The 144,179-nt window shown below is 39.2% G+C and overlaps 1 protein-coding gene across 4 annotated transcripts; it reads right to left on the bottom strand.

Moving 5' to 3' along the window:
- Window positions 1–37,390: 37,390 nt before the first annotated feature.
- Window positions 37,391–123,649, bottom strand: DEPDC1B (DEP domain containing 1B). 4 transcript variants are annotated; one of them, XM_032850035.1, is made up of 11 exons: window positions 123,627–123,649; window positions 112,517–112,782; window positions 85,787–85,922; window positions 75,535–75,662; window positions 74,723–74,853; window positions 72,759–72,806; window positions 68,802–68,942; window positions 46,619–46,785; window positions 44,499–44,675; window positions 39,455–39,640; window positions 37,391–38,231 (listed from the first exon to the last, which is right to left on the bottom strand). In XM_032850035.1, the coding sequence occupies exons 2-11, from the start codon at window positions 112,747–112,749 to the stop codon at window positions 38,070–38,072; spliced, it is 1,509 nt and encodes a 502-aa protein (XP_032705926.1). In that variant the 5' UTR covers window positions 112,750–112,782; window positions 123,627–123,649; the 3' UTR covers window positions 37,391–38,069. The 4 variants fall into 4 exon arrangements, with proteins under 4 accessions (XP_032705926.1, XP_032705921.1, XP_032705934.1 ...); XM_032850030.1 differs by lacking the exon at window positions 123,627–123,649 and adding an exon at window positions 121,929–121,993; XM_032850043.1 differs by lacking the exon at window positions 123,627–123,649 and adding an exon at window positions 121,833–121,849.
- Between the last annotated feature and the right edge of the window lie 20,530 nt (window positions 123,650–144,179).

Below are 144,179 nucleotides of genomic sequence, written 5' to 3'. Positions count from 1 at the left end.
GAGCTCATTAATGCTCTCAACTATTATCAGTTGACTCTGGGTTCAATTTCTTCAAGAAAACCCTCAGGATTTCCGATTTCACTTTCTTCTTATGATAGTTTATAATTCTTAAAGTTATGATCTTCTGGTTTCCTCCTGAGTAACAAATTAGCAAATTTTATGAGCTTAAGTATATCAACTTTACCTAAGTCTCCGGATATTCACAATAAGCAATCTTGCCAATTCCTGGTCTACTCAACTGCTTCTCACATGAATACTCTATAATGGGGAACTAACAGTGTGAATAAACAGAAATAGGATTTCTATCCACTGTCTTCCAATACCTTGGGCCTAAACACAACCCTTTCTCCCCCATGAAACATGCTGGAGGTTAATTATTGTAATTGTAATGCTTTTTTGAGGTCAACCTCCCAGCCCCAGCCACATCCATCATACAGACTTTACATGGACATCATTAATTCTTTATAACTTATAACTGCTGTGGATTCTTCCTGCTTCCTCAAAGGAAGCTATCACATTTTTTTCCCTCATATTCACAGTACCTAGTGGGTAGTACCTACCTGACTAACAGGGTAGTTAGTGAGTCAACATTTGTTAAATTGTTGGTTTTTCCCAACTCTTGACAGAACTAAACTTACTGGTCTGAGAAAGAAACTAAAATGGCCTTGCCTTGGCTATATATGCCAAGTAGAAGGGAGAAGGCAGAAACTTCTACTTATGTTTTGTGGAATTTTTTTTAAAGATTTATTTATTTATTTGAGAGAGAGAGAGAGAATCCCCAGCACATTCCCCACTCTACACAGAGCCCAATATGAGACACAATCTCACAGCAATAACCTAAGCCAAAATCTAGAGTCAGACACTCAACCAACTGAGCCACGTAGGTGCCCCTTTACTACTTATGTTTTTGAAACGAATATATTGACTCTAACTCTGTATCTGTTCCACAGCCCCCAGGTCCAAAAAGTGTAATGCTCCTTTAGTTTCCTAATTTAATTCTAACTAGCCTTGGCCCAGGAAATCCAATCTCCATCATTTCCAGGATGCTATATGCCCCATCCACCAATGTAGGAATGCTAAAGAAGGGTCTCTGCTCTGATCCTCTGTCTGTCTTGGTGACAGAACCTTGAAGTGTCATGTCGAACCCAATGGCTCACACCATGGTGGGCTTCCGTGTCATTCACAGGATCCAGCCTGCCACGGGAGTCTGCCCTGCCACCAAAAGTCACAGTGTCTCTTCAGTAGGCCCCATGCTCAGCACTGCTACAGCCTTTGTGGTTCCACCTCAACCCTTCAACTTTATAGTCTTCCTTCAGCATCAGTTCCAGGCATCAGTTCCAGGCAACAGCCCCAGGAGCACAGGTCTATGAAACAACAGTCAACTCATTCTCTCCTGGAGAAAGGGCAACTCAGAGTTCCATATAAGACCCTCTAGTGACCCTCAAGGATAAAGAAAAAAAAAAAAGAAAGAAAACTTAATGTTCGCCATCATTTCATGCCACAAATACGTTATTTCTCCTGCTTATCACATCTATACTTAAAGATTTGATAAATACAACTAAAAAAATTATTCCATACAAGGAGGCAGGAAGTTGTTTTTTGGTTTTTTTCTTTTTGAAGAACTGGGGGCAAGTAATGATGGAGAAGTAGGACCAGGAAAACTCTATTTCACGGGTATGAAGGGCTGCTCTGCTTCTCCCATTGTGTAATTCTCAAAAGAACAATCTACCATCTTTCTTTTCATGGAAAAGGCCATGTTCTAAAGCTCACTTCACTTCCTCCTGTTTTAGCATTTCTTACATTCTTGACCTGTCCTCCAAATCCACATGCGGTAATCAAACCAGACCAGTTGGGAGAAATTAAAACGATTGTGCAAGTTCTGAAACTTGTTGTATGACATTTCAGTTTTTTCAAATAAATTACTTGAAAAGTTAGACTTGAAAGGAAATTGTGGTTGCTTAAAAAAGTCCTTCGCCTTTGTGTGGAAATTATTTAATCTGACAATTGCTCAGTTGTCATCTCTACATGACCATAACTCATTTGTAATCTACAACTTTACAGATCTCGGGAATTCTTTTTAGCATAACTTACATAAAAGACATTCTTAACCTCTAAAATTTAATGGGTGTTTTATATTGTGTTTACTTTTTCCATGGGAGCCAAGAAAGAAATCTAGCACGTCTGACACTTCTCAGAGATGTGCTTGTTCTGTATTCTGAATCCAATTCAAATGTTGAAAGTTCAAGAGAAAGTGCTTAAAAGGAAATAGTTTCAATGTATATTTATGCCACAATGACATTTATAACAGATGTAATATATTACATAATCTATAATTTATAATTGCCAGAGTTTAAGTACTTTGTGAACTTTCAAGTAGGATCTATCAATATTTATTATGAAATGGTAGAAAAAGAGTTATGAGATATTATATAATTTTATTTTTTTACTATACCTCCCCCTTTACAAGTAGAATGTCCGTTTTCTTGTCCACTCTCTTAGAGAATGAGTAAATTGAGGCAGAAAGCAGAGAAGGCCTGTGAAATTTCCTGACCTTGATTTCTGAGGGGGTGTGTGAGTTAAGGCTGGGAAAACAAAGTGAGGTATTTACAAAGTGTCTGAGACAAACCAAAAAGGAGAATTTCCCACCTCAGCCTATCTATCACTCCAGAAGACAGAAAGGACTTCCCTAGACCAAAACAGAGCAGAGCGTGGAGCCAAGGGTGTCCTAAGAAAAGGGCTCCCTAGAAAGACAGTGGCTACAGCCAGCCTCTATGCAGGGATTCTGGACCCTCAGCAGTTCAGAGAAGCAGGAAACTGTACTGACATAACCCCCCAAAGTACGGCATGACCAGAATAACACAAGCCATGCACACAGGCACCCAGGGTGCCTGGGCAACAACCCATGAGGCCAAGGACCCAGGATCCAGGACTAGGACCACTTGGCTAAACAGTCATTCCTAAAGAACTGCTTAGGACATGTGTCATATTAGCACATGAGTAATCTTCAACATCATCAACATTCCCTGGAATCTGGACTCCAAATGGGAAATGAGAGACTAGGTGGACCCAGGCCTGGCAGCCATTGTTCCTGCCACATGAAGATAATGGAGACTGATACAAGAAATGTTGATGGATGATAGGGAGAACATCAGTATTTGTCGACTGAGACATACCCACTCTTAAGGAAACAGTTAATCTTCATAATACGTTTTTCAACTAAGCAGACAGACATTTATGGTCTTTATTTCATTGACCTTATCTACTTTTATTGCATTATGAAACTGGCGCATTGTGAGGAAACCTAGAACCTACAAATGTTATCCACTCGCAATGCTCACTTCTTGAAGGTCAAGAGGAAAAGTTTATGATTTTGCAGATAAAAAACACAAAGATATAAAAAGCAAAGCTGAGCAGGTTAGTGATAGGACTGACTGTAGTTCTATTTTATCTTTCATGGGTCCTGTGGTCCTCAGAAAATATTCCAACCACTATTTCATAACATGAGACATCCTAATGGCCAGATTAAGTATTATTTAACTAACTATATGGCACCCAAAAGTCCAGAGATGTTTGCTTTCTCTTGGTTATTGTAGCCACAGGGGAGAAACTGCTAAAAATCAAACATAAAATCTAAGCACGGGTTGCTGAATTTTCAACAGGAGTTGAATTCACAACCTTGCCCAGTCTCTTATGTGAAAATGAAGGCAGTGATTTAGAAGAAATGAAGGCCTAAAATATGGAAAGACAACAACTGGTTATACTGAAATGAAAGTGAATTCTAAAAGGTCAAGTCACCCTGAGTCTTTCCTGTCCATGGGAGTAGCTTGCTCTCTTTTGTCTGAAGACATCAGCTTCTCTTGGCTTGAAAAGCCTATGATAACATCACCTGGGGAAGAGGACTTGTGTGGGGATGCTCATCCTCCTGAAGACTCACCAGAGCTCCAACCACGTCTTGTAGACATTTTACTCAAAACTAGGGCTAATTCTCAGCATGCTCCAGGGAATCTGGCACACGGTTTAATATAAAAGGAAAGAGCTCACTCCCCAAAAGAATTTTAAGATTTTGTTAAATTATTGGCATACACCTGGGAAGTCTATGGGGGAGTAGATTCGAAGGGTGTTAGAATAAGGAGGATGAAACACAACATTAGACTGGGTCACATTTGTTGAAATGTGTGTATTTAGTAGAGATTCTGAATTTAATGTGTTAGCCTAAAGAGCTACCAGTGGCTCTAACAATTTATGTGGTTGGTTGGCTGAAAGTTGGTCCCAACAGTGGTCTACATTTAATGAGGTGAAATGGCAGGGACTACAAAAGCATAGGGAGAAAGGAACGTTAAAGAAGATTTATTACTTATGACCTGCACCACACCAATTATATTCTCCAAGGTTCGGAATATATTCCCTTCATTAAGCATTATAATAAATATATAATTGGGTGGGGCACCTGTATCCTTGAAAAGGGTCACGTGCAGACCAAGTATGACCATGAAGGGAGTTTCATTGATAGGAGACTCCTGATTTCAAGGGGATGACAGGATTCCAGAGGAACAGAAGTCATAAAGTGGCAATTGACCACCAACGACCATGGGGACACATTTACCATAAATGGCACAAAGGATGCAATGGTGACCTGAAAATAGGATTCAATAAGCAAAGCCCTAGGTCGAGTGGCCAAAGACTTGCTTGAGTTTCAACAAAGAAAGGGGAAAAGTATAGGCACAGAATTCTCAGAATGGGTTTAGCGTGAAGAAATTCTGTCGCATATCAGTTCTCATCCAAGGGCATCCACGACAGAAATTCTTTAAAATCACACTGGATGATGTCAGTCCTACTCTTTCCCCAGATATTTCAGGGTGACTCAAAGACACCATGAGCTTACTGGTTAATGTGTCAGGGATAGAGGCTCTAAAAAGACTTAACAACACAGATCTCTCCTTAGTTTTCTAATCAGCCAACAACAGAGATCAACCCCGAGCCCCTGATTTACCAGGGGAACCCATTTACCAGGGGAACCAGCCAGCCACCTGCTAGAAGTTTCCCTTGGACCTCTTCTGTTATGGAGGGGATGGAGATTTGTCTTCACTATACTAAACATATACTCTGGATATGGATTGATCTTCCTGCCCACAGCACCTCCATCAGAACCACCGTTCATGAACCAACAACATGGTATTCCACACAACACTGCTTCTGATTTTATAGCAAATGAACTACAGCAATGGACTTATGCCCAATTAATTATACATGATTTTCATCACATATACCATTGCCCAGAAGCAACTAGACTGACTGAAATGTTGAACAGCTTACTGACAACTCAGTTATAGCCCCAACTGGGAGACAATACTCTGAAAGAATCAAGTATATGCTCTCACTCTAAGATTTTATATGGTGCTATCTCCCCCAGAGCCATAAGACACAGATCTGGGAATTAAAGGGTGGAAATAAAAGCAGCTCTTCTCACGATATACATAACAATTCTTTTGCAAATGTTTTGCTTCCCTTCCCAGCAACTTGAGCACTGCTGATTTGGAAGTCTAAGTTCTCAAGAAGGCAAGGCTTCCCCCAAGGGACTTAAGAATTGTTCCAGTGAACTGTAGGGTGAGAAGGCCACTTTGAACTCCTTATGCCACTCAATCAAGAGCAGGGGTGGCAATCCTACTGGCTAGAATGATTCTGTTTACCAAGGGAAAATTGGGGTGCTACAAACAGTGGAAGCAAGGAGGACTACATCTGGGATGCAAAGAATCCTCCAGAAGCAGCAACAATGAAGGTTAAGGAAAAGCGCAAGAATCATTTTTTTTAAAGGCAGTATTATCAAGAATTCTGAATCATAGAAATGAAGGTTTGGTCACTCTACCGGGTAGACAACCCTGATCTTCTAAAGGCAATGAGAACATGCAACAGCCGTAAAAGAAGGCAGCCAGAGGTATGACTGACAACCTCTTCATCAGTTATAGAAATGAGAACCGCATAGTTTCTCTTTTCTCTTTGTATGCTATGTGCGTGAATGTGTTCATGTATATTAAACATTTTCTTTTTCTTCCCTTCACTATTTGGTATGTAAGCCATTTAATTTAGCCTTTAGGTAAGCGAACACCCAATGGGACTGTGACTGAATTTGGAAAATAAGGAATACAGTGAACTTGGGAAATAAATGACTGTTCAAATTGTGTGTCTCCTCATTTGGGGGCGGGGGTTGAGAACTTCTCCACATCTCTGAAAAACAGAGGGTTTTGGTTCTGTGTTGTACAAAAGTTCCTATGTGTAGAAAAGGATGCATGTGGGAGTGATGAAGCCGAAGGAGTTGACTGCCAGTTACTGATGTATGGCCTCTCAACTCCAAATCCACACTTTGCCCTACTCTGGACTCCAGTACCACCTCTTCCTGGTCAGCGGGTGCTGTGTGACGTTTTGTTGGTAGAATGCAGGACAGCCACAGCAAGGTTCAGCAGAAGGAACACATCTTCATTCTTTCTGGGTCTTCTGCCACCAGTTGCATGTGGGACACTCAGTGGCACCCACCCTCCAGGGAGTTTCACCAGCTCCCAGCAAGGGCTGCCAACTGAACTTCACTATCGTCCCAGTAGATGGGTTGTTTGCCAGCGGTAGGTAGGAGGCCCCATAGAACCTACCTTCTGGCAAGTTTTGCCAAACCGTCGTAGGAACTTCCCTGCTCATAGTCGTGGACCCATCGCACCCCAGAAGACAGTTCACTGCTGGTCTCTGCCACATCAAGGAACTTCACTAGCCTGCGGGCCACACATGCCTAGCCCTCCTCAACAAAGTCTGCATCTCAGCCTCAGGGGTGAGGGTGGGTGACCCACTTCCGAATCTATTCTTTCCTTGAGTACTATCTCTCAGCCCCAGATGGAACAGCTACATTTGCTATATTACGTGATAGTTGACATCTTCCTACACTTGCTATTCCTATGTTCTTTAATCTACCTGTTCTGAACTTAAACATGTTTTTCTAATTCGTAATTCCATGTATTTAATTCTCCCTGTTCAGATGGCTGGGTGTGACTTTGGCCCCCTCTCTGGATGAGAACTAATATGGTCCCCTTCAGGAAAGAATCTCCTTCAAAAAAGTTCTAATTTTTTCCACAAATCAATCGATATCATGGACACATTACAGCACTTCAAACAGAATGTTTCACATAGATGTTCAATATTTAATAATTTTTGACAGAATTTTAAAATTGGTCTTGTACAAGACACTAGTGCAACTATAATGTAGTGCAGTCACTTTGGAAAACAGTGTGACTGTTCCTCAAAATGGCCAACATCCAGTTACCATATAAGAATTCTACTTGTAGGTAACACACCCAAAAGATAACAAAGCATACACCATACAACTTGCTCACGAATGCTCATAGCAGCATTATCCATAATAGCTACAAAGTGAAAACCATCTAAATATCCATCAACTGATGAATGAACCAAACGTGCTCTATGCCTACAATGGAATATTATTTATTCCCATAAAAGGGAATGACATATTCACACATACTTTAATATGGATGCATCTTTGAAGTTTTATACTAACTGAAAGAAATCAGAGCCAGTCATCAGAGATCATACACTGTCACATATTGTATAATTCCATTTGTATGAAATGTCTAGGACAGACAGACCCATATAGACAGAGAGTTAATTAGCCGTTGCCTATGGCTAGGGGAAGAGGAGTGAGCAGGAATGGGGAATGACTGCTAACGGATATGGGATTTCTCTTGGGGGCACTGGAAAAGTTCTAACATTAGATTGTGGTCATCTTTACACAATCCTGAAAAATATGCTAAAAACTGGGAACTGTATACTGTAAATAAATATAAATGTATGTGGGGTATGTCTTAATGAAGTTGTTTTGAAAATTTGCCTTTTAAGAGTGGCTTTAGTTCTTCTGACAGTATAGCTCATGAAAACGTCCAAAGAAAACTAAAATAAAACCAAAAATTAAACCCAATAAATCACAAAATCTTTCATAATTTTTTTTCTTGGTTTCATTTTATTTGCTTTTAATAAAAATTGTTTTGAAAAATACCTGAGAGGAGAGTGGATGACTTTTCTCAGATGTTTTGTAATAGGCTCTTTCATCGGATTGCCTGAAGGGTGTGCTTTTGATGATTCTAAATCAATGTTAAAGATCAGCTCATAGGAGAGATTAAGCAGGGAAATGTGATGGAAAATGCCCAGGGTGTCCTTCTGGTTCGAGCTCTACAAGGAGAGTCTAGAGCTTTGAAGGGCACCCTCACCACCCTGACCTCTCTGCCATGCTACAAACTGAGGGTGTTGAGAGAGATGGTCTCTGAGGATCTCTGTGTCCCTACCATTCCGGGAGTCTGAGACTCTGTTCCACAGACACTAATATTCTTTGATTAATTACAGGAGGCAAAGGTCAATGTGGGTGAGAAGTAAGCAGATTTTGCAAATGGAAGTGAATTCCCGTTGAATGCTGAAATATGATGGCCTCGACAAGCATCAAGTACACCTCGGGCCATGGTCCCTCAGGGGTCACCAACGTTGCTCTTTATGGAACCAGACAGACAGTGATGAGAGGCTAGATGGGAATCAAAAAATAAATGGACTCTTTAGAAGAAAGACCTTTGAATGAGGTCACAAAATTATTTATTACACTTACTTGCTGTATTTGTTGCCATTTTCCCTAAGTAAAGCAGCTAATTCCTTTCTTTTTTTAAATAGAAGCTTCTGTGGTTATTCCTTGTTTAAAAAAAAAATGGGCAATTCTGAAATAATTAAATCCTTTATATAGTTTTCTTTTATATTACTCGTCTATTCTTTTGCTCCCTGAGGATCCTGCAAAGCAATGCGCCACAGGAAAAGTACAGGAAAATGCAATTCCTTTCTCTTCCTCCTATTTCTTTTCTGAGTGCAATAAAAGAGTCCCCATAAGAGCTTTCCATCTTAACTGCAAATGTACAAGCTAAATCTAATTCTAATTGCTACTTATATTAGCTAATCTCACATTTAAATCATGCTGATGACATTTTATCAGGGCCTTGAAAATTGCTTAAGCAATTTCTGTTTACTTCAATGAATTGTAAGCTCACTGTTGCTCAAGGACTTTAAATTTTAATTTTATTCCCTCAAATTTCACCTCATTTATTTTCCTAGGTATGCACAATGGTCAGATGCTCACTGAATGAAAATCTTCTACCCACAAGACAAAAAGTGAACTAGACAACCTGCATTGGATACAAAATATAAAAATGAATGAAATTATAAAATAGAGGGGTGCCTGGGTGTCTCAGTCAGTTAAGCATCCAGTTCTTGATTTCAGCTCAGGTCATGACCTCAGGATGGTGAGATCGAGCCCTGAGTCAGGCTCTGTGCTCACAGCAGAGTCTGCTTAACCCTCTCTCTCTTCTTCTCCCCCTGCTCACATGCGTACTCTCTCTCTAAAATAAATAAATAAAATCTTTAAAAGAAATTATATAAATATGTATATAATATCCAGTCTTAGCATACTTTTATATGTAGAATATAGGTAGGATTTGTATGTACAAAGTAAAAGTATAGAGAGAATACAAGGGCATATATAGAATATTTAGTACAGTTATAGATCATTAATTCCATGAGATACAGATATACAATTAAATACAAAGTAAATACTTATTTTAAATAAGAAAATACAGCAAAATACAAACTTATAAGAGACGATAAAGACCACAAGTGTTCTAAAATCTGGGAAAAAAATATTCTTATTAGCTGCCTGACACATTTCTAGAGTCCTTTTATTCCTACAGTTTTAGCTGAATACTCACTGGGTGCTGTCATAGGGTAACAGTTTTATTTGTTTTACAAAATATTTCATTAAGATCCATCTTTTTTGTCCATTATATGTTCTGTTTGGTTTTCTCTCAGTACAATAGGATCATGACTCTGGAAAAAAGTAATGAAACATTGTTGAATGAAATATTGCTTATCCTAATAAATCCTAACAAAAAAGGGCAGTATTTATCAAAATCAATGACCTGGTCATAATGCAGCTGCTGTTGACCTTCATGCCTTTCTGTTGACTATACAAAGCTAGTTTTTCTATCCTGTCATATTCAGTTTCCTTCTGCTTTTCACTTCCTGCCTGAGAAGGTCCTGGTTCTTATAAACATCTGTAGGTCTTCTCTTCATTTTCATTAACTGTAACTCTTAGTTATCTTGTTTCTTGACTCTATCTTCATGATTTTGAGCCTCAGAGCTTTTAGTTTATATTGTGACATAGTAAGTTTTTATTTTGAAGCTTCTGCTCCCTTCTTTTGTCCAGTTTTTGGTTTTTGGTTTCCTCTAGGGATACTTCTTTCAGTCAATATTGGAGTAAATTCTTTAATAACTTAAATAATACAGTATGTATCTTATATAACTTATACAACATAATTCTTCTGAAATGGAAACATAACAAGAATAGGAGTTAGCAAACTCTTTAACTGGTCAAGAATCAGAGAGTAGGATCTGGTCCCCAGGCCAGAGTCTGCCAAAACTTCCCCAGGGGCAATTCAAATCCATTTTTATAGTGCTGCTCCATTCTCCTGACCTACACAATTACTCCCCCTACTTAATCTGCTCTCCCAATTCATAGGTTGCATATTAGGGAATATTAGCAGCCTAGTCCCTTGAACACTTCTTTCCTCCGTTTTACCTCACGGCGGGCCATGGGTGAGCTATTTTCTGTGGAACCACTGGATTTTGGCAGCAGAGGACACATGTGCAACACTAACATAACCCACTACACTAGGAAGCTCAAAACCTGGGAGCTCACATACACATTATTCACATACACAGGTTTGGGTCTCACTCAGAAACTCTGATAAACTCTATTTCACACATTTCCTATCAAAAGAGAAGAAAACACATGGTGCCCTGGAAACTAATAGGAGAGAAGCAATTGCTGGAAGGAGATAGTTTCTACTTGGACTAGAAATTAATGAAAACAATTTTACCAGTCTGGAAATTGGAATCATTTTCCAAGATTGACTTCTGGTTCTCTAACATTTTAAACTTTGCTACTGGACATATATATTTCTTCCACTATAGTACATGTGATACATGTATCATGATAAACACTGTATTTATATCATGATAAAAACTGTAATTTCATCCTTGCCTATCAATCTGCTATGCGGATGGACCCAGTGGGCATCAGGGATATCACTGGAAGCCATTCCAACACCAGGGTAACTAACGATAACTTATGTTGCCATACGTATTTGTTTCATCTGCTGCTATAACAAGTAACCACATAGTTAGAAATTTAAAACAAGACATATTTATTCTCTTACACTGGGCCAAAATCAAGGTGTCAGCAGGGCCACTCCCTCCAGAGGCTATAGGGGAGAATCTGTTTCCTGGCCTTTTCCAGCATTCTGGGAATTGGCAGAACTTTCCTCTGTCTTCAGAGCCAGCTGTGTAGCATCTTGCTTCAGGGGTCTCTTTTCCTTCCTTTGTGTATCTAATCCCCCTCTATCTCCTATTTATAAGAACACCTGTGATTGCACTTCTGGCCTACCCAGATAAACCAGGATTATCTTCCCATCTCAGGATGCCTGATTTAATCATATCAGCAGTCTCCTTTGCCATAAAAGGTAACATTCATAGTTTCCAGGGATGAGGACCTGGAGATCATTGGGGGATATTATACAACCTATCCCATTATCTAAGCACACTCTATCTATCTAAAATATGTCTCATAAATAACCCAAATTATATGTATGCTTAACTCAACCTTCCATCAGCTTGATTCCAAAAATGTCAGTGACCACATTACTACCATAATCCAAAGGAAAATACAACTAGTAGTCAGAGTAGAAAGGTATTAAAGGACTATGTAAATTTGAGTGAAATCCTCTCACCAAAGCGTCAGTAGTTTCAAGTAAATCCTTTTCTAACCCATTATTTACCTCTTCAGGGGATTTTGGGGGGTTGTTTGCTCTTTTGGCAGTAAATTAGAGAGACTGTATTTGTCATCAAAGTCATCTCTATGGACATTTTCCAGTACTACCTTTATTTATTATTGTTTGTTTCATTTTTTTTGGTTGAGGTCATATTCACACAACCTGAAATCAACCATTTTAATATGTACAATTCAGTCACTTTCAGTATATTCACAGCATTATGTCAACATCATCTCTACCTAGTTTCAAAACATTTTCATCCCCCTAAAGAAAATTCCATATTCATTAAGGGGGTACTCTGCATTCTCCCTCTTAGCCCCTGGCAACTACTCATCAGTTTTCAGTCTGTATGAGTTGACCTACTCTGGATATTCCTTGTAAAGGCAATCATATAGTATGTCAACTTTTATGTTTGGCTTCTTTCACTCAGTATAACGTTTTCAAAGTGCATCCATGTTGTACATCTATCTGTTACTTCATTCCTTTTCATGGCTGAGTAATATTCCATTACATGCAAATACCACATTTTGTTTACCTAGTCATCAAACATTTGAGTTTTTCCACCTTTTGGCTACTGTGGATAATACTGTTATTAACACTTACAAGGGTTCTGTACCCAATTCCACTGTGAACAGATTTTTTTCCCTCCATATCACCAAGCAAGACTCCAACACCAGCTGTGTCCTTCCAATTTAACTCCATTCTGACAAGATGTACCCTGCAGTATCTTCAGATTCCATAAGTTAATGGCTCAGTCCTCTGAGACGCCCCCTTCCCCCACTTCACATACCAATAGTACACATTCAGGTTACCACCTGTGCCTCAGACCAACTGCCTTCAGATTCCATGTTTCCACGACCACCCCCTTAGATTCAATGAATTTGCTAGCGAGGCTCATAGAAGTCACAGAAACATTTTACTCACTAGGATTTAACTCAACAATAGCCATATAGAAAAGATGCACAGGACAAGGCATGGAGAAAAGGCCCAGAGTTCCCATACCTTCTCCATGCATGCCACTTTCTCCAGATCATCACATGTTCACCAACCTGGGAACTCTCTGAACCTGCTCCTTTGGGGTTTCTAACTAAGCTTCCTTACATAATGTGGTTGATTAAATCAATAGCCACTGGTGATTGATTTCTCTCTTGCCCCTTTGTCCTCCCTAAAAGTCAGGAGAGTGGAACTGAAATTTCTGATCCTCTCATCACAGGGTTGTTTTCCTGACAAGAAGCCCCTCATCCTCAGGTGCTTTCCAAAAGTCACCTCATTAATGTAACAGAAAACACCTTCATCTTTCTTTTCATCTAGGAAAATTCTGAAGATTTTAGGAGCTCTGTGCCATAAACAGAGAAGACTAAATATCATAAATCAAAGTATCATATTCGTGTACAAGTTTTTGTTGGAACATCTATTTTCAATTTGTTTAGGTATATAACTAGCAAAAGAATTTCTGGTTCTTATGGTAATTTTATGTTTAACTTTTGGAGAAACCCCTAAGGGTGTTGGCAATTTAAGCCTTGTCTCTAATTGTGGAATAAAAAAGAATTTCTCTTAACATGGTCATGCAGGATAGCTATTTTAAGTAAAGGCTGGCTAGGAAAATCAGAGAAGGGAAAACGAAATTTCCTAGATTAACTTCACAGGGGCTCTGAACCCTGGCTACTCATTGAATCACCTGGGAATTTTTTTTTTTTCCCCAAAGGCAAGTAAACATTTTTCGGAAACCTTAATTTAAAAACGAAACAGGGGCGCCTGGGTGGCTCAATGGGTAGCGTTAGCTCAGGTAGTGATCCCAGGGTCCTGGGATCAAGCCCCACATCGGGCTCTCTGCTCAGCGGGGAGCCTGCTTCCTCCTCTCTCTTCCTGCCTCTCTACCTACTTGTGATCTGTCAAGTAAATAAATAAATCTTAAAACACACACTCACACACACACACACACAAAATAAAGCGGTTTATTCTACAAAACACATCTCCAAAATGTCTAAGTGAATAAAGTTGCACCGAAGTTCTCACAGTCGATGGTATGGGGACAGAGCCCTGCCCTCTGCTCTATGTAGTATCTCCTCCAGTTGTAGTACATGAGACAGTCCTGAAGAGAAGTGTTTGAAACCACTTAGAAATATGTGAATTTCTCACCATGTGAACATGCCATAAACCTTTGAATTAAAACTGTAATTACTGAATGACATCTAAGCTGGGGATCTTAGAATAGCTGGGGGCACAAGCTGGAAGCAAGAGGTAGGAGAGCATTAGCAAAAGGAAAGCAGAGACCAAAGACAAGCCACTTTTGCAAAATTGTCACTCTGGTGCTGGGACACTGAAATAGACACCTAGTAACAATCTGTCTACCATCTTGGCTCAGAGCCCTACATAGTGAGCTGCCAGCCCCAGGAAATAAATTATGATATGTATATATATATATATATATATATATATATATATGCACACACATACATGCATTATGAAGTCAGCATTTTCTAAGTATAGAAACAGCAAATGTCAAAATACTAATATATCAAAGTTTTGTGAGTGAAAATTATATGTTCATTAAATATACACAAAGAATCCAGATGCTTCAATTGTTTTAAAGTCAAAATGTAGTTTTTAGATTCTAGGATATAAAGTTCCTGAGATAAAGACTAGAATCAGAGTTTCTCATGGATGTTACTTATACAATAAAATCAGCAGGAAAGTGAGCCTTGAAAAATAGCTAGATTCATCAGTCAGAAAATCTCCATATAGCAAATCTGTCAAGTACAAACACTACGGGTGCTTCATAGACGTTATGGACAGAAATTAGGAGAAATTAAGGATTTTTTCCAACCCAAACTATTTATAGGAAGGAAAACCATGTAAGTTTCTACCTTAGATTGTTGGGTGGGGGGCAGTAGCTAATACTTACTGAAAATGGACTTTGCCATTTTCAAATTGTACCAGCATTTTCATTACATTAGTGCACCGGGTCCTCCCAACAACTCCATTGTATTCTAAAGACAAAGAATTTTAGGCTCAAAGATGTTCAATAACTCCCTAGGTTTGCAAGGTAGCAAACAGACTTCTAGACCCAAGAAATCACAAGAGAAATTAGAACACATTTCAAACTGACTTATGATAAAAATAAAATGTATCAAACCTCAGTGGAGACTACTAAAGCTGTGTTTAAAGGAAAATGTATAGCCTTGCATGCATTTATTAGAAAAGACAAACTCTGCTGCATTATCTCACAAAGCTGAAAGCAGAGCAAATTAAACACAAAGAAACAGAGTAAAGAAAATAAAGCTAGGAATACAAGGCAAAGAAATAGAAAACAAACATATAATAGGGAGGTAAAGAGCCCAAGGAATGTTACTGATAATTTACCTAAACAACCTAACTGAGATACCAGCCCAGCCCAAAGCCAAGTTCTTGGGCCATGCTCTGAAGAGTTGCTCATAAGCTCCACAGGGTCCAAGGAGCAAGAGTTATGAAATTTTTTTTTAAAGATTTTATTTATTCATTTGACAGACAGAGATCACAAGTAGGCAGAGAGAGTCAGGCAGAGAGAGAGAGAGGAGGAAGCAGGTTCCCCGCGGAGCAGAGAGCCCGATGTGGGGCTCGATCCCAGGACACTGGGATCATGACCTGAGCCGAAGGCAGAGGCTTTAACCCACTGAGCCACCCAGGCGCCCCAAGAGTTATGAAATTTTTTAAAAAGCAACTCTGACTTTTTATAGAAGATAGGACCAAAAAGGTAAGTAAAGTCTGCTTTTACAACTGGACTTCAAGAGTGAAATCACTGTTGTTTTTGCAATACATTTGCAAAGATTTTTTGAAGCCCATACCTTCTCTATGTTAAAATAACTCTCACGTTACTGTTAGGGGGGTAAAAACCCCTCAAAAGTAGTGCATTGCTGCTTATGTGAAACAATATAATTCATTTTTATACTGAACAGGAAACTATTAGATTACTATTTTATACAAAAGAGAAAAGACTTCTGTTAACTAGCATCCTCTGTGGGATTCATACAACTATTTAGAAAACAGAAATGCCATCTTACTGTTAATTTCCGAGGTGAAAGGAATTGTATATGCTTACCTGAAGTGTTCCCCCCACACTCCTCACAGAATACTCTGCACTCTGTGAAGTGTAGCAAATATTAATTCAGTAACTCAGTCACTGTACTGGCTTCTCCATTTTACTTAGGGGGGCTCACAAGCCCAGAAGCCCGCATGAGTCTCAGGGTGTGGTCCCCGACACCACCATCAGCATCACCTGGGACTTGTTAGATCTGCAAATTCTCAGGCTGCCTCCCAGATTCCAGGAGCAACCTCTCCAGAAGGAGCCTGTCAGTCTGGCCTCTAACAAGCCTTCCAGGTGATTCTAATGGACAATGAAGTTTAAGAGCCACTGCTCCAAGTTAATTGAGAAAGACTTCCAGAAGCGTCTGAAAATGTCATCTGCCCTGGGAGCTCAAGGTAGCTCACAGAACTCCGCACATGCACAAGTGTTGGCAGTTTATCCAGAGTTCTTAACAGCTCTGACTAAAGCAGGAGACTAATTATCAAAGAAGGAGCTTTCACGGGTCTCACGGAAGACAGGTTCTACATTGCAAAAAAGCCCTGTAAACAGCGCTTCTCAGCATCACAGAAGAAATGACAAGAATTTAATGAGCTTACAACAACATGATATACTTGCCTGAATATTTGATCATTAGCCAGGGTAGAGTTGCCCCGCCCCTAAAAAAGGACATTCTCAGGAAAATAGAAGTGAAGGAGAAAGCTGAAAAACCACCATTTCAGGGAGCCAATTAGTAAATGGTCTGATTGAAAGAAAGTAAGAGCCACCAGCACTTTATCACCAATTATCCTAAGGCGACAATGACAATATTTACTCATCTATATTTTCCCTGCCTTACTCCTGCCTCTATTTTGAGAAGAAAATGAAGAAAAATGCTTCCCGAGGCTCACATTTTCCAACTAACAATGGTCAGAATGGCCAGGAGAGGCCCCCTGGGAACTTAGAAACATCGCCTCTGAACAAAGTAGAGCAAAACACATGCCTTACCAGCCTTGTGTTGTTGTTTTGTGTTGTTTGTTTTGTGTTTTTTTAATATACTTTCTCCTGTCCAAATCAGACAAGAGAGTAAACTGAAGTTATGAGTGGATTCCCACTGACGCTTAGAAAGGGAAAAGGACCGTGTGCACATTTTTCCACTATTTCTTTCCCTTCACCTGATTTCTTCCACTGTGCACACCGCCCACTCGTTACTGGACCACTAAGCGCAATTTTCTGAAGGTCAAGGCTCTCTCTTTCCTTCAGAGAGACTTTGGAGCAATGAGCTGGGTATGTCACAGCCCTTCCTGTGTTTCCCCAGTATCACAGCCCAGGTGCTATCTCTGTGCCTTCAACCTGAAAGAAAAACATCTCTTTTTTGGTAACTATTCTGTATTCTACGTTTTTAACGGCAAAACTAATCCATGCCCACTGTAACCAATAAAATAAATACAAAGATACATCTATGATATCTCCAATATTGAAAACACATTTGTAAAGGACATTGGGGAAATCTTTCACTGTGTGAATCTGGCTGGGAACAAGTTAAAGGGGGAAACAGGATTCCCTTCCCAAAGGACTCACATGTTCCCACCAACTGGTGTCTGGTGCAAGGCACACACCCTCAGCTTGCACCAACACTCCAACCTGAACTAATGCATCTAACAGACAGGAGCCAAGACTCCATGGTCAGTTGGTACCAGGAGAGATAAAAATCTCAGGGTGGCCATGCTACTTAGGGACATGCTAAACTACAGTGCTCTGTGGTGTGACCTCTATTGTGTCCTCCACGCCCAGGGTCCCTGCCAAATTCCTGAGCCTAGTGTTTTAATCTTAATCTTCCAACTAGTTCGGTGACCCCGTTTAGCAAATACTTTGGAATATTCTCAATAGTGGTGAATTTTTTTCCTTTAAGGGGAGATGGAGTTTTGAAACAGCCAAAAGGCATTTGGAAACAAGTGATGAGACTAATGAATACTATATATGGACACACGCACTCACACACACACACACATGAAGGAAACATAGTTATTATGAAGTTAAAAGAAAATAGTGTCCAAAAAATGCCTTGAACAATGGAAACACTGTTAAAATGAAGGCATTTTAACATTTTTTTAAGGTTTTATTTATTTGACAGAGAGATTACAAGTAGGCAGAGAGGCAGGCAGAGAGAGAGGGGGAAGCAGGCTCCCCACTGAGCAGACAGCCCGATGCAGGGCTTGATCCCAGGACCCTGAAATCATGACCTGAGCCATTTCTTAGTGCCAACATTTCTTAATCTCACTCCTTAAAATAAGGATGGAATTAATGTGAATGTCTATTCCTGTATTTCTAAATGAAAATCAGCCTTATTATTATCCACCCTGTATGCAACTTAAATGAGCCCAGGCATAATGGGACCTCATGAAGGCCCTGGAAATTCTTTATATTTAATTTTTTAAAAAAGGCTTCCAGGTCTATAATTTAATTACTTCAAACCTAGAAAATATAACTGTGTTTTGTTCTGCCTAATATTGTATTTTCTACACTTTGATAATAAAAACAAAATAGTTTTCTCCTGACAGTACACCTATATAAATAAAAGCACTATTTGGAATAGCCTTTTTATGACCTTCAACAAAGGCAAATGTTCGTATTATCTCAAGTTGCTATGCACTTTTGATACTCATATCTACCCATATGTAAGTTTCTAACACATAATGGGTACTGAAACATATTTTTATTTTTAGTTCTATTCCCTGAACTGGGGACTAAGAAGTTCTTTATTCTCTCCTGTGATTGTTTTTATACAGTTTTATTTAGATATGTTTCACATCCCATGCCATTCACCCATTTAAGGGTAAAAGTCAATGATTTTTAGTATATTCACAGACTTCTTCAACCATCACAGCTGTGATTTAAGAGACATCAGCCAAAGGAAGAAGGGACAGAAAAAGAACTCCACTTTCAAGTTACATACAAGCACAACTCTACATAAAAAAACGAACAACTGGGGCACCTGGGTGGCTCAGTCATGATCTCAGTGTCCTGGGATCAAGCCCCATGTTGGGCAACCTGCTCAGCGGGAGGCTACTTTTCCTTCTCCCTCTGCTGCTCCCCTGTTTGTGCTCCCTCACTCTCTCTGACAAATAAATAAATAAAATCTTTTTAAAAATCTGATTTAAAAATGGGCAGACCGAACCAAATAGACATTTTTCCCAAGAAGATACACAGACGGCTAACAGACATAGACACAAGCCCACATTGTGGTGATTTTGTCTGATGCATCAGATATAGCTGTGGGGTGGCAAGTTCATTCATGCTATATGGAGATGGCAGAAGAGGGGAGGGAAGGGAAGGCAAATCAAAGCAATAGCAATTTATTTATGGTGACTTGTTCAGTCTTTCAAACTAGACTCTATTGGGCCGTAAGAAAATCAAGATTTGCCAATTAATAAAATTTAAACATATCAGATACCTTGTTATCTGATGCGACCAAGATAATATTCGATTTAAAAGTTAAAATGAGGAATTATAAAATATTTTTAAAATACCTACCATAATCATTTTCATTTAAATCATAAATACATACATTTGATACATCCTTCTAACTTGTCAAGATGATACATGATTTTTCATAACATAGTTCTTCCACTTTTTTATTATAAGCCCATTATAAACTTTTGATTCAGGCTGGTACTTAATAAATGGTAACACTTAGGGCTTTATTGGACTATTTTCGTTCTGGATTTGATTCTCTCTTTGCTTCTCCTCTTTTCCAAATTGAGATCAATTATTTTAATTCAGATTTTATATAATTTCTGCATTGTTCATGTTATGTACTGAGTGTTTGTGTTCCCCAATAAAATTCATATGTCGAAACCTTAATCCCAATGTGATTGTATTATGAGGTGGGACCTTTGGGAGGGCTCCACCTTCAAGACTGGGGTTAACACCCTTACAAGGAAAGGCTAGAGGGCTAGCTAGGTCTTTTCTGGCCAGATGAGGATATGACAAGGTGGCAGGCCTGCAAGCAGGCCTACCTACACCAGACACCAGATCTGCCAATACTCTGATCTAGGATGTCCCACCTCCAGAACTATGAGAAATAATAGGTTGTTGTTTATGCCACCAGAGTCCATGATAACTAGGCAAACCAAGCAATTCCTAATTTTATTTTCTCATAAATCATGAAATTATATAATCCATTATTTTACAACTTCCTATAATCATTAGCAGCCTCAATTGCCTGAGATCAATACACTATGTTTATTATAGCCCTAAAATTCAGTATTTCCTATACTAGGAGTTGGCAACATTTTTCTGAAAAGGCTCAGTAAATATTTTAGGTCTCATGGGCCACATGATCATTGTGTCAACTACTCAGTTCGGCCTGTAATCAGGCAGCTCTGATGGAGGAACTGAAATCCTGCCCTCTGTTCATGAAGGTTCTCACAATACATTCTCTTCACTCTGATGAGGCCTGTTCTGGTCCACTGCATCATCTGAGGCTGTGGAAGGCTCCAGGCATGGGAGGACTGCATGGTCTCCTGCACAACAGGAGCACAGTCTGTCTTACTTTTCCAGCTTTCCCCACCACGTAATGCTCTGCTGGTCATGGCTCAAAGCAAAGGCTTAAGTTGACCAAGAACTAGAGTCCTTGCCACCCTCACTCTCTGACAAGGAGCAGACCACTAGCTCTAATGTTCTCAGACAATTCCATGCCTTTCCTGATATTGCTAGACTCTCTCCATTAGAGGCACAGTCCTAAGAAGGAAAAAAACAAGGACCATAAGGAAAAAAACAAGAATCATTGTCCCATGCAACCAAAAGGGTCCGATGTGCCTTTATTTGATCCAAATTCTTCTTCCTAGAGAATTCAAATCCTCTAGACTCTGAAAGAAATTCCACAAGTTAGGCCTACCAAATTTTTTCTCTCAATACGTTTTGGAGCTTAAAAAAAATTAGAATATCCTTCCTTCTCTTAACTAAGTCAAACTTTCCATGTTACCCATATATTAAAAAAATATGAACTACTCTTCCATCCAGCAATTGCACTGCTAGGTATTTACCCAAAGGATATAAAAATACTAATTCATGGAGTACCTGGGTGACACAGTCAGTTGAGTGTCTGACTCTTGATTTTGACTCAGGTCATGATCTCAGTGTCACGGGTTTGAACTCCACACAGGGCCCTACACTGAGCAAAAAGTCTGCTTGAGAGTCTTTCTCCTCCTCCTCCTCCTCCTCCTCATTCCCCTTTTGCTTCTTTCCGTAAATAAATAAATAAATAAAATCTTTTAAGAAATACTAATTCAAAAGGATACATGCATCTGATGTATATATCTATATAATCTATAATACCCAAATTATGGAAACAGCTCACATGTCCACTGATTGATGAATGGATAAAAAAGAGGTGGTATATATGTATACCACGGACTACTACTCAGCCATAAAAATGAATGAATTTTGCCATTTGCAACAACATGGATGGAGCTAGAGAATATAATGCTAAACAAAATAAGTCAGTCCGAGAAAGACTAATACCATGTGATCTCATTCATGTGTGGAATTTAAGAAACAAAACAAATGAACAAAGGGGACAAAGAGAAAGGGGGCAAACCAAGAAACGGACTTTTTTTTTTTTCCTAAAAATTTTATTTATTTATTTGACAGTCAGAAATCACAAGTAGGTAGAGGCAGGCAGAGAGAGAGGGAGAAACAGGCTCCCCGCTGAGCAGGGAGCCTGATGTGGGGCTCAATCCCAGGACCCCGGGATCATGACCTGAGCCGAAGGCAGAGGCTTAAACCCACTGAGCCACCCAGGTGCCGCAAGAAAGAGGCACTTAACTACAGAGAACAAACCGATGGTAACCAGTGGGTGGTGGGTGGGGGATGGATAAAATAGGTGATGGGGATTAAGGAGGGCGCTTGTCACGATGAGCACTGGGTGTTGTACAGAAGTGTAGAATCACTATATTGTATACCAGAAACTAATATAACACCATATGTTAACTAACCAGAATTTAAATTAAAACTTTTGAAAAACATTCTGTCATAATTAAAGCTGAACACTGACTCTTTCTCTTCGCATTCTTGTTATAAATTCCTTCTTTAAAATTCTTTTTAAATTTTTATTTAATTTTTTTAATATTGTAATTTTATTTTATTTTTTTCAGTGTTCCAAGATTCATTGTTTATGCACCACACCCAGTGCTCCATGCAATACGTGCCCGCCTTAATACCCACCACCAGGCTCACCCAACCCCCCAGTCCCCTCCTCTCCAAAACCCTCCGTTTGTTTCTCAGAGTCCACAGTCTCTCATGGTTTGTCTCCCTCTCCAATTTCCCCCAGCTCCCTTCTCCTCTCCTTCTCCCAATGTCCTCTGTGTTATTCCTTATGCTCCACAAGTAAGTGAGACCATATAATTGACTCTGCTTGACTTATTTCACTTAGCATAATTGTTACAAATTCCTAATCCCACTCTTAGTTCCATAATTTCTCACTCCCCAACCTTCATTGCAGAAAAATGGCTTGGCCTGACCAAGAATAGAGTCATATACACAGAAATTTGGGAGAGGAGAGTACATAGCACATTTCAAAAAAAAAAAAAAAAATACCTTCTGTTAAATACTTCTACTAATTGAAAAGAATGAATAAATACATGGACAAGTGAAGATAAACTTGCCTAAGAACTATCAGAACAGGGACGCCTGGGTGGCTCAGTGGGTTAGAGCCTCTGCCTTCGGCTCAGGTCATGGTCCCGAGGTCCTGGGATCGAGCCCTGTGTCGGGCTCTCTGCTCCGCAGAGAGCCTGCTTCCTCCTCTCTCTCTGCCTGCCTCTCTGCCTACTTGCGATCTCTGTCAAAAAAATAAAATATTTTTTTTTTAAAAAAGAACTATCAGAACAGAAAAGAAGCAAGCTCAGAGAACACTCAGGAATGTTTACTCCATACATAAACAAAATCACTGACAGCATGAACCACCTCCCATTATCCAAAAGAAATTGAAAATGCAACCAAAAGAATTGAAATCAGGCTCAAAGAAATATCTGCACCCCCACATTCACTGCAGCATTATTCACAATAGCCAAGATATAGAAACAACCTCAATGTCCATCAACAGACGAATGCTTGAAGAAGATATGGTATATACATACATTAGAATATTAGCTAACCTCAAGAAAAGAAGGAAATCCTGCCATTTGTGACAACATGGATAACCTGGAGGACATGATGCTAATGAATTAAGGCAGACACGGAAGGACAAATACTATGAGAGACCATGAAATGAGAAATCTAAAGTCTCCAAACTCACATAAGCAGGGAGTAGAATGATGGCTACCGGGATGAGAGGAGAGGTAATGGGGAGGTATTAGTCGAAGTGTGTAAAGTTCAGTCATGCAAGACGAATAAGCCCTAGAGACCTACCAAACAGTATAGTGCCTGCAGTAACAATACTATTCTGCACTTAAATAGTTGCTAAGAAGGTAGATCTTGCATTAAGTGCTCACACACACACACACACAAAATTAAGAAGGCAGGTGACAGATGTTTATGGCATAAACAGTGGTGCTGGTTTTCATGAAAGTATACTTATCTCCAAACCCATAAAGTTGTATACAATAGAAAGGTATCTCTTTTTGTAGGGCAATGACCACGTGACAAACCGGTTTAAAAAGAAGAGAGAGAGAAATAAAATTCCACATTTTATAAAATCTAGGACACCATCCATTTTTCCACCCCTAAACATTTTTAAACACTGCCCATTCAACTGTGACACACCATCAACTGAAAGATGCTTCTTAGTTTCAGAGATGCTGAAACATGGAGGAAGAAAATGTGTTTCTTGGCTAGAATATGGTAGTAGAGACAAATGAGTCCTAAAATCTTAAAAATCTACTGATCACTTCATTATATTAGAGACACACCAAAAAAGGTACAGAAGTAAAACATTGGAATGAGAACTAGAATGAACCACAATAAATAATTTCACCATTTCTAACATTCAAAATTTACTACAGAAAAATATAACAAGGTTGTAGGGTTTTGAAACAAATATTTAAGCACTCCCAAAATGCAGTTAGGAAATGAAAAGACATCTAACAAGTGGAATCATGGAAAAGGCTCTAGTATCTGAAGAAGCTGCTGACCAGTCAGGATGGTTAGTGACAGGAGAGCACGGGGTCTGGTCCTCCAGCAGAATGACTGTTCCAGGAGGTTTTCAGAGGCACAAGGGCATACTCTGAAAGCTGTTTTCTGAGAAAACTGCACAAGTTATAGAAGTTCAATGATCTCTAGACCCAGTTTGTTTCTGCCTAAGAAACACCAGTACGAGCCCTGTTTATTACATCCTTTCTTACCATCTACAAACTGATGACATACATAGTGATAGAAAAAGCTTATATTATTAGTAGAAGTTTATACCTGAAGCAAATAATGAGTTTTCAAACTCTGTCATTCTATACTACTTTAAAAAAATTTTGAGCCACCAGAAAGACATCGCATCTCAGTATGACTGATGTTAACTGCTTATAACTCAATCCCCTACTAATATCTATGAGGGGCTATAAAAGGTTAAAAAATTGGGATTTTGCTTATGAAGATATTCAACCCTGTTAACTGGGAACACCTTGCATCTTTCCATGCACAAAAGGGCTATCAAGTCAAGAACATTTTAATGAAATGAGGAGAAACTTAGAGATGCTTATTTAATACTCTAATTTTATATTGAGTCAATTAAAAAAAAACTACATAAACTCTGGCTTTGACTTAATGATAAAATTTGAAACCCAGCATCGTGACATGAGTCATTTGATCTAACAGGACAACTTGCAGCTCTGTGCCAGTTCTAATAGCCAGCTTCCCAAGCTGCTAAAAATGGCCATGAATGTTAATAATGATACGAAAAGGGAGTCTGGTTTATATAAATGCAAGTCAATACAAATAGGGAAAGGACCGTTTATTGTGATGGATGTGTTCACTGAATGTAAAAAGAAAATTACTGAAGATAGAGTGAAAGGAAGAAATCTATAAATATCCAGACTCCCTGCAGTAGAAGGGGATGAACCACATGGAAGTTAAAGAAAAGCTAAAGGAAAACACTGAGTTCACATGTGGAGAAAATATTAAAAGCATCGCACTGCAGGCAACAAGATTAAGGCAATGCATTTTGCGGAGCCAGTTCTAACATTCATTAAATGTTATGAAATGGAACGGTATGGACCCGGAGGCATGGAATATATCAGGCTGTTGAGGGGAAAAATAGAAATGAGCAAATAAAGGGATCTCGCTTCTAAATAAAGCATAAGGAAGGTTGGTCGATACCGATTTTTTTCAACCCTTATAAATGCACCAGGACGAATGAACACAGGAGTGCCCTGCGAACACTTGAAAAGAGAGACCATGATGTTGCCACAACCTAAACCAGATTCATAAGCAAATTCCAAAGAGCACAGGGTCTGGGTGTACAGGGCTGGGGTAAGCAGAAGAGGAAGCCACTGGCAGATGTTACTGGACTGAGGCCATTACAGTCCTCACTTAAAATAACTTCCCTACCCCTTCCACTGCCATAGGTCATGGAATCCCCCTATCACCCACTCCCTGAAATAAAGCCATCCAAGACTCTTTATGCAAATACTAGTATTATATGGACGACAGGGAATGACAAATTACTTCTCACTGCTTCTACAGCTTTATTTCATACCAGACCCACTGAAGGAAATGTCTGGCCCCACCTTCCTTCTGGTGGACATATTCTTCAGGGCTCCTCAGTGGCATCTTCCCTGTGCCTCCCACTGCCCTGGAAAAATCACCTTTCTCTACTCTGTGCCTTGCACAGGGCTCCATGACACTGAGGTCATCGTCTGCACTGGCATGTGGGAGGATGCCTCCCCACGCCCCCTACCCCTTCCACCTCTCCACCCACCAGGCTAGATGCCTTTGGAGTCTGAGCCAGGGGTCTTCCTCCATCGTTGCCCAGCCGAGGGCCTGCCATATTAAGGTTCTAAAAAAATCAAAGTAAAGCCAAACAAAGAATAACTGACAGAGCTCTAACTATTTGGATAGCTAACTAGTCTTTCTGAAGAAGCGATGCGCAGCCGGGATATGTTGAGGGTCAGCAACATGGAGGTGACCCTGAAGTGAGCATACAATACCAGACACTGGGCTGTTCAGCCAGCTCTTAACAGGCACCTCAGACGAAACCAACGCTCGAGAAAAAACAGGAGCACAGTCGAGGTAGGAGGTGAGAAAAGGACCCCCGTGAGAATGAAGGGGAACCGATGGAGGATAAAGGGAACCCCCCCAAAGCACCTTTTTGCAGAGATTGGCTTGCATCAAGCCCACACATGTCCCCTAACAGAGACAGGATTTAATGAGGTGAAAGGGGAGACTACTGGGTAATCAAAGAGAAGAACAGAGTTGAAGTTTGGTGTTTGCCACCAAGGACCTCTCTGGACGTGGTGACCCGTCTGCACCTGTGTGTGCATGGGGATTTGAAAAGATTGTGTCAGAAAATGTAGGTGCGAGCCCTGCACCAAGTGCTCCAGAAATGAAAAATATTGTTTGTTTTGTTTTCACCAACAAGACAACATAGGTAAAAAGCCACCTGTTAGAGAAAATAAACATATGCAAGGAGACTGAAGGTTGGCTCTAGCCATTTTGGTTGGCACAATGACTCCCTAGAATTCTTGAATATTTCATCAACAACTGTGATGACAGGTGCAAACATATAACATGCAAGCATTGACACTAATGAAGAAAAATGTTCTGTTCACTATTGTGGATGAAACCAACCAGCATAATATAAATAGGCAAACGGCCATTTAAGTTAGACACATTTACAACAAGCCTAAGGATGACGATAGAATTTCTTTCGGAAAAAAGCAATTCATGATGCCTTAGCATTAACTTTAAACTTACCTTGACAGGTTTTCTTTATTTTCATATAGAACTGACTGTGCTGACACATGTTCCACTCAGAACAAAAGGAGAAGAACTCAAGACTGAGAGAGGAAAATAAGTCCAAGGCAAGAAGGAGCCAAGAGTGGTAAAAGATTAAAAAAAAAAAAAAAAAATCACCAAACACCAGGACCAGAAGCGACCTTACAACTCACCTAATGCAAATTTTGTCATCTCAGCACATAGCATTTTTTTTTTTTTTTTTTTAGCCAACAATGGCATTTGACATTTCATTTTTGTTTCAAATACTCTGGACTTGCACACTCCATCTCACCGCTGGCTCTTCCACTCCTAACAACTTCTAATATCTTCCTGTCCCCAGAAGGCACTGGAGTTTGTGACCTCTGAAATCCAGTCCCTTCACTTGACTACAGAGAGGGTGTGACTCGCCCAAGGTCACCTGCCCAATCTTTACTGGTAGTGCTATAATTTAAAAGCCAAATATTCTGATGTCTAACCAATACTGGTGCTACACATGCTACACCTCTGGGTGCTAATTCAGTTAGAAAGAAGGGAGTGGGAGTCCTGCCTAGAGGTGGCATTTGCCCAACTAATACAGAGTTTCCTTAGTCATGTTTCTCTGGGGGCGGGAGAGGAAAGCTTCCCCATACACTCCCCACTGCGGTTGCTAACACAGCATTCCCTTCGCGATCCTGTCCACCTCTGGGAAAGTCACTCATCTTCGCAGTGACCTCTAAGTTGTTTCCTGGGCTCTGCCTGAGGGACTGTTTATAGAACGCTGATGTCGTCAACTCCAAAAACATCGTTTGTAAACACATGTTTTGCCCCAGATGCTATTTCCGCACTTATTATAAAGGGCTTGGTCTAGAGATCAAAAAAATGCATCTGAGGAATAAGAATATAAAACAAGATTTATTCTAAGGAAAGAGCAGGTGGTTCTTCCCACATTGCAGAAAAGGCAGCTGAGGCAAGGGGCTGACTGGCACAAAATTATCCTACTTCTGTGGGGGTTTTTTCTCAAAATGAATTTTGCACACAATTTTTTTCACTTTAAAATCTAACAGTCTGACATTTAACCCAAACTATCTGCTGTTGCATGTAGATAACTGTTCATTTTTACTATTTGTAGCCCACTTTTGGAGAGCACTTAACAAGCAATAGAGCCCTGTGGGGCTTTTGAGAAAAACATCCTCATACAGGAGCCAAAATATGACCCATGGTTACTTCTGCCACAATAAAGATCAATTTTCAAACTTATTTTCACAATTAATGGCTTACTAATTATATAAAATATACAGAACTTTTATAAATAAAATCTCTAGTTTTTCCTTTATGGTACAATCATCGCCAAAATAAGACTGCCCCTCCTGGGGTCATCTGTCCTTGTTAGACGGGTCCTGACTTGGGAAGAGTCAGCCTAATCCAGACACCTCCTAGGGACTTAACAGATCACTGAATTCAATTCTCTGTGAAAAGAAGAGTGAGGAACTTCCAGAAATCAAAGCCTTCATCATCTTTAAGCAGTAATTGTGGCTAATTGTGCTTGGCATTTTGATGAGTAGAAAGTTTAAAGAAATTTACAAATGATGTCAGTGTATGTTTTAAATGTTAATTACTGCTTCAGGTAATTCTTAAGAGTTAAACACTGAAGCAGTATTATCCAATCAGATTTGACCACCTTATACATTCTATTTAGAAAAGTCTTAAATCTTTTTCTAAGTATCAGGGGGCTTTTTTAAGATTGGAATCTTTAGGACAAATTTGCATATGGGCAAAATCCTATGTTTAATAATAATAAAAAAAGCAGAATCTGTAAGCAAGAAGTCTCATTTCTTCTGTTATTTTCCTTTATGCTTCATATTATGGTCTGTTTTAAGATCTCAAGAACATTTAACTTAAGATTTCAAGAAGAAGTATTCAGCCAGATGCTTCTAATCTTCAAAACATTTTTTGCATGGTGTGTTTTGCTGAAACACACCAATTTTTTTTTTTAAGATTTATTTATTTGATAGAGAGAGAGAGAGACCACAAGCAAGGGGAGTGGAAGAGGGAGAAGTAGACTCCCCGCTGAGCAGGGAGCTCAATGTGGGGCTTGATCTCAGGACCCTGGGATCATTACCTGGGCCAAAGGCAGATACTTAACCTACTGAGCCACAAAACACCCCTAAAACACAACTAATTTTTTAAAAAATATAGATAATGTATATATCAGTAAGTAGAAATAAACTGGAATCATAGGCTCTCAAAATCAGAGAATGCATTTTATCCTGGCATAACTATTTTTCACAGCAAACCATTCCACTATTTTGGTAAATTATCACTGAAATGTTTGTTGCCAAGACCCTTCCATAGGGTACAAATTCTTACTGGAAACCATGAGCAAAAGGCCTCTTCATGCCCATCTTCTCCTTCTCCCACTCCCCCTGCTTGTGTTCCCTCTCCCCACACTGAGCAAAAGTACTTCAATTTTCACATATCAATTATAGTTTACTTATTTCTTATGAAAATAAAGAGATTTTTAGTCCTCTGAGTTTTTTTTAAATTAAGCTTTATTTGTCTTACTAGAATACTCAAGAAGACTACCTTATTACTATTAGAGAGATGTCAGCAGCAAGAAGGAAAATTTGTGGAGGTTGGAAGCAGGGAGAATAACTTGTTATATGTCCTAAAAAGGGTCTGGATACTGTTCTCAGTTTTGACAGAAGAGCCGCAACAGAAGTATTATACAGTGAATACACACAGCCAAATACATATATTATTTTTTGTTTTGAGACAGGGACAGTTTATGGAAAATATAATTTATTCTAGATACTCAAAGCAAACAATTCACTTAACAATTCTCCACAACGGAATTTGCAAAGACTGTACATGGTTTGTAAACTAAATCTTAGATTCACTGAACTATGAAAGTTACTGAGCAACACAAATACACACTAAACGTGTGGCATTTTTTATTTTTTAATGGGATAGTGCCCTTTTGTGCCATTGTTTTTCCCATTTCATTTTCTCAAATTGGCAGTTAAAATACTGAGATTACATAGACACTAAAATATACACACAAAAAAATCTATCAGAAGTTACTCATTATGTTCTTTTTAAAAAAGATTTTATTTATTTATATTAGAGAGAGTGAGAGCATGAGCAGGGGGAGGAGGAGGGGCAAAAGGAGAGGAAGAAGCAGACCAACCTCGACCATGACCTTGGGGCTCAATGCCAGGACCCCGGGATCATTACCTGAGCCAAAGGCAGATGCTTAACTGACTGAGCCACCCAGACAGCTTCATTATATTCTTAAATTAGGGAATATCCCCTCAAGTTATCCCAGGGAGTATATTTGTTCTACCAAATTAAATAACAAATATATTTCCAAGTTGATACAAATAAGCAAATTCTTTGTTTATTAATGTGGTACCATATCCCAACTTTAAAATTACTTGGGTACCCAGGAGCAAATAATTTCTTTAAGATTGAATAATCATAGTTTATATTTTATAGTAATTTGTTTGCCTGGAAGACCCACTATGTAATGATTCAAGATGTTATACTTTTTGTGAAGATTTTATTTATTTGAGAAGGAGAGAGAGAGCCCAAGGGGAGAGGCAGAGGGAGAGGAAGAAGCAGACACATTGCTAAGCCCAGTGCAGGGCTTGACCCCAGGACCCTGGGATCATGACCTGAACCAAAGGCAGCTGCCTAACCAACTGAGCCACACAGGCTCCCCAAGATGTTATACTTTTTTGCAGGTTATGTTGTCATTACCAAGAAAATGCAAATGCAAAATAATTCCAAATGTCACAAAAGTAGACTTTCTGTTGTCTCATTTTGAAGTAAACACTTCAAATTTGGGCAAATACTATGATAATGGATAGACAGACAATTGAATTACCTCTTAATGCTGATTTTAGTAGATAAGAACACTTTTGCTTTACTCCAGGACTTTAACATTTGTTGAGGTTTGTTCTTCAGAGTAAAGATAAAAAATAATGAAGATTGAGGGGCGTCTGGGTGGCTCAGTCGTTAATCGTCTGATGTTGTCTCAGGTCATGATCCTAGGGTCCTGGGATCGAGCCCTGCATCGGGCTCCCTGCTTGGTGGGAAGCCTGCTTCTCCCTCTCCCACTCCCCCTGCTTGTGTTCCCTCTCTCACAGTCTCTCTTTATATCAAATAAATAAATAAGAATCTTTAAAAATAATAATAAAATGAAATAAAAATTCAGCCACACCCATATAGTAAAGAGCCATTTTAATTGATTTCTTTTTCAATCATGACAGAAGATTTTCTGACATTCTAAACATAGAAACATTCAGTTTCCTCTTCTTGACCATCAATGGTTCACAAACACTGGCTCTTTCTAAGTTACATTTCCTATGAAAATGTACAGAAACTCTCTTCTGGGTATGGGAATCAGAATCAAGCTCCTGGTTAATACAAAAGCTAAGTCATGACAGATACATCTACCATGTTTGTTAGAGCCCAGGTATGACTTCCCTGAAGGCAGATAGGGGAACACAAAGATGTGTGAAAAATCAGAATGAAGAATGGTTGAATTCCATTATCCTGTTCATACCTGAGATTTACTCAACCTTGAAAATGTGTTGTAAGTAGCCTCAAGTTTCCTATATGTAACACTCATTTGATAAATTCTTTACCATAGTCTCTCAGATTAGTGAAAATCCCTAGGACATTTTTTACTTAGCAGACCTAAAAACAAAAGCAAATGCACTAATAATGCTTTAAAAGGCATACCTACAAAGAAAGAAATACCTGATTGCACCACAGAGTTCTAAGAAATTGGCTTCAGCACCGTTAATAGTATTTTTGAAAATATGCAGGAAATTCAGTGGAAAATCTTCAGCAGATATTCATAGAAAGTGACCAGAGAAACAAGGGAAATGAATTTGGCAAAGCTAGGTTAGGACAATGAAAACACTACAAATCAAAAAGAAGTCTGAGCTCTTAAGTTTTAGAAAATATAAACTGAAAAATAATGTGTGTGCTTCTACATAAACATCCACCCAGCACTCATAAACATGATAAAGCAGTGCTCAGTAGGAGCCAATAAGATGTGGGAGTCTGGAGCCTGGGCCGTGCGGTCCAGCAGAGCTGGCTGTGGCCATCGACCAAGCCATTCACAAGCTGGGGTATCTTCGGGAAGTTCCTCAACCTGACTCTCAGACTCCTGAGTTGTAAATTGGATATAAATTCCAAAATAATGAATACAGGAATTTAACAGGACACTAAACATACATGAAGAGAGATGTGCTGAACAGGAAGAAAGACCAAAGAAATTTTCTAGAATGCAGCATAGGAAGACAAAAATATGGAAGGTACATGAGAGATTAAGAGACAGAGGATAGGGTGAAAAGATCTAAAATATATTTAATTAAAGAATCATAAGCAGAGAGATTATGACAAAGACATAAAAAAGAGAGGCACCTGGGTGGCTCAGTGGGTTAAGCTTCTTCTGACTCTTGATTTTGGCTCAGGTCATGATCTCATGGTCGTGATCTCAGGTCATGAGATCAAGCCACAGCTTGGGCTCCGTGCTCAGTGCAGAGTCTGCTTGAGATCCTCTCACTCTCTCGCTCCCTCTGCCCCTCTCCCTGCACTCTTTCTCTCTAAAATAAATAAATAAATAACTCATTAAAAATAAATAAATAAATGGTGAAAGACCTTGATCCTCTTATTTAAGAACCCCCACAAATACCAAGCAGAATGATCATTTAAAGAGTATATTAAACTAGGTATGTTACTATAAACTGCAGACCACCAAAGACAAAGACAAAATTTTAAAAAGAACTCTGCCAAAACATGACATTGTATCTACAAAGAGCGGCAATTGACTTTTCAGTAACAATGGAAGCCAGCTAACAAAGGAATAACTACAATGTACTGAAATACAATAACCCTCAACTTGGAATTCTATAAATAGCAGAAATATCCTCAAAGAATGAGAGCATTCTTTATAATTATATACTCAAAAATGATTAAAATGCAAATTTTGTTACATATATTTAATCACAACTTAAAAAATTAAAATTATAACTTACCAAAACCCACTGAATTATACACTTTAAGTGGGTTAATTGTATATCATGTGAATTACATTTCAATAAAGCTATTCAAAAAAAAGAGTAAGGGCAAAATTAAAAAGTTTTCAGACAAAAACAACATATACTAAAGATAAATTCTAAAGAATGTACTCTCAGAAGAAGGAAAAAGGTGGTAAAATAGGGTAAGTCTAAAACAAAGACTACATATAAAAACAATATAGTATGAGGTTTAAAAACAATAAAATTAAAATATATTACAGAATACTATCTGTTTTGGGAGGGTGTTATTAGTGCTTTAAGACCCTGAACAGTCTGAGAGGAGGGTAAACAAAATTAACTAACTTAAAGCTTTGATAAATTAGTATATAAGATGTAATTTTCAAGGACCCAACAAGATTAGAAACAGTGTTTAGTTGCAAATTAGTAGGAGAAAACATGAAATGATGTGTAAAATTCAAAGTCAAGAAAGTGGAGACAAAGAGCTATAAAGCATCAATAAACATTGGTACCCAAATATAGAGTAATTATATTAAATTCAATTTGTTTAAATGTTATAGTTAGAAACAAAAATTGTCATGCTGGGATCTTAAAAATAAAAAATCCCACCATATGCTGTTTACAAGGGCTACAACTAATATATAAAAAATGAAAAGGCTGCAAACAAATGCATTACCAGAGATAGTGACATTTTATAATTTTTAAAATGAAGGAGGGAAGGAAGAAAGGGACAAAAGGAAGGAGGAAGGAAGGAGGAAATCAGAATTAGGTGTATTATATCTATCACATCACAACAAATTACCCCAAAATTAAGTGGTTAGAAACAACAAATATTTATTACTCACAGTTTCTACGGGTCTGGAATCCAGGAAGAGCTTAGCAGAGTCCTTTAGCTCAGAGCCTGTCCCAGGGTGCCGTCAAGGTGTCAGCTAAGGTGGCCTTCACCTCAAGGCTTGTCTGAGAGAACGTTCTTCGAAGATCACTCACTTGGCTGTTGGCAAGCCTCAGAATATCCACTTTCAAGATCATTCATCCAGCTGTTGGTAGGCCTCATGTCCTCACTAGCTAGTGGGCGGAGACAGGAGTTCCTTGCCTGATGGGCCTCTCCGTAGGGCAGCTCACACAGGGAGGCTGGCTTTCCTCAGAGCAGGCCTGGGAGAGATTAAGGGAGAGGGCAAGCAAGATGGAAACCAGAGCTTTTTTGTGATCTAATGTCAAAAGAGATATCCTATCACTTTTGCCATATTCTGTTTGTTACAAATATATCACTAGATCCAACTTACACTCAAGGAAAGATTATACATTGGGACAAATACCAAGAGGATCACAGGGGACATTTTAAATGATATCAACCACAGTAATGAAAAACAAAAAACTGTCATTGTTTGCTTATTATGTAGTGAATGTAGTGAACGTAGCAAATCCAAAAAGATCACACGAGATGCTTAGAATTAATAGAAAAGTCTATCACAGAGGTTGGATATCAAAATCAGTTTTATGCTATATATGAGCAAGAGTCTGATTCTTGATTTCAGCTCAGGCTATGATCTCAGGATAGTGGGATCAGGCCCCACATCAGGCTCCTCACACAGCCAGGAGTCTGCTGGAGATTTTCTCTCTCCCTCTCCCTCTGTCCCTCCTTACCCCATGCTCTCTTTCTAAAATAAATAATCTTTTTTTTTTTTTTTTAGTGTATCTTTAAAAAAAATGGTCAGATATTTCTAAAGATATTCAATAGTAGGGGAGATTCTGGAAAGCACACTCTACGTTAAAGGGCAAAGAGAGCAGTAGACTTATTCTTTCCTCTAAACATTTCCAGAGTCTGAAAACAAATCTTGAGACACTAAACATCTCCTATTACTTTACATATTCGTAAGGAAAGGTGGTACCCATATCAATAGGAATACTTTTATCCATTTTTTTAACTTTCTTTTTTTTAAAGATTTCATTTATTTCTTTGACAGAGAGAGATCACAAGTAGGCAGAGAGAAGGGGAAGCAGGCTCCCAACTGAGCAGAGAGCCCGAGGCAGGGCTCGATCCCAGAACCCTGGGATCATGACCTGAGCCGAAGGTAGAGGCTTTAACCCACTGAGCCACCCAGGTGCCCCACTTTTATCCATTTTTAAGTAAACAAAATCAGAGTCAAATATAGGAGGCATTCTGCTACAAAAGAACAGGGCCAGATCAAAAAGGCAAGGAAAAGTCAGTCCAAAGGGCAAAACAAGAGGGAGGAGCAAGATGGCAGAAGAGTAGGAGACAGAGAAACCATTAGGTCCCAGGAGTTCAGCTAGATAGTTATCAAACCATTCTGGACACCTACAAACTCAAGAGCAGAGAGAAGGGAAGGATAGCAGCAATTCTATGAACAGAAAAGCAACCACTTTCTGTAAGGTAGGATATGCGGAGAAATGAATCCGAGGTGATATACAGGAATATAGACTGTGGGGGGAGGGGCCAGGTCCCAGCAAGCAGTAGAGAGTGGAACACAAAATTGGAACTTTTAGAAGTCTGCTCCACTGAGGGACGTCACTCCAGAGCTAAGCGGGGGTGGAGCTCTCGCGGGGACAGTGTGGTCTCGGGACCCACGGGGACACAAAAAGACCATGGGTACCTGAGTGTGGTAGAGTTCCCAGGTATCAGAGTGGAGAGCCGGCTACAAAGACGGAGCTGAGGAGTGAGCTCTCAGCTCGGGGTTACCTTAAACTGTGATCTGAGGCACAGTTGGACCCCTATTCTTCGAGCAGGGACCCCATAAGTGGCAGATCCAGGAAGACTCTGCTTCCTTCTCTGGAGGCAGGAATCTGCTGGGTTTGGAGACTCCAAACGGAGCCTTGTGCCAGAGACAGAAACTCTTGGTCACAAGCCGGGTGAGCTGGGAGCGCAGCCGGATATTAGGGACATGGGAGAGATTGGCTGCTTTTCTCTGAAGGTGCACTGAGGAGTGGGGCCCCGAGCTCTAGGCTCCTCCGCCTGGAGACTGGGAGGCCGCCATCTTCATTCCCGTCCTCCAAAGCTCTACGGAAAGCGTTCAGGGAACAAAAGCTACTGAGAGCTAACCAGCAGATTACTTAGCCTGGCCCCTGGCAAGGCGGCGCAATTCCGCCTCCAACAAAGACATTTGAGAATGAGTGCAACAGGCTCCTCCTGCAGAAGATGAGCAGGAACATCCAGCCAAGACCAAGTATACCGATCAATGAGAACTGCAGAACTTCAGAGTGGGGGGAAAGCAACACATAGAGAACTCATGGCTTTTTTCCCATGATCCTTTAGTCTTCCAAAGTTAAATTTTTTTTTTTTAAGATTTTGTTTATTTATTTGACAGAGAAAGAGAACACAAGCAAGGGGAGTGGGAGAGGGAGAAGCAGGCTTCTCATGGAGCAGGGAGCCCAATGTGGGGCTCAATCTGAGCCACCAGATGCCCCTCAAAGGTAAATATTAAAATTTTTTTTTCTTATTCTATCTTTCTAAATTTTTCCTCTTTCCTATTTTAATGTTTTTTAACTATTTTATCCTATCAATACCTTTTAAAAAATCGTTTTAAATTTTCATTGTTATAGTCATAGTCTGTCCCTTCATTATATTTAGCTTTATTTTTTGTATACATATAGATTTTTCTTTCTTTAAAATTTTGGGATACAGATTCTTCTAACAGATCAAAATATACCCTAAATCTAATGCATGGCTTTGTTCTAGTCTCCAGCCTGATCACGTTCTTTTTTTTTTTTTTTTTTTGCTTTCTTTTTTCAACCAACTTCTTATCAATCCCTTTTTTAGAATCTTTTTAAAATGTTCACCTTTACAGTCATATTCCATCCCTTCATTGTGTTTACCCTTATTTTTGTATATATATGTTTTTCTTTATTTAAAATTTTGGGAAGCAGTTTCTTTTAACAGACCAAAATACACCCAAAATCAAGTGTGTACATATACATACACATATATAATATTTTTTCTCCTTTCTTCCCCCCTCCCCCACCCCCCATTTTGGGTCTTTTCCAATTTGGTTAAGTATATATTTTTCTAGGGTTGTTGCTACCCTTTTAGTATTTTGTTCTCTCATTCTTCTATTCTTATCTGGAAACAATGACAAAATGGAAAAAATCAAAAAAAAAAAAAAAAAAAAAAAAAAAAGAGAAGAAGAAGAAGAAGAAGAAGAAGAAGAAGAGCAAGAGCCAGTAATGACAGCTAGGGACCTAATCAATATGGACATTAGTAAGATGTCAGATCTGGAGTTCAGAATGACGATTATCAAGGTGTTAGCTGGGCTTGAAAAAAGCATGGATGATACTAGAGAATCCCTTTTTGGAGAAATAAAAGAACTAAAAACTAACCAAGTTGAAACAAAATACAGTATTTATCTACAGTCCATTTATTTTCAAAAGGATAAGGGAGTTGGGGGAAATATAAAGGAAGTAGTCTCACTTTACTTAATCCATTTGTGTTTTTCATGAAATAACAGAGATCTGACTTAAAATCACTGGTATAAATGGGACCAAAAAAGTTTATTCAGTTCAATTCTCCATTTTCAGCCAAGACTGAAATTCTACCACTGCAGGAAAATGAACATCTTCTCCACCTAGAGGTAAACACCAGCTAATATATATGTTATTAAAGAACCAGCTTTAGTTATATCTGCCATAACATCCAATGAATCCTCAATGAAAAACAGCCATCATAATACTGGACATTAAGAATCTTGGTGCAACATTAAAATGAGATTTTACAAAAGAGAAATCAGAACTATTAAGCTATGCTATCAACAGCATCACAGTAACAGTACCCCACTGTCTTTCTTACTCAAGTATATACACTATTTTTAAGGCTTGGTTATAACAAAGACATCAGTAACTAAATGTACACATAATTATTTTATTAACAGCATGAAAAACAACGAATAAAAAAATAAAAATCCTTAAATTTTGTAACAATTACAAACACATTAACATTACCACTGTATATTTGTCTAAATTTTAACTGATTTTTACACTTTAAAAATAGCACTGAGTTTTACAAAAATACTGATAATGGCTCAACATTTTTGGAAGTCTGGTCACTTTATATTTCAGTAGTCTCTATTGTCTGCTCTTCCTTCTTCCACCACCATAGTCCTTCTCTAACCACCCATTTGCTCAAGGCAACAACAGAGCTCTCTAACAGCTATGGAAGTACTACATCCGAAAACTTCTAGTTCTTTGAAATGGTTGGAAAGGGTTTTTTAGTGCCCACATTAGCAGCTGTGGTTTCGGTTTCGGTTTCTCAGGAAACAGAAGTGCTTCACTTTCTGGTGTAGGAAATCGCTCTTGGTAGACTGCGGGATAGGATTTTTGAAACTGAAAAAAAAAATTCAAGATGAGTAAAAAAACAGATAAGAACCAATAAAATTAGGTGATCTAATTTTAAAATTAAAGACTTCCTGATCTGATTCCATACGAGGCTGTCTTTATTTTGTTTTAATGTTTATTGTTTTCCATCGGAAAGAGAATAAGACGATGACAAATCATAATCAAATTCACTCCAACACAAATCCATTTCTTTTTGTGAGATCATTTAATTCCACTTGCTACAGATCTAATTCAACTTTAATTTGATCCAACCTTCAAACAAACTTCTCATTTCAGTCCTATTTCTTAAAATTTCCTCTGCTTGCTAACTATAAATAGACTTCACTTTAAAAATAGTCACACGTAATTCTGACTTGAATATAACTTATGTTCTATATGGGTGAAGAAAATTTTGGCCCAAGTACATTTCACGATCTCCCTGCCTCTCCAACTCAGCCCCACCTGCTTCTGCTCAAATGGAAGGGAAAACGTTCCAGTATATATAAAAGCTTAAAGAGAAGCAATAATGCTTTTTCTTTGATCCCCAACACTGAACTCTTCTCCAAAATTACTGAGAAAAATATGATTGGGAGTCTAGAACTCTGGTGCTCTGTGTATAATCCCAAATGTATGGTATGATCAGGAATCAAGCTTGCAGGAATCAGTCTTGAAAAATAAAAACCATTCCCTTAATCTTGAATCACTACTCTAAGAATGGTCAAAGTATATCTATTTTTAATTAAGAGCTCTTCAATGAAACCCAAAGCTGTGTTGCCTAGCAGGAACTAAACCCCAAATCCTGGCTATCTAAAACCAAGCCTCTTCAATTTTATACATCTTATATCTGCAAATTCAGTACAATTTACTTTTCAGAAAAAATCAGAGGAATCTATCTTCATTTGGTAGCTTCTCAGAATTTAAAGTAACTGCTCCATTAACTCACATCGTGCCAAATACCCAAACAAAGGACAAATAACAGAGAGCAGCTCCATAAATGAAGAGCTCAATAATGGTAAAATATCTACACTGGAGAATAAGATGTGAGAAACTCATCACAACTGAGTACATCCTTGAGACTTCTGGAGTATATGACTTGAATAATATACTTTCAAAACTGCTACATCTCAGAAGATGAGATTCACATGAAACCCATTAAAACAGAGAATAAAAAGAAAAAACAATATTAAGACTAGTAGGAAGAAGACATGGATTCTGAAGAACATTCTTTTTACCTGCTTCAATTTTTTCTTCTTCTCTTTGCTGGAGAGTTTTGCATCTGTTATGACTTCCTCCAACAAAGCTGCCAGAGGTTCCTGAGAGCCATATGCTCTCTGGTATTCAAATTCCTCTGGACTGATCTGACGGCAAAATGACGGGGCAGATAAAGTGATATCCATATCGGCTCCTGGGTATTTTATCTGAGGCAAAAGGATTAATAGTGAAAGACATAAGCATAATTGCATATAAGTTGCAAAACTGGTTCAGATCAAATAGAGCATATCTCCTCCTGGGAATGCCATGTCATTCTTCAATTTGTTTGGAAAAACTCTTTATTGAAAAGTAAAAGTGTTTCTATAAATGTGAAAAAAATCACTTAAAGCCACAGTTTTAAATAAGAGTTCTTACCTTTTTTAACCCAAGAACCATTTTAATAAACAGAAAACCTGGTGTGCTCTTTTATTATTATTTTTTAAGATTTTATTTATTTATTTGACAGACAGAGATCACAAGTAGGCAGAGAAGCAGGCAGAGAGAGAGGAGGAAGCAGGCTCCCTGCTGAGCAGAGAGTCCGATGCGGGGTTCAATCCCAGGACCCTGGGACCATGACCTGAGCCGAAGGCAGAGGCTTTAACCCACTGAGCCACCCAGGCGCCCCTGTTGTGCTCCTTTAAATAAAATCTTAAATTGAAACATAAACTAAACATGTTGACAAAAATAATTCATTACAATAGTGAACCTCCTCCTCTGGAAGTTCCTTCTCACATCTGGAGGATCTGACTTCCCTTCCTTGGGAAAGGATAGAGGCACACATGTAGTATGGCTGTTACGTATGGAGAAGTACTACAACATCTCCAAATACGTCAACAGTAAAAAGCAAGAAAACAAATGTGCAAACGCTGTATAGGGCAAAAGGGAAAATGGAGAAAAAAGAGGAAAGATGATGCTAAGACTTATAAATAAATGAACATCCATTAAAAATATTAATTTCACACCTACATAAACAAAGCAAATATTAACAGACATAAAGAGGGAAATTGATGGTAATACAATCATAATAGGAGTCTTTAACACCCCACTTACATCAATGGAGAAGGCATCCAGACAGAAAATCAACAAGGAAATAGTGGTTTTGAACAAGACATTAGATTAGGTGGACCTAACAAATATATACAGAAATTTCCACTCAAATACAGCATAATACACAGTCTTTTCAAGTGCACATGGAACATCTTCCAGGATAGATCACATGTTAAGCCACAATAAATTTAAATCTCAATAAATTTAAGAAGACTAAAACAAGAACAAGCATCTTTTCTAACCAAAACAGTGTAAAAGTAGAAATCAGTTACAAACAAACCAACCAACCTAGAAAAGACAAAAACATATGCTACTAAATAACCAATAGGTCAGTGAAGAAATCAAAGAGGGAATAAAAGAATACATGGAGACAAATTAAATGAAAACACAATGGTCCCAATCTTCAGAACACAGTAAAAGCAGTTCAAAAAGGGAAGTTTATAGTGATGAAGACCTATCTCAAGAAGCTAGAAAAATGACAATACATGCCCTAACCTTACACCTAAAGGAAATAGGAAAAAAGGACAAAGACCTAAGCTAGTAGAAGGAAGGTAATAATAAAGAATAGAGTGGCAATAAATGAAAAAGAGAGTTAAAAAAAAAAAAAAATCAAAGGGCGCCTGGGTGGCTCAGTGGGTTAAGCCTCTGCCTTCGGCTCAGGTCATGATCTTGGGGTCCTGGGATCAAGCCCCACATCGAGCTCTCTGCTCAGCGGGGAGCATGCTTCTCCCTGCCTCTGCCTGTCTCTCTGCCTGCCTGTGATCTGTCAAATAAATAAATAAAATCTTTAAAAAATAAAAAAATAAAAGGAAATCAATGAAACCAAGAACAGTCTCTTTGAAAGAAAAACAAAATTGATAAACCTTAAGTCAGACTTAACAACATAAAAAGAGAGAGGACTCAAATAAAATCAGAAATAAAGGAGGAGGAATAACACCACCACAGAAATACAAAACAAGCAAAAAAATTGAACAGACTCTCAAATACAGAGAACAAACTGTTGGCTGCCAAGGAAAAGGGGGCATGGACGTGGGGGGGGATCAGCGAATTGATGAAGGGGATTCAGAGGTACAAACTTCCAGTATAACATTGTATGTCAATGTTACATGAATAACAAAGAAATTAAAAAGTATTTAAGTTCAGACTCCAAGAGTTCTGTCTTCCCCAAAATATAACACCTATAGTTCTTCTGCAGCCAAAACCCTAGTAAGAAAAATGCCAGATACCCATGATTAAAGGGCACAAAATGAAGAAGAGGGCTGCAGTCAAGGCTAATAGAAGGTTGGTGTCAAAGACAATGACCACCTCAAAATTCACCTATCACAGGGTCAGGCCTGAAACCTCCACAACAATCCAACGAACACTTCCTTTTCCGAGAAGCCCTGTCCTGGATCTGCCATGCTGTCAGGGCTGAGCAGGCCATGTGAGAGAGTGGATCTCTGAGTATGAAACCACTGTTCCGTGATTCCACTGAGTACTTCCAAGAAAGCAAATGTATTTGGACAAATGAGCGCTTACTGGCTTCACTTAGTGCCAGGGCAGTGCCCCTGCACAAGATCATGCTAATCTGCTGTTAAATGAATCAGCAGAGCTCAGCCTTCTGATCTTCAGCAGAGAGCAAAGGGTTCACTTAGGAGGTGCTGCATGGTCTGTCTATGCTTTGGGAACCGTGAACCAAGCCAGTAGACAGGACAACATCGCTATTGCCATCACTTCTCTTTGCAGATATTCAGTTATTTCTTTTCTTCTCTACTTTTTTTTTTTTTTAAAGTTTGGGTAATAAACATATTGGGGGGATTTAACTAAAGCAGCAGTAAGGTTACACTTTTTACTAATTAAAATGGCAAAGATATATATATTAATAAGAAGTATGCAAAGTTTCTTAGACTACTCATGGGAAAATGAATCAGAACAATCATTCTGAAGGGAAATTTGGCAATACGCAATCAATACTTAAAATACATCCCTGGCCTTTGACCGTGTAATGCCACTCCTAAAAATTCATTCTTAGAACATAATCATGGATCATCCCCCCAAAAATCTAGCTACAAAAATGTTTACCATTTTATTATTTGCAAAATAGAGGGGAAAATGGAAACCACCTAAATATTAGCCAAAGAAAACCATTTAAATAAATTATGGTATAGATCCATGTTATGGAATACTATGCTAACAATAATAACCATATTGTGGAATAATATTAACACTAATGATGATAATAATCTTAACCACAGCAGCTACCAACTGAGGGGCTACTATGTAATAAATATCATTCTAAGCATTTTACACATCTTAAGCCATTCAACCCCTAAAACATCCCTAGGAAGTAGGTATTAACTGTCATTATCCCATTTTACAGATGAGAAAAGAGAGATACTGGGTAGAGGCTGAAGCAGAGACACATTAAAAAAATGTGTCTGGAAAAAAAAAATGTGTTACAGGACCAATAAATGGCACATGAGGAATACAAGCACTGCTTAGCTCCAGGGTCCAAGCTCTCAACCACCATGAGGTCAGTCAAGAATATTTAGTGATACAGGAAATATTTCTTGTATTGTCAAGAGAAAATAAGGCATAGACGAGAGATGGGGAGGGAGGCAAGAAGGAAGGAAGGAAGGAAAAGTGAAGAGAGGAGAGGAGAACGGAGGAGAGGACAAGAAGAGAAAGAAAAAGAAAAAGGAAGAAAAAAGAAAAGAAAAGAAAACAAAAGACAAAGCGCAGAAAAACACCTGAAATACTGTAATACTAACTGAATATTGGATGTTACTCTTATAGTTTTTGGTGTGCATTTTCTTTTCTTTTTTTTATAGATTTTATTTATTTATTTGACACAGAGAGAGAGATCACAAGTAGGCAGAGAAAGGGGGAAGCAGGCTCCCTGCTGAGCAGAGAGCCCGATGCGGGGCTCCATCTCAGGACCCTGATACCATGACCTGAGCCTAAGGCAGAGGCTTAAACCTCTGAGCCACCCAGGTGCCCTTGGTGTGCATTTTCTATATTTCCCAATTCTTTCAACATATTTAAGGTTGATAATTACCAAAACTATTTTAATTTTTTAATAGTTTTTTTTTTTAAGATTTATTTATTTTAGACACACACACAGAGCATGGCAGTAGGGGGGCAGAAGGAGAAGGAGAGAAGCAGAATCCCAGCTGAGCGCAGAGCTCAAGGTAGAGGGGGGCTCAACCCCACAAGCCTGAGATTATGACCTGAGCTAAAATTAAGAGTCAGACACTCAACCAACAAAGCCACGCAGGCACACTGGAAACATGAACAGTTTAATTTTTCATTTTAAAATTTTAATTTTTAATTATTAAAAATTTAAATTGCACACTGAAAACATGAACAGTTATCAACTTTAATAATACTTCAGGAGGTAGCATTTCACTGGTCCTTATTTGTGGAACCTCAAAAAGTACTTAAGCAGAAAGACGGCCACTCATTCAGAAGGAGCCAAGCAGACCTCTGTCTGCCTTTATCAAGTGTCTGCACCCACAGACTTATACACACCTCACTTTGGGGCCCATATACAGTCATGTATTATATCTCTTTTGTATCACTTTAATATAAAAATAACCACAAAAATAACAATAGGCTATATTTCAAATTGGACCTACTGTACATCAGATATTTAAGCTAGAGGTTTTATAGTAGAGCATTCTACTCTTCACAAGTTTTATAGGACAGGTAAGGCCAATTTTAACTCCTTTGGAAATGAAAATCCAAACAGGTTATCATTTAAGGAATTTGCAATCAGAAGTATGGAGCACTGACCAACATAATAAAACTAGTAAACATTTCAAAAATTTTCCAAATTACCAAACGCACATGGTGGCCACGATGTACCAAGCCCCATTGGAAGAATTTGTACATATTTATTCACTTAATTCTTCGTATTTAGAAATCCCAAGAGGCCTAGCAGGTTTACAGGACTTTCTGCTGGCAATTTTAAAGGACTGTTAATACCCCTTCCTTTACCTGGACCCTTCGTAGATGAGCCACTCGCTCCTCTATGGAGGTCTGCAAGGCCAAAGGGACTTTCAGAATCTCTTGGTAATTGTCCATCAGAAACGTCACCAACCTAGCAGCTAATAACTCATCCAAATCTACTTCATCCTTGGAACACAAGATGCAACGGGAAAATGTCTGAACCATCTGAAAAAAGAGGGGGAGATATTTTTTAAATAAACACAGATGAGGTTTGTTGTTGTTATTGTTGTTGTTTCCTATGCTGAACTGCATTTAATAAATCTGCAAAAACCAAAGGTGACCAGTCAATGAGAAATGGCGCACAGCCCAGGGTACACATCCTATCTGGCACCTAGCCACACCTGGTCATCTCAATGGGCTGATCTTCTTATCAACCAGTGTGAACAGAAGGTGCATCTCATCTCACAGAGACTCAGCAGAGACTAAGCAGAGACTGCTTGTCTGAGCAGCTTTTAAAGCACACCTCTTTATAGACAGTTTTAAATATATATAAACAAATTCTGAAAAATTATGATCACCACCATCACTTGAATTACGTAGCACTTTAAAGCCATTTTATTTACTAATATCCTTATTTCATTTTGAATTTTAGAAATATGCTAGCACAACCTATGTGCCTCAACTGTTACATTTTTTCCTACTTAACTATTAGTTTCTCTAGGATTTTGGGTGTACAACTGACAATCATATTTGAATGAAATGATGAGACTTTATAACAAGTGTATTAAGTGATGAGACTCTTTACAACAGACAGAAATATACAAAATATTATGTAGTTGCTTCCATAGAATTCATATTAACTATGATTTGGAAGGGTTTTTTCCCCCCTTTTCTACTAATTTTACTGTGGACAATTTTGTTTCAAAACCTATAAGCATGAAATGACATAATTTTGTTTAATAAGACTGCATGTCATCAACATACTGAAGATGATAATTTATCTACCCTCACTTACGTGTACAGAGACACACAGACATTTTTTACCTGGAGACTATGGACACTGGGGAACCTTAATGCCCTAAAATTCTATGCAAAATTTTCCATGTGCATTCTTCTGGGGAATACGTGCAAAGTTTTTTTCAGCTTTTCAGAAGGGTCCATTAGCCCCATTATCCATCTACTCAACCAAAAGGAAGGTCAAGCAAGATTCACTCTACTGGACACTGAGTGTTCCTTTACTCTTACTCAACACTTCTAAAATGGGGCCAGAGGACCCCCAGGGGTATAATGTGGTTCACCAGCATATGGGAAGTATGTATACCCCAGTGAGGAGGAGTTTTGCTCCAAGACCTCCAATTTTGAGGAAAATTAAGAAATTACATAGAAGGAGCACCTGGGTGGCTCAGTGGGTTAAAGCCTCTGCCTTTGGCTCGGGTCATGATCTCGGGGTCCTGGGATCGAGCCCCACATCGGGCTCTCTGCTCAGCAAGGAGCCTGTTTCCTCCTCTCTCTCTGCCTGGCTCTCTGCCTACTTGTGATCTCTGTCGAATAAATAAATAAAATCTTAAAAAAAAAAATTACATAGAATAAATTCTAAACATGAGCCCTACTTTAAAAGACATGCTGACACAAGAAAGTAGAATTCAAAACTAGCATATATGTTTTTAAGCCAAATTGAAAATATGTTAAGAAATATCCTTACTCATAGACCCTTAGATCATACCCCAAGAGAACAAATTCTCTGTCTCCCCCCAGGCTGTCTGGCCCAACTCTATGTTTTATTTCTTTCCTCTTTACCCCATTATATGTGCTGCCCCTCTCCTACTTGTTATAATAACAAATGCTTCACAACCCTTTCTGTCTTGGAGGAAAGTATGTCTTTTTCTTGAAAGGACCCTTATCCTTATTGTCCTCCCTTCCTTCCGTTTATGTTGACAGTAGGCAGGAGACCACAGATAACTCTACATTCAGATTCTATCCCTACTCACTTCGCTTTCCATTATGTTCTTTACACTGAAAGTGTAATCCCGCCTGTGCGGTTTCCAAGCTGTGGCTCTTTGAGCAAGCCTACCTTGGTGCCTTCCTTGGGTTGCCAAGCTAGTAAACTTTATTTAGTTGAACTATATTCCAAAAACTCAAGTCAAGTTAGATGTTAGAGATCAACCTACCAGTGTTCGGGTCCCAAAGCCATCACATAGGGGTGGCATCTCCTTATTTAGGCAGATCCTTGCCATCATCCTCATCAAGAGCTGTAACTTTCTTCTATTTTCAGGTGGCAGGAGAAGGCAGCAAACCTGAAATGCTTCAATAGCCATTTTCTCTTTCTGTAACAAACCTTTTGAGAAAAAAAATTTTTAATCTTTTAAAACCAATAGCCTCCTTGACTCTATTATGTTTACATTTTTCAAAATACATATTATTAAGATTATACAAAACGTGTCCACATATTCAACTATGCTGGGCCAACTGATTACAGATCCACTGAATCAGCACAGAAAATACAAACCATCAACTAGGGATGACAAAAGTATAAAACAAATACAGCCATTTTCCTCCCTCACACCCTTGCCAGATGCAAGCAGATATTTACAGCCTTCTTTCCCACTGAGCCAACATCAGGTTGAGTCTAACCTAACCCTCAGCACTCATAGTTACTAGGACTGAGATAGGATGAGCAAGGACATGAATGCACCACTACTGCCCTGAATTCTCCTCCTCATATATTGTCCCCAGGAAGAGCAGGGTCACTATTTGGCATGATTCTTACAGACTGAATAATAGGGCTGACAGGCCTACAGTCAGACCACTGACAGATGGCTGTACTTGTTTCCAAACAACACATGTCAAATAACCCTTCCTCTCATGTAAGCTGTTTTCTTCTAGCTGAGTAAACCAATTCAATCATATTATATGCCATCTCTCCTCACCCAAACTAGAGTATTCCAACAGACTTAGAGTATTCTAATACTGTGCTAAAAATTAAAGTTTTCTAATATTGCGTTCTCTTCAATCCCATTTGTCCCCAAACAAACCCTCTGATGAGACAAAACTGCTTTCATCAATTTATTTTTTCCATACCCTACCTCTTCAAGTTCCTGCTAGTCTCTGTCTTGGAGGCAAAACCATCTTTGGCTTTCAGTAAGGATTTCCTGACCACCTATGCTCTGCCAGGAACTATGCCAAGTCCTCGAAATATGAAAATATGCCAGATCCCCTACTCTGAAGAGCTTATGCGATGTGAGGAGACACTCATCAAATACAAGCAGCAAAATCTGAGAGATGCTGCAAGAGACATCTGCAAGGGGCACTGAGGGGAATTGTAAGTCACTCCTTAGGACTGCAGCATGGGCTGTGAAGGTGAGGGCTTGGCGGAGAAGTGGAGCTGGAAAGGTCAACTTAGACGAGACCTTAGAAGGCCTTGAATGCCAGACCAAGGAGCTTAGGTTTGATCCTAAAGGCAGTGGGTGTGCATGGGAGGGAAAAGGAGGCAGGAGAGGACCTCTAATATACCCAGTTCAACTAGGTGTTTATCTAAAGGATACAAATAGTAATTCAAAGGGGCACCTGCACCCCAATATTTATAGCAGCAATGTCAACAACAGCCAAACTATAGAAAGAGTGCAGATGTCCATCGACAAATGAATGGATAAAGAAGACATGATATGTAGATAGATAGATACAGATATAGATACACACATACAAATAATGGAACAGTACATAACCATCAAAAGAATGAAATCTTGCCATTTGCAGCAACATGGTTAGAACTAGTGAGTATTATGCTAAGTAAAATAAATCAGTCAGAAGAAGACAACTATCACATGATGTCACTCATATGTGAAATTTAAGAAACAAAACAGAGAAGCATAAAACAAAACAAAATCAGAGATGGAGACAAACCATAAGAGACTCTTCACAATATGAAACAAACTGAGATTTGCTGGAGGGAAGGGGCTGGGGGGAAAGGATAGCTGGGTGATGGGTATTAAGGAGGGCACGTGATGTAATGAGCACTGGGTGTTGTATGCATACATGAATCACAATTCTACCCATGAAACTAAAATAAATAAATAAATAATAGATAAATAAATAAATAAGATGCACTCTAAAAAACAAATACCCAGTGCAGTCCTAGATGTTCACTGAAAATATTGTTGCTGATCATCATCACTAGACCTTCTTTCAATTCTACATAAACAAATCTATGGAGAGAAAAAATGTTTATGACCATATTTTAATTTATTCATTTATCCAATGAATATTCAGTAAGCCTTGCCTATATTCTGGGAACTTTTTTTTTTTTTAAGATTTTATTTATTTATTTGACACAGAGAGAGAGATCACAAGTAAAGAGTCAGGCAGAGAGAGGGGGAGAAGCAGGCTCCCCGCTGAGCAGAGAGCCTGATGTGCGGCTCGATCCCAGGACCCTGAGATCACGACCTGAGCCAAAGGCAGAGGTTTAACCCACTGAGCCACCCAGGCGCCCCTGGGAAATATTTTAGAAGAGGACATACAGCGGGGAATAAGAAATTCCTTCCTGATCTCATGGAGCTTACTTTCCAGTAGCTAATTAGCAAAGTGGTACATAAATATGTCAGGTGGAAAAATGCTATGGATAGAAATAGAGAAAAGAAGCTGGGAGTGATGGGATATGCTCAGAAGAACACTTCTGGGTTTTTACGAAAGGTCTCTCTGTAAGGAGGTGAAGTTTGAGCAGAGATCTGAAGGTAATGAGAGTAAGCCAGGGAAATATCGGAGACACATCTTCAAGGCGGAGGAAACAGCAATTATGAAGATAGTGACATGAGGGTCCGTATGGAGTGTGTGAGGAACAGCAGTGAGGCCAGTGTAAAGAGAGAGCAGCGTATAAGAACATTCAAGTCGGAAATGCCATTACAGTGGAAGGCAAGAGCCAGACCACAAAGAACCTTGTAGACTATTGTTAAGGACTTCAGGTTTTATTATGAGTAACCTGAGAAACCATGGGAGGGCTCTGGGCAGGGGAGTCGTTTAACCTGAATTACTTAGTACTTTGGCAGTTGCTGAGAAAACAGATTGCGAGGGTAGCAAGGAAAGAAGAGGATGAAGGGCCTGATGGTCTGGATGAAGTGGCAGCACTGGAACTGGAAAGAACTCACTATTTTCTAGATTTATTTTTCTACAAAGCCTTCTATGTTTTCCATGAAGCTTTCTATCACATTAGCCTGCAAATCCTTTTTCCAAATTATAAACACATTTGGACAGTCAGATTTCACCATATCTTATTATGTCTCATGTATATATATATTGTTCTCCCACCTGCTTTATTTTTTTCTAATTATACATAATCACCTCCTAATGTATTATGGAATTTACTTTTTTGTTATGTACCATGGTCTCCCCTCTGCCTTCCTGCAATATAAGCTCCACGTGGGCAGGGATTCTTGTCAGTTTTGTTTATTGATATACCTCCAATGGCTAAAAGAGCACCTTGTAGATCACAGGAGCTTTATAAACATTTTCTGAACACATGAAGGAATGACAATGACCTATCCCTTGCTAGGAACAGAGCTAGAATATCTGGCTTCAGGCCCAGTTCCCACTGATTGCATATGCTTGGGCATGAATCCCCATTAACCTAGCAGTAAATTGTTGTGGACAGTTGTAAAACCAAATGATTGTACTGTTATGGGGGCCCATGGGCTATAAAGGGAAGCTGAGGTGAATTTAAAGTTTTAAGAGCATTGATGTTGGCTGCTGCAACTACTACCATTACTACTACTGAACTTCAAAGCATTAAAATACCAGGGTGGAAAATATGATGTGAATCAGATGCAACTCTGGCTAGATTCTCTTAAAAAGCCAGTTAAAAAAGTGTATTGCATAGTAGTACACAGATGTGAATTTGGCTCTGGGCCTCTATAACAAGAGAGTAAGTAAAATTTCACAGTGCCCCAGCATAGCTGTGTTACTGAGTGACAAATCATCTAAGAATGCTCTCCTCAAGCCTAACTGCCTCAAAGGTTGCATAACCATATTACATAGGCTGGGAAAAAATATAAACGTGTAAACATCATCCACATATACAAATTTACAATGCATAATTCACAAAGACTCTCACAATTATGACTCTTGGGGTCACTGGCAAAAAATCTCATGTCCACATTATTATTAGGTACAAAGCACAATGTCTGGGGGCGCCTGGGTGGCTCAGTGGGTTGAAGTCTCTGCCTTCGGCTCCGGTCATGATCCCAGGGTCCAGGGATCAAGCTCCGCGTTGGGCTCTCTGCTCAGCGGGGAGCCTGCTTCCCTTCCTCTCTCTCTGCCTGCCTCTCTGCCTGCTTGTGATCTCTCTCTCTGTCAAATAAATAAATAAAATCTTAAAAAAAAAAAAAGAAGAAGAAGAAGAAGAAGAACAAGGTCTCCTAACGTTAGAAGGTCCTGCAAAACTTTTATTAAATTTTGCTTGACTTTCACAGAAAGAATGTGGATGCCTTTGTTGCCATTAATGAGAGTCTATTACATCATTTGACAGCCATTTGATAGTTGGCTCCTTGTTTACATAAAGATTACAGAAGTCTTTGTTAGGATTGCCTCTTAATGTATAGTGTACAATCCTAGTATCTTAAAACCTAAGTAAAAATTGTTCTTTAGGCAAAAAGCTTACATTTTAATAGCACTTCATCTGCTATAGATATAACCGATATAGCATCTGTGTGGCTGAACACAAGATTTCAAGGATGAACTACAACAGCTGACTTGCCTTCATTTCTTACTCCAATCAAATAATTCAAATAAAAAGTTCATTTAAGGGGCACCTGGGTGGCTCAGTGGGTTAAGCCTCGGCCTTCGGCTCAGGTCATGATCTCAGGATCCTGGGATCAAGCCCTGCATCAGGCTCTCTGCTCAGCAGGAAGCCTGCTTCCCCCACCCAACTTCTGCCTGCCTCTCTGCCTACTTGTGATCTCTCACTCCATCAAATAAATAAATAAAATCTTTAAAAAAAAAAAAAAGTTCATTTATGTAGGTAGAAAGTTCTTACTCTAATCAAATAATTCAAATAGATAAAAAGATAAAAGAAGTTATCCAATGTCCATAAAATGCAAGAATTAGGAGTAGAGACTCACCTGACATGAAAGCAAGATTTGTTACAAAGCTGTAGTTCGATGCTACCTTAGGAATACACAAAAGACCAATAGGACAATGCTGAAAGTCTAGAAAGGGGCATAAGTACGCATGGGAATATAATATATCATAGAAATGTCATCACAAATCAGTGAAGAAAGAATGGTCTGTTCCAAAGTGGTGTTTGGAATAATCTGATAACTGTATGGCAAGAAAAAAAATGAAATGACAGTGTCTTGCTTTATTAAAAATACAGGAAATTCTGACTCCAAGCAAGATGGAATAGTAAGGACCAGACTAACTCTCCCTCCACAAACAACTAGAAAACTAGGCAAATTTTATGCAATAACTGTTTCTATCCATGGGGCAATAAGACAGGACGACAATCCCTGAGAAAAGGATACAAAACAAATAAACTATACAATTTCTTCACATTCTGCCTAGTGGCACATTCCAAACAAGGAACAGAGATGAGATCTCTCATAGTAGAGGGAAGAGAAACACTGGAGTTCCTGGAGGCCAGATCAGCTGGACCTTGTAGAGCAGAGTTCCACCTGCAGGGAGCTAAACAGGAAAAGGGTTCCATAAAGCTGCAGCAACATCCCCTGAGACTCTGATGAACACCGAAAAGCACATACATGATTAAAGCAAAGCTGAGGTCATACAAAAAACAACCCATGAGCTTTGAACTGAATGGTTCCCAGAGCTCACAGAGTAGACAACCCTGCTCTTGACAGAAGGCATTATGCAGAAAGCTATCAGTTTATGCTTCAATAGTAGGACCAGACTCCCCTTCAGAAAAGGTTAGTCTAGTTGGGTCTGAAAAATAGCTTTAAAAATAAGATGCAGATGAATCTAATTCAGTTACATTAACTGCCTAACGGAACAAAGCTCACCATCTTCAAAGGAAGACAATAAAATTCAGACACTCAACAATGACAAAAATTTTATTCAAACAAAATTACTAGATAAGCCAAGAAGCAGAAAGGTGTGACCTCCCCTATATCAGTAGAAACTCATAAAAATAGCACCAGAAATGACAGAGATGAAGGATTTAGAGAAAAGTGTGTTACAAAAGGTATTCTAGTTCTTGCATTTAAATATATATATATATATATGAATACAGGAAGGAGAGAAATGGAAGATGTAAGAGAGAAGCAAATGGTACTTCTAGAGATGAAAAAAATTAATCCTCTTAAAAAAAAAAAAAACCACCACCAACAACAACAACAAAAAAACCACTCACTGGAAGGGAACCATAGCAGACTAACATTTCAAAAGAAAACAAAGACTTAGACAATAGAATGAATTAGCCAAAACAGAAGCAAAGAAGACAAAAAGTAAGGGAAAGAAATGAAGAGAGCTGCAGCAACTGGAGGGAAAATACCAAGTGACCTAAAATGAGTCATTAGAAAAGTGGAAGGAGTCACAGAAAAAATAATTGAAGAAATAATGCCTAAGAACTTTCCAAATTTGGTGTGAAATCTATTAATCAACATAGGAAAAAAATTCAGTTAATCAAAGGGCAATAAACACAGAAACGCTTTTAGAAGTGTATTATAATTAAATTCCTAAAAAATCAGTGATAAAGAAATTGTCAAAAGCAGAAGAAAGATACATTATAAACAGAGGAACAAAAATAAGTAATGATCACAGACTTTTCATCAGAAACGATTCAAGCCAGAAGACATCTTTAAATATCCAAGCCAGAAGACATCATCAAAGTGCTGATAAAAGAAAACCGTTAACTTTGAATTCTATATCTGCTGAAAATACTTTTCAGAACTAAGTCTGAACAAAGACTTTTCAGAATTCCTACCCCCCAAAAAAGCTGAGAAAATCTGCTGCCAAGACACCTATACCATAAAAAAATGTTAAAGGACATTTTTCAAACAGAAGGAAAGTGATAACTGATGGAAACCTAAATCTGCATAAAGGAATGAAGATTACCAGAAAAGGTTAACATATGAATAAATAAGACTTGTTTTTTATTCCTTAATTTCTTTAAAAGAAAAATACCTGTCTAAAGAAAAAATAACATACAATATGGTTTATAACAGATGCTATAAAATACATGTCAGACAAAAATGTATGACAACAATATCACTAAGGGCAGGAGAAAGAATATAAAAAGATATTATGGTAAGGTGGTAACATTATATGTGAAGCAATACAATATTTAAACTTGGGCAAAGATTTCTTGAGACCAAAAAGCACAAATCATAAAAGAAAATGACAAAATGGACTTCATCAAAATGAAAAGCTTCTGCTTTTCCAGACGTTATTAAGAAAAGGAAAAAGAAAAGCACAGTCTGGGTTATACACTGAATATGGAAATAACTCTTACAACTCAATAATAAGAGAACAAACAAGCCAATAAAAACCAGAATATTTTAAGACACTTCACAAAAGAAGATACAGAACAGCCACTGGGCAAACAAAAACATTCTTAACATTACTAGTCATCAGAAAAATACAACTAAAAACCATGAAAATATACTACCACATACCCACTAGGTGAGGTAAAACAAAAGACTGACAGTGCCAAATGTTAATAAGGATTTAGAGCTACTAAAACTCTCATGCATCACTGATGGGAATGTAAAATGACACAACTGTTTTGGAAAAGAGCTTGTCAGTTTCATAATGAAAGTCAACATACATTTATCACATGACTCAATAATTCCACTCCTGTTTATACAAAAGAAGTTAAGACATATGTTCATAGAGCCTTATTCATAGTAGTCCAAGACTGAATACAATCCACATGTTCCTCAACAAGTGAAAAGATAATTGTGGTTTGTACTATATCCATGCAATAGAATACTCAGCAAAACAGTATAACAACTACTGGTACCTGTAACATGAATGAAATCTCAAAATACTATGTTGAGCAAAAGAAGCCGGATAGAAAGTACATACTGCATACTTTCACTTGTATGCAACTCTTAAAAAGAAAACCCGACCTATAACATAGAAAACTTCTATTTCCGGTTGTCTGGTGCCAGTATGGGGTTGGGTACTGCTGAAGAAAGAGCACAAGTGAAACTTCAGAAGTGGAAAAAAAGGCAAGATAGTGGAGGCGTAGGGAAACTCATTGCCACTGCCGGTCCCCTGAATTGAGCTGGATATCTACCAAACCATCCTGAACACCCACAAAATCAGCATGAGATTGGTGGCTTCCGACACTCCAGATTTTCCTTGGGTTCATCTTGCCTGTGTCGTGGTTGATATTTTGGACTCTGTACATTCCCTCAGCCATCCCTCAAGAGAATGACTAGGAGGAGGAGCTTCCAATGAAGGAAAGAACCAGAGACAATGGCCTCTGCCACAGACTTAATGGATATGGATCTAAGGAAGATGTCAGAAAAAGATTTCAGAGTAACATTTATAAAGTTGCTACTTAGGCTTGAGAAAACTATTAGTGACAGTATAGAATCTTTAAGGGCAGAATGTAGAGTTACTGTCAATAAAATTAAAAATGCTATGAAGGAGATGCTGTCTAAACTGGATACTCTGAATGCCAAGGTAAATGAGAAAGAATGAATTAGTGATCTAGAAGATAAGCTGATAGAAAGGAAAGAAGTCAGAAATGATAGAGATAAACAACTATAAGCTCATGAAATCAGAAGTAGAGAGATCAATGACACCATGAAACATTCCAAAGTCAGAATTATTGGGATCCCTGAGGGGGTAGAGAGAGAGAGAGAGAGAGAAAGTTCTCAGTAAACCATAGCTGAGAACTTACCTAATCTGGGGACGAAAAGGAGAATCCCTGTCCAAGAGGCAGAGAGGACCCCTCCCAAGATCAATAAAAATAGACCAATGTCCTGGTATATAATAGTAAAACTTGGTAATCTTAGAGCCAAGGCAGCTATCCTGAGAGCAGCTAGGGGAAAGAGATGTCTTACCTATGGAGGGAGGAATATCAGAATAACATTAGACCTGTCCACAGAGACCTGGCAAGACATAATAGGTTACTAAATGAGATGAACATGCAACCAAGAATACTTTATCGAGCAAGGCTGTCATTCAGAATGGATGGAGAGACAAAGAGCTTCTAGGACAGGCAGAAAGTGAAAGGATATGTGACCACCAAGGCAGCCAGAGAGGGGAGGGTTCTATAAAAGAAAAAAGACCCCAAGAGTAATACAGACCAGAAAGTAACAGAGATAATCTACAGAAACAGGGACTTCACAGGCAATACAATGGCACTAAATTGATATCTTTCAATAGTTACTCTCAACGTGAACAGCCTGAAAAATGAAATGGCACAGGTTTCAGATTGGATAAAAAGACAGGACCCATCCATATGCTGCCTACAAAAGACTCATTCTGAACTTAAAGACACCTCCAGATTGAAAGTAAGGGGATGGAGAACCATTTATCATGTAAATGGACCTCAAAAGAAAGCTGGGGTAGCAATTCTCATATTAGACAAGTTGGAATTTTAAACCAAAGACTGTAGTAAGAGATGTAAAGGAACACTATTACCATACTTAAAACTATCCCACAGAAACAATTTTAAGTATCTCTGTCCCCAACATGAAAGCAGCCAACTACATAAGCCAACTGTTAACCAAAATAAAGAATCATATTGATAATAATACATTAATACTAGTAGACCTCTCAGCAATGGACAGGTCATCTAAGCAGAAGATTAACAAAGAAACAAGAGCTTTGAATGACCCAGTGGACCAGATGGACTTTGTAGATACATATAGAACATTCCACCCTAAAACCACATAATACTCATTCTTCTTGAATGCACAAGGAACTTCCTCCAGAATAGATAACATACTTGGTCACAAATCAGGTCTCAACCAACACTAAAAGACTGAGATTATTCCCTGCATGTTATCTAACCACAGTGCCTTGAAACTGAAACTCAATCACAAGAAAAAATTTGGAAGGAATTGAAACACATGGAAGTTAAAGAACATCCTACTAAAGAATGACTGGGTCAACCAGGAAATTAAGGAAGAACTTAAACAAGTCATGGAAACTAATGAGAATGAAAACACATTGGTCCAGAACCTATGGGATACTGCAAAGGCTGTCCTTTCAACAATGTGGCAGGATACAAGTCAAAACCACAATGTGATATCATCTTACACCAGTTAAAATGGCAAAAATTAACAAGACAGGAGACAAGTGTTGGCGAGGATGTGGAGAAAGGGGAGCCCTATTACACTGTTGGTGGGAACGCAAGCTGGTACTGCCACTCTGAAAAACAGGATGGAGTTTCCTCAAGACATTAAAAAGAGAGCTACCCTATGACCCAGCAATTGCACTGCTAGGTATTTACCCCAAAGATACAGGTGTAGTGAGAAGGGGCACATGCACTCCAGTGTTCATAGCAGAAATGTACACAATAGCCAAACTGCGGAAGGAGCTGAGAGGCCATTCAACAGATGAATGGATAAAAAAATATGTGATTCATATATACAATGGAATATTACTCAGCCATCAGAAAGAATGAATACCTACCATTTGCATCGACATGGATGGAACTGGAGGGGATTATGCTAAGTCAAATAAGCCAGGCAGAGAAACAATTCTATGGTTTCGCTCATATGAGGAATATAAGGAATAGTGCAGAGAACCATAGGGGAAGGGATGGAAAACTGAAGGGGGAGAAACTGGGGAGGGAGATGAACCATGAGAGACTATGGACTCTGGGAAACAAACTGAAGGTTTCGGTTGGGGGGTGGGTGGGATGGAGTCCCCAGGCGATGGGCACTAAGGAGGGCACATTTTATGATGAAAACTGGGTGTTTTATGCAGCTGGTTAATCACTGAACACTACATCAAAAACTAATGATGTACTATACAATGGCTAACTGAACATAATAAAAGTGAAAAAAAAATCTTCAGGAGTAATGGAAAGGGTTTGTTACCTTAATTGCAATAGTAATTACACTAGTATACATTCATCAAAACTCACTGAACTGTACTTAAAATGGGTACATTATTGGACTATTTGGGTGGCTCATCTTGAGGAACTGCCATACTGTTTTCCAGAGTGGCTGCACCCACTTGCATTCCCACCAACACGGTAAGAGGGTACCCCTTTCTCCACATCCTCGCCAACACTTGTTTCCTGTCTTGTTACTTTTTGCCATTCCAACTGATATAAGTTAATATTTCAATGTGGTTTTGATTAATACAGTCAATTTAAAAAATAAATTAAATGAATCAAGAGAAATTAGATACCCAAACACTAAAAAACAAAACTTAAAAATCTTAGAATTACAGAATCTCTTTGTGTCTGAAAGATTTCTTAAAGATACACAAGTAAATAAATTTGACCAAAATAAAAGTTTTTTACCTTTTGATTAAAACCTAAAGAGAAGCCACAAACTAGGAAATGGTATATGTAAGACACAACGTATAACGAAATAGTATCTAAAATATATTTTTAGAATGCGAAAAAAAAAAAGAAAAAATGAATAAAGGACAGAAAAAGTATTTCACCCAAGAAGAATCCCACATGACCAATAAACAGCAACAAAATTACTTTTCACACACCTCAGACTGCAAAAATTAAAAAGCTCCAGCTGTGTTTTGACCTTGTGACATGAAGCAAAAGGGCCAATTCAGGGTCTTAAGCCATGTTTGGAGGGCTCTGAGGGGGAGTAGCTGGAGCGGCTGATGCTGCGTTTGATCATTTGCAGTGTCAGACTCGGATCACATAAACATGGATGAACATGTCACAGCATCGATGAACAATCACAGCAGTCCCATAATTATCGAGGAAGTGGGGGATTCTATAGCAAACAGGAGAATTATATCTACAAACAATACTTCCAATAACAATGAACACATCAAGCACTAAATCTTGGCTTCTATATCTCATTCTCTACCCAAAGGAAAGAAGAATTCTTAAGGAAATGACTGATTCCAGGGCTAGGGAAAGAACAAGAAGAGCTTTTCCTGCCAGAAAGTAAGAAAGTGCTCTAAGAATGATGGGGACGGGGTTAAAAAGAAAAATTCATGAGCTAGTTTTTAGGGGCTTCCACCAGGATTCCAATTACATGTCTATCAGACTACTTGATATTGCCCTACATGTCACTGGGGCTGTGTTTGATGCCTGTTGTTTTATTGTGCTGTTTTTTTTTCCTGGACTTTGCTCTCTCTGTGTTTTCTTTAGGCTAGCTTTTATTGCTGTACATGGAAGTTCATTGATCTTTTTCTTCTGCAGTGTCTACTCTGTTCCTAATCCCACTCAGTGAAATTCTTTTTTTATTATGAGATTATCTTTTTTTGAGTGTACAATTCAGCAATTTTTAGTGTATTCATTAAGTTAGGCCCATCACCACTATCTAATTCCAGAATATTTCTGTCATTCCAAAAAGAAATCTCCATACCAGTTAGCAGTTACTCCCCATTCTCTCCTCCCTTCAGCCCCTGGAAAACACTATCACTGTCATAGATTTGCCTGTTCTGAACATTTCATATAAATGGAATCATGCAAAACATTTTGTATCTGGCTTCTTTCACTTAGAATAATGTTTTCAAGTTTCAACCATGTTATAGCATGTAACAGCCTTTCATTCCTTTTGATAAATGCAAAGCATTCTATTGTATGGATATGCTACCTTTTTTCATTTTTCATTCGATGGACATTTCTGTTATTTCCACTTTCTGGTTATTCTGATTAATGTTGCTATGAATATTTAGTTGCTGGGTGACATACGTTGTCAACTGTTTTGTATACACCTAAGAGTGGACATACTAACTCACATGGCAACTGAAGTTTAACTTTTTAAAAAATGGTCAAACTATTTAATGTCTGTGCCAAAGTAGTTAAGACTTGCCCCAGGAATACAGCTGGGATTCACAACTATATTCTCATCTTCCTTTACACACATAAATATCAACACATAATTACAAACCCCCTTTCAACAAACTCTTCTTCATTTTAATTTAGTGTTAAAATTGAATGGTCAGCAATTATCAATTGTTCTTTAAAACATTACACTCTTGAATTAATACCATAGTCCATATCCTTTATTAACATGCACAGATGTATTTTTCTTGGTTACTATATAAGTCCTAAATAAAAAAGTTTTAATATTGGATTATGTTTAAGAAAGTTTATCTGGCAGCCATCTAGTGTCTTTGTGTTATATCATAAGTAATCTAACCGGCAAAATTTCCTGGAGCCTGGGGAGAAAGCCTTAAAGCCCTAGGTAGTCATTAAGTAAATCTATATTTAAAAAAAAACATTGAACGGAATAAAGCGGACATAAACTAACAGCATTTCTCAACCATATCAAAGTTACAACTTGTACTCACAAAAATATTAATCAGTAGAATATTGGGAAACTGGCAGGGGACTACTTTATTATTCTTTTAATATTTTTAAATTATTCTTTTTAAATATTTTTGAATGTTTAAAGAGGCAATAGCATAAAAACTTGTACACCTAGAATTCCCTTAGTATTAGAAACATAGATACTATAGACAAGGGGAAGAATCTAGTCCCAAAGACATTAAACTGTGCCCCTGTTTATCACATCATTATAGGTGCCAAATAAAAATAGATTAAAAATAAAATCTTTGTTTGTAGAATGTAGTGATATGCAGCACTTCCATGCCATTAATCTTGATGACAGCGAATAGTTCTACTACACACATAAAAACATACGAATTTCACAAAATACTGTAATACTTGAGGACAAGATCTTCCACTACAGAAAAGAATTTTATTTGATAGTGGTTTTTGGAGTTTATCTTTCCATTATTAAAAACTAGAACGAATAAAAAAATTAGCATAATAGCAGCTAACATTTATAATAAGAAAACTGATTTCTATGATGAAGAAAATAGTTAACATTTATTAAGCATTTTATTATGCACTGAACAGTGTTCTAAACCCCAAATACTGTCTCATTTAATCCTCCTAACAACTATGTAAGGGAGATAATAATCATTATTCCCACTTACAGAAAAAGAAAGTTAGGCTTAAAGAGATGAGGTCACTTGCCCAAGTCACACAGCTATTTAGTGGCAGGATGTGATGTGAGCCCACACACACCAGGGGCATGCACACCTAAATACCATGCTATATGACCCACTTTGTCCATGTGCCAATTATTTCCTCAGGATAAATTCCTACAAGAAGAAAGGTTGGCTCAAAGAATATGCACAAATATTGAACAGGTAGATAGTGGAATAGAATACCACTCTGCATTTTTCAACTGGGGGGCAAGGATTAGACAGTAAAAAGAATAGAGAATTTCGCAACATAGTGAAATATGAAACTAGCTCCTTTATATCAAAGAGGGCCCATAAAACCATTTCCTTGAGAGTTCAAAATGAAAGCCAGGTGATAACCATTCCTCATTTCTCTCTCATTAAGTAAAAATACAATGCAGTGTATCCCTGAAGAAACTTCTAAACCACTTGAAAATGCTAATTCCATCACACAAAGGAATGAAAAACTGAATGTAACTCTAAAAAATACGATCCATAGGTAAAAAAAGGTTTTATCTAAGTGTAAAGTACAAACCATTGGTAGTATAAGCATCTTTGACAATGAACTAAAATTAATAGTAATATTTGAGCAGTATTCTACTTTCTGAGAGATCTTCTCAGTTATTAAACCCTCATAATCACCATGTTATATAGTTAGAGATGAAATTTAGAGCAGTGTTTTTTTCAAAAATTTTCTTACTACAACTAAAATTTAAAAACATGTTAATCACAATATATGTGCAAATACATAGGTATTTAACTAAAACAAAAAAGTATATAAAATTACTTACTCTTACTATATACAATGTACTCCAATATTTGTACACTATTTTGTCTTTTTCTTTGTTTAATACTGTCCTGCTACAGAGAATTCACATCTAAAATACAATTTCTGTAACAGTGGCTTACGAACTACTGAGTTTAAACCAAGGCTTTTTTGGAACAAACATCCAGGAATACAGAGCCAGAGCCAGACAGAAATCCTGGGTCTGAGCGCAGGAGACAGACCCATGACAAAGGTAAGGAGTAAAAGATCCTTAGCACATTGGTGCTCCATGAAGCGGTATGAATATGATCAAAGGGAAGGTGTATGGGGAAAAGGTTGAGGTTTGATGTGCTTGTAATACTTCAGTCCTTGGCATCCAGTCCCAAAGATGTTATTTTTCAATCTGTTGAAATGTCAAAGCAGGACTCACTTCTAGATCTGCTTTTGAATCTTGGAATGCTACATAATGCTTTCCTCAGTTCAAACACATATAGGAATATTTAGATTCTCAAAAATAGTTTAATCTGACTTCTCTGTTTCTGTTTCCTAACTTCTTTCTCATTGCTGACCATTACCTAATCTTTTCTTTTTCTTTTGGTAAAAGTTTACTGATGAAAGCATGTTGTAGAACTCGGGAAAAATGACTACAAGAGAACTTAGCTTTAAATTACAAATGATAACAAAGAAGGCCTCCTTGGGCACCTCAGTAGCTCAGTTAAGCCGCTGGCTGCCTTCATGTCAGTTCATGATCCCAGGGTCTTGGGATTCAGCCTGCCTCAGGCGCCCTGCTCAGCGGGGAGCCTGCTTCTCCCTCTCCCACTCTCCTTGCTTGTCTTCTCCCTCTCTCTGTCAAATAAATAAATAAAATCTTCTTAAAAAATAAAAAATAAATTAACACGTGCCAGTCTACTGTTGAACTCAAACACATCTTCAACAAGTACCTTTGGATTCTTCAAGATCAAAAACTATGGCTGATTTTAAAGAGCTTTTAAGATTCATGGGGGGGGGGTGTTTTAGGTTTTAAGAACTTCTGAAGGACATTAACATTCTCTCTCATTTTATAACCAAAGAGTTTCAATGTGGTTAATATTTTATTCTTTGGATTAATTTCATTTTGCTCAATAAAAGCTAATAGAATAACTTTTTGTCTCTCATTATTTCTATAATCTCAACATCATCATAAAAATACTGAGTCTTCCTTTTCAAGAAAATGACAAGGACATTCTGTAATGAAGTAACTTGTTTCTTACATTTCAGAATGATATACGAGTCCTTACCCCAATTACAGATTATAAAGATCTATCACAAGTAGTTTCACATAAAAAAATATCTTGCTATCATCTGAGAGAAGACATGGCCAGATAGCAACATATGATTGCCCTATCTTAATTTATACATTAGTTCAATTTTCTATATTTTTTTGAAGCAAAAGAATGAAACTTAGTAGGTAAATAAGTATAACCCATTGCATTAGGTTTCATATTTTGAAATCTAGAAGCATAACAGGCATTACTGCCATTTATCAATGAGAAAACCAGGGTCTCAAAAGGCGGAGTGACTCATCGAAGTGGGTACACCTAGGTCAACAAACCAAGTTATTGGAGTTTCATGATGTTCCCATTTGTGAAATAAGAATAAAATAATGAAAAAATAGTAAACAATCCACCAAAGAACTTACATAATTCACTTGTAAGACTTTTTTCCATCAGGGAAACACTCCATTATTTAGCTGGATTGATGGAGGATAAGTGAGTAAATAATCAAGTACTCAAAGAAACCCAACTATTCCTTATGATAAAAATAAACACAACTAAAATAATATTCTGTATTATTAGATATTAAGTGACACCTCAGCCATGAAGACCACATGACAGGTTGAGAGTTCTCAGTGCTTTGTGGGACCCCTACCTTTGTCACTGTCCTTCCCATTCTCCAATGATTACATCAGATTTCCACTCTGAAATCACCCCAAACACAAACTTTTATTTTTTGCAAAGTAGACCTGCCTGATGTTTCCACTAAGACATGTAATGTTATCAATAAGCTATCCCTTGTGGGAGCTTCAAATAAGAAGTGAAATGTAAGACTTTTAAGAGGACCCAGATTTTCTTGAAAGGCCAATGAGACCATGTCTGTTCAGCCAGTGAATAAGAGACTCAAGGACTCGAGAAGGTTCATTGGTAGTTTTCGAACAACCAAAGTTGGAGGTGGGGGGGGGGTCCTGTTTCATTTTCACTGAGAAGAGGTATAAAAAGGAAAGGTTTATACTAAGGCAAAAGAATTCAGACTACAGAGCAGTTGGCAAGGACTCCCCGCCTAAAGAAAGACATAGCAAGAGGGACTAATTCTCCAGAGGCTTTGAAGAAAAGGCAAACAAGTAGCCTTTGTGAATTGCCTAAAAGTAGTCACAGATTCACCCACGTACAAGATGATGCCCTTTCCTACATTAAGAGTTCCAAACTGCTACAGCATTTTTATGACTTCTTTGCTTTTATGCTGAGAAAATGTTTCACCCACCCAACAACAGATAAATATCAACTGTATTTTAGATTTGCATTTTTTACATTTAATTCTCTAATTCAGCTGGAATTTATCCTGATGAATGGTATGAGAATGGTCTTCATATTTTTCCCCAAAAGTTTTTTCAGTTATTCTAGTGATTACTAGTACATTTATAACTAGCTTAGGTATTTTGTTATAGCCAAGGAATATCTAGAATTTCCCTAAATTTCCATCATTAAGGAGTATCTAACCCCACTTTACTCTGACAACCTTGATATAACCGCAGTCATTTTATTTGGAGGTGATTCAACATCCTTAACTTGGCTATCTGTATTTTCAAAAGCTCCAGCCATAAACCCTGGGCTCTGAGAGCAGAGAGTACCACCAGCAAGAACCTTGCACTAACATGGGCAAGAGCCCTCTGTCTGGTCAAGCACACCAACTAGGAACTCTTTGGAAAAAAAAAAAAATTTGTTTTCCCTTAAGAATTACAGTGGGATGAGGACCTTGAGATAATCTGAAGAATATAAGAGCAAGAGGTAATAAGGCAAAGATGGCACGAGTCTCCAGAAGATCTCCGAGAAGTCATTAGACAAAAGAACCAAAGAATGGAAAATCTACCCTTTTATAAGATGTTTCCAAATTAAAAAACCCAGAAGATCTCAACTATTCAGTTGGATATTCCAGTGTACAATCAACCTGGTGAATTTCAATGGCATTTTCTAAACTTCATATTTAGGAAGTAGGGAACAGCAAAGAACTACTCCATTTTGCAGCCACCTCGCAAATAAACCAGGAGCCAGAAGCCCAACTGCCTGCAGGAGCAGACAAAAGGAATAAATGAGCAAAGGGAGTCACTGGGAACTGGGCTTGAGAGTCTGAGAAGCAGTGGCAAGCATCGGAGAGGTTGCAAATCGGAGTTCACGTCTCTAGAACACTTGCTCCTTCTAGTGGTGGCTCTAGCTACAGAGACGCAGCTGTCTGTGCCCAGGGAAATTCAAGACCAGAACTGCCAGATATGCCAGTTTTTCTCTTCAAAGAGTCATAAATTCTTAGGTAAGTTTCCTGTTTTTCAAGTTTGCAAATCAATTAAGTTTTCTTTTTAAAACACAAAGGTCAAACCATATGTATCTATCAGTCAGAGACAGATACTTCTTTGGCGCAGAGATCACTAATGCAGGAGTTCAGATTTTAACATTAATCAACCCACAAGTCACCCAACTGTCCTAACACCATCTCCCACCCTTCTGTGCTTCCTTTGTCTCCCTTTTTCCTCGATATGGCAAATTATGGCAGGCTACACAGCTCACTGGGTTCCAGGGTATATGTGGACTGTGAGTGAAGAATGCTAGACCACCTCATTCACCCCATTTAAGAGTCAGCCAAATTCTGGTCTTAATAAGAAACTGCCATTTTGGAAATGAAGATGAATTACTATACAGTCATGTTGTTAGGTCAGACTGTTGACCCAAATGAAATCATTTTAGTTCAAAAAAAATTTTTTTTTCTTTAAGAACTCTCAGATGTTTTGCTTCACTATCAGTGACTAACGGCTCTCAAGGTCACAGGTTTTGCATCAGGCTGGTTTATCTCATTCTAGAAGTAAAGGAATAAACCTTAAAAAATCCATTAATTAAACTAAAAATCATTTCCATTGAAAGTGCTGTAGAATTTTTAGCTTCTATACAAAGTAGACTGATTATCTACTTTATTACTTACTTATCTAGTAGCATCCTACTGTAATCCAAGTAAGTCAAAAGGTTTGAAGAAATGAGTCAACCCCACTAAGATTCAACCTATGTATCTGGCTTGTACATACCCATATATAGATTACCTTTTACCAAAGACTTTAACAGGATTGCTAAACCAGATGATTTTTGTTAATCATATAGTGATCAAGTTATGATAATCTAGAAGAGAAATAGAACATTTCTGCTTCTTCTTTGACTAAATAGGATTTAAAATAAATGGTTTTCAATGGAGACTATCTTATACATGTTCACTTGAGAAGGACTGCATCAGAGAAGGTTAATACATTTTGACAATCCACACACATTATTCTTACTGATACCAAACTGCCATAAATTCTCCATTCTGTCCATCTTTCTCTAAACCCTGTATAAGTAATATTTTAGAGGGTGGCCGATTCTGATATCAACTTGGATATTCTGATATCAACTAGGTGAGATCAAAATGCACAATAGTGGCATAACGGACCAGTAATGTCATGAACACAAATGATTCAAATAGGAATTTATTTTCTAAAAAAAGTTCCAAGTACTTGGGTTTCCAAACCAGATCATTTTTACCATAGAACATTATGAAAATGGAAAATGAGACGAAAACCTAAGAAGAAATTTTTAATCCAGTCTTTAGGGTCACTTGGGTCATTCAGTTGGTTAAGTGTCCAACTCTTGGTTTCAGCTTAGGTCATGATCTCAGGATTGTGTGATCAAGCCCCACATCAGGCTCTGAGCTCAGCGCAGAGTCTTCTTAAGACACACTCTCCTCTCCTTCTGAACCTCCTCCCTACTCGCACTCTCTCTCTCACTCTGTCTCCAAAATAAATAAATAAATTTTAAAAATACAATTCTTAGAATTCTTATTTTACCGAAAAGTTAGACTTTCATCTTATAGCACAGAGTCAAGTAGGTTCCAAATGTTTCATGTTTTAACATTTAAAAAGGAAAAATATTATAAAAGCAGGTAGGGGACTATCTGGTCTCAGAATGAAGAAAGGCTTTCTAAACAGAAGGGGGAAACCAGGAAAACATGAGAGACGCAGCTACCAGCAATTTTAAAAGCTTGTGTACTTCAAAAAAAAAAAAAAAAAAAAACCCAAAAATCAAAAAACAAAAACTGCAGTTCTACAAACAAAGTCGAAAGGAAAAGGATGAATAACAAAATGTCACAAAATATTGCTACAAAATACTGCCAGGACACTAACACCTGTTGGAGCATTTGCTATATTTAGGATGTGCTAATGCCTTGTTATGTCAATTATTCTTGTTACTAAAAAAAAAAAAAAAATGTCTAAACAGCTCAACAGAATGTGGGGACAGGCTAATAAATGCTTCCTTTATGAAACTGCCAAAAAAAAAAAAAAGAATTCTTATTTTACCAGTGGCAGGATGGTAGTAAGTGGCTAAAATGAGAATTGGTTCAATGAGTCCATTTGCATATTAAAGAGCAGCAAGTATTTGTCATTAGACATGATGTTCAAAAGGACAAAAGCCCTCCATCCTCTTTGGTTGAACACAAAATACCAAGACGACCAGTGGTCTCAAACTCCAGTAACAGGTCTAATCGTTTCATCTGTTCCCAATATTAATCTCTCTTAAAAAACACTCATTCTTATGCACATGATTTACAGTTTGTTGTGTTTTGTTCCTTATCAGAAAACCTACAGAATCTTAAAATTTAAAGTACTGTAAGATCAGGGGCGCCTGGGTGGCTCAGTGGGTTAAAGCCTCTGCCTTCAGCTCAGGTCATGATCCAAGGGTCCTGGGATCGAGCCCCACATGGGGCTGTCTGCTCAGCGGGGAGCCTGCTTCCTCCTCTCTCTCTCTGCCTGCCTCTCTGCCTACTTGTGATCTCTGTCTGTCAAATAAATAACTAAATAAAATCTTTTAAAAAAAAAAAAGTACTGTAAGATCAGGTACATTTATTCAAATATTGCTGATACTTTATTTTATGAGGATACTATGGCTGCAACCATACTTTCTAAGAGGAAAATAAGATGGGAAGAGGAGAAAGGGAAGAGAAGGGAAGGGAAAGATGGCTAAACACCACAGTACTCAGGAAAAAGAGTATGCAACCGCCCACAAATTTACATAACAGAGCATGATACTGACACAATGATATGGTCATTAAAATATTTTGACAATAATACAATAATATTTATTGAACAATCACAATAGCAACAGGAAAATCTGATATCCAACAACAAAGGAATAATATAAAAAAGACCTATAGCAATAATGTGGATTGCTTTTCCTTTCTACCCTGCTTTTTTGATAATGTAAATTCTGAAGTATAGATCTATGTGAAGAATAGGAACAAGTTTCAGAGAATGATAAAGTTACTATATTCATTTGTCATGTCACAAATAACAAATAGTCCTACAAAAACCTGTTCCTTTTATGAAAGGAAATTAGCTTTCGAAATGAAAATACATCTCCCATAACTTGACTGTTCATGAAGGCATATCCAGAGTAGTAGATTTTCTCTGAACAGTAAATGTCAAATTTACATTCTTCTCTACCACAGAAGTTGTGCTTTTTGGTATAAAAATGACAACAGTATATTACTCTTTCTTAAGAAGTAAAAACTATTGGCCCTCGCTTTGAGTTTCCTGACAGAGCTCAACCATTTTCTTTTCCTCCTTCATAGAGTAGAACAGCAACCAGGCAAACACCTCATCAGTTTTTATCTCAAAAATGCTATGGAGGGGCTCCTGGGTGGCTTAGTCAGTTAAGCATCTGTGTTCAGCTCAGGTCATGATTCCAGGGTCCAGGGATGGAGCTCCACGTCTATCCATCCTTCCTCGTCATCATCGTCCGTTGTTGTCATCAGGCTCCCACCTCAGCAAAGAGCCTGCTTCTCCCGCTAACCCTCACCCCACTCATGATTGCTCTCTCTCTCGCACTTTCTGTCTCTGTCTCTCTCTCTCTCAAATAAATGAATAAAATCTTTTTTTTAAGATTTTTTATTTACTTATTTGACAGGCAGAGAGGTGGGCGGGGGGGGGTCCAAGAAGGCAGGCTCCCTGCTGAGTAGAGAGCCTGATGAGGCTCGATCCCAGGACCCTGAGATCATGACCTGAGCCGAAGGCAAAGACTTAACCCGCTGAGCCACCCAGGCACCCCAAGGAATAAAATCTTTAAAACAAAAACAAATATGCTATGGAGGTTTGACTAATGGACGTCTCAAGACAGAAAAAATGAAATGATTCAATGTCAATAACACAGACACATGTTCATTATATTCCAACTTACCTAATACACTGACAAAGGCATCAAAAAGATGAAATGTAAGTAGAGGCTCTTTCAAATGACCATAGTAATCTGCTATGGTTTTAAAGACATCTTTTTCAAATCCTAAATACATAGGCTGCTTCAAATCTGAACAATTAGGCCCTGTTAGAAGAAGAGAGAGAGAGAAAGAAACATTAATGGGATGACCACGTCAAATGATTAGTCTCTATGCATATGTATGGTGTGTACAGATAACAAGATCAGATAAGTTGGGGGAAATTAGTATTATCTAAGTTGACATTATATATTTGCTTACACAAATATTCTTTATGTCTAAATGATAATTATAAAACAGTGAGGAAAATCATGGCTTACTTGCATTTTAAAAGAAACCCACTCTTTCTTTTACAACCTTCTGAAAGACATTTTTGTTCAATGTAGATGATGATTATTTTCTGTGAAATATTCATTTTCCTAGTCTTGACACAGTTGATCAAGATGATAATTAGCTCACATATGTAATAGCAAGTTATATAGCAATTTGAAAAATTTTTCATTATTTTATCATTGCTGTATTATGAAATCCTAGAGTCAGAGCGGAGTTAATCAAATTCTACCTTGAACTAAACTACTTCAGACTAATAAAAACTTACTCTTTTTCTTAAAGATATTCAAAAAAGACGATTTTAACATTGTGTCCTATAATTCATTCTAACTATAAAACTCACTATCTGATCTCCAACCAACCTTCAAAAGTTAGTGTATCGAGCAGGGCATATTCCAAAGTTGCAGTAACTCTAAGAAGCCTGGAACAATGTGGTCCCAGCCATACCCTAAGCAGAAGCAAGGCAAAGATTCTGTTGTATCTGGGACCAAAGAAGAACAAGAAGAAATGCATAGCTCTCTACAGAAATGGCAGCAAACCCCCCCAAGAAACCATGCACAGACCACAGATTTATATTACCAAGTGGAGAGACAAACCGGAGCTGCCCATGCCTTGAGGGAAATGGCAAGCAGCTTCATGAGGAACAGTTTGGCCAGTCCTCTCAATTTCCATGACAGCATGGAAGGAATGCAAGTGCACTGGTCAGTTCTGGGCTCGCAGAACACAAGACTAAACAACTAGACGCAAACAGATCTCTGTTCTCAGGGAAACAAAAGATAAACCAATAAAGTTGAAAGAAACCCTTCCTTCAGAATCACTCCAACTAAAGAGAAAGGATCAAACCAAAAAAACCAGTAAAACATTCTGGGCCTTTACATCTCAAGACCAATGGGACCACATGAAAATGGCTTTTTATTGGTCTCCTTAAAAACCCTCTTACCTTTCAATATTCTGTATACTTCTTATGAAATAACTCAATTTGATTGACTAAAATGAAAATAACAAAAGACCTATCTGTGGTACCATGTTAACTTAGCAGCCAACAGAGCCACCATTCTTGCTTGCTTCCTCCTCTGAAATACCCCAAGCTTAGTCAATTAAAATCATTAGCTTGGTATGACCCAGCAAGCAATCCCATTGTCTTGAATTACTCCCTCCCAGATAAGTAAGCGATTCATGGTAAGCGGTTGTGAGCAGTGTGTAAGCAGTATCCCTTTATGAACGTTTCATCATTCTTATAAAAAACATGCACAAACAAAACAAAGTTTCCATAAAAATACAAGTGCACAGTGGGCCCTATGAGAGGAGGTCATATTTCTAAGACTTTTTGCTTCTTAATCATCTTCTGAAGCAAAAAGTCTTCAGAATATCTTTTATAAATGTTTTTACTGACTGATCTTGGAGAAGTGTTGCCTGTATCTGTTTTTTTTTTTTCTTTTCTTTTCTTTATTGAATCCTTATAATCTACATGCACAAAGAAGAAAAACACAGTTAACCTGTTTTTATATTTACTATCAGTCCATCATTCTGTGGCCAACCATGAGGCTGGCCAACAATGAAAATACCCAGACCTACGTGTATATTGGTCTACCAATGGGCCTGCGAGAAAAAGGGGAGTAGCAAATGTGCAAAAAAGGAGGCAGAGGCCTTCAAAATATCCTGTAAATCAGCCAGCCTATCCTTTCTGTTGTCCCCTATTAGATGACTTTAATGGGAAACTTGCCTCAATAAGGATAAGAAGGAAAAGGAACAGGTCATGACTTTGAAAGACTCAAGTAAATTTGGGAGGCCAATGAGAATTTGGAAAACTTAATAATGTCACAAAACTATTCAAAAAGACGTGCTTGCCCTTTGGTCACCTTTTTTTTCCTTTGACACACAAACAAGCATTCTTACGGATATGCCAACCACCTGCAAAGCACTGCACTCAATTCACGTGAGCCATGACCCTGTTCCTGAGAATTTCCACCTAACACAAGACACCTCACACATGCAGAGAACATTGTGAAGTTGCTCTTTACATCTTTCCCCTCCATTGTTGAGTAACTCCAGTTAGTCTACTCTTCTTTCAGAAGTTTTTGTGGCTTTATGTTTACTACTCCCTTGAGGGAAAAATTGTACGCTTCACTACATTTTGATCATCACTGAAAAATCTATATCACAACCACATCTTCATATGCATTACAGAACATATTGTAGCCTAGATTTGTTACCAGTTTCCTCTATTCTTTCCCAGCTGATCAACTTCCAAATCCTTGATTTGCCAGGAATTCAGAAATGGGTAATTTAACTTTGCATTTATACCTTCTATTTCATCATTGCCAACTCTGGCCAAAGATATAATTTAAATTTAATTTACTTCAAATAGTTGAGCAGGAAGAATAAAAAGCACTCTCCCAAGCTGAACCACTCTACATCTTAGAGTTTCCAAAATATTAAGCAAAAACCAATGAAAATTTAATAGTTAAACACAGAAAATTTTAGACTTCACACAAGCTAATAATTGGTATTCATATTTAAAATGATAGTATATAATCATTTTCCATATACTATGACTGAGATTGCCTAAAATAAACTGCATAGTTACCTTAATTTCATTCTATAATCAGACAAAACTAACACTAGATAAATAAATCACTCAGAGTCTACAAATTCAAAATTTTATTACACTTACATATGTACATGCTAGCCCTACCCAAAAGGTTCCTTTCTGAGGCCATCTGTGAGGCTTAAAGACCCCATAGACCAAATATCACCATTATTAGTCAGGAGCCAAAATAACTGGAATTCTTATTAAAATCCCTTGCTTTTGTTAAGCCATTTACCATTAAAATCCCTTCTTTGGGTTAAACCTTTTAAAAAATACCCAGAAAAATGTCAGTGTTAGTGAGATACTATAATACACATTCTTTACAGTGCCTATGATATCCAGTGAAGTGAATATCTATGCCCATGAAAGGGACTGTGGAAGCCTATACAAATCCTCAGAAGGACCACCACGATTCAGGCCCCATCATCTTACATCCAATAACTGAAATATCCCTTGTTTCTCCACATGAAAGTTCTCCTCCTTCCAAGTCATCCTGCTTATCAATCAGCCTAGTCTTCTGAAACACCTCTTTATGTCAATAGTAGATTGTGTCAATAGTAGATAGTAGATAGGATCTGCTGAGCACACTGAGATGTAAATACACGGTATAATTGAGAATATGTGTTTTAGAGATTAAAAAAAAAGAGGTTTTAAAATTAAAAATGTATAAACTGTCAACAGGCAGCTATCTGTACAACATTATATTCAATATAACTAATTTTTCTTCACTGTGATGAAACAGTCAGAAGACATACTACGGATTTTATCTGTCGTAGGATTATATTCACCAGAAAAAGAGAAGAACAACATTCCTTCAAAAATGTTCTGTAACTCAGCCCTTTCACCAAGTCACAAATTTACTAAAAGCATACTGGTCCCAAAATAATTAACTGTCAGTCTCACAGGTGCCAAATCAATGTTCAGGCCATTGAACAAAAATATTTTCTAATTCAGGACACTAATTTCTGTTAATCTTATAAAACAGGGGATAATTAGTACTTACAATTTGCCAAGCACTTCATAGCTGACAGTACCCAATGAGGAAGCTCTTCTGCAAAGAAATGAAAATAAAAAGATTATCTGATTCACTGCATATAACTCAAGGAATTATATACGTACACAGAATCATAAGAATGTATAACCTGCCCAAATAATATGAACATATCTGCCAATCATAAATCGCACATCACCTATTAATAGAACGGCATGTTTAAGCACTGGAAAGTTTTCCTAGGAGCAGTGTCACAACATGGACTTGTACAGATCATGCTTGTAAATTTCACAAAGGACAAGATGCACCTTTTAAGCTTTGGTGAAAAGCAGGAATTTGATAGTTTATTCTGAAGAAACAAACCAGATACCCTAAGAATTAAAGAAGGAAAAGACAAAAAGTAAAAAATATAAGTTAACAACTATATTTGTGAATTCAGTTCACCGACCCCCCCCAAAAAGGGGTAAATTCTCTATGTTCATTGTTCAATATAAGTATCATTTTGCATGTTTCAATTTTCAAAATGTTTTAGGCAAGGAATTTTCACGGACAGACTAATACAGGCTATTAGTTTTGGGGCAGCCTTAAAATAATAACTTTTAACATTGCTACAAAAAATCCCAGCTGAGCCTTTTTCCTGAGTTCCTTCCCTCCTGGTCCTGACACAGACATCTGATGAGATGGCCCTGCATTCATGCTTCTACTTCTCCATTTCCTTCACTCTGTGAAAAACTGCAAAGACACTGGTCGAACTGTATTAACTCTAATGAACCTGAGGCTTGTGGAAGTGCTCTTCTTTCTAAGAACTTGGTAAGAACTTTCTAAGGCAAAAGATGACCGATCATCTAATTAGTAGGTAAAAGTATTAATGTTTGCTCTACTCAAAGACTGTGGAAGGATTTTAGATGTATTTCAAAGGCAATATCCCCATCATTTGATGTAATTTAATTGTATAGGTTGATATTAACCTGACAACTCACAAAGTCATAAATTTATTTCTGTTTGCTTGGGTCCTCCATTCCCAATATAAAGGCTACATAAAAGAGGAGGTGTTTCAAGTTTCAAAGACACATTCTGCTCCTGTAGGAATCAGGACCTAGAAAAACCCCTTTCCCTTTCACAGCTGCTCAGGCTCCTTCAGGTAGAGTTCTGTCTTGCTGGCCAGGAGCCTCCAGCCCTAAATTAATAATAATTTATAAAAACCTAAAAGTACTGTACCATCTTCCCACATCCAAATGTCATTCTAGTTCCAGCTATTCCCAGAATCAAGGGTTGGAAGTAAAAAGAACCATTCCAAAAAGCCATCCAATTCTGACCCATCCCCAATTCAAGAGAAGAAAGCTTTAAAATCAGTTTGGGGATTCTGGCCCACTACAGGTAATGTATCCTTATTTTTCCAAATTAAAAAAACAGGATAGGCAGCTGCTAAATGTCTATTTTTCCTGACTTATAAACTGGCTTGGAAGAAAAGGTATTAAAAAATTAAAGCACCTTCAGCATTTAAAGGGCTACCTTTATTAAGAAAAAAAATGACATAAGACTGTTCCAGAAAATCTACCACAGAGACACCATAATGAAAAGGTCAGTGAGAACCAAAAATCAATCAGATCCACTTGAAACCTAAAATCACTTTCCAAGATCCAGTCAGTCACAAATTGACTCAAGCACTCAGGTCTTAAACTTACTTTTCAGGGATTTTTCTGTGAATACAGAATTAATTAATGCTCAGCATGGCTAACATTGAACTAGCCTCCAGATGGATTGTGCTGAGGCTTTGACTCCTGGATGTTCATCTTTCCTCAACACTTCCTTAATCCACACAATTATTTAAAAGGCATGAGATAGTGAGACAAGGCTATACATAATGAGGGGGTACATTTATTGAGTGTTTAGGGAAGGGTCAATAAAGAAGCGGATGGACCTGTACAGCCAACATAGTGGGTCAAATGGGACCAGAATGGTTTTTATGTACTTACTTGACTTGTCATCAAGGATGACAACTCCCTGCTTGCTCACACTATACACGTTATGGATAATGAACTTGGAGTTAACCAGTTTAATGTCTAAGACTTCTTCCAAAGAATCCAGGCCAAGGACTTTCTGTAAACTGGAAAGATATATAATTAATTACTTTTTTTAAAAAAATAATATTACCCAGGAGTGCCTGGGTGGCTCAGTGGGTGTAAGCCTCTGACTTCGGCTCGGGTCATGATCTCAGGGTCCTGGATTGAGCCCCACGTCAGGCTCTCTGCTCGGCCAGGAGCCTGCTTCCCCCTCTCTCTCTGCCTGCCTCTCTGCCTGCTTAATAAATAAATAAAATCTTTAAAAGAATTAATTAATTTAAAAAAATAAAAAATAATATTACCCCCAAAACCTGGCATGTAAAAGATCAATCTTTAAAATGTGTCATTTTCATGCATGAAATTATGTTGGCTAAACAGCATAGCTACAAATAATACAAAGATTTTATTTTTTATTTATTTATGTTTTTAAAAGATTTTATTTATTCATTTAACAGAGAGAGACACAGCAAGAGAGGGAACACAAGCAGGGGGAGTGGAAGAGGGAGAAGCAGGCTTCCTGACAAGCGGGAAGTCCCATGCAGGGATCGACCCCAAGACCTTGGATCATGACCTGAGCTGAAGGCAGAGGCTAAATGACTGAGCCACCCAGATGACCCTAATACAAAGATTTTAAAATATAATTTCAGAAAATTAAATATGCAGAGAGTAATAGAGAAGCAAAACAGACAATACTGAAAATTCTCATTAACATCAAATGGACATACTATGCTAATGTCATAGACTTCCATATCTCTTCTACGTTGGCCTCTGTCAGCTGTCTGCGGTAGACAAGACGGCAAGCTGGCACCTCTCCAATGGCAATACTGTGACGCTTGAACCACATCTCAGAGTTCTAATTGGGGGGGAGGGTAGAAATAAAGAAAGAGGGCAAATATTTCAATAGATAGTGGTATGATTTTATCAGAAATTTCTTTGACTTGGTTTTTGTAATTTGATTTAAAATAATAACTAGAAATATGAACAAATTTTCTTTGCATGGACTACAGGGAAGTGAAATATAACTCCTAAGGATCAGGTCACATTATAAATGAGTATTCATAAATTACAAAAGAACGATGGCAATAAGCATGACATTCACTATTTTTTCCCTATGGGAATTCCAACTAATCAATGATGTAACCATGAAATAAAATTCAGAATTAAGTAAAATACCTATCCATATTTACACATTGTCCAAATGTAGTGATTGTTTAAAACAAACTTAAAGTCTATTACTTTCAGAAAAAGACTTTTATTATTTTTTTTGCTCTATACAAGTAAAAAAATAAAATAATAAAAAAATTAAAAAGCAAGAGAAAAGACAGGATAAAACAAAAACAAAAACCAATAAGCAAAGAGGAGGCAAAAATAGAAACAGGGAAAGTAAAATAGAAGAAACAAATGGCAAGCTGAAGTTCTTTAAGAAAGATGAACTGTTCCTTTATTGACTATGAACCTCATCATTCTAAAACCCACATCAAGGCACAAGGAGGTAAACAGATCCTGCCCTGTCCAGTCTTCCTTTGGACACTGCTCAAGAAGCAGCAGCCAAAATTTTGCTGGTATTACAATAAGCAGACAGCGCAAACCTCTCCTACTTCATTTTGTTTTATACAAGCATCAAAACAAACATAGGTACAGACAACGAGGGAAATTATAAGCTTTAGGAGAAAATGGCTGATGAATCTAGGACACTGGAATACCCACTTCAGGGCTCCTGGAAAATTAGAAAATGAAAACAGTAGATACAAGTCATTGTCATTGGAGCATTAAAATGTGCTAATGAGTACTTGGTTCTATAGATGATAGCAGGAATATTACAATTTCATAGAACCAGGTGGAATACAAAAGGGAAGTACTATACTTATGACATAAATACATGTTATTTTAATATAGGATTTTATCTCTTGTACAAACAACACTAGATGACCTTATAAAGAAAAAAGGTCTGTTGAATAAAAACTCTACCAGTGGGGTCAGGTTAGATGTTTAAATGCAAATGTTCAGCCTGACGATTCACAGACCTACCCCTGGGGCAAATAATACATTATATGTTAATAAAAATAATCAATTAAAAAATAAATTAAATAAATGCAAATGTTAAAAAAAAATCTCATGGAGCTTACATTTTAACTTTCTCTGGGACAGGAACTATCAACAAGACCTTAAGTATTCCTCATTAGGAATGAATTACAAGTCTTTAAATACCTGAAGTAGTTCCACTTTGTTTTCTCATTCTCTATTTTTGTATTGTATGTTTCACTAGACTATGAGCCTTTTTAGTGTTAAAACTGTATCTGTGGGAGGACAAGATGGCGGGGAAGTAGGAGGAGGCGCCTTTTCTACCTGTACCCTAAAGTGAGCTGATTACCTACCAAAGAACTCCGATCACCCATGAAACCAGCCTGAGATCAGAATTATACACGTCTGGATCTCTACAGGGGCAGAAGATGCCAGTGGGCAGGTAAAGCAGAGTGGGAAAGGCGGACTGATATCGGAAGATAAACAAAAGGGGGAGGGAGCCACCAGAGGTGACCAGTTGGAAAGTAATACCCCTACTATGAGCGAGAGTGCCCGCATCTGGGGACCAGCATTAACTTGGAGACTGGTTGAAAGCACTCCAAAAGAGCAAAAGATCGCTCGGGGGAAATTGTAGGAATCGGGGCAGCTAGGGACAGGGGCTTAAGTCCCCGGTCCCAGGACAGCCTCCCCTGGCGCTGAGCCAGAGAGAGTGCGGCGGAGAAACCAGGTCTTGGTCCTTGAGCCGCCAGCGCACCCGAGATTGCCTGTGTTCTGGACCCTGTGAGGGGATGGGAGCCACGCCCCACGGCAGAACGCACAAGCCCTGCTACAGAGCCTGAGATGCGTGTGCCCCTCATCCTCCCCTGAGAGAGGTACAAAGGCCCAGCCGGTGCTCTTTGACACGCGCCATTGTTTCACAACCTAAGATGCGCGCCCCAAACTCTCCCCTGAGAGAGGTGCGCAAAGGCCCAGCCTGGTGCTTTCGGACCTGTGCCCCGTTCTCAGAGCCTGAGACGCGCTCGCGACCCACAGCCTCCCTGAAAGAGGTGCGCGCAAGCCGGGCACTCTTAGACCCAGAAAGACCAGGCACTCCCAGCCCGGGCCAGCGGGAAAATCTCAGTGTGCGATAGCTGCTTGGAACCTCTCTGGCAGTCTGGAGCTGCCCAAACAGCTGCTGCAGAAGATCCTGCATCCCCAGGGACCGCGACTGGGAACCTGCTCTGCCAGCGGCCAAGTGGGGATTTATATGGGCTCTGCAACACCCACAGAAGAACAGACTGAGGCTTCTCTCTGAGAGGGAGGTCAGGGTGCAGTTTGCTTTCCTCTAAACCTACAAAAACCATCAAAAGCGGTCAAGGCGAGAGGACAAAAAAAAAAAAAAAAAAAGGTGAACAAACATAAAAACCTCCAGAGAACAAAAGTCTGAAAAAACTGGTTTCCTCAGAGCCCACCCCCTTGAGGGGGACTGGAGGACTTAACTCAGGGAACATCATTGACTGAAAACCCACGTGGCAGGCCCCTCCCCCAGAAAATCAACCAGGAAAGAAAAAAAAAAAAAAAAAAAGACTACAAGAGAACCACCACCACTACTTCATAGGACAACTTTTATTTTTAATTTTTCCCACTATTCTGGCTCATTTTTTTTATATAGATAATTTTTTAACCTATTTACCATCACAGCAAGCTGTCCAGTACATCAAATTCCATAATAACCTTCTAACCTGAACTTTTTGATACATACACCTGTGTTTTTCTTTTGCATTTCTATTTTTTGATTTTTTTTTAATTTTAGCTTAGTTTAGTCTAGTTTATTCCTTTTTTATTTTTATTTTCTAATATTCATATAGAGTTAAACTTCAAAGTAATCCCCTTTCCCCAATCAATACTACCCCTATAGGTAAACCAATTTTTAATCCCCCTTTAGCCTAGGAAAGTTGAGTGCCTTAACAAAGATATCAAGATACATCCAGGAAGAATCAAAACAACCTTCCTCGCCCACACTGAGAATTTATAACCACTCTCCCATCTTTTTCTTCCACCAGTGTTTCTGTGTTTTTGTGTTTGTCCTGATAGTATATAAATCTTACACTTGGGGTTCTTTTCGACAAGGTTCTTCCTTTATTTGCATATATATTTTTTTTTCTTTTGTTATATACTTTTATCAGTCTTCTTGTTTGTCTGTTTTTGTTTGTATACCTCATAAATCTTACCTTGGGGCCCATTTGGGCTGAACCTTCTCTGTCATCTTCCCTTTCTTTCCTGTCTCTCTCTCTCTCTTTTTTTCTTTTTCTTTTCTTTTTTCTTTCATTTGGGTGGGGAATCCTGATTGCTCAGAAGTGTTCCAGGGTGCACCCAGACTGCACCACGGTCGATACAACCAGCTACATCTGTTCAGTCATCTCTCACCAAAATGACTAGGAGGAGGAATGCCCAACAGAAGAAAAATACAGAGGATGGACCTTCTGCAACAGAGCTAACAGCTATCAACATAGACAATATGTCGGAAAGAGAATTCAGGCTAACAATTATCCAGGCAATAGCTAGGTTGGAGAAAGCCATGGATGACCAAACGGAATTGATTAGGGCCGAGCTGAAAGCGACCAGACAGGATGTTCACAATGTTAGGGAAGAGCTAAAAGCTACCAGGGCTGAGGTTCACAATGCTCTCAATGAGTTCCAATCTATCTAAATTCTCTCAAAGCTAGGGTAACTGAGACAGAAGATAGAATTAGTGATCTGGAGGACAAACAGATAGAGAGAAAGGATCAAGAGGAAGCCTGGAACAAACAGCTTAGAAACCATGAAAACAGAATCAGGGAAATCAATGACGCCATGAAACGTTCCAACGTCAGAATTATTGGAATCCCTGAAGGGGAGGAGAAAGAAAGAAGTCTGGAAGATATAGTGGAACAAGTTCTTCATGAAAATTTTCCCAATCTTGTGAATGGAACCAGCATTCATGTACTAAAGGCCTAATGGTCACCACCCAAGATTATAGATTCCAGAAAAACATCAAGGCACCTGATAGTCAAATTGAGGAATCATAATTGTAGGTATAATCTCTTGAAAGCCGCTAGGACAAAGAGGCTCCTTACTTACAGAGGAAAGCCCATCAGAATAACGTCAGACCTGTCCACAGAAACCTGGCAAGCCAGAAAGGGCTGACAAGATATATTCAGGGCACTAAATGAGAAGAACATGCAGCCAAGAATACTTTATCCAGCAAGACTGACATTCAAAATGGATGGAGAGAAAAAGAGTTTCCAAGACCTGCAAGGCTTAAAAGACTATGCAACCACCAAGCCAACACTGCAGGAAATATTAAGGGGGGTTCTATAAAAGAGGAAAAATCCTATGAATAGCATTGAACAGAAATATAGAGACAATCTACAGAAAGAAAGACTTCAAAGGTAACACGATGTCAATAAAAACGTATCTATCAATAATCACTCTCAATGTGAATGGCCTAAATGTGCCCATAAAACGGCACAGGGTTGCAGATTGGATAAAATGACAGGACCCATCCATATGCTGTCTACAAGAGACCCATTTTGAACCTAAAGATACACCCAGACTGAAAATGAAGGGATGGAGAAACATCTTTCATGCCAATGGGCCTCAAAAGAAGGCTGGGGTACCGATTCTCATATCAGATAAATTAGATTTTAAACTAAGGACTGTAGTCAGAGATACAGAAGGACACTACATAATTCTTAAAGGGACTATCCACCAGGATGATCTAACAATTGTAAATATCTATGTCCCCAATATGGGAGCAGCCAATTACATAAGAAAACTGTTAATCAAGATAAAGAGTCATATTGATATGAATACATTAATAGTAGGAGATCTTAACACGCCTCTCTCAGAAATAGATCATTGAAGCAGAAAATCTATAAAGAAACAAGAGCATTGAATGACACATTAGACCAGATGGACCTCATAGATATATACAGAATATTCTACCCTAAAACAACAGAATACTCATTCTTCTCAAGTGCACATGGAAGCTTCTCAAGAATAGACCACATACTGGGTCACAAATCAGGACTCAACCGATACCAAAAGACTGAGATTATTCCCTGCATATTCTCAGATCACAATGCTTTGAAACTGGAGCTCAATCACAAGGAAAAGTTCAGAAGGAATTCAAACACCTGGAAGCTAAAGACCACCTTGCTTAAGAATGCTTGGATCAACCAGGAGATCAAAGAAGAACTGAAACAATTCATGGAAACCAATGAGAATGAAGACACTTTGGTCCAAAACCTATGGGATACAGCAAAGGCGGTCCTAAGGGGGAAATACATAGCCATCCAAGCCTCCCTCAAAAAAAATGGAAAAATCCAGAACACAGCAGCTGTCTCTACACCTTAAAGAACTGGAGAATCAACAACAAATCAAACCAACTCCACACATAAGAAGGGAAATAATCAAGATTAGAGCTGAGATCAATGAGGTACAGTAGAACGTATCAATGAAACTAGAAGCTGGTTTTTTGAAAGAATCAATAAGATCTATAAACAATTGGCCACACTAATCCAAAAGAAAAGAGAGAAAGCCCAAATTAATAAAATTATGAATGAAAAGGGAGAGATCACAACTAACACCAAGGAAGTAGAAACAATCATCAGAAGTTATTATCAACAGTTATATGCCAATAAGCTAAGCAACCTAGATGAAATGGATGCATTCCTGGAAAACTATAAACTCCCAAAATTGAACCAGGAAGAAATCGACAACCTAAATAGACCGATATCTAGTAACGAGATTGAAGCAGTGATCAAAAACCTCCCAAAAAACAAGAGCCCAGGACCTGATGGATTCCCTGGGGAATTCTACCAAACTTTCAAAGAAGAAATAACACCTATTCTCCTGAAGCTGTTTCAAAAAATTGAAGCAGAAGGAAAACTTCCAGACTCTTTCTATGAAGCGATCTTACCCTGATCACCAAACCAGGCAAAGACCCTACCAAAAAGGAGAATTTCAGACCAATATCACTGATGAATATGGATGCTAAGATTCTCAACAAGATCCTAGCAAACAGGATCCAACAGCACATTAAAAAGATTATCCACCATGACCAGGTGGGATTCATTCCTGGGCTACAAGGATGGTTCAACATTCGCAAATCAATCAATGTGATAGAACAAATTAATAAGAAAAGAGAGAAGAACCACATGGTCCTCTCAATTGATGCAGAAAAAGCATTTGACAAAATCCAACATCCGTTCCTGATTAAAACGCTTCAAAGTATAGGGATAGAGGGAACATTCCTGAACTTCATCAAATCTATCTATGAAAAACCCACAGCAAATATCATCCTCAATGGGAAAAAGCTTGCAGCCTTCCCATTGAGATCAGGAACACGACAAGGATGCCCACTCTCACCACTCTTGTTCAACATAGTATTAGAAGTCCTAGCAACAGCAATCAGACAACAAAGAGAAATAAAAGGTATCCAAATTGGCAAGGAAGAAGTCAAACTCTCTCTCTTCACAGGTGACATGATTCTTTATATGGAAAACCCAAAAGACTCCACCCCCAAACTACTAGAACTCATACAGCAATTCAGTAACGTGGCAGGATACAAAGTCAATGTACAGAAATCAGTGGCTTTCTTATACACTAACAATGAAAATACAGAAAGGGAAATTAGAGAATCGATTCGATTTACTATAGCACCAAGAACCATAAGATACCTGGGAATAAACCTAACCAAAGAGGTAAAGGATCTGTACTCGAGGAACTACAGAACACTCATGAAAGAAACTGAAGAAGACACAAAAATCCATGCTCTTGGATTGAAGAATAAACATTGTTAAAATGTCTATACTGCCTAGAGCAATCTATACTTTTAATGCCATTCCAATCAAAATTCCACCGGTATTCTTCAAAGAGCTGGAGCAAATAATCCAAAAATTTGTATGGAACCAGAAGAGACCCCAAATCACTAAGGAAATGCTGAAAAAAAAAATACAACTGGGGGCATCACGTTACCTGATTTCAAACTTTACTACAAAGCTGTGATCACCAAGACAGCATGGTACTGGCATAAAAACAGACACATAGACCAGTGGAACAGAGTAGAGAGCCCACATATGGGCCCTCAACTCTATGGTCAGTTAATCTTCGACAAAACAGGAAAAAGTATACAGTGGAAAAAAGTCTCTTTAATAAATGGTGCTGGGAAAACTGGGCAGCTATATGTAGAAGAATGAAACTCGACCATTCTCTTACACCGTACACAAAGATAAACTCAAAATGGATAAAAGACCTCAACGTGAGACAGGAATCCATCAGAATCCTAGAGGAGAACATAGGCAGTAATTCTTCGATATCAGCCACAGCAACTTCTTTCAAGATATGTCTCCAAAGGCAAAGGAAACAAAAGCAAAAATAAACTTTTGGGACTTCATCAAAATCAAAAGCTTCTGCACAGCAAAGGAAACAGTCGACAAAACAAAGAGGGAACCCACAGAATGGGAGAAGATATTTGCAAATGACAGTACAGACAAAAGGTTGATATCCAGGATCTATAAAGAACTCCTCAAACTCAACACACACAAAACAGATAATCATATCAAAAAATGGGCAGAAGATATGAACAGACACTTCTCCAATGAAGACATACAAATGGCTATCAGACACATGAAAAAATGTTCATCATCACTAGCCATCAGGGAGATTCAAATTAAAACCACATTGAGATATCACCTTACACCAGTTAGAATGGGCAAAATTAGCAAGACAGGAAACAACATGTGTTGGAGGGGATGTGGAGAAAGGGGAACCCTCTTACACTGTTGGTGGGAATGCAAGTTGGTGCAGCCTCTTTGGAGAACAGTGTGGAGATTCCTCAAGAAATTAAAAATAGAACTTCCCTATGACCCTGCAATTGCACTACTGGGTATTTACCCCAAAGATACAGATGTAGTGAAAAGAAGGGCCATCTGTACCCCAATGTTTATAGCAGCAATGGTCATGGTTGCCAAACTGTGGAAAGAACCAAGATGCCCTTCGACGGACGAATGGATAAGGAAGATGTGGTCCATATACACTATGGAGTATTATGCCTCCATCAGAAAGGATGAACTTTTGTAGCACCATGGATGGGACTGGAAGAGATTATGCTGAGTGAAATAAGTCAAGCAGAGAGAGTCAATTATCATATGGTTTCACTTATTTGTGGAACATAACAAATAGCATGGAGGACATGGGGAGTTAGGAGAAGGGAGTTGGGGGAAATTGGAAGGGGAGGTGAACAATGAGAGACTATGGATTCTGAAAAACAATCTGAAGGGTTTGAAGAGGTGGGGGGATGGGAGGTTGGGGGAACAGGTGGTGGGTATTAGAGAGGGCACGGATTGCATGGAGCACTGGGTGTGTACAAAAACAATGAATACTGTTATGTTGAAAATAAATTTTTAAAAAAATGATTAAAAAAAAACTGTATCTGTGGAGCTAACACAATGCATGATACACAGCAGACACTTAATATTTGTTAATGAATAAATTAATGACTTCCAAATATGACCTTACCTTTACGTTCCAGGATTATATCACCATCTGCCTATGAGACAACTCCATTTAATACAGGCCATATTTATCACCAAACCAAATTCATTGCCATCATTGCCATCCTGCAAACCTGCAAGCCTTTATGGAGTCCCTATTTCTGTCACTGGTGCCACTCTTTTCCTTGAATTTTCTTTGAAAAAGCCTAAAATTCTTTTTTTTTTTTTTAAGCTTTTATTTATTTGCGAGAGAGAGAGTAAGCACGAGCTAGGCAGGGAAGGGCAGAGGGAGAGGGAGAAGCAGACCCTCCACTAAGCAGGGAGCCCAATGCAGGGTTTGATCCCAGGGCCCTGAGATCATGACCTGAGCTGAAGGCAGACGCTTAACCAACTGAGCCACCAGGTGTCCCAAAGCCTAAGCTGCTTCTTTTTTTTTTTTTTTTTTTAAGATTTTTTTTTTTTTTTTTTGACAGACAGAGATCACAAGTAGGCAGAGAGGCAGGCAGAGAGAGAGAGAGGCAGAAGCAGGGTCCACGCCAAGCAGAGAGCCCAATGCGGGGCTCAATCCCAGGACCCTGGTATCATGACCTGAGCTGAAGGCAGAGGCTTTAACCCACTGAGCCACCCAGGTGCCCCAAGCCCAAGCTTCTTAACTATTATTTTCTTCAAACTGAGAATACAATCTCTTTAGGAAAAAAAAAATTGCTTTTTCTTTTAATTAAATTGCCTAAAAATGTTTACATCACATCTTTGCAAAGAAAGTATGAATTGGACATCTATCAAACTAAATTAATTTAAAATATTCGTGTGGGTACAATTCTTAAAAACTGCCATATGAAAGTTTCTCTCTGTATTTTATTTTCTAGCATTGTCTCAATTACAGTAGTCTGCTACTGGTACTATTTTAAGGAAAAAGTACCCCCCAAAATTACTTTATTCTACAATAAGCTTAGGTTTCCCCAAACTAGCAGAATCTATCTTTGTTCATTATTAGGGGTCATTCCAAAATACTTCACACCCTAACATTCCCACTCTCAACTAGTAATAGTTAGAACAAAATTCAGGAAGATACAAAGAGGGAGAAAAGTAACTTCTAGAACACAGGAGAAAAGGAGATCATAAGGGAGTTGCCACAGAAACCTGCTTGTCTGAACCTACAAAAATACCTACCATGTATTCAGTCAAAATGTTAGCAGGAAAGAGAAAAAGTCTAACAGATAATCTTTCCTTCTTACTGTTCTCTCAGCTATTGAAATGTAAGATACTGTTTTAAAGCACGTTGGGACCATTGTTCACAGAAAGAAGTAGACTAAGGCTGATGGTTCACAGACCATTTCCCACATCTGGAGGTTGCTAGCCCTGCCCTCAGCCACCACCACCACCATCACCACCCTGTTCCACCCCCACCTCCCTGCCCAGCTTTTAGTAACACACTTACCATCACAACTGGCCTCACTGGGATGTTCTCTTGTGAAGTGCTTGGTGGGGGGTCATTCCACTCTGGAAATTTAATAACATCCTTTTGGCATGTAGGCCTCTTTGGATATGGTTTCAGGGGTGAGGAAGGAGGAAATCTAAAAACCAAGAAAGAAATCTCTATTATTGTAGTCAATGGGAGATACCTATATTTTAACAACAGTTCCCATTTCTTGTATCCTTGGGAATTTATATAATAATTCCAAACCTCAGATAATAAATGAGGTCATGCTCAATCAAATTATCAGATGTGGCTCACTGTACCCAACATATGAGTTTTTCCAATGTCCATTCATTATCCCTATCAGATAAACATTTATGAAGAAAAACAGGAACCAAACATGCGACACGTTATGAAATAACGAAATAGAAATATATTCTCTTATCAAACGATTTTCATGATTAAAGATGTTCTTTTTTTTTTTTTTTAATTTATTTATTTATTTGACAGAGATCACAAGTAGGCAGAGAGGCAGGCAGAGAGAGGAGGAAACAGGCTCCCCGCGAAGCAGAGAGCCTGATATGGGGCTCGATCCCAGGACCCTGGGATCATGATCTGAGTCGAAGGCAGAGGCTTTAACCCACTGAGCCACCCAGGAGCCCCGATTAAAGATGTTCTTAACAGCTGCTAGGGCAAGCCATTTCTTTCACCCAGCTCAAAATACTTAACCGTCTCAAAATTCTCCAAAATTTATAAATGTTATATATGCAAAGAGAAATTATGGACAGACTAATCCTCAGTGACACTTGCTGAGAAAGAGTATATTGGCACAAAAATCTTTTAGCCTATTATTCATTTTTACATCTATTTCAAATACAATCTTCTTATCCTTGAATACGGAACACTTCACAATGAGATGGAAGCCTTGATCTTGAAGGACATGAGAAGGTGCCCAATGTCCTTCTTCTGCCTTTTGTACCCTTCTCTGATCTACCTCTCCAAGACATTGGCACCACCACTCCTTGGACTAACACAGAAGCCTAAATACAATCTAATCTTTAAACTATTCTAGACTATACCTGGTAAAGAACAATAGAAGGTAGTTAAATAAACATTTTCCTCAGAGGATCTTTTTCTGTTAGAAAAAGATAGATTGCACTGCCTTGAAAAAGCAACACAAGAACTCTCCTTCTTAATGTTAACATGGAAGCCAATAGGTAGTTTACTTTTTTATTTATTTAAGCCAAAATAAAGGTTTACAATCTTATCCATGATACCCAGAGAAAAAATAATCCAAATAAATGATAATATCTTATTTTTAAATACATACAGAAATAAAGAATTTTTTAAATGTCTACAGTTTACCAAAAAAGTCTGTATTGAGGTGAATCAGGAGAATCACATATAATAAGGACTATGGAGGAACATTTCAAAAATAGTCACAATAGACTTGAAAAAGGATGGCTAATGAAAAAACGTCCAGTTTCATCTTCTCTAAAAGAATATCCAGTAATTCCACTTTATTTGAAAAGTCAGTGAGAAAAAAATGAAATCATTAAGTCGAGTTAAAGACAAATAAAATGAAAGACAGATGAAATTTTTTTTTAAGTTTTTATTTATTTATTTGACAGAGAGAGATCACAAGTAGGCAGAAAGGCAGGCAGAGAGAGAGAGAGACAGACAGAGGGAAGCAGGCTCCCTGCTGAGCAGAGAGCCCGATGCGGGACTCGATCCTAGGACCCTGAGATCATGACCTGAGCCGAAGGCAGCGGCTTAACCCACTGAGCCACCCAGGCGCCCGACAGATGAAATTTTTTAATCAGGTTGCCGAGGCAGGTATTTCCAAACAATTCCAAAATACAAATTAAATAAATCACTAAAGCCAGTCAAAGTTACTCTACCTCTTAAGCAAAAGCTGGCTTACAGAAGTCCAATCCTATCTCTGAGAAGCTAATAATTACAATGGAAGTCCTACTGTCAACCAAAGTACAGCACGCATGCACACACTCGGGTACACACACACACTCTCACATTCACCTACGCGTATAATGCGTCCAGGGAAATCACAGGTCACCCATCTGTCAGTTCTTTAAAAATTCAACACCATCCCTATCCCAGCCCACCACTGATACCACAGTTAACCCTCCCAACCCCTTCAACTAAAATGTGAAAATCTGACCTGAATTCCAGCCCTAATTCTCTCATGAATAGTCTGCAACAGTGTCTCTAAGTCAAAGCTGGTTCATTTGTCAAATAAAGGGATTACATTGGATGACCTATAAAACAGTCTCCTGGGTTCAAAATGTGTTTCTGTATCCCCAACATCCAGAAACAAGTAGTACTTTCCCAAAACCAAAACAGAAGTTCTTATGTGGAGAACTGTGACTGAAGAGATACCAGGGAGCCATGTTCTTCCATCGCCCTGGGAAGAGGAGGTCTCTGTCATAACATGTGCAGTTATCGCTGGCCAGGGTGGGAGCTTTACAGCCGCCCAGCCAGAAATGAAACGTAGAAGAGCTCCCCCTAATGGACTACTTTTACTATGTGCACTAAAAGTTTTTGCTGTCATTTTAACACTTTGATCATGTGATCTCAGGCTTCAAAGCCTGTCAGAGCTGATCGCATCCAAACATCACATTTTTTACTTAGGAAAATGAGGTCCCAAAAGAGGAAAGCAACTTACTAAAAGCCTCACAACTAACTGGCCAAGAGAACAAACCATCTTGCACAAAAGATATGCCAGCCCTTTAATAAGGACATTATAAAAATTTATTGAAAGAAATTAATGAAGCAAATCGATAGAGAGATACATCATGTTGGTAAATAATAAGATTCAATATCCATATTCAATGGTAAAATGTCAACATCACTATTCCTCATGAAGATATATACTTACAAAGAAATTCTAATCAAAATACAAAATTTTCTATGAAATATGATAAACTGATTATAAAATTTACATGGAAATGCAAGAGGCCAAAAACAATCGAGACATTCTTAAAGAAGAAAAACGAAATGAGAAACTTGCCCTACCAGCCATCAAATCTCAGTCAGATAATACAGCAGGGCAGCACTGATGGCACTGACCGCAGATGCTCAGCCTCAGCATTACTGACAATTGGGGCTGGATAATTCTTGTTATGGGGAGCTGTCCTGTGCAGTGCCTCCCTGTTGGCAGCCTCCCTGGCATCCAACCACTGGATGCTAACAGCACATCCTCTCAAGGGTGACCACCAAAAATATTCCCAGATATTGTCCCCTGCAAAATGGCTCCCAGGTGAAAATGATGGACCTAGACAGACAATCTAAAACAAACACACCCATTTCTTCAGAACCCTGATTTATGATAGAAAAGACATTACAGATCAATGAGAAGGTGTGGGTTGTTCAATAAGGAGTTCTGGTCCAACTGGTTATCCCTTGGGGAAACATGAAATTGCATCCCTGCTACAGAGCACACTTCCCCTCCACATACTCCTCTGGAAGGGATCTTGCCACTACCCTGTCAATAGCTGGAGTGTGTTTCTCTATTCTTGTGGGTCAGGGTGAGCCCTTTCCAACTGCTTTGGTAACTGGAAGATGGAAGATAGGAGTGAGACTATGCCAGTTCTAAGTACTAGCCCTTAACGCCTGGAACGCCCTCTCTGCCTCTGAGAACTCCTACTCTTCCTGCCAAGCTCCCTCTTAGAAACCAGCCACCATGTACAGAAGGCCACACCCCCACGAGCAGCATGCTAAGATGCCTAAGCCACAAAAAGAGGCTGTGGAAGATGATACACTGCATGGAAGGAAACTGAGGTCAAGGAGCACCTCAGCTGCAGACTTGGGCGTGCAGAAGTCATCCTGGAGGTGGATGTCCCAGGCTCAGCATCCCCCGACAATATCCAATTATAGAGTTATATACTCAAATTCCTGACCCACAAAAGTATGTGAAAATAACAAGGACTGTTTGAAGCCACTATGCTTGTGCCTAGTTTTGTTACACAACCACAGAGAGGCTGAACAGAAATTTGGGGCATTTCTATCAGGACAGGCAGTGAAGCCAGAGAGCTCAGAGAGACTTGTTAGGCGAAGGCTGGCAGCTCTGTGAGGAAGTTGTGGTTAAAGGCTGTAGGAAAGACCTCTGTTGCATAGTGGTACCAATTTCAGTCAAAACTGTCCCCCGTTGAGACATGAAAAACACAAAAGATGGATCTGGAAAAGGGGTTTTCCAGTATGAATGCTTAAAGTGCCAACTGGTTTCTTTTAGCCTCGGTAACCAGGTACAGATAGATAGAGTTAAAGGAAAAGAGGACCACTTGAGTTTTTAACCAAAATTTAGAGGAAATACAAAGGAGCCATGACTTGATTCAAAAACAAAGCTATTTCTCATTCCCAAATCTCAGCCATAACAAAAGGTTCTCAAAGTAAAAATAGCCTTAAGACCAATATCAAATTCAAGATGTCTCTAGTAAAATATGGTCTGAGGGCAGTCACATAAAAGATTTTATTGAGGCCTCTGGGTGGCTCATTTGGTTAAACAGCCAATTTTTGACTTTAGCTCAGGTCATGATCTCAGGGTTGTGAGATCAAGCCCTACATGAGGCTCTGTACTCAGAAGGGAGCCTGCATGAGGATTCTCTCTCCCTCCACCTCTGCTCCTTCTACCACTCATGTGTCTGCTCGCTCTCTCTCCCTCTCTCTCTGTCGGTCTAAAATAAATAAATATATCTTTAAAAAAAAAGACTTTTACTATAACTTCAAAAAAAATGAAGGCAGTACTTTATAGACCATCTTGGATAAACTAAGAGTTTAAGACTCTTTAAGGTGATGGGCCACAGCAGACTTTTAAGCACCACCAGCAAAAAAAGAACCTGTTTCAAAGACATGTGTGTGACTTTTGCCTAATGGAATAAGCCACAGTAAAATTCATAGAAAACCCACAGAATTTTTAAGACAGTAATACTAGGAGAATCACCATCCACTTGGACTAAAAAGCAAACAGTTCGAATGCAAAAAACAGTCAAGAATCTCAAGCTAACCAGGAAGTAATATGAAAAAGCTATTCCCCTGCAAAACATGGGCCATCTCTAATGGAAAAGGAAAAATGACTTAACATGTAGAGTCAAGACTCCAGCGGGAGGAGCCAGGACCCATGCAGAATCACTCACAGGAAGTAGAATTATGCCCTAATCAAGGAATGGCAGACACATGTTCAACTGTATTTTAGAAGTGCTATGGGCCGGTGATTGCTTTATGAGACGCCATAATGGGATATATTTGGGGAGTCATGATGCAGGGGATGAATATAGTTTGCAAATGAATGTCCTTGTAGCCAGAATGCATTCTGCAAGGATGGCCATGAAAGTATTGCCCAACCTTCCCCAATGTGACTCTCTACCCCAATGTGACTTTGATGAGGTCAAAAATTCAACAAGATGAGGTTATTTCTCTACCTCTATCCTTAAATGTGAGCAATCCTTGTGACTGCTTTGATAAATATGGCAGAAGTCACATATTACCAACTCTAGGCATAGTTCTTCGCTTCCTAGCAATTTTCTCTTCTTGCCTATAGGAAATACTTCCTTTTGGGAAGCTCATTCTTGGGACATGACCAAGGTTGATTGAAAGCCAGCCACCATGTAAGGATAGTGACCACCCTAAGACCATCATGTTGCAAAAAGCATAACCCATGTGAAGATGCGCTAGAGGACCAAACCCCATATAAAAAGAGAGAGCGACCAAGAAGCACAAAGGCACCAACCACATCTCTGAGCAGAGAAAGAAATCATCTTGAAAGTGAATTTCATAGTCCAACTAGTGCCTTATGGGTAATGGGCAAACTGCCAGATGAGCTCTTTCTAAATTCTTGACACAAAAACCACGAGCAGAATAAAATGCTTTAGGCTATTTATGTTTGATGTAGGTTGATTTTCAAAAACAGAAAACCAGAACAATCTCAAAATTTACACTATGAATAAAAATCATAGGTTTAGACTATGATATAAGAAAATATCTCTCCAGGGGTGCCTGGGTGGCTCAGTGGGTTAAGCCTCTGCCTTCGGCTCAGGTCATGATCTCAGGGTCTTGGGATGGAGCCCGTGTCAGGCTCTCTGCTCAACATGGAGCCTGCTTCACCCTCTCCCTCTGCCAGCCTCTCTGCCTATATGTAATCTGTCAAATAAATAAATAAAATCTTAAAAAAGAAAAAAAGAAAATATCTCTCTGACTTTCAGTAATGAAGGAACTCCAGCTAAGCAAGATACAAAAACCACAAAGTATAAAAAAGGATTTGACACATTCATTTTACATTAAAATAAAAAAAACTTTTCTGCTTGTCAAGACATCATAAATAAAATGAAGAAAAAAAAAACAGGAGATCTTTGCATCCAAATAACTGACAAAAAGGATTACTATCCAGAATATATATACATTTTTTATTTTTTTAAAGATTTTATTTATTTATTTATTTGACAGAGATCACAAGTAGGCAGAGAGGCAGGCAGAGAGAGAGGAAGGGAAGCAGGCTCCCTGATGAGCAGAGAGCCCAACGAGGGGCTCGATCCCAGGACCCTGGGAACACGACCCGAGTGGAAGGCAGAGGCTTCAACCCACTGAGCCACCCAGGCACCCCCAGAATATATACACTTTTTTAACTCCTAAAAATTTATAAGGAAAAAAAAATCTTGAAGAAGACCAAAGACATGAACCAGGCATCTCCAGATATGGAATCAAAATGATGAATAAACATACAAAAGACACTTGATCCATGAGTAATCAAATAACATCACAAGCATTTCACACTTACCGGATTGGCAAAAAATTAAGTCAGTCAATATTAAACGTTTTCTACTACTGAGATAAAACTTAGTGTAGCCACTATGGAAAACAGTTTAGTTGTAGTAGTAATAAAGTTGAACGTGCAATATCCTCTGAACTAATTCTACTCTATGTAACTCTGGGTGGCCTAAAGAAACTCTTACACGCGTACAAAAGGAGACATGCCCAGAAATGCTCATGGCTGCATTGTTTATAAAAGCAAAGAAATGAGGGGAAAAAAAAAAAAAGGACGCCTGGGTGGCTCAGTTCATTAAGCCGCTGCCTTCAGCTCAGGTCATGATCCCAGGGTCCTGAGATCGAGTCCCACATTGGACTCCTTGCTCAGTGGGGAGACTGCTTCTCTCTCTGCCTCTGCCTGCCACTCTGCCTGCTTGTGTGCTCTCTCTCTCTGACAAATAAATACATAAATAAATAAATAAATAAATAAAATCTTAAAAAAAAAAAGCAAAGAAACGAGAGCAACACAAATCTCCAGTGGAAGGGGAACAGATAAATGGGACTGCGGTATATTGATAGAATATAAAGTAGCTGAGAAAATTCCATAACTATATATACATCAACATGGATGAACCTCAAACATCATGAGAAATAAAAGAACAAGTCAGAGAAGAACACATATTCTATGATATCTGCTACATAAAGATCAAACAGAGAAAAATATTCAAAAGCCAAATAAGCACACTGCTAAAGGATACAAGTGTAAGTGTTAAAACAGTAAAGAGAAGCAAGGAAATAATAAACGCAGAACGCAGGATACTGATGACCTCTTGGAGAAGATGATGCAAATTGGCAGTAAACAGGTATTCACTTTGTTATTCTTATAACACATTCTTATAACGTATAACATATATTTATTCTTATAAATTATTCAGATAAACTTCATACATTCTTATACAAGATAATATTTTTAAATACAAATGAGAACTTTTAAAAAAAGAGCAGAGCTCCCTCTACTGGACGATATTTGTATTTGCTTTTAGTATTCTAAATTAAATCCCAACATTATGATCATGGATTCCGAATCTACTTGCACACTGAACAAAATGAGTCCAGAAACAGAATCAGCCACAGCTAATCATCCAACCCAACAATCCAGATCTCCTACTGTCACCTCTTGCCAAATTTGGGTTGGAAAAAAGCAATTAAAAATAAACCATTCCTGGGTCCCTGGCAGGTTCAGTTGATGGAGCATGCGACTCTTGATCTCAGGGTTGCAAATCTGAACCCTATGCTGGGTGTAGAGATTACTAAAAATAAAATCTTTAAAAAAATAAACCATTTCAAAATTACTAGCCTCTGATGAATTTACTTGAAACAAAAGAGAATTTATTACCTAATCAATTAATAAAAAATACTATAGGGAATCTAAATTGCAAGGAAAACAGTTTATAAATCTTAATAAATTTGAGTCATAAATGACATAACGCAAAGACAAAGTTCTTCCCACAATATATGCCAAAATTATTTCTTTAGCATCAACAGAAATGGGCAGCGTTTACAGGTTTTGCCAGCCTGCCTCCTTGCCTCAATAAACCTAAACCTCCGTAGAAGAAAAGCCAGGCTGAGAATACTTGTTATAGGAGCTGACCTCTCTGAGACTGGTGCCCACGAAACCCCTGGGTCAGGGCAAACCAGCAGCAACTGGCTGGGTTCCACCGGGCTCTGTACCTACCAGACCTATTGTTCAAGACCAGCGGTGGTATTACGTAAATGCTGAAAAACTGTAAATTATTACATTTCACCATACTGCTTGCAGATATATCAGGGACATCAAGTGTCTGAGGGAAAGAGAATAAAAGATGAAGCTGGAAAAAGAGTTGTCAACTGAAGGAAGACTTGACCTCTCTGAGCTCAGAAATCATTGCTTACTCCACATGAATAAAGATTCCATTAGCCAAGGAAGAGTTGAGATGGCGGAGTAGCAGGGGGACTGAGCAGGCCTCAACCCTCGAACACAGCTTGATCAACAACAAATCACTGTGAACAACTAGGAAATTTATCTGAGGATTAAGAAACAATCAGCACAACTGAAGAGAATGTAGCAGATGTGGGGTTCAGAAAGATGCACTGGGGGGAGAAAAAAGTCACAGCGCCAGGGAGGGGAGGGAGCCAAGTCAGGGTTCACACAGGAGGCCTGGTGCGGGGATCCCCTGGGTCGCACGAGGAGATATTGTTCCCCTTCCTGGAGGCCTTTTGGAAGAGGGTATCCTGCTTCTCCAAGCAAAGAAGGCCAGTGAGGAGGCACTGAGTGCTCTTCACCAGCAGGGGGGGCAGAAAACCCGATCACGGCTTCTCGCTGTGCTCACCAGACAGCAGCCACCACACTGCTTTTCTAGGACAGGTCCGTGCCTGGCGCAACGTGTGAGGCTCTCCTCCAGGGGAGGTCCTTTCAGATGTGGCATTTTGAATTCCAGGCCCCAGCCAAAGATAAAACACAGGGAAGGGACTCCTGGGTGGCTCAGTCGGTTAAAATCTACCTTCAGCTCAGGTCATGATCCCGGGGTCTTCGGATCAAGTCCTGCATCGGGCTCCTTGCTCAGCAGGGAGCCTGCTTCTCCATCTTCCTGCTGTTCTCCCTGCTTGTGCTCACAGTCTCATTCTCTCTCTGACAAATAAATAAAATCTTTAAAACACACACACACACACACACGGAAAACTGACGCTGGCCACAGAGAGGTTGAAGGCAGGGATCTGACAGAAGTCTGGGACACAGGAGGGGAGACTGTTTGCTTTTCTGGGGCGGCCTCCTGAACAGTGGCTGTCACGAGTTCTCCTCCCTCCCTCCCCAGGGAGGTGAGCACAGGGTGACACCCCCACTCCCCACCCCCTGCACCGTGGGACTTTAGAGAAAACACAGCGGCTTCTGGTGGAGGCTAGAGTCGCTTACACCAAACCTTGTCCCTGTGCGCCCAGCAGGGGCATCTTTACTAGAGCAGGTCTGACAGTGAGCCAGGTTGCTGGGCCTCTGCTTCAGAAGCCCAACACAGCTCCGCCCCGCTCCCTCTGCGGCGCCCCTGCATACACCAAGTCTCCTGATGATAAAGGGTTCCAAAGCGTCAGCTTTAGTTCTGGAAGAAATAGAACCAGGATTTCTTCCTTCCCTTTTTTCGTGTATTTTGTATTTTGAATTTTTGGTGGTTTGGCTTTTTTTTTTTTTTCTTTTTTTCTTTGGAATCAGGCATATAGTGTTCTGTACATTTGTTGTTTGTTTCCTTTTTTCGTTTTTTGGATCAGGGTTCTTTTTTTATTTTCTTTTTTTCTTCATAATCAGGTTTATATATTTGTTTCCTTTTTTGTTACTTTTCCTTTTTTCTCAGATCAGGTTTTTTTGTTTGTTTGTTTGTTTTCTTAATCAAACTATCTTAACAAACAAATCAAAGCACACCTAGTTAAAGGTCCAAATACTCTCCATGGCAAGCAAGCAAGCAAGCAAGAAGTCTGCAAAGGATTGACCTCTGGGAAAGAGCAGACAAAACATAATGGCAGAGTGCACACAACATGCACTAGAAATGCTTCCTGAATCACCAGGCCCTGGACAGTCTATGACCCCTTCTTACTACAGTATTACTTTCAGAAGCAGGAAACATAACTTTCATAATATACAAAAGACAGAAACCCAGACATAATGACAAGATAGAGGATGTCTCCCCAAAAGAAAGTTCAAGAAGAAATTACAGCCTGGGATTTGATCAAAACAGATAGAAGCAATATATCTGAACAAGACTTTAGAACAACAGTCTTAAGAATACTACCGTGGCTTGAAAGAAGCATAGAAGACACCAGAGAAACCCTGGCTGCAGAGAAAAAAGACCTAAAACCTTGTCAGGCCAAAATAAAAAATCCTGTAACTGAGATGCAAAACTGACTGGATCTAATCACAATGAGGATGGAAGAAGCAGAGGAATGAATAGGTGATACGAAGATAAAATTATGGAAAAAAAGCTGAAGAGGGAAAGAAAACTATTAGATCACAAATATATTTAAAGAACTCAGCAACTGTACAAAGCACAATAATATCCATATAATAGAAGTCCCAGAAAAAAAAAGAGCAGGAAAAAGGAGTGGAAGATTTATTGAACCAATTATAGCTGAGAACTTCCCTAATGTGGGGAAGGAAACAAGCATTCAAATCCAAGAGGCACAGGAAATGCCCCTCAAAAATCAACAAAAACAGATAAACACCAAGACATATCATAATCAAACTTGCAAAATACCAAGATAAAGAGAGAATTCTGAAAGCAGCTAGGGACAAATAGTCCTTCACCTACAAGAGCAGACACAGAAGGTTAGCAGCAGACTTGTCCATAGAAACTTGGCAGACCACAAAAGAATAACATATATTCAATGTGCTAAGTGGGAAAAATATGTAACCAAGAATACTATTTCCATCAAGGCTGTCATTCAGAATAGAAGGAAAGATAAAGTTTTAAGACAAGCAAAAACTAAAGGAGTTCATGAACACTAAACCAACCCTGCAAGAAACACTAAAAGGGATTCTGAGGGGGAAAGATATACCAGAAGCAGCAAGGACTGGAAAGGAACAAAGATAATCTACAGGAACAGCGACTTTATAGGTAACACAATGGCACTAAATTCATATCTATCAATAATTACTCTGAATGTAAATGGATTCAATCCATTTGTAAATGTTCCAATCAAATAACATAGGGTATCAGAATGGATTAAAAAAAAAGAAGATGCATCAATATGCTGCTTATAAGAGACTCATCTGAGATTCAAAGATACCTCCAGAATGAAAGTGAGGAGGTAGTGAAACATTTATCATGATAATGGACATCAGAAGAAAACTGGGGGTGCCTGGGTGGTTCAGTGGGTTAAGCCTCTGCCTTTGGCTCAGGTCATGATCTCAGGATTCTGGGATTGAGCCCTGCATCGGGCTCTCTGCTCAGTGAGGAGCATGCTATCCCCTCTCTGCCTGCCTCCCTGGCTGCTTGTGATCTCTCTCTCTATCAAATAAATAAAATCTTAAAAAAAAAAAAAAAAAAAAAAAAAAAAAGAAGGAAGCTGGAGGAGCACTCCTTATATCAGACAAACTAAATTTTTTTTAAGATTTTATTTATTTATTTGACAGAAAGAGATTAAAAGTAGGCAGAGAGGCAGGCAGAGAGAGAGGAGGAAGCAAGCTCCCTGCCGAGCAGAGAGCCCGATGCGGGGCTCTATCCCAGGACCCTGAGATCATGACCTGAGCCAAAGGCAGAGGCTTTAACCCACTGAGCCACCCAGGCGCCCCATCAGAAAAACTAGATTTTAAACCAAGGAATAACAAGAGACAAAGAAGGGCACTGTATCATAATAAAGGGATCTACCCAAAAAGATGATCTAACAACTGCAAATATTTAGGCCCCCAATTTGGGAGCAGCCAAATATATAAATCAATTAGTAACAAACTTAAAGGAACTCAATGATAATAACACAATTATAGTAGGGGACTTTAACACCCCACTCACAGCAATGGACAGATCATCTAGGCAGAAGATCAACAAGGAAACAATGGCTTTGAATGACACACTTGACCAGTTGGACTTAACAGACATACTCAGAGCATTTCATCTTAAAGCAGCAGAATAGTTCACATGGAACATTCTCAGAATCGATCACATATTGGGTCACAAAACAGGCCTCAACCAATACAAAAAGGCTGAGATCACACCAGGCATATTTTTCAACCACAGCACTATAAAACCTGAAGTCAACCACAAGAAAAAATTTGGAAAGATCAAAAATACATAAAGGTTAAAGATCATCCTACTAAAGAATAAATGGGTTAACCAGGAAATTAAAGAAGAAATAAAAATACACAGAAGCAAATGAAAATGAAAACATGACAGTTGAAATCCTTTGAGACACAGAAAAGGTGGTCATAAGTGGGAAGTATATAGAAATACAGGCCTTCCTCAAGAAGCAAGAAAAGTCTCAAATACAGAACCTAACCTCATACCTTAAGGAGTTGAAGAAAGAACAATAAAGCCTAAAACCAGCAGGAAAAGGAAAATAATATTAAGATTAGAACAGAAACAAATGATATAATAAACAGTAGAACAGATCAATGAAACTAAGAGCTGACTCTTTGAAAGAATTAACAAAATTAATAAACCCCTAGTCATACTTATCAAAAAGAAAACAGAAAGGATCCAAATAAATAAAATCACAAATGAAAGAGGGAGAGATCACAACTAACACTGGAGAAATACAATTATAATTGTATATGATTATATGTAAAATATATATGTATATATGTCTATGTATGTATATATGTATAATATATAATAATAATATAATCATAGGTAGGCATATTTGTATATGCCTACAAACTGGGCAATCTGGAAGGGATGGATAAATTCTTAGAAACATATAAACTACCAAAACTAAAACAAGAAGAAATAGAAAAAACTTGAGAAGCTCAGACCCATAATCAGCAAAGAAATCAAATCCATAATCAAGAATCTCCCAACAAACAAGCATCCAGAGCTGGCTGGTTTCCCAGGGGAATTCTACCAAACACTTAATGAAAAAGTAATACTTATTCTTTTGAAGCTTTTCCAAAATATAGAAATAGGAGGAAAACTTCCAAACTCATTCCATGAGGCCAGCATTACCCTGATTCCAAAACCCAACAATGACCCCACTAGAGGGAGAATTACAGACCAATATCCCTGATGAACATGGATACAAAAATTCTCAACAAGATACTAGCTAATCAAACCTAACGGTACCTTAAAAGGATTATGCACCACGATCAAGTGGAATTTATAACTGGTCTACAAAATACAACAAAATACAACAAAATACAACATCCATTCTTGATAAAAAAATCTCAAGAGAGTAGGGATAGAAGGAACATACCTCAACATTATAAAGGTCATATACGAAAGACCCACAGCTAATTTATCCTGCTCAAAGGGGAAAAACTGAAAGCTTTTTCTCTACAGTCAGGAACAAGACAGGGATGTCCACTCTCACCATTGTGTTAACATAGTAATGGAAGTCCTAACCTCAGCAATCAGACAACCAAAAGAAATAAAAGCCATCCAAATCAGCAAGGAATAAGTCAAATTTTCACTCTTCACAGCTATGATAGAAAACCCAAAAGACTCCGCCAAAAAATTGTTAGAAATGATACATAAATTCAGCAAATTGCAAGATATAAAATCAATGTACAGAAATCTGTTGCATTTCTATACACCAATAATGAAGCAACAGAAAAAGAAATCAAGGAATCGGTATCATTTATAATTGCACCAAAAACCATAGGGTATCGGGGTGCCTAGGTGGCTCAGTCGGTTAAGCGGCTGCCTTCAGCTCAGGTCATGATCCCAGAGTACTAGAATCAAGCCCCATGTCGGGCTTTCTACTCGGTGGGAGCCTGCTTCTCCCTCTCCCTGCACGAACCGTGCTTGTACTCTCTCTGTCAAATAAATAAAATCTTGAAAAAAAAAAAAAAGATACCTAGGAATAAACTTAATCAAAGAAGTAAAAGTCTGTATGCTGAAAACTATACACTTATGAAAGAAATTGAAGAAGACACAAAAATATGGAATAAATTCCATGCACATGAATTGAAAGAGCAAATACTGTTAAAATGTTTATACTACCCAAAGCACTCACACATTCAGTGCAATCCCTATCAAAATAACACCACCATTTTTCACAGAGCTAGAACAAACTGTTCTAAAATTTGTATGCAAGCAGAAAAGACCCCAAATAGCCAAAGGAGTGTTGACAAAGAAACACAAAGTGGAAGGCATCACAATTCTAGACTTCTAACTGTATTACAAAGCTGCAATCATCAAAACAGTATGGTATTGACACAAAAAGAGGCACATAGACCAATGGAACAGAACAGAGAATCCAGAAACGAACCCACAACTCTGTGGTCAACTAACCTTCAACAAAACAAGCAGGAAAGAATATCCAATGAAAAAAATTCATTGGGAAACCTAGACAGCCACATGCAGAAGAATGAAACTGGGCCACTTTCTTACACCATACATGAAACTTAATTCAAAATGGATGAAAGACCTAAATGTGAGAGACAAAACCAACAAAATCTTAGAGAACACAGCAACCTCTTTGAACTTGACCACACTAACTTCTTACTCGACACATCTCCAGAGGCAAGGGAAAAAAAGGAAAATAAAGTATTAGGACCACATCAAGATAAAAAGTTTCTGCATAGCAAAGGAAACAACCAATAAAATTAAATAAATAATTTTCCAAAGAAAATTTGTCTGGTTAACAGAACAGACACATGAAAAAATGCTCAACATCACTCATAATCAAGGAAATATAATTCAAAACCTCAAAACCACAATGAGATACTGCCTCACACCAGTCAGAATGACTAAAATTAAAACTCAGGAAACAACAGATGTTGGCAAGGATGCAAAGAAAGGGGAAACCTATTACACTGTTGGTAGGAATGCAAACTGGAGCAGCCACTCTGGAAAACAGTATGGAGGTTCCTCAAGAAGTTAAAAATAGAACTACCCAATAACCCAGCAATTGTACGACAACTACTTATCCAAAGAATACAAAAATGCTGATTTGAAGGGGTACACGCACACCAAAATTTATATTTAACTATTAACCATACCCAAATTATGGAAAGAGCCCAAATATCCATTGACAGAATGGATAGAGGTGTAGTGTGTGTGTGTGTATGTGTGTGTGTGTGTGTGTGTGTGTGTGTAATGGAATATTACTCATCCATCAAAAAGAATAAAATCTTGCCATTTGCAACAATGTAGACGGAACTAGAGGGTATTATGCTAAGTGAAATAAGTCAGAGAAAGACAAATAACATATGATTTTACTCATATGTGGAATTTAAGTAACAAAACAGATGAACAGAGGAGAAAGGAAGGAAAAACAAGATAAAAACAGAAAAGGAGGGAAAACATAAGAGACTCCTAACTATAGAGAACAAACTGAGGGTTGCTGGAGGGAAGGTGGGCAGGGGATGGGCTAAATGGGTGATGGGGCATTAAGGAGGGCACTTGTTGGGATCAGAAGGGGGTGTTATATGTAAATGACAAATCACTAAAGGCTACTCTTGAAACCAATGCTACACGATATGTTAACTAACTCGAATTCAAATAAAACAACAAACAAAAAACAACAACCAAGATTCCATTATGATGAAAGAAATAAGTATTTTTAAGGAGAGGAGAGATGTGATCTGGTCTCAAAGACACTCCTACTCTATTAACAATAACTACTTGGAAAATAAATTCCATTTACAACAGAGGAAAATGTATAAAATATCCAGAGCTTAGATAAAGAAAAGTGTGAATTTACAAAGACAACTACCACCATTTACAGTAGCACCTAAAAAACATGAATAACTTAGATCTAAATCTCACAAAATTTGTGCACCATCTGTACATCCACAGCTACATAGCACAGCTGGGAAGTTAAAGACCTAAATGAAATGAGAACTGTACCATGCTCATGATTTATCTGGAGGACTCAATTTTGTTAATTTGTCAAATCTCCCCCAAACTGATCTATAGCCTCCACATAATTTCATTGAAATTACGACAGAAATTTTTATAGAAATACACGAATTGATTCTAAAATTTATGTGGACAAGCAAAAGAACTAGAATAGCCAAAATAACTTTGAAAAATAACAAAGTTGGAGGACTCACACTAACTGATTTCAAGAGTTATATCTGCAGTAATCAAAACAGTGTTGTATTGGAGACAAGCTGGACATATAGGACAATGGAACAGTAAATGAATTAAGTCAGAAGACTCTATACGGTGCTGTGTCCTATATCCACAAGAATACAGGGCCCAGGATCAAGGAGTGGAGGTTAAGAACAGCCCTACTTACCATCCCTCCCAGTGAACGATCCCCACAACTCTCGACTCCATAGTTAGAGGTCCTGCACCCAAAAAAGACACACAAGTTCTCTTGCCAGGAGACATAGCAAGGGCACTTTAGGCTCCTTATGACAGAGAGGAGCATACAAGAAGAGGAATGACTGTCATGGCAGTAGGGCCTCATCCTGACCAGCCGGAGGGTGGGCTGCTCTTACTGCAATAAGGACAGGAAAACCTGTGCTCCCTCTTGATACTTCTTAGTCCCACTGTTAACTGTGCATGGGCATGTACAGAAACATCAGGCTGGCAAGTGTATGGTTATCAAGGGTTCAGACGCTCTCAGTAATGAACTTTGGGATCTCACTACTAGGTAAACCACCCAAAGCTGTCCAAGGTGATAACTGAGAGTAAGGGAATTTACAATGGCAAGTCGAGAAGAAAAAGGATGAGGACCAGCTGTACCCATTAGACTGGCTTCAGCAAGAGGAGATGTATTCTTCCCAGTAATTTCCATCTCCTAGGTTTTGCCTCGGGAAGAAAACCCATAAACACGTGTGGAGAAGCAGATGTGTTCAGCACAAGTGATGGACTATGCCAAGCAGGGCATTCGCAGTTCACATCTCCTTTCAAGGGACCAGCAGCCTCCAGGACAGCCTGCAGCCTCTAGCCACTGTATCTTTCACACTTCACCATGATGCTTACAGCACACTGGTGAGCACAGGGTGGTTACTGGAGCCAAGCCAGTTCTACCAGAAGAGTGGGATTCCTCTAGCAAGCAACCATTGTCCAAGGACTTGCCAACAGCCTCATCAAGACGTTCTCAGAACTGCACCCAATGGTCTTTCCCAGAGGTCAGACCTGCATCAGAGTCTGAAGGCACACCCAACCCCTTGCTCCCTTCTCCTGTATCCATTCCAGGTGCACCCCAAACCCTAACACTAATTTCCTTTCATATCCAGCCCCACACACCCAGGCCTGCCTCACTCCAAATCTTGTAAATTTGTTACAATCCTGCCATTACTGACTTCATATTACACTTAACTACAGCTCACTCCATGAGGGAAAAGAAAGAGCCACTCTAACTGAGGAACAGGTGGAGTGATTATTGCTTAACTCCAGCCCTGTAAAAAGTGAACGCCTCACTTACTAACCTTTGAACTTCTTTCTCAATGAATACTAGGCATTGTGCTGGGTATGGGGGACACAGATAAAAGCAAATTCTTTCCCAGCCTTATCTTCCACCACTCCCTGTACAACCACACCAAACCAGTTTTTACATCTTCCAAGCTTACTTATGATGACTGCTCTTAGATACAATTCCCTCCACCTAGACTTCCTTGCCTGGCCAACACCCACTGATGCATCAAGACTAAACCCAAGTGTCACCTCTGGAGCAAAGTATTCTATGACTTACACAGCAGAGCTGATTCCTGAGTCCTCCTACAGCACACCGTAATCCTAACATCTGTGACAATGAATTTGGATTTATCTGTCTTCCTAACTAAACTGGAAGTCTTTGAAGCATGGACCATGCATCCAAAGAGTTTAGCACTATGCCTGGCAAAATAGGAGGGGCTCTTTGATACTTGAAAAGCGAAAAGGAGACAAAAAGAGGAGGACAGCCAGAAGCAGCATACCTGAGAATCTAATTAGCAGGAATCTTAACAGCACTAAGAAGACAGAATGTATTAATCAAGTGAAAAGCTGACTGGGCACGGGGTACTTAAAAATGCTGAGACAGACTTTGCTTTCTGACACTCCCAAATAACACCTGTCCGGCTTCTTCCACTCCTAAATTATAAGCTTATCAAATCCAGAGAGTGGTACGCCCCCACCTTTCCACAGCTTTCACAAAGCTACTCTCACAGCCTGCATCTCCAGCCAAGTTCCCACTCTTCTCAGGACTTGTGGCATAGGGTTAATTGAGAAAATCTGTTTGACACCTAGGTGATCTTTATCATTTTGCTTCCAAATCAACAGTATTTAAGAACCATTCTGGTTCAGTCTACCTTCTCTGGCCAAAAAAGCTTTCCCTTCTTCTCAGGGGAGCATTCAATGAACAATGTTCCCTGAATTTTCTGGATTCCCAACTGATGATCCTCCATTCCCTATTAAGGATAGTCACGAGGCATCATGAATTCAAAGGAATGAAAGTTGGTTAAGGATTAAAGAAAAAAAAAACTTATAAAAGAAAACATAGGCAGCAATCTCTTGGATATCAGCCACAGCAACGTATTTATGGATATGTCTCCTCAGGCAAGGGAAACAAAAGCAAAAAATAAACTATTGAGACTACATCAGACTAAAAAGCTTTTGCACAACGAAGGAAACCATCAAGAGAACCATCATCAATACTTTCAGTGAGTGGCCTTTTTCATATATATCAAATGATACATCTGATAAGGGCTTAATATCCAAAATAGATAAAGAAATCCTACAAATCAAAAGGAAAACAAATAAGCCAATTAAAAATGGGCAGAGGACCTGAATAGACATTTTCCCAAAGAAGACATACTGGTGGCCAAAAGACACAGCAAGATGCTCAACATCCCTCATCATCAGGGAAATGCAGATCAAAACTATGATACCACTCCAACAAATCAGAATGGCTAGAATCAAACAGACAAGAAATAACAAGTGTTGGGAAGAATGTAGAGAAAAGGAAACCCTCATGCAGTGTTGCTAGGAATGCAAGCTGATGCAGTCACTGTGGAAATCAGTATGAAGGTATCTTAAAAAATTAAAAATAGAATTACCATGCAACCCAGTAATTCCACTTCAGGATATGCACCTGAAGAAAACAAAAACACTAATTTGAAAAGCCATATGCACCCCTATGTTTATAGCAGCATTATTTACAATAGCCAAGATACGGAAGCAATGTGAGTCTCCATCAATAGACGAATGAATGCAGAAGATGTGAGGTAGCTAGCTAGCTAGCTAGCTAGACAGACAGAATGGAATACTCCAGCCATTAAAAAAAATGTAATCTTGTCATTTGCAAAAACATAGATGGATCTAGAGGATACTAATGCTAAGTAAAATAAATCAGACAAAGACAAATACCATATGATTTCATGTATTTATGGAATCATCTAAAAACAAAACAAATGAACAACAAAAAAAATAGACTCATAAATACAAAGAACAAACCAGTGCTTGCTAGAGGGGAGAGATATGGGTGAAATACATAAAAGAAATTAAGAGGCACACAATTCTAGTTATAAAATAAATAAATCATGATGTTAAAAAGTACAGCATGTGAAATTTAATGAATAAAATTGTAATAACTTTGTATGGCGACAGATGGTAACTATACTAATCGTGGTAAGGATTTTGTAATATATATAACTGTTGAATCACTGTGCAATTCACCTGAAACTTGGTAACAATACATCATAATATTATGTAACATTATATCACTTCGGTTAAAAATAAATTAACAAAATTAAAGTCTATCCACACCCCAATATTTAAGAAATTGCACCAAATTTATCCCCATGACTTTCTAACCTAAAACTTCTGCAGCCAGGCCAGTCTCCTCTCTGTTCCCAGTACAGTCCACTTACACATTTCTGATGGAGAGCCTCTGTCTTGGTATCCTTGTTATCTGAAATATCCTCTCCTTTCCCGTCCCCTCACTTTATCCAGATCCTACCACATTCTCAGGACCTAGGTTGAAATCCTCTACCTCCTACTCCATTAGGTCTCAAAACACTCCAGTCTATACCAAGTGGGTCACCAACACACTTCCTGCACCGGTCAGGCAGACAAATAATCATGGTATGGTCTGGAATAATGGAGGGGAAAGGTGGAAGGTGTGGCAACTGCAGTCAATTCGCTCCATCTGAAGACCTTTGTGTTCACAATTTTTTTTTAAGATTTTATTTATTTGAGAGAGAGAGAGAGAATGAGAGAGAGAGAGCATGAGTGGAGAAAGGTCAGCGGGAGAAGCAGACTCCCTGTCGAGCAGGGAGTCCAATGTGGGACTCGATCCCGGGACTCCAGGATCATGACCTGAGCCGAAGGCAGTCGCTCAACCAACTAAGCCACCCAGGCGTCCCGGGGTTCACAATTTTTTAAGACACTGTGTTAAAGCTCTTAATATTAGGAGCCTCTGAGGAAAGGAAAGCTGGAGGAGAGAGGGGGAAAGGGAGATTTTCATTGCATATACTCTTCTATATTTCGTAAATTTTAAAATATAATTTTCACAAAATACCCAAAAGTGAAAAATAAATATGAGATGGGAAAAAACTTTAGTGACTAAAAACACTACGCCATTCAAACAAAACGGATGCATCAACCAAAGGACTTTCAGTTTAGCACCTTAGTTTATTATTTGTTCCAGTTCGTTTGGGTTACTTAATTAAAAAACACCTTGGTTCTGCTACTTGTCTTTTCATGTATGTATACTCTACCTCTCAAGAGAATCCCAAATTAGGGAAGAAAAGAATTACATTATATTTCTTTTTTATCTCCTTCACTGCCTTAGATCGACAAACACATGCGATAAGTACTCAGTATTCGGAATCATAAATGTTTAGAATTTTAAAAGTCCTTAAAGATCTAGGCCACCCTTTCATTTTATAAATGAAAAACTGATGCCTATGAACACTAAGAAACATATCCAATTATCACAGGACAACCTCCCAGGATGTGATGAAAAGAATAAAAACAAAAGAAAAACAAAATCTCTCTGACTCTCTCTCTCATTCTCTCTCTCTTTCTCTCTCTCTCTCTCTCTCTCTCTCTCTGAGTTTACTATAAAAATAAGGATGCCCACTTGAGGGAGCCAATAGTCCATGAACTTGAAAGTGAGGGTCCTAAAACTGTTCCTTCAAAAGGTTAATGAAAAACTTTTCCCAGGGCCACAGAATGTGACTTAAGAGCCACATACCCAAACAATGTAAATTCAAATTTCTTTTGCCAGAGGTACAGAGACTTTCAAATCTCCAGCATTTAAAAAAAAAAAAAAAAATGTTTTTAGCATATAGTAATATTGATCTTTTTTTTTTTTGGTACAGAATTCTATCAGTTTTAACACACATATTCATCTGTATAACCACCACAATCAGGAAACAGAACAGTTCCATTATTACCCAAACCTCCTCCTCTGACTTTATAGTCACCCCAACCTACCCACCCACCACCCACACCTGCGCATACTGTGGCATTCTATTGTATTGATATAAAAATGTTTATCCGTTCACCCATGGAAGGACATCTAGTTTGTCTTCAGTGGCTGGCAATCCATATTAATACGGCTGCTATCAATATTCACAAGCTTTTTGAGTCAAAACAGATTTTCATTTTTCCAGGGTAAATGCTGAGGGGGAGCACTGAGTCATATGTAAGTATATTCTCAACTCTAAAAGAAAATTATAAACTTGCTACCAAAATGACAACCAATCCAAGCTTCCTGCCTGCAACAGATGAAATTTCCCGTTGCTCTATATCCTCTCTAGCTCTTGATATTGTCAGTATTTTTATTTTAGCCATTCCAATAGACACAAACCAGCATGTTATCATGGTTTTAATTTGCATTCCCCTACTGCTAATCTTATTAAACGTCTTTTCAAGTGAGTATTCTATTCATTTTTTAATTGGGCTGTTTGTATTCTTACTGTTTTGTGAGTTCTTTACATATTCTTGAGAGCAGTCCACTGTCTTATATGTGGTTTGCAAATATTCTCTCCCTATCTGTACCTTTTCTTCTCATCCTCTTAATAATGTCTTTCACATAGCGAAAGCTTTTAATTTTGATGAAGTTCAATTTATCATGTTTTTTCTTTTATGAATCATGCTTTTGGTGTTATGCTAAGAACTCTTTGCCTAACTCTAGAGCATAAAGATTTTTTGCTGTCTTAAAATTTTTACAGTCTTGGGGCACCTGGGTGGCTCAGTGGGTTAAAGCCTCTGCCTTCAGCTCAGGTCATGATCCCAGGGTCCTGGATCAAGCCCCAAATCAGGCTCTCTGCTCAGCTGGGAGCCTGCTTCCCCCTCTCTCTCTGCCTGCCTCTCTGCCTACTTGTGATCTCTGTCTGTCAAATAAATGAATAAAATCTTTAAAAAAAATTTTTTTTTACAGTCTTACACTTAAATCTACAATTCACTTTGAATCAACTTTTGCATAAAGTATTACAGTTTACATTTGAGGTTCACTTTTTTGCACATAGAGGATATATATCCAGTTGTTCTAATACCATCTTTTTCACTTAAATCGCTTTTACACCATTGTCAAAAACCAAATGGCCATATTTGTGTGCGTTTCTGAACTGGCAATTCTGTGCCTCCAGTCTAGGTATCTAGCCCTTCACCAACACCACAGTCTCTATTATTTTGGCTTTACGTAGAAGTCTTAAAACTGGGCAGCATGATTCTTGCTTTTTAAATGAAGAACATGAAAGTAATGTTATTCAATAGAGCTGACGATATCCACATAACAACTTCTAGTTTCAAATTAAAATCAGTATTTTGGAAAATGGACAGAAAAAAAAGTAAATATGAGGGAAAGGGAAAGAAAAAGTGAAATGAGGAGAAAAAAGTAGAAAGTAGGAACATGACAGAGATACACATAAAGAGGTAGAAACACAGAAAGAAAAAGAAGGAAATAGGAAAAGGGAACAGGAAGAGGTGGGAAAATAAAAAGAAAATGGTTCTCTACATTTTCTACAGGGTAGAAATATCTACCCTGTCCACCTCCCAGGGTTGCCATGAAGATCAAATGAGATGATGGAAGGGAAAATGCTTTATAAACTGAAACTTCTTATACAAATATACATAACTGCCTCTCCTCATCAGAGGTACAGGACTAGGAAACTGTTAGACACAGATGACAGAGTCTGGCTCAACTATGTAGACCCTTGAGTGAAATCTGTAACATCTTCAGCGGCAGCAAATTCAGAAGTCTTTCCAGACAGTGGCATTAGAAACAGGAACGACAAGGTTTAGTAACTAGCTCTGGGTACCTCTCTGTAACACTCTGACTTAACGGACATTTAGATATTGGGATCTTGCTTTCTTTAACAAGAAAATTCACTATTTCCTTCTTTTTTCTATACTTATCTCATTGATTCTTGAGAAAAAAATCACGGTTAACAAATATAAATGTAATCACAGAAGAAACATGACACATTCTTTTAAAACTAGAAATAGGATTGGACATATTCCAAAATAAAAGCTTAGCTCATAATTTGTTATAAAATTCTTCAACAGATACTACAACATATACAACATACATGTGTGTAAGCGTGCGTGTGCATTTTCTGTCCTTAAAAAATGCTGTAATGGCCTTCGGTATTTCATGTAGCTTTCTTTAACTTATAGACCCAAGAAACCATCCACCCCCAGCTATCTTTATAAGCGCTTAGGCTAATGATGTTTACCTTACTTCCCCTATTTGACAACCACGGCTAATCATTTAATGTATTACCCAGTACTTAAAACATCACTGGAATTCTATAAATATATAAACACATGGTGGCCACACCAAATACTTCTTGTTTATTATTGTGTGTTTACTCATTCAGTCACTAATTTATTTACTAGGTTAAGTCCACCTCGTGCTGTGGAAATATAGCATACCATAAGAAGACAGGCTTCAGACACAGACATCTCAGTTCAAATCCTGAGGAAGAAGAGCTTTTTTTTAATCCAGCCAAGGACTCTAGAGAAGTTAATAACTTTGGCCTTATTAACTTCCTAATCTTTAAAATTAGGAAAATACCCTGTATCAACAGATGTCATGTTAAATAACGATAATGTGGACATGTCAGCACATCATAGGTCCTTGAATACCTTAGTTCCTCATTGTGCTAGCAAGAGCGCTCAGCTGGCCATTCCAGCCTCTTTGACACTGCTTAGAAGGGACCCCCATCCATTAGGCTTGATATAAAAGCCCGTTCTGGAATTTCTCCACCTTACTGGCTCTCCATCTATTTTTAAATCTGACCTGCCTCTAGGTCCTAATCTCACTCATCTATTTCCATTATAATGTGGCAGCAGTCCTATTCTACTAGGACAGCCGCTGGAAGGAGAGCAGGTAGGGCAGCCCACCCCAGATCTTGCCTGGAGCCCTAGCACGCAGGTGTGAGGATCCTGAGCACCAGTCCCGGAAGCCACGTGCGTCCAACAGCTGCCTCCATGCTCATTAGCTCATTCTCAATCCAAGGCGCATGCTCCTAACAAATGATTTACGTATGTACATAGATTTCATCCCAGATTAACCTGAGAAATTGGCAAACATCAGTAGTTAGAATATAAAACTTTCACCCAGGAAATTGGAAAGCTATCAGTTTCCAGGTGGTAAATAATGGAAGAAAATCCTGCTTCCTTTATGATTCACAGTATTACAGAAAGTAAAGGAAAATCATTAATAGACAAATATAATCTGTCTGTGCACTTGAGGTTTTAAAGGGGGCTTCCTAGTGACATGAAGCATGCCCTGACACTGCTGGAATTCCTAGAGCATGCTCCAATTTCCCTCCCCTGAGGGTCCTGAAAACCTGCTGGCACACAATGGATGTTACCCCCATTTAAGGTCACAATAGAACAGATTGGAAATTACTCATCCAGAAATTTTTTTTGGAAGTGTTCTCGCTAAGTTGTGATGGGGTATAAGCAATTAGTTTCCCAAGAGAAATAATCACTTCAAATTCCCAGTGAAGTAAGGCATGCAGAACGAGGGCTAGCATCTCTACTGCCTAAGGCTAACAAACACTGTGGTCTCAGAATAAGCTAAAATCACCCAAGATCCTAACTAAATTTTGGATGAGCAAGCCAGAAATAACTGCCAAATGGAGAGACAACTAACTGCCCTGATGACAATCTTGATATCTGGAAGCTGAAGATTGCCAACAAAATCTATAAAGAAGTTCAATGTTAGGGGTGCCTGGGTGGCTCAGTGGGTTAAGCCTCTGCTTTTGGCTCTGGTCATGATCTCAGGGTCCTGGGATCGAGCCCCGCATCGGGCTCTCTGCTCAGCAGGGAGCCTGTTTACCCCTCTCTCTCTGCCTGCTCTCTGCCTACCTGTGATTTCTCTCTCTGTCAAATAAATAAATAAAATCTTTAAAAAAAGAAGAAGAAGAAGAAATAATTCAATGTTAAACATGCAGCAATGTTTAGGGTTAGCCTTGGTGCTAGAGGCCACCCTCACAGTGCTCTGCAACCTCTCCTAGCAGCCAGCCCACAAGGAGCCAAAGAAATGGTTCAGGTAGGAATAGACAGGTTTTCTCTGCTCACCAAGGGTCTCAGTGGTTCTAAACTGCCTCACTAAACGTGTTGTAAGGCATTCTTCATTTTTCTTTTGGAGTAAAAGAAAGCAAATGTTAAGGGTCCATATTCTCCATTTCTTCTTTTAACCCCCACTCAGGTTCTCAGCCCTCTAGGTGGCCTCTGTCAATAACTCAACACTTCCTCTTATCAGGACATGTGCAGTTTCATTTCTCTTTAATATTCTCCCTGTTCCTGAAGCTTAGATAGGTCCCTTCTACCTCCAGCAATAAAACCACCTAGCATGTAGTGAAAAGGAAAGTCCGAGCAGAGAGACATGCGTATTTTCCTTGGATTATCATATCATCACAAAATAGCACTAAAACATGAGCAAAAACATTTGGAGAACAGCAGACATACATTGCCAGGGTTCAACTGAGACAAAGGGAATTCTAGCACAATTCTTCATACATGCCCAAGATCTGTTTAAAGATCAGACCCACGCTGCCACTAACTCCGGGAATACACCCCTTCTCATTGCTAGAAAGGTCCATCCCAGAGCTGCTCTTTCATCCTTTCAGATTCTCAAGAAGTGCTGTGACCCTCCTCCCAGATGTGCAGAAGGCACAAACAGATGTCCTTTCTGAAAAGTCACTGCAACTAACCACGCTACGGGGTACTCTACAGGCCCTAGAACATTGCAATAGGTTTTATTTTAACAACACACGTGGTTCTTCACTCAACAAATCACAAGTGGGAGCATCATTCCACTGGAAAAGAGAGATTATTCCACATGAGGAAGTTTCAAGAGACTGACCAAGTCCAGTCATCCTCCCCGTAGTCCTCCTCTTCAGGGTTTACTTGTCACCCTTACCTGTACAAGTGACGATTGTCTTCAAAATCTTCCTGACCCCATTTTCCCTTGATGTCTTCAATAACATGATTCTTGAGAAATTTTTTCAGCAGCTGAACCGTTTGTTTGCGGGTTACTTCTGGGCCAAAGTTCTGACTGCACCTCAACAGCTCGTGCAGCCAATCCACAGCTTCAGCCGCCGTGAAACAACGTTCATAACTTTTGAAACGACAGCGATGTTTCCGTAAGGGCATCCTAGCACGAAAAAGCTCAACTGTTTCATTCCACTGGGGAAGAAAAGGAGAAAAGCATTTAGTAACCAACTGATTTTTTTTAAAGGTTATTATGTCCCAAATACTTAAGACTGTGAATGCAGTTCTTCCATTGAAGAGACTGCCTTGGTGACAGAGACTTGAATTTTTTTTTTTAAAGTAGGCTGAATGGAGGAACAAGGTGGAACTAGAGTCGGACACTTAACCAACTGAGCTACCCAGGCACCCCATGGAATCATATAGATTTTACTTTTCTTCTGGACATCTTATATCAAGATTACATTTTATTTATGTTATTCATCTATGTTAATATGTATGATAGTAGTTCATTTTTATTGTTATGCAGCATTCCATTGCATGAATAAGTCACTATTTATCTACTCTTTTTTTTTAGAGTGAGAGCAAGAGAAAGAATGAGCAGGGGGAGGGGCAGAGGGAGAGACAGAATCCCAAGCAGGCACTACACTCAGCATGGAGCCCAACTCAGGGCTCAGTCTTACAACCCTGAGATCATAACCTGAGCTGAAATCAAGAGTCGGTCACTTAACCAGGTGAGCCACCCAGGCACCCCACTATTTATCTTTTCTTAAGTTGATGGACATTTGGGTTGTTTTCTTCTTCTAAGAATAGTGCTCCTATGAACATTGTGTTTTTTGACCAACATATATATATGTTCTATTGGATATATAATTAATGGAAATTGCTGGAGTATGAGGTATGCATACATTTAACTTTTACAAAGTTTGCCAAACTGTTTTCCATAGTGGTTGTACTGATTTATATTCCCATCAGCAACATATGAGGTTTCCAGTTGTTCTACATTCTCAGCAGCACTTAATGTTGCCTATCTTTTCATTTTAGCCATTTTGTAGGCATGCAGTAGTTTTGCATTGTGGACTACTTTTGCATTTCATTTCTAATTAATAAAGTTGAACATCTTTGCGTATATTATGGTAAGTTTAAAGATCTTTTCATGTGAAATGCCTGTTTAAGTTATTTTCCCTTTTTTTTCGGTTGGAGTGTCTGTCTTTTCATTCATGTTTTGAGGGGGTTTTTTGTTTGTTTTAGAAATTCTAGTTAAATGTTATCCTACAGTGGCTTGTCTTGTTTCTTGTGTGTTTTTAAGATGTTAAAAAATTATTTAAATCTGGACCAACTTAATTTGGAGGATGGCATATAACAGTGTCAAATGAAGTAGAAAGATTAATATATACCTAAGGCAAAATGATGTCTGAATTTGGTTACAAGGAAGACAAGATTCAGAATCAGAGTAGAATTCAATTGCATCAAGTTAGAAGGTAGTTAAAAAAAAGTAGAAAAAGTGAATGACCAGTTAAGCGTTTGCTTGCTGAATCCCTACTATGTGTTGGGTGCTTTGCTCTATGTCTAGGGTGCATGCTTGCACAGACCCAGACTTGCTCCTCTATGCCCCTGGTGTTGTGTGGAAGAATAGTGGACCACTGTGGCAGAGGGGGTTGGGCAGGAGGAGGAATAAAGAGAAACCTGGAAGAAAAGGCCTGATCAGAAGGGAAAAGGAGCCAGAAGGGGGAAAAATAAAAAGAACATGCCAAGATCAGAACTGTAGTTGTTAGAAAGATTTTCTGATTTCAGTGGGAAGGGAGGAGAGAAGTAAAGGGAGGAGAGAAGTTTGTGCAGTGATACACCTGAAAGAGAAGGCTGGGAGGAGGGAGAATGGTTATGAGAGTACGACTATGAGTTTCCAGGACTTTAAGGAGGGCTGGCAGGAAGCCTAGGGTCTGAAAAAGCTGTTGGTGTAACTATGTAGGAAGGATACCATATGTGAACATTTCATTTAATCTAGGGAAGGCTGATGAAGGGGTGGATGTCTAAGGTTTGTTGTGTTGTTTTTTTTTTTTAAATAGGAAAACATGTCGCAGAATTTTTAAACATGTTTTGACATCAGGCACTATGTCTCGTACATCTCTCATTTTTTCTCTCCCTATAATGCTTTTCATGTAATAAACAGTACTTATTCGTTGAATGAAGGAAAGTCATATTAAACACAGGGCTCCAAGAAGTGAATTACACATATTTGGCTCAGTTTTACCCATAGTTTTGATCATTTGTTTCTCATTAATGTAAGAATCCATTAAGTTCATGTGATGGGACAACTTGGTGGTAATATCTCCAGTATATACTTATTGAATGAATAAAATACATTTTTAAGTTTTTTTTTTTTTTTTCTTTTGAGTGGGAAGTTTGCAAATAAAAGATTGTCAAGGCTGGGGGCACATAGGTGGCTAATTCAGTTGAGCATCCCACTCTCGATTTCAGCTCAGGTCTTTATCTCAGGGTCATGAGTTCAAGCCCTGAGTTAGGCTCCACACTGGTCATGGAGCCTACTTTAAAAAAAAAAAAAAAAAAAAGGAACAAAAAACTATATGGTTCCATTTACATAAAGTCAAAAAGCAGGCAAAACTAATCCATGGTATTAGAAATCATAACAGTGGTTAATTTGTAAGTAGGTCAAAACAAAGAAAGGCAAGGGGTACCTATGGAGTGCTAGGAATGTTACATCTCTTGATCTATGTATCAGTTACACAGGGTGCTCACATGAAAACTTACTGAGTATACTCATTTCATTATACCACCTATACCTATAAACACAAACATAAGTTTTAAACAATCTCCACATATTTTTAATCACTGTCATTTTAATTTTCTGCTGACACCTAGCCTTCCTGTTAGTCTTGATCACACATGTTGGGATTGGGGAAGGAAGAGGAGTTAATAAAAAAGATTTTCATTGGGACGCCTAGGTGGCTCAGTTGGTTAAGCGGCTGCCTTCGCCTCAGGTCATGATCCCGGCGTCCTGGGATCGAGTCCCACATCGGGCTCCTTGCTCAGCAGGGAGCCTGCTTCTCTCTCTGCCTCTGCCTGCCACTCTGTCTGCCTGTGCTCGCTCTCCCTCTCTCTCTCTGACTAATAAATAAATAAAATCTTTAAAAAAAAAAAAAAGATTTTCATTTATTTTATGTTAATTCAATTATCATAATCATTATCAATTAAACTTAATGCATAGTACTTTATTTTTTTTACAGACTTTATTTATTTATTTGACACAGAGAGAGATCACAAGTAGGCAGAGAGGCAGGCAGAGAGAGAGGGGGAAGCAGGCTCCCTGCTGAGCAGAGAGCCCGATGCGGGGCTCGATCCCAGGACCCTGGGATCATGACCTGAGCTGAAGGCAGAGGCTTTAACCCACTGAGCCACCCAGGCGCCCTGCATAGTACTTTATACATTACTTAATAAATGTAATGAAGACATGGGCCCCTGGAATCCTATATTTCAAACCAGAAGTAAATATGCCTATTAATTGACTCAAGCTGGTGAGTAGTTCCTCTAATTATTTTAATTAGGCTATATGCACATTGTAACAAATTAAATGCAGAAACATATATAAAAGAGATTGCTCAGTCCCTCTCGGATCCCACATACCTATCACACTCATAGAATTCTTCCTTTTTAATGTATATTATTTATTACTAGGATTGTTGTTTGCTTTCCTTTTTAAGAAATGTGATCAACTGGGGCACCTGTGTGGCTCAGTGGATTAGGCGGCTGCCTTGGGTTCAGGTCTTTGTCTCAGGGTCCTGGGATAGAGCCCCACATCGGGCTCTCTGCTCAGCAGGGAGCCTGCTTTCCCACCCACCCACCCCCTGCCTGCCTTTCCGCCTACTAATGATTTCTCTCTGTCAAATAAATAAATAAAACCTTTAAAAAAAAATGTGATCAATCCTACTGTACACACTCCCCATTTTGTTTTTGCACTGAACACAGCATAGATGTCTTTTTGTGTCAATACCTATAGATCCAGGCCACTCTTATGAATGAATGAATGCCATAATTTACTTAACCATTTTCTAACTGATGGGCATGGATCTGTTTCCAAGTTGTTGTTTCAAAATATTACTTTAAAACCCCTGGGGCACCTGGGTGACTCACTGCTTAAGCATCTGACTTTTGATTTCACCTCTGGTCATGAGGGCCCTGAGAGAGAGCCCCACCTCAGATGGGGTGGGCTCTGTGCTCTGCATGGGGTTGGCTTGACCTTGTCCCTCTCTCTCCCCCGCACTTACCGGTCTCTCTCTCTCTCATTCTTTCAAATAAATAAATAACCGAAAGGACCAATGTTTTTATTTGTGAAAGAATGGATTTATAAATTTTATCAGCATATTTAAATCAGATGTAACAATTCACAGTCCTACCAGCAATATAAGAGCATGCTGCCTTATCTGCGGCCATCACTAGATGTTACCATGTTCGTTTCTTCCAATCCATGATCAAGAAATGATGTCTTTATACTTTGTTTGTATGTTCCTATCTTCATCTTAAGTAATTTTCGTTTATTTATCTGAGACTTGACCTTTTTCCATTGAGTTGTCTTCCTCTTTTTCTTAATCAATTTTTTTAAATGTTTAAATCTAGCATTTAAGTCAAAGTGCATAGAAGTCAGGAAAGTTAGTCTATTTTGCTCAGTTCAGTATCTTCACAACTGAAGACAGTGCCTGTCTTATGATACATGTGTTTAATAAAGGTGCTCAGAATGAATATGTAATATTAATCTTTTTAAAAAATATTAGAATTGTTTTCTCCTGGCTAATCAATTTATACGGTCTCTAGCTATATGAAGGTTTTGTTGTTGATGGTGATGTTAATCAAACAAGTATATCTTTATTTTCTTTATAGCTTCAGGATTTCCTGAATCCTGAATCCCCGTCATTTAGAGGAAGGAAATTAGAGATATCCCCATCCAGTGGTATTAAAAATATTTATCAAAGTTTTCTTTTAATATTTTAAAGGGATTTTTTAAAAATATTTGAATCTTCAACTAGAATTTTTTATGGCAGGAGGAGAATATCTCTAACTTTATTTTTTTCCAAATGGAGAGTCAATTATGTCACCCTTTTTTCAATGAATTGCAATATTAAGTTACTTTACATAATATCTTTCTTGATTCTATTCTGAACTCTCCTTTCTTTCCCACTGAGCTATTTACGTCTTTCTATGCAATACTACACCATTGTGATTACAGTCAATTAATACTAAGTTCAAATGTCTGGTAGATCAAAGTCACCTATAGTCTTAATTCTCATACATTTACTCTTCTGAATGACCTTTTCATTCAGTGCATTCTACACACAGGGAAAAAAAAATTATGTCTGGATTTTTACTGATTCTGTTGATAGCTGGTTTTTATTTCACACTAGAAATTTTTCTAATAAGACACTTTATCGGGGGCGCCTGGGTGGTTCAGTGGGTTAAAGCCTCTGCCTTCGGCTCAGGTCATGATCCCAGGGTCCTGGGATTGAGCCCCGCATCAGGCTCTCTGCTTGGCAGGGAGCCTGCTTCCCCCTCTCTCTCTGCCTGCTTCTCTGCCTACTTGTGATCTCTGTCTGTGAAATAAATAAATAAAATCTTAAAAAAAAAAAAAAAAGACATCTTTATCAAAGCTTGCATCTCTTAAAAAAGTAACATGAGTTTTTAATTTATGTTGACTTTTAATGGCATTTATCATTATGGATTATATTTACTCAATACATGAAACGTTTCAGAATTCTAAAACCTAGTGAGACCATGATCTTTAAAAAAATAAAAATAAATTTTAAAAACTAAAAAACCATAATCTCTTTTCCTACTTACTTCTAAAAATAATTATCTTGTTATTCAGCTACTCCATCAAAAAAGAATTATGTTTTCTGTAAAATAACTCAAAATTCTCAGTTACACTTGGTAGGAAAATATCCTATATGTCAACAAAGAACAAGACAGAGCTTAAAAATGTGATTTTTTCCCATGACATATTATTTGGAGAGAAAATCTTTATAGAAAAGGGAACAAAGGAGATTTGTTCGTGATTTAAAAAACTTTGTATTACTTATTTATCCCTTAAACTAGGGATCTGAAATAAGGACTCATACAACTGTTTTTACTTCACATCATGAGCCAAACTACAAAATGCAGCAGTGAGTGTTGAAACGTGTTTCCTGTTCTTTTCTCCAGGATATTGATTCCATTTCCTTCCTTCTTAGTACCAGAAATATTGTGATAATGGTGCTATCATGCACCTGGCCTCGGAGCGCAGAGACAACCAAACTCTACATCTAGCTGAATTTGCCAAGACTAGCAGGGAGAACCTGATCAAGTCAGTTCACCCCTTTAGGACTCAAGAGGAAGAGGAAACCGGACTAGACAATTATTCATGTCCATTCTAGCTCTCAGATTCAGTGACAGCTGTAGGTGTTTTAAAGTTTACCACTTGCATCAGATGGTAGTGGTAACTCAGCATTAAGTTCAAAGACTCAGTAGATTAAAGCAGTTTTTATAAAAGCAATTTTCTTTCTCCTCATTATTTCTATTAAAATGATGAACTATAGTTGACCCTTGAACAAGAGAGGTTTGAACTACCTAGGTCCACTTTATATAAAGATTTTTATCAACAAATACAGTACAGTACTGTCAATGTATTTTCTCTTAGAATTTTCTCTTTTTAAAAGATTTTATTTATTTATTTGAGAGAGAGAGAAAGGAAGAGAGCACAAGCAGAGAGGAGGCACTGGGGGAGAAGCAGACTCCTTTACTGAGCAGGGAGCCCAAGACCCAGGACTCAGTCCCAGCACTCTGGGATCATGACCTAAGCCGAAGGCGGAGACAATCGACTGAGCCATCCAGGCACACTTCCTTATGATTTTCTTAGTAACATTTTCTTTTCTCTAGCTTACTTTATTATAAGAATACAGGATGTAATATATACAACATGCAAAATGTGTTAATTGACTCTTTATGTTATCAGTAAGACTTCCGGGGAACAGCAAGCCATTAGTAGTTAAGTTTGGGGGAGTTATACATGGACTTTCAACTGTGCATGGATGGGCACTCCTATTAGCCCCACATTGTTCAAGGGTCAACTGTATTTGTATGTGGGTTACAAAACTGAAAGCTATTTCAATGAAGATGAATAAGTTGCTAATTTAACTTCCATATTCACCATGTAATGACTTAGAATCAGTCATTTGATTTTTGGCATAAAAATTTACCTCGTCCATAAAATATTATTTTCAGATAAGACTTTGGTGCTTTAGAAAATGGAGGTGTACATGGTTTGAAAAAGTAAAGGGAGTCATGAAAGGAAGAAGTAAAGGCCTGCCCCTTCTATGCCAATGATTTTCCCAAGCCTTTCCTGAAGACAGGGTTGAGGGTGATCTTGGGAGAAGGGGGAAATGATAAGTGGGGAGAGCAAGATGGACTAGAGAGGATTAGTCACAAACTTCGTGATTTATCTGGTAAAAGTTGTAAGGCACAACTGAATTATGCTCCAAGAAACATTTATACATATAATGAGGTTAAATCATCTACAATGATGACAGAGATCACAGATATAAAGAAGGAAAACTCACTTAAAAAAAAAAAAATTTGCTACAGTTTTCTGTGCTTCCAAAATCTTGGTTTAAGATCAAAGGTCTCAAATAGAATAAATTTGACAAGTGAATGGACTACCTGGGAAGTTCTGGTAAAATTGAAGTGCTTTCATTAATTAGTCACATAATTAAATTTCCTGCTTAATTTGATCAGTCTTAGCTAAACTTGACTTGAATATCACTTCTTAGGGGCTGACAGCTTCTGGAGAACAAAGAACATGTTTCTTTATAAATTCCTTTGATATTATGTTAATATGACTCAGAATGAAGCAGTGCCTTATTACATAGGTACTATACATCCACGAAAAGTAGTAATTCACACAATTCAGTGAATGAGATTTAAAACAGTTCTAATCATGAGGTAACTTTTTTTAGTCTAAAGTAGGAAAGATGAGAACTACCTTCCCCAAGATTCTGAGTTTCTGTTTCCTTTGCATAAGTGCTGTGAATAAATTTGGGGGAGAGGGATGTTCCCCACCCCCCGACAAAGGAGAGTAAAGTTTTTGAAAGTCCCTGATGAAGCACAATCTCTATCTCATCCCTAAACATGGACCTACCAATAGCCCCAATTCCATATGGTTCCAAACGGCAGAAGCAACTGTGAAGCCTAAGTAAATATGAAAACATTAAAAACAAAACAAAAAAACTATTTGTCCCCTGTCAGCACCATCCACATCTCCTAGAGGCTAGCCCAAAGGAAAATCTAAATTTATATTTGCTGATTTTTTTTTTTAAATGAATGAATCATTATATGCATGCCTATAGCAGATTGTTGGCAAAGATGAGTGCGGTAACTCCTCTCACCTTGCGCCTATCTTTTCCTGGATATCCGTTAAGTTACACAGAACAATGAAACTAATTCCCAAATTACATGTGGCCATAAGTGTTTTACCACGTATGGTACCACAAGGAGGGTCCCCTCCTCCCAATTACCAGCAGGCTTCCATAGAAAGTCTCCAAACACCTGCAATTGACATTACCAAATTGTCACCACTTATTCCATTATAGTGATCCTTTAAAACGCAAATCACTAAAATCACTTGCTCCAGGTCACAAAGAAATCAACTAAGCATCAGAACCCTTAATACCAAAGTTCTTCTCCCAGGAGAAAAAGCAGCACCCTGGACCTTCAATGTCTGTAAAGGCTCTTTCAGAACATCCGTTCGGGCCACCCGCTGATTTAGGTCGATGCTGACAGAACCAGAAACGCTCCCTGGGAGCCAGAAAAGCGGCCAAGACCCACGTCCGTTCCGGGCACCGTTAGAAAGAACCTCAGGTGTCACCACAAGTGACACTCAGGACGGAGACACGCCCTGCCCGTTCTGTGGCGATGGGTGAGTGTTACAAGGGGTGGAGGGCCCTGAGGTTACCAACTCAGACCTTCCTCTCCCCGTCACAGGCGTTCGATTCCAGAGGACAAAGGGGGTGGGGGGTGGGGTCACCCTGGTCTTTCGGGCGCTTTAAATCCGAAGGCGTCACTTATACCGAAAACCAGGCCAATGTCTCGGGAACAAAGCTGCTCCCACCCATTCCTGTCGAGCTCCTGACCCGGTAGGCCTTTCTTTGAGAATCGTTCAGAAAACGGCCGCCCTGGAGAAAACGGGTCCCGCCTCCGGCCGCGCCAACCTTGCAGAGGCGAGGACTGACAAGCACGCGGCCCACTGCCAGGCCCGGGGACCCTGGGGCCGGTGGCTTCGCCCAGGCCCCGGCACCTCCACTCACCAGCTTGGTGGCTCGGTACGGGCCGGGCCCCACGATGCGGTGTTCCATGGCGGGTAAGCAGATGCGGCGGCGGCGGCGGAGGCCGCCCCAGCGCGGATCCCCGCGAGCTGGCGGCGCCGCAGTTTGAATTGTGAGCCTGTGCGCTGCGGACGCTGATTGGGTGGCGCGGAGGCACGTGACGGGAACTGAGGGGCGGAGACACCCAGACCTTGGGATTCCCGGCACACCCCCTCCCAGCCAGGTAGGCGCGGTGACAGAGCTGGCGTCTCCACCCAAACTGCTGCGGCCGTGGAGCTCTGCTCGCAGAGCGGCCAGGGATAGAGTCGCCTGTCCACCTTTGTCCCGCGCGCGTACACCAGCGTGTGCGCAGACGGTGAGGGGTGCCCCCGCTTCGCCCTGGGGCGAACCTGGCCCGCCGGACTTCCCCAAGGCCCACCCCCAACGCTGTCTCTGCTAGAGGGTCAATGAAATTGTGTAATTCGTTGATCCGAAACCGTGGACTGGATGAACAAATCCCTGTCCGCCTTTCGTAGGTAGAGTAAACGTGCAGGTGCTGCTAATAGGATTGGGACGGGTAGGTAGTGGAAATGAAGCCCGTGCATCTTCTCTTACAAGTGGAAGGACACTGAAACACTGGGTAAGGGGACTTGACCCCACGGAGTGTCAACAGCTTGTAGGAACAATAACGAGCTGGAAACAGTCCCCATTCAGCTTCCTGTTTTGTTTTGTTTTTTTCTTTTGGTAGAGTAATCCCTTGAATTCGAATTCTGTGTTTTATATCAGCCTGAAAATTTATGTCTTTTGCCATTGGGCTATGAGTTCTGTTTTACTGCTCAGAATTTTCTCCCTAGAAATTGCTGGTCTGATTTGCTATTTGTTAAAAGGGACAAATGAGGTCACCACTCTATACCTTCAACTCCAGTTCAAAGTTCAAATCTGGGGCCCGAGGAGGGGGAGGGGCAGTTCATATCTGGTCACTTCAGTGAGTATCCAGGATAAGATACCATAATAAAAATCTGGGTAAGAGAAGCCTGGGTGGTTCCGTCAGTTAGCACCTGCTTTCCCCTTGAGGTCATGAGATCGGAGTCCTAGGGTGGGCTTCTCCTTATCCCTCTGCCCTTTCCCCTCCCCCACCCCAATTCGTGCTCACTAGCTGTCTCTGTCTCTCAAATAAATAAATAAAATCTTTTATTTTTTTTTAAGATTTTCTTTATCTATTTGGCAGAGAGAGAGAGATCACAAGTACGCAGAGAGGCAGGCAGAGGGGTGGGGGAAGCAGGCTCCCCGCCTAGCAGAGAGCCTGATGCGGGGCTCCATCCTACGACCTTGAGAATGATCTGGGCCACCCAGGCGCCCCTAAATAAAAATCTTTTTTTTTTTAATCTGGGTAAAATATCAGACTCCCACATTCATTCGGTGCATCCTAGAAAGCCCCCCAAAATTCTGAGATGACATGTGTGTATTACTTTTTTAATCAGAAAAAGCAGGGGCGCCTCCATGGCTCAGTGGGTTAAAGCCTCAGGTCATGATCCCAGAGTCCTGGGATTGAACCCCACATTGGGCTCTCTGCTCACCGGGGAGCCTGCTTCCCCTTCTCTCTTTGCCTGCCTCTCTGCCTACTTGTGATCTCTTTCTGTCAAATAAATAAATAAAATCTTTACAAAAAATCAATAAAGGTAATATAAAGATAATTTTTACTTTCAAGGAGTGAATCCTTATCAGAAAGGACTCCAATGGGGCATAAGAGAAAGAAAAGTAATTTCAGAACCTTGTCTGTCACCACCACCAACCATTGTGGAACTGGAATCTGATACAAAAGGTTATGCCCTGCTTCCCCAATGTTTTCCCAGGAGTCCATCATGAGCTATAGACAAGATAATTCCTTTTACTGGGAAAAAAACATACCTCCAAATGATCTGCATATCAGAGGCCACAGTCTCTGTGAATGCATTTTAAATTGGGCTGCTGATAATCTACCAGTCTTTTGGCATCACATAAAAACAATTGGGAAATTTCTGTGCATACTCTTCCCTGCCATATTTAAGTGTAGGGCCATCAAGATCCTGTAGAAGCTTTGACTCAGCCTCTGAACATCTTTATAAGGGACACTGAGTACTGGCAATTCCACCATCACAAGCTGACTTGTCACTGACAATGGTAAATTCCAAGCTGTGGAGCAAAAAGCAACAGAGGTATCAAATGTACTATGGGATAGGAAATTGTGTTTCTCAGTCACTGAGTAGGGAGTGGTTGGGAGCAAGACCTTTTGTGCCAAGAGAGTTCCTGACTGCTGAATTCAGTCATTCTACTGCCTGGAAAGTCTCCCAGCTGGTTGGATGGGTTATTTTGGAAGAACTTGTCTGCTGAAACCCAAGTCATTCACTGCTTACATTAGACTTTAGCCACTTGGATTGTACTGCAACTACATTAAGTTACGTTCCTTGGTATTTAAGCCATGAAGACAGTCCATTTGTTGAGGTTCTTAAAAGTTGTAAAATCTGTGATTTGATTTCCAAAGCTTTTGGTCCATTCTGTCACCACTCTGTTGGGAAATGTTCCCCCAGAAACCGTATTAAGACTCTTCACTGATAGGGGCATCATATTCTTTGGGGATATGGGTGATAGAGAAAGGCTAAAAACATATGGAAAATGTAAAACCATACTATTTCATTGAAACTGTTAAATCATATTTTTATTTCAGCGTTTAAAAAATAAATACCACAAAAAAATAGAGATTTACATTCATTCATTCACTTATTCACTATGTCTGTGTTCCTACAATGTGCTGGGCACTGTTACAGTCAATGGAATATTTTAGGAGAAAAGACAAAGTTCCTGTTCCCAGGAACTGACATCCTAGTTGGGGAGGAGACAGCAAGCCAACTGCACACATAAAAATATATATAATTTACCAGGTGGTAATTGAGTGTCGGAAAGAAAAGTAGAAGAAAAAGGAGAGGATGTTGGAGACAGGAATGCTATTTTGGCTCAGGTGCCCAGAGGAAGTGACATTTGAGTAAACAATCTGAGTCAAACAAAGGAGTTACTATCTAGGCCGAGGACCTTCTAAGCTGATGGAATAACAACCCACATGAAAGCGTGAGGTGGACACATGATGGCCACGTCCAGGGAACATGGGAAGGAGGTCTGTGTTCTCTAGAGTGGAGTGAGTGAAAGGAAGAAGGGAGGAGACAGGTTTGGACACAAAGAGAAGAGCTCCTTAGGTTTTAGAATCTGGATCTTACTCTGAATTGTCTGAAAATGATTAGAAAGTTTTGAGAGTGTGTCAAGATCACAGTAGGTTTTTTTAAAGCATCTGGTCACTGTGTGGGTAGCAGATTGGAATGGGGGTAGGTGTGGAGTGAAAGCAGGAAAACCAGTTTGGAAGCTTGCAATACTCTAGGAGAAAACAATAAATAAATGTGGTTGATAAAATGCTTGGCACATGGTGTCAATCAACAAATACTTGTTGAAGGAATAAATGGATAAGCAAGTAAAACTAAGCTTCATGGGACGCCTGGGTGGCTCAGTTGGTTAAGCAGCTGCCTTCGGCTCAGGTCATGATCCCAGCGTCCTGGGATCGAGTCCCACATCGGGCTCCTTGCTCTGCAGGGAGCCTGCTTCTCCCTCTGCCTCTGCCTGCCATTCTGTCTGCCTGTGCTCGCTCTCTCTCTCTCTCTCTCTCTCATAAATAAATAAAATCTTTAAAAAAAAAAAACTAAGCTTCATAAGTTATTCATCTCCTAAAGATTCATTCAATCCATTCTGTCTCTAAATATGTCTTACATACATATACTCTGCAGTATAATAGCTTTTATATTTTCAGTATAACCTATAAAATTTGCTACTGAACCTCATACTCTGTTCTGTCTTATTTTTAAGAATTATCTGCACTCGCTTCTTCCTTTTAAGTCTGAAAAGACAGAATCCATACCCAATGTCTTGTGCTATAATCACACACACACACACACACACACACACACACACACACACACACCTCCCCAGCCACTTCACAACCAAACCATTACAGTTCTAAGTTAGCATAATAAAACATTTGCCAGAGAAGCAGCTGAATGGAGTCTCATATTTGGGCACAGTTCATTTTCTCGCACATCAGGACAGGACTTCTTTATTGCTATCACTAAGTATAATATCTTCATATCTAGGAAAGCCACTTGACAAAAAAATTTTTTAAAGATTTTATTTATTTATTTGACAGACAGAGATCACAAGTAGGCAGAGAGGCAGGCAAAGAGTGAGAGGGGGAAGCAGGCTCCCGGTTTAGCAGAGAGCCCAATGGGAGGCTCGATCCCAGGACACTGAGATCATGACCTGAGCCTAAGGCAGAGGCTTAACCCACTGAGCCACCCAGGCGCCCCTGATGACCAAAATTTTAACCAGCATTGGTCTGGCCAAGGAATACTGAATAAATTCAAGGAACCAGATCATGCAAACAGGAAAGCCATTTGGAAGGTAGTTAAATGAATACAGACATGAAGATCCATGAGCAGTGGAGTGTTATGAAATCAGCTGCATAATATTGAACAAGCCTCTTCTCCTGTGTGTCAGTTTCTAATTTAAAAAAAAAAAATGGAAATAATAGTGGTATCTGTTTCATAGAGCTACTGAAAGACTTACTTAAGGAAGTACAAGCAGATTTCTTAGAGTTCTGCTTTCCTTGTATGGTAGGCAGAATTCCAAGACTGTCTCCAAGATTCCTAGACCTGGTGTCTCTACTGCTCCTCCCATTTTCAGTCAAACACGACCCAGGTACTGCTGTAAAGGGAATGAGCCTATGCTATAAAGGTTCCAAATCAGTTGACCTTGGAATAGGGAGATTATGTAGACGAGCCTGACTTAATCACATGAACTCCTGAAGAGAGAAGTTTTCTCCAGCAGAAGTCAGAGATTTGAAATGGAAGTGAATTCTGTCACCCTGAATGAACACAGAAGCAGATTTTCCCCCCAGAGCCTCCACAGGAGAAATCAGCCTGGCTGAGATCTTAATTTCAGGCTTCTAACACCTTTTAACACCTAATACACTCAGCAGAGAGCACAGTCACCCCACCCCAGACTTCTGACTTCCTGAACTGTAAGCAAATAAACAGGTGTTGTTGGTTTTTTTAAAGATTTAAAGATTTTATTTATTTATTTGACAGGCAGAGATCACAAGTAGGCAGAGAAGCAGGCTCCCCGTGGAGCAGACAGCCCAACATGGGGCTCCATCCCAGGACCCTGGGATCATGACCTAAGCAGAAGGCAGAGGCTTTAACCCACTGAGCCACCCAGGTGCCCCAACAGGTGTTGTTTTTAATTGTTAAATGTATTATAATTCTTCATATGACAATAAAAAACATACATCTTATATACATAAGTTCTCAATTAATGTCTGTTCTAGCTACTACATGGCAGAAGAGGGGATAGTAGAAACATCAGGACTTAGTGAATGTTCAGATATAAGGGATGAGTTAAAAGAAAAAGCCAGATGTGGCTCTAAATGTCACCTAGAAGACTGGCAGAAAGATTGCACCATTAGTCACAATGAAACAGGCTTTGTCTGGGTAAGCAAGAAGGAACAAAGAGAAGGGACTTGCCTATTCCTAAGAATCACCACAGTAGCTTGTTTAAAATTTAGTTTTTTTGATTCCTCCCAAAGAGGTACCTACAGGTATCTCTACTCCATAGGTTTTTATGGTTTGACTCCTTACCAGTGACTCCAGAGATCCATGACTTGCACAGATTTCTAGTTTTGATGAGGCAAAACCTTAAAACTCCCATCCCGGAGGCTGGTAGAAGAGTGTGTCATCCAGTTTGGAAGGGAGCCTGGGCCACCACCTAGGATTCGCCCACTCGGTATGCCACTGACGTTCTCTCCCCTTCATGTTTATGCACACTGTGGGGAAATACTGACTGGTGTTTGAGAATTCACTGGTGTCACTGGACCTGTTCCTCCTAAACACCAAAAGCCAAAAGAAGTTGGGGTTCAGGGGCACCTGGGTGGCTCAGTGGATTAGGCCTCTGCCTTCGGCTCAGGTCATGGCCCTAGAGTCCTGGGATCGAGCCCCGCATCGGGCTATCTGCTCAGCAGGGAGCCTGCTTCCCCTGCTCTCTCTCTCTGCCTGCCTCTCTGCCTACTTGTGATCTCTGTGTTAAACAAACAAATGAAATCTAAAAAAAAAAAAAAAAGAAGAAGTTGGTTGAAGTTTGGACATGCAGCATTCGACTGGCAGTGAAACATCCAAATAGGGGTGACTCGTGGTTGAAAATATTAGATCAAAAGGGTGGGGGAGACAGACTTGGGTAAGCTGGAGCCCTGCAGGTACATGAGGACTTTGAGGAAGGAAGAATATAGAGAGAACAGAAGCCTTCTCCACAGTCCCATTTCAGCCCTTTGGGCAGACTACTTCAACTGATCCGTTTCTCTGGCCCTCAATCCTGCTGCTTCACCCCTGAATCTAGGCTTCCCTGCACCCTCCCGCCACTTTCCTTATTTCCCCAGCCTGCCCTGAACCAGTGACAGCTTGATTGCTTGTTGAATTCTCGGTTCCTTCTCTGTAGGCTTAAGCTCTGGACCTCCATCAAAGACCTTCTCATCCATTCTACTGTCAAAGGCACCAGAATTGAGTTCTAGCCCTGTCAGAATTACAAATCAATACATGCTACTGAACTTTTGGGTAGGGCCCAAGTAGTCAAACGATAAACTCCAGTCTTAGCAGATCACTTGTCTTGCCCCGCAGCACCTAAGCTCGCTTTGAAGAAACGTCGCAACACGAGGATGACATCATCTGCCTTTGAAAAAGAGTCATCCCAAATAGCAACTGTAGTTAATATAGCCAAAGAGAATTCAATTTACCAAAAAAACAGAAAAGTGGGGGAGGGGGAGAAAGTGTAAAAATTTCAGAAAACGTGGCTGCCAGATCTCACTGCCACACACTTGTAAGCTGTGCTTCCTGCACAGTAAGCTCTTTGACGGGGTATTTCTGCAGCAGAGGATCCTGGTGGCCGAGGCTTGTGGACCCCCAAGAATACGGGAGCCCAGAGAGTGAGAAGTGGGGCGGGACGAGCATTTGGAAGCCAGAGCAGGGGTGAAAATGAGACTGTGCTGCAGGAGCTCTTGGAACAAGGAAGGGCTGTGAGCTGGGGTTGGGGCCGGCTGTCTGTACAAGTTCGGCTCTCTTGAAGGGCTCACAAAGGCAACAATAGGTATTGTGTTTGCCTGGGACAACGCTGCTTTTCTTTTCTTTCAGAGTCAAGAAGCTGAAACTGGCATGGATACCTATTTTGAAAAATCATTTTAAGCATTTGTCCTTACTAATGATGATTATTTCATATTTTGTATTTTTCTTTTCTTCATTCCTGACACAGATCCCCTTCTTCTTCCTTCCTTCCCGCCTTCCTGCTTGCCTTCGTTCCCTTCTTCCTTTCTTCTTTCTCTCCACTTTTTATTGATTGTAACACATACGGACAATTATCTGTAGAGGGTTTGAGGAATGTTCACAAACTGAACACACCCTTGCAACCAGCAATCCAATCAAGAAACAAAACACGGCCAGCATCTGACCAGACATTCTCACACCCACTCTGGCGTCCACCCCACCCTCCAGAATAACTGTCACAGGTCTTTGCTTATGTGAGGAGAAAAAAAAAAAAAAGAAAGAAACAAGGAGTTTACCCCAGACCAAAGAGGGCACATGAGCCAACCCAAAGATTACTAGGAATTTAGTCCATCTACATGATAACCCAAACACCAACTATGAAAGCGGAGGGGGAAGGGATCAAAGGATTTCATTTAGTGGACAAAACACAGCATTCAGTTTCCAGCTTGACCGGATATACCATTCGTGACTTTTCATTTAAAATTAGAGACTTTCGACACTCAAACCTGTTTGACTACATTTTCTTATCTAGCTCTCTCTGGAAAATCTCTCACTGGGTTGCCCCTGGAATTAACAGCGGGACAATGTTTTGATTCTAGCCCCAAGGAGGGAATAGGAGGAAGAGTGTCCATGCAGATTTCACTCTAAAGTGGCCCCCCAGCCTGTCCACACACCGGAACCCCCAAAACTTAAGAAAACACAGATGCCAGTCCTGACTCCAGGCCCCCTGAAGGTAGCTGCTCTGGGGAGAAGGGACAAGAGGATAGACCACAGAAACGCTATTATCTGATTCCCTCCTCCAGGCCAGGTGACCACTGCAGGTAGGGTTCTGCAGGCTCTCCAAGAAGTGTCCCGAGGGCCTGGGCAGCAAAACAGGAGAGAATGCCTCCTGTGTGTTCTGTGTTCAAAGCTGAAGAAGTTACCAGAAGTAGTATCCCAAAGGAATGTTCAATAAAGGCCATAAGCAGCATTCAAGTCAGGCCTCCAAACTGGGCCAAAAAAAGTAAAGAACCCAAGGAGATGGGAGCAGAGGAGGTACAATGAAATAGGCTTGAGGTCTACTTGGGCTGGGAGCTTTGGAAAGAGACAAGGACCACAATACCATCTACCAAGGATTCTTGCGTCCTGCCCCCCAAATAGAACATAAACTTGACCACACCTCATTGTTATGATCCAGCTACCAATTTTCAGGAAATGTGGAGGATGGGAGAATATGTGGGGTTGCAACCAGCAAAATCTGGAATGTGGGAGAGTCTGTAATGAGATGTTTGCAACTGCAAGGAAGGGGGAGAGTAGAGGCTGGACGGAGATCCCAGAAGAGATTTAAGAGACAAATGAACCAGTCACAATGTGTAGACATTATTTGAACTATAATTCCACCAACTGTAAAACAAATAAAAACTAAAAAATAAAAATAAAAAAATTCAAAAAGCAAGTAGGAGCAATTGGGAGTTGGAACACTGGACAGATAGTTGAAGGTAATCAGGAATTGCAAGTTTAAAATTTTAGGTGTGATCACTATATTGTAGTTATCTTTTCAAAAGCTCCTTAAACTCTTCTGGACAGTGCTTGTAGAACCGTAGCATACATCACACCCATCTGGAGGACCTGCTAATCCAGATGAGTGGACCCTCCTCCCAGAGTTTCTATTCTGTAGGACTTTTGAGGGGGCCTGAGAATTTGCATTTCTACCTAGCTGGATGATGGATACATAAGGATTCCTTATTACTATTCTGTCTACTTTTGTTATGTTGGAAATTTCCATTTTTATTTTTATTTTTTATTTTTATTTTTTTAAAGATTTTATTTATTTGACAGAGAGAGAAATCACAAGTAGGCAGAGAGGCAGGCAGAGAGAGAAGGGGAAGCAGGCTTGCCGCTGAGCAGAGAGCCCGATGCGGCACTCGATCCCAGGACCCTGAGATCATGACCTGAGCCGAAGGCAGAGGCTTTAACCCACTGAGCCACCCAGGTGCCCTGGAAATTTTCATTTTTAAAAGTTGGATTTTTTTTTTTAAATAAGGGAAAAGAAAAAAGCATTTGACTATGTCCAACATCCATTCCTGATTTACACACACACACACACACACACACACACACACACACACCCTTCAACAAACCAGAGAATAGAAGGGAGGTTTCTCAACTCAATAAGAATTTTTGAACATCCTATAGCTAAAATCATAATTAATGGTGAAAGAGTGAACACTTCTTCCGTAAGATCAGCAACAAGACATGGATGTCTGCTCTCATCATTTTTATGCAACATTGTGTGGGAGATTCTAACTAGTGTAACAAGGCAAGAAATAGAAATAAAAAACATCCAGATTAGAAAGAATAACTAAAACAATTTTTACATCTAGACAACATGATTGTGCAGAAATTCCCATGAGGCCTCCAAAATAGATGCTAAAGCTAATAAGAAACGTTTTTCCCTTCTAAGCCTGCATCTTATCATAACCTGGGCTCCCCAGATGGGTTGCTTTTATTCTCTGACCATATTGGGAGTGAATACTCCAGTCCTCACTTAATCCTATTCCCACACAGATAGACTTCTTTAGGGTAGTGGTTCTCAACACTGTCTGTACATTGGAATCACCTGGGGAGCTTCAGAAACTACGGATGCCTGGAGCCTCTGGATGGTTCAGTTGGCTCAGCTCAGATCATGATCTCAGGGTCCTGGAATTGAGCCCCATATAGGGTCCCTGCTCAGCGGGGAGTCTAGTTGTCCCTCTGCTCCTCCCACTTGTGCTCTTTCTCTCTCTCAAATAAAATCTTAAAAAACAAATAGACTGTTGATGAGTCCTCTTCCATACATGGTGCTTTAACTATTCTGGGAATGAACAGCCTCAGTATCAGATTCTCCAGAGATTCTAATGTGCAGTCTAGTTTGAGAATCATTGCCCTATAGGCATATTTCTAGCCTTGGAACTTCTCTGAACAGTGAGTTTCGGAGGTCAAACAGCAAGCATGGCTCAGGCCCTGCTGGGTTTTCTCTGGGATCTGCCTGCCCACAAAGTTGACCAAATCTGTTCTGTTACCCAGAATCATCACTTTTATAATAATGGGCCCTGGAGCAGGGGGCACAGGGAACAGGAGCTGGGAGAAGCCTGTGGTTGGCCGGGGTGACTAGGACAAGGTAAGCCTATCTAATCTAGGGATAAGGAAGTTTAGGAAGTTTCAGCAAGCCCTCTTAGTGACCAGGCTTAAAGCCATCTTATCCTAACACTTACCTTCCCAACTTTTATTTGGAAATATTTCAAACCTACAGAAAAGTTCAAAGATGAGTCCAATGACACCTACAGAGTCTCCACATACATTCATCAGATGTTAACACAGTGCTTCATTTGCCACCCCCCAGCCTCCCCTGCTGAAACCCCCGTAGTTCCTTGGTATCTCCTAAAAACAAGGGCATTTGTCTACTTCACCCTAATACCATTTACCCTCAAGAAGGTTTTTTTTGTTTTTGTTTTTGTTTTTTATTTGACAGATAGAGATCACAATTAGGCAGAGAGGCAGGCAGAGGGCGGGGGGGGGGGGGTGGCAGGGAAGCAGGCTTCCCGCCGAGCAGGAAGCCTAATGCGGGGCTTGATCCGAGGACCCCAGGATCATGACCTGAGCTGAAAGCATAGGCTTAAATCCATTGAGCCACCCAGGCTCCCCTACCCTCAAGAAGTTTAACATTGATGGGCACCTGGGTGGCTCAGTTGGTTAAGCATCTGCTTTCGGCTCAGGTCATGATCCTGGAGTCCAGGGATGGAGCCCCAAACTGGGCTCACCACTCAGCGGGGAGTCTGCTTCTCCCTCTTCCTCTCCCTCCACTCTTACGCTCTCTCACAAATAAATAAAGAAAATCTTAAAAAAAAAGAAGTTTAACAATAATATGTTAGTATTACCTAATCTATAATCCATATTTAAATTTCTCCAGTTATATCAAAATTTCTTTTATACCTATTTTAAGGACCCCACTCTGCATTTACTTCTCTTGGCTCTTTACTCTCCATGATCTAGAATAACCTTCCTCCTTTTTACAAGACATTGACAAACATGAAAAGGCCAGGGTGTGTTGCCTGTGTTACACCAAACGTAATGATGCTTCCTTATGATTAGATTCATCTTATTTAGCAAGAATACCATGTTGATGATATTGTATGTTTCCAACTGCCTCCCATCAGGAAGATCATGTCGGTTTGTCCCATTATCTCTGATGCAGTTTAATCACTTGGTTAAGGTGGCACCCACCTGAACTCTTCATTTTAAAAGTATCTTTTCCCTTCATACTTAATGAATAAATAATCTGTAGCTCAACTGATGAGACCATATGAATATTCTGTTTCCCTACAAACTTACACCCAATGGTTTTAACATTCCATTGGTAATCAGTTATTACAATGGTAGTTGCAAACAGCAATTTTCTAATGCTGCCATTTCTTCTACATGTTTTAGCTGATGTTCCACTATAAATAAGAGCCTTTGTCCCCTCTACTCCACTTCTGGATTTTTTTTTTCCCCATCTGCTGCTTTTTTGAGTATCATTATGGACTCATGAATCTTTGCTTGTTTAACAAATTATGAATCATTATTGTTATTTGTCTCTTTGAAACCAGCTCTTGTGGTCTGTCAATATGTCCCCTTTAGTCTTTAGGTAGCCTTTATTTTTACCGCCAAGATATTTCAAGCTGACTTTGTATACTCTGTGCAGGGTTAAGCTGAGCACCCAGGATAAAATCTGAAGCAAAATAAAGGCACTTATGGCTTTCATGGAGCTTACAGTCCAGGGCGGAGAGCAAATACAAACCAGACAATCATACAAATATTTAAAAAATACTGTAAGTGTGCTAAAAATGGACCCCTATTCTAGAATTCTAAGCATACAACAGGGAATCTGATATACTCTGAGTAGTTGGGAAGGCTTTCTTAAACATATGAGGCACTCAGTTCAAGGGGTTTGTGTATGTGCTGGGGGCAGTGGTGGCCGTAGCAGAAGGTCAGGGAGGTAGTCAGTGGAGTGGGTTCCAGATAGAGCTTAAGAGAGGAACTTGAGAAACCAGAAGAGGGTGTAGGTCTTTATGCAGCCAAGAGCTGGGGTAAGAGACTATCTGTGCAGCAGGAAGGCTGGGCAGGTGCTAACTCCATAGGGCCCTGAGGGCAAGTCAGAGGTTTTCCTCTTTTATCCCTCAAGTAATGTGAAGCCATTAAAGGGCTTAAGCAGGAGAGTGAGTCATAATTAGATCTGCATTTTCCAATGAATAATGGCTAATCCAGAAAAGATGGATTGGGGAAAGGATGCATGGTAGCATCCAAATGGAAGGCTCTCTGCAGAAGCGCATGGAGAGCGGCCAAGTAATAGGGCAGTGGCTGTGACACAGCACTGTCACTTCCTGTCACTTCCTTCCACTGCAGCGAGCACACACCCATTCTGGGCTCTCTAGAGATTTCTACAGACAGTGGGGAATCTAGTTAATGGGCTCCTTCCTAAACTCTCCCACCCAGCCACCATCCTCTCTGCTCCCAGTTTTTCTCTTCTATCTGGTAGGGAAACACAAAGGTGAGATTAGAATTGATCATGGTGAGAGTTTAGGAACAGAAAAGGTACATATAAAGGCAAAAACAAATATTTCAAAAGTAGGGTGGAGGTCTCTGGAGGAAGGGAAGGAGACGGGATAGGGGCCAGAAATAGCTCTTTTTTGAAGAGAAGGGAAAGATGGAGGAGAGGTTAACAGGGGTGCTGAGCACCTTCACCCAACCCTTACTCCATTAGGACCTGCTCTAGGGCCAGCATAAGATGTAGCTTCACCCCAAACCTGGTCTGTCCCAGCTATGAAACAGGGAGCAGGCAGGACTAATGGTGAAAGAAGAGCAGGAAGGAATGGGGTCTACTGGAAGGTAGAGGCCTGGAATGTATGAGAGATGAATTTTAGCAGTGATGGTTGGGAGGAAGGGAGCCAGAGAGTAACCTGAATGATTCCTTCAAACCACATACAGTTCATAAGCTATTTCAAAATGTTGTAAAAGATTTTTAAAAGCTTTCCAGCTCCTTTAAAAACACTAGCATTACTCGGACACCAGATCTGACAGGCATAGTAAATACAAAGGGGAAGGAGGCAACGTAAAAGTTATTATCTTCACCATTTTGAGCATACAGTTTAGTCATGTGAAGTACATTCACGATGTTGTGCAACCAATCTGAAGAACTATTTTCATCTTGCCAAACTGAAACTCTGTACCCAGTCAATAATAACTCCCCGTTCCTCCCTTCCCACAGCCCCTGGCAACCACCCTTCTACTTTCTGTCTCTGAATTTGACTATTCTAAGTACACTATATAGATGGAATCACAGAGTATTTGCCATTTGTGACTGGATTATTTTATTTACCATAATGTCCTCACAGTTCATCCATGTCATTGCATATATCAATTTTTTCCCCCACCCCTGGAGAGGAATGTACCACATGGGATCAGCACCCAGAGTAAGGGCAGACGCTTACCAAATGAGCCACCCAGGTGCCCTCCAAAAAAGAACTCTCTTCACTCTGATTCTACTGAAATTTTTTAGAGTAGCAGCTTTATTCTTCAATTTTACAATCTCAGTATATTAGAGACATGACTTTTTATTAAAAGTTCAGAGCAAATAGCGAAATAAGTCAATCGGAGAAAGACAACTATCATATGATCTCCCTGATATGAGGGAGAGGAGATGCAACATGGGGGGTTAAGGGGGTAGGAGAAGAGTAAATGAAGCAAGATGGGATTGGGAGGGAGATAAACCATAAGTGACTCTTAATCTCACAAAACAAACTGAGGGTTGCTGGGGGGAGGGGGGTTGGGGGGGTTATGGACATTGGGGAGGGTATGTGCTATGGTGAGTGCTGTGAAGTGTGTAAAACTGGCGATTCACAGACCTGTACCCCTGGGGAAAAAAAAAATATATGTTTATAAAAAATAAAATTAAAAAAAAAAAGTTCAGAGCAAAGCAACTAGAAGCACTTAAATGCTTATTATTTATTTGATAATACACTAACTTTCCCTTTTTTTGGTGGGACAGAAATAGATGTTGTTTATCACTTATTTCACCCTGTAAAAGGGAATAATACCACATTTGGTAAAACATTACTGTATGATGTTTAAAAAAGGGAATCAGGGGCATCTGGGTAGTTCAGCAGTTAAGTGTTGAACTCTTGATTTTATCTCAGGTCATGATCTCAGGGTCCTGGGATCAAGCCCTGCACTGGCTCCCCGCTCAGCAGGGAGTCTTCTCCCTCTCCCTCCACCCCACCCCCCAATTCGTGCACGCAAGCTCTCTCTAATAAATAAATATGTAAATAATCTTTAAAAAAAGGAAAAAAGAACAACTCACGGGGGTTTCTGTGTAGGTCCTCAGCTCCAGTCTTGGCTCAAACTGGTTCATATAAGGGATTATAAGGCAAAAAACCTAGCAAGGGACTCTCAGGTGTTAACACCTAGCTGGGCCTCCCCTTGGCTGGAACCATTGATTCTGCAAAACAAAACACATTCTTTTCTGGCTTTTGCCCTTCTCCTCCTCCCTTCTGCTCAGAGCTTTTAGCCCTGATTTGCATAACTTCCTTACATCCTGGCTCACAATATCATTGTGCAATTGTTAAAATGGCTATTTTCAAAAGATAACAAGTGCTGGCAAAGTAGTGAAGAGAAGAGAACATTTCACAATGTTCATGGGAATATAAACTGGTACCACCATTATGGAAAACAGTATGGAGATTCCTCAAAAAATTTAAAAAAGAACTACCATATGATCTAGCAATCCCACTTCTGAGTGGGATATATTTGAAGGAAATGAAATCATTATCTCAACAAGATATGTGCACACCCATGTTCACTGCAGCACTATTCACAACAGTGAAGATATGGAAACAACTTAAGCGTCCATGGATGGATGAATGGATAAAGAAAATGTGCTGTCTATATATACAATGGAATATTATTGAACTTTAAAACAGGACCTCCTGTCATTAGTGACATGAATAAACCTGGAGGATATTATACAAAATGAAATAAGCCAGACACTGAAAGATGAATACTGCATGATCTCACTTGTATGTAGAATCTGAAACAGTCAAACTCGCAGATGCAGAAAGTAGAATGGTGGTGGACAGGGGCTGGGGCTAGCATCCTGGGGAATGGGGAGATATCGGTCAAAGGATATAAAGTTTCAATTAGGCAGACGAATAAGTTCTAGAGATTTAATGTACAGTTTGGTGATTATAGTTAACAGTACTGTGTTGTATACTTGATATTTACTAAGAGCATAGATCCTAAGTATTCTCACCACAGAAAAAGAAAGAAAATGGTAATTATGTGAGATAATGAATATGTTAATTAGCTTGATTGTGGTGATCTATTCATGATATACAAACATCAAATTGTACACCTATGTGTCGATTATACCTCAGTAAAGCTGAAAAAAAGAAAAGGAAAAAATTATACAAGCATACAATAATGAATTAAACAAAGATAGAATTAATTTTAGTACAGGTCTCACAATCCTAAAGTATTACAGACTATTAAGGAATGATGACAAAGACTCCTGTACAAAATAGCAGTGTGATTATGAAACTCAGATAACAAAAGATTCTAAAAGCAGTGGTTATATCAAGTTTGGAGATGTATGTGTCCCCCCGGGAAAGAAGACCAAGAAAAATCTGCATCATTCATCCACAGTAGTCAGGAGTAGCCCAGAAGGAAGAAACTGGCAGTTACCAAAGTGGTAACAAAGTGGGGAAGGAGGCCACTAGATACGAAAAACAATCACATATCACACCACCATCACCACCACCATCCAGTAGCAACAGACCCTCCCTTCCCTCTTGTAACCAGGAACAAGAAATTAAATGCTACTCCCTTAAAGTAACTCTTCATTTGATTTGACAAGGACAAAATATATTACAGTTCTATGCAAAAGTGCTCTCCAGTGAATGAAGTAAATAATGACAAAGGGAATGTTGCAAAGATTTGTTAATGTATTAGAGTGAGAGAGCACTTAAGTGGTGGTGGGGAAGGACAGGAAAGAATCTTCAACCAGACTCCCCTCAAACCCAACCCAGGAAATCACGACTGGAGTGGAAACCAAGAGTAGGACACTCAACCAACTGACCCACACGCACCCCTGGGCATATTTTAAATGAGGAATTGCTATTTAGGCTACGTTGCGTATAGGTATGAAACTGATTCATACTCTTAAAATCACAGTCTTAAAGCATCTTCCCCCGCAACTTTGATTACTCTTACAATGAGTAGGGGAATTGTGGAAATAATTTACCCTGATTCACCTGCAAAATGGTACAAGGAAGAAAGCTGGAGAGTTACACAGTACACAGGTGAAGAAAAATACCTGGAAAAGAACCATAATGTAAGCAATCAATCCACAGAACACCACAGGGCTATGAACTAACAGAAACCAGAAGAGACTTCTTTGAGCTCTCAATCAGTAGCCTCAGGTTTGAAAGCTGATTCAAAGACCTTCAAGATGTGAGACCCAGAGCAGTTTATTTCAATAAAATGGAAAAAATAAGACCAAGACTAAAATCCTCTCTGTGAGGACTAGATGTAATTTTACCATTATAAGTCAGACAAGATTCTTTGTCCACAAATTTGTGACTCCAAAAAAACTTTAAAAAAAATTTTAATAGTCCAATTTCTAACCCTGACCTTTATTCTTACTGGCTTGACCTTATGTATCTTAACAAATGAAAATATAACCTTAGTCCTTTCCAGGTTTCTCCAGGTATGGGAAGGTGGGCAGTAGGGTGGGGAGGAGGGGTGGAAATGGTTTTTGTCATCTGACTATCCAGATGGTCTTTCTGATGTCTATAGACCATCCCTCCCTCTCCCCATGGATTCAACAGCTCCTTTCTACATTAGGACCATTCTAAAAGCCCAGTTCCTGGTCTGTTTGAACAAATGCACCTTGCAGCCATTTCTCCTGGAGTACTACCTCTCCAGAAATACTATCAGAAGAAAGGTGAAGGTTCTCTCTGCTCTCAGGAGCCAAAGGTATCTCTCAGTCTCTTCAGAATCATTCCCTACCTGTCCCTAGAAAATTAAAATACCTCCATTCCCCCAAGGATTACTAAGTACATTCCAGGATCTTACTGAGAGGATTTGTTGTATATATACCAGATATTATTCAATGTCACAGCAGGGTTCAGGCAGCATCCCACAGTCAAACATTCACATTTCTGTGGTGAAATATATTAACAGTTACTTTATGTGGACGAATAAAAAGACCAATGGTCTCTCAATGCCCAAGTCAAGCTTGACCGAAGCTTTGGGTTTCAGGGACTTTTGGATTTCATAATCACAGGAAAAGACTGAATCTGCAACTGAGTGTGAGTAAGTTAGATATGGGATGACTACCTGTGGTATAGCAAAACAGAAATTCAAAAGACGAAGGTGTTGCTAAGAGGGCTGATAAGATCTGTAAAGATTTTGAGCAGGAGAAAGCACTTGAAGAAAGACTGGAGTATCTGTAGAAATTGGCAAAGATCAGAAAATAAAAGGCATCCCATGTGAGGAATAAAAAGAACTTGATTGTATTAAATCATTTATCATGGGAAAAATGCAATAATATAAATAAAATAAAAACAATAAGAAACAGACCCTTAACTATAGAGAACACACTGAGGGTTACCAGAGGGGAGGTGGAAGGGGCAATGGGTGAAATTGGTGATGTGGATTAAGGAGGGCACTTGGGGGTGAGCAACAGGTGATGTACCGAAGTGTTGAATCACAGCTATTCACCTGACACTAATATTACACTAAATCCTAAGTAATTGGAATCTAAATAAAAACTTGAAACATTCCCATTTATATGACATTTTGGAAACAGCACAATTACAGAGATGGTATAGATCAGTGGATGCAAGGGGCTTAGGGTGGGGAAGGATTGAACCAGTGAAGCACACCTCTGTGTTTTTAGGGCAGGGAAACTATTCTGTATGATACAGTAATGATGAATATATGACACCACACATTTGTCAAAACTCAAAGAGCTTTAGAGCACAGAGTCAAACTTAAAAGACGCAAAGCTTATAAAAATCATTTGGAAGGTGGGAGAGTCAAGGAATGTAGAATGATAAAAGAACCTAACTGTATTAGAAATATATGAAACAACTTCATAGGAGAGGGTGAGGAGGAAAGGTGCTGACCTAAGTAATTGTGGAAATGAGTAGTCTGTCAATGAAGAACAAAAGGAACTCTGGTTGATAAAGTGTGAAATGGGTTAACAATTCTGAAATCAGTTTACACGTATATTAGAATTGAACTAGTAAGTAAATTCATGGCACATGTGACAGTCAGGTTTCTCACTACTGGAGTTAGAGGCGAGCAATGGGCAAAGGCTAGAATGATCCATGTGGTAATAGATTAGAACTGAGGGTATCAACATGAACTCAAGTTTACTTTAAGATGGTTACATATAGAAATATTTACAGGTGTGTACTAGTTAGTATATACACCTACATTTCTCTGCTGTCAGCCAAGAGGGCCTAGAACCAATAACCCTCTAGTAGCCATGACCACACCTATCGCCAGCTCTGGGCTTCTAATACCATTCCCCTATGAAAGAAATCAGGACCCCTTGGAGAACTGGCTGATTCTAGAGCCAGGGCAGGAAATATGCAAAATGAGTCTGGAGCATCTTGCAGTCCCAGAAGGAAGTGGAAATATGTCAAAATGACATAGAAACCATGCAGAAGAACTCTCAGTGGCTAAAACTGGAAGGATTTGAGCAATTAAATAAGTAATGTAGTATTAGATTATATTCTAATGTAGCAAACAGATATTCATGAGTCCACACTAACATAAATGGATCATTGAATAAATAAATGGGAGAGAACAGGCAACTAACCTAGGCAGAAGAATTCCAAATAATTTGTATAGATACTTTGCACTCAAAGGGTTATCCTTAAGTGTGACTGCAGAGTGACTCCCTTTTAAAGAATAAAGTACAAAAGGAGAAAAAGAGTAACATTACCTCAACCAGGTGATCAAGGTTAAAATCAAGTTTTGTTAGTCATATCGTTAGTATATACCCTTGATACGATGTGATAAGATACCTCTATTGTCTTCCTCCTAAAAACTAATAACTCCTACCTGATTTATGAGAAAAACATCAGATAAATTCCAGTTGAGGGACATTCTACAAAATACTTGACCAGTATTCCCCCAAACTGTCAAAGTCATCAAAAATAAGAAAAACCTGGGGCACCTGGGTGGCTCAGTCAGTGAGTATCTGACTCTTCAATTTCCACTCAGGTCATGATCTCAGGGTTGCAAGACAGAGTCCCACTTTGGGGCCCCCTGCTAGGCATGCAGCCTACTTAAGACTCTTTCTTTCCCTCTTCCCTGGTCCCTCCCCCTGCTCTCCCTCCCTCTCTCTAAAATGAATGAATGAATGAATGAATAAATAAATAAATCTTTAAAAAAAAAAAAAAGGGAAGTCTGAGAAACCATGACAGCCAAAACAAGCTTAACACAGGACAACTAAAAATAATGGCATCCTGGATGGAATCCTGAAACAGAAAAAGGACATTAGGTGAAAACTGAGAAAATACGAGTGAAGTATGAACTTCAGTTAATAATAAAGTATCAACATTGGCACATCAACTGTAATAAATGTATTAGATTTATCTAGGAGGTTATTAATAGGGAAACTGGGTATGCATATATGGCAATTCTCTGCACTAACTTCATAATTTTTCTGTCAATCTAAACTATTCTAAAATTAGGTTTATTTTGAAAAAGAATGCCATGCATGCACAATCTAAGATTTTGAGGCTTGTGTCACATTGCTCTTCTCATTATTGCCATCCACTGTCTTCTTGGCTATATACCCCTATTCAGAGTCCTTAATCATCTAGCTCATATTCATTCCAAGACTCCTCCACATTCATGTGGATATTCCATCCAATACCATGCCTAACACTTCACCCATCTGTTCAATTCCAATAACCATCATACACTTTCTGTACCAGCCACTCACTTCCAGAGCCATGTAGTACTACCTCCATACTTTGAATTGTGACCAGACTATAGCCCCCACTATCACCTCCTTCTTCCAGAGTCATAGAATCCCTGACTTTAGCCTGAAAGTCAGCTAGGATAGAATATTATTCCCCTGATTTCCTTCTGCTACATGTGACCCACATGACTAAATTCTAGCCAGTAATGTATCACTTTTGTTATAGGTCCTTAAACGGAGAGAACAGTTCCTGTTACATAAAATCTTCTGTCAGTCTATAAGTTTCAGGAGGCCCCAACTATGTTCAAGACATCTTTGTATCACTAAAACATCTAGCAGGGGTTCTGAATATACAAAGGGTGCAACAAATGTGTAAAATGTTTTGGTTAAATGAGTATTCAGGTTAAAACCACCTACCCATGCAAACATATGCAGTTAGATTCCAAGATAAAGGACACACATACAACCACACTACCACAAATTTACTATAATGCAAACACACACACACACACACTCTCTCTCTCTGACAATATCCACAGTTTTCCATAATCTTTAAAAATTTAACAGAAACAAGAGATAATTGAGGAGAAATCTCATAATTTTGTAATTTAGGTAACAATATAGTCCACTCAATTCTTAAATTCAACTCAACTGAATTGAATTCTTAAGTTCAATTATTAAATTCTTAAATTTGAATTCTTAAATTGAATTCTTAAATTCTTAAATTGATTTTTTTTCTCAAATTGAATTCTTAAATCCAACTCAATTAAGACTGTAAACTGGCAATGTCCCATGGATATTTAAAATGATTCATAGAACCTCATATCATAAACTAGATTTTGTAACTGGTCTCTTTATTTGTTAGGTAAGCAAACCCAAAGGCAATAAAATCTTGAAAAGTGGATGAAACCCCAATAGAAACTCTATGTGACCCATAGAGCCCTTTAATAACATACTGTCCATGCATATCGTACATCCAGTGATAATACATTTTGATCTAATGATATATATATGAAGGATACTTCTGCTAGCTGTGATTCCTTTTCATGTAACATTCCAGCTCTCCACTTCTATTCACATAATTTAGAACATGGTTCCATCACACACTGTCAGACATTTTAAGCAAGTCAGGCATTTTAAAGGCTACAAGGAGGTTAGGAGAGGTTGCACACTGCTGGATAGACAGTATTGCGAAAACCAAACTCTCCTGTTTCACCTTCTTTTCTTCATGCTTCCTTTTGGTCTTTAGTCTACTTGGGTGTTTGGGAATTGTGTGCACTGTGTAACAACACCCGCTACACCGTCTCGTTTTAGCGCAGGCTGGATGAAAAGAATCAAAATAGGAAAATAGTTTAGGAACCCTGAGGCCCTCAGAGAAATAAATTATAACTGTTGTTCTTTCTTTCTTGCTGTGCTTTCTTTTTGTTTTTTTTTTTTTTTGAGGAAAATAAATATTTCCCCCATTTATCAACTCTTATCTTCTCATATTGTAAGCAAGTGAAATCAGTAAAGGTCACTTAAAAGCAAATAACCTTATAAATCTGCTAAGTGTGAAAGAGAAGGCCATGGTATAGATTAAACACCTGGCGTGACACATCGAACTATAAGAATTCACAGTGAGGAAAAACTCGGGCTCTGATGGACAATGCTATCACTGTGTGTTACATAACTGAGACCCATAAGTATTAATTGTTTAAAGTCATATAGGCATAAGCAGTCCTTCAAAATCAAGTATAAATATAACAAGAATGAAAAACCAATAGGGAAAAATTCAGAAATGTCCAAATATCATTGTTTCTGACACAAAAGTCTATTGACCAGTAGTTTCAGTTTGCAACAAGAAAATAGGAAAACAAGAGAATTTTAGAAAGCAGTAAT

Source organism: Lontra canadensis, unplaced genomic scaffold (assembly GCF_010015895.1).
Source record: "Lontra canadensis isolate GAN:19392208 unplaced genomic scaffold, GSC_riverotter_1.0 scaffold4, whole genome shotgun sequence".
NCBI lineage: Eukaryota > Metazoa > Chordata > Mammalia > Carnivora > Mustelidae > Lontra > Lontra canadensis.
Note: the sequence above shows the minus strand (reverse complement) of the source record. Positions and strands in the feature narration are given on the sequence as shown.

What these genes read in the sequence shown, in the direction of transcription:
- DEPDC1B (XM_032850030.1), bottom strand. Translation starts at nt 121,976, where the DNA reads ATGGAACACCGCATCGTGGGGCCCGGCCCGTACCGAGCCACCAAGCTG. An exon ending in GACAATCGTCACTTGTACAG is followed by an intron (nt 85,923 to 112,516) that starts GTAAGGGTGACA and finishes CTTGGTTTTTAG; the next exon opens with ATTTCCTCCTTCCTCACCCC. An exon ending in CAGTGAGGCCAGTTGTGATG is followed by an intron (nt 75,663 to 85,786) that starts GTAAGTGTGTTA and finishes CCCCCCAATTAG; the next exon opens with AACTCTGAGATGTGGTTCAA.